At 41.9% G+C, this 114,306-nt stretch overlaps 3 protein-coding genes and 1 long non-coding RNA gene across 11 annotated transcripts; all 4 read right to left on the bottom strand.

Moving 5' to 3' along the window:
- Nucleotides 1–10,591: 10,591 nt before the first annotated feature.
- On the bottom strand, nt 10,592–13,345 carry LOC122241219. The gene is made up of 3 exons (XR_006221248.1): nt 13,140–13,345; nt 12,917–13,014; nt 10,592–10,912 (listed from the first exon to the last, which is right to left on the bottom strand). It is a non-coding gene; the product is annotated as an uncharacterized LOC122241219 (long non-coding RNA).
- Nucleotides 13,346–27,697: 14,352 nt separating this feature from the next.
- On the bottom strand, nt 27,698–61,468 carry YTHDF2 (YTH N6-methyladenosine RNA binding protein 2). 4 transcript variants are annotated; one of them, XM_042996017.1, is made up of 5 exons: nt 61,249–61,468; nt 60,717–60,741; nt 60,015–60,094; nt 55,456–57,042; nt 27,698–28,546 (listed from the first exon to the last, which is right to left on the bottom strand). In XM_042996017.1, the coding sequence occupies exons 1-5, from the start codon at nt 61,273–61,275 to the stop codon at nt 28,523–28,525; spliced, it is 1,743 nt and encodes a 580-aa protein (XP_042851951.1). In that variant the 5' UTR covers nt 61,276–61,468; the 3' UTR covers nt 27,698–28,522. The 4 variants fall into 4 exon arrangements, with proteins under 4 accessions (XP_042851951.1, XP_042851952.1, XP_042851954.1 ...); XM_042996018.1 differs by having other exon boundaries at nt 60,024–60,094; XM_042996020.1 differs by lacking the exons at nt 60,717–60,741; nt 61,249–61,468 and adding an exon at nt 60,558–60,616.
- A 2,179-nt stretch (nt 61,469–63,647) lies between these two features.
- On the bottom strand, nt 63,648–75,518 carry LOC102971965 (40S ribosomal protein S21-like). The gene is made up of 3 exons (XM_015544628.2): nt 72,860–75,518; nt 63,940–64,132; nt 63,648–63,732 (listed from the first exon to the last, which is right to left on the bottom strand). Exons 2-3 carry the CDS (start codon nt 64,083–64,085, stop codon nt 63,648–63,650), a joined length of 231 nt encoding a protein of 76 aa, XP_015400114.1. The 5' UTR covers nt 64,086–64,132; nt 72,860–75,518.
- A 321-nt stretch (nt 75,519–75,839) lies between these two features.
- On the bottom strand, nt 75,840–111,772 carry GMEB1 (glucocorticoid modulatory element binding protein 1). 5 transcript variants are annotated; one of them, XM_007097901.3, is made up of 11 exons: nt 110,727–111,084; nt 109,767–109,880; nt 104,153–104,306; nt 96,693–96,805; nt 95,862–95,986; nt 94,703–94,806; nt 89,245–89,402; nt 86,516–86,647; nt 85,091–85,228; nt 80,966–81,088; nt 75,840–77,878 (listed from the first exon to the last, which is right to left on the bottom strand). In XM_007097901.3, the coding sequence occupies exons 3-11, from the start codon at nt 104,278–104,280 to the stop codon at nt 77,178–77,180; spliced, it is 1,722 nt and encodes a 573-aa protein (XP_007097963.1). In that variant the 5' UTR covers nt 104,281–104,306; nt 109,767–109,880; nt 110,727–111,084; the 3' UTR covers nt 75,840–77,177. The 5 variants fall into 5 exon arrangements, with proteins under 5 accessions (XP_007097963.1, XP_042852101.1, XP_042852100.1 ...); XM_042996167.1 differs by lacking the exon at nt 110,727–111,084 and adding an exon at nt 110,194–110,473; XM_042996166.1 differs by lacking the exons at nt 109,767–109,880; nt 110,727–111,084 and adding an exon at nt 111,666–111,772.
- Nucleotides 111,773–114,306: the final 2,534 nt, after the last annotated feature.

The raw sequence follows: 114,306 nt of genomic DNA, 5'->3' as shown, positions 1-114,306 counted from the left end.
CCATGATCCCTAGTTTACAGGTGAGGAATCCAGGGATCAGAGCAGTTCAAAAGCTTAACGTCGTGGGAGCGCCTGGATGGCTCAGTTAGGCATCCGACTTCGGCTCAGGTCATGATCTCAAAGTTTGCAAGTTCGAGCCCCACATCAGGCTCTGTGCTTACAGCTCAGAGCCAGGAGTCTGCTTCAGATTCTGTCTCCCTCTCTCTCTGCCCCTCCCCCATTCTCTCTCTCTTTCTCTCAAAAATAAACTTTTTTTTTTTTTTTTTTTTTTTAAAGAGCTTACTCAATGTCATACAGGGGCTGGATTGGAACCCAGGTCTCAGTCCATAGAGCTTCCTGGTCCAGGTACAAAATCTCTCTGTGGAACTCTAAGCACACTGGCCTTGGTTTCCTCACCTGTGAAATGAAGCAATTGGACTCGATGGGCCCAAGACCCACCTGTGAGGCACTGAAGGAAATTTTGAGGAGAGGCAGACTGCCAGTTGCCCACATTAGTGAGAAAATTTCTCTGTTTTCCCCATTTGCTTCAAAACAGCTCGCCCCCAGGTTTACACTGAGAGGAGCCTGGGGAAGGTGCCATGGCAACCACAGAGGCTCCTAAGAGCCAAATTTGCCTGATTCGGCCAGACTGGTAAACTGAGTGACCTGAAGCCTGTGGTGCCCAAGGGGGTCAGCAGGACCAGCCCAGAGGGCATGAATCAGACCCCAGAGGGTCTGGGAGAGGGATGAACAGTCTGCACTCTGCCCCTGGTATCCTGGCTGGGCAGACAGAACATGGGTTTGCAGCCTGAAAACAAGGCTCTGTGGTCAGATATGTGACACATAAATTTGGGGATCCTGGGCAAATCACTTACTCTCTCTGAGCCTCAAGGTATTTTTTTGGTCACCTAGCACATAGAATGTACTTAAAATAAATAGAAGCTGCTATCATTATTACTAATATCCAAATTTTGAAGAGTTGGATGCCCATCAGATAATGAACTTGAAAATGCTCTGTAAACTGCAGCATCACACAAATGCAAGAGATGATCAGTACCCAATAAGAATATCCGCACTCCCCTGGCTGTGTGGAACCCCTTACTTGCACATAATAATTGAACCGAGCACTTTCTATACAAAAGACAGGGTAGATACTATGTTTGGGGAGAAGCACAAAGATGAATCATACTTGAATTTTTACAGCCTAGAAGGTGGCATGTGACATAGAGGGGACGGGTGTAAGTGCTACGAGAGAGGGTCAGAGGAAGTTGCTGGGAGTTGACAGAGACCGTCAGAAACCCACTGCAGGTAACTTAATCCAACAGAGATCCGTTTTTTTAAATCTTTATTCTTTTAATGTTTATTTCTTTTGAGAGAGACAGGGAGCGTGCACGTGAGCAGGGGAGGGTCAGAGAGAGGAGAGAGAAGGAATCCCAAGCAGGTTCTGCACTGTCAGCACAGAGTCCTATGGGGGTTGGAACCCACACACCGTGAGATCACGACCCGAGCCGAAGTCGGGGCTTAACCGACTGAGCCACCCAGACGCCCCAAAGGAGATTCATTTTAAGGCAACAGGGGTGTCTGGGATGTAGATTACTTCTGGGAAGACCCTGCGATCCAGCACTCTGTGCTTCTCCATTCTCTGTCTGCACATGGCCCTCCTCTGCTGCTGCAGCCACAGTGACAGTTCTGACCACCTCCCCCAGCTCCTAAATTCTCAGGTTTAACACTCAGCCTGGTACAGAGCAGACAGGGTGACCAACTTTCCGGGCTTGCCTGCGACTCTCCTAGTTTTACCATAGAAACCTCTCAGTCGTGTAAAAATCGGCACGGTTGGTCAGCCTAACAACAGCTGCCAGGGGGCAGTTCTACAGAGTTAATGAATGTTCTAGTGCCAGGACCCATTCAGCGGTCCTGAGAGAGGGAAACCTGACTGGTCCTGTTGAAGCCAAGTGATCCCCCTGGTCCAATCAGCCGTGGCGGCAGGATGGGCTCACACACCACAAACATGGCTGCCAGGGGTCAGCAGCCCTGGAAGGTAAAAGAGTCCCCGGGGAAAGTAGAGGGGAGGGTCATTGATTCATGGTTCAGGTACATACAGCAAAAGGTGTCAGCTATAATTTCTGCCTCCCCGCCAAAATAATGAACTTTTTAGGACAAAGGACCGTGCCCTATGCATCTTTACGTGCACAAAACCTAGCACATGTCTGACATGTATGCAGGAGATGTATGCAGTACAGTTTGCATACTGGATACAGTATGCAGTATGCAGTATGCATACAGTATGCAGAGGAGTTTTTTCCTCTGTTCGTCTAACAAATCAAGCCTGCTCTGCCCTACACCTTGGCACTTGCTGTCCCCTCTACCTAAAACGTTCTTCCCCCAGTCCGCAGGTGGCTGGGGGGTCTCCTCAAACACCAGCTTTGAGTTCATCTCTCCCCCACCCTAGCACTATCTTTCAGCTTGTTGCAACCTGTTATTACTTCCTGGCTTTCTTCCCAGTGCTAATCACCACCTGGAATCATCTTGTACAGCTTGAGTTGTGTCTGTTTTCCCAGTACTAGAATGTGAGTTCTGGAAGGGCCAGCACCTTATCTCTCTCGTTCATCACTGTATGCCCAGTGCAAAGATAGTACCTGACCCCCTTAGGTGCTTACAAAATATGTATTGAATAAATAAATAAATGGATGAAATATAGGGGGAGGTGCATTCCAGGTGTGGTAACAGTACCAGATGAAACAGGAAGAGGGAAATTAATTGCAGGGTCTGCACAGGGAGCAGGAAGTAGCTTAGTTTGGCTGGAAGGTAAAGAGCACAAAGGAAAGTGGGCAACAATGTACTGGGCAGGTTAGTGAGTTAGGGCCAGATCTTTGCACCACAGTGCCTAGCTCATTGCTGATTCATGTGGCAGGAGATTTTAGGAAAGGCTCTCCCTTTAGTAAAATAATTTTTTAGTTGCTTCAGGTAACACAGGTGAAAATTTGTATCAAAAGGCCTACTTTGTAATAATTCTAAACAGGAGTGTTTTGTAATGATGTGAGATGTGAGCATAAACCTTTGTGGAATGTCAAGAGCTTGCAGGAGAAAGTAGGAACCATACAAGTCCGATTCTGGTCACTGTTCAGAAAAGCCGTGTGGTGGGGTGGTGAGAACAGCTGCCTGCCTCAAGTTCAGAAGACCTGCACCTACTAGGGGCACCTGGGTGGTGCAGTTGTTAAGTGTCCGACTCTTGATCTCAGCTTAGGTCATGATCTCACAGTCTCTGTGTTTAAATCCCACATCAGGCTCTGTGCCGATGGTATGGAGCCTGCCTGGGATTCTGTCTCTCCTTCTCTCTGTCCCTTCCCTTGCTTTTGTGCATTCTCTCTCTCTCTCCCTCTCTCTCTCCAAACAAACAAACAAACAAACAAATATAAAAAAGCAAAAAAAGAAGACTTGCACCTACTTTTTGCCAGCTGTGTGACCCAGGCAGGACTCTCACCCTCCTAAAGCTCATTCATTCATCTATTTATTCAGCCACTCATTCAACAAAATAGTTAACATGTGCCTTTGTGATGGTTAATTTTATGTGTCAGCTTGACTGGGCCACACTGCAAAGTTATTTGGCCAAACATTATTCAGGATGTTTCTGTGAGGGCATTTTGGATGAGTTAATATTTCAATTGTTGGACTTTGGGTAAAGCAGATTGCCCTCCATAAGGGAGGTGGGCCTCATCCAATCAGTTAAAGACTCGAATAGAACAAAAGACTTGACCTCCCCCGAGCAAGAGGGAATTCTCCAGGGTGACAACCTTCAGACTTGAACTGCAACATCAAGTCTTCCCTGTGTGTCTAGCCTGCCAGCCTACCCTACAGACCCTGGACTTGCCAACCTCCATAATCTCATGAGCTAATTCCTTAAAATAAGTCTTTCTCTCTATATATATTTCTACACACCTCTTCATGCCTCTGTGTCTTTGGAGAACCCTGAATAATACAGTTTACTAAGTGATTAATTCCAAAAAGGGAGCAGTGAGCAAAACAGATCCAGTCTGTGACCTCACTGAGTTTACATTCTAGTGGGAGGAGTAAACAATAAATAAGAAACATGAAGCATGCTATTTCGAGCTGTTTGCAAGTGTGTAGATAGAACCCAGGGAACAGATCTGACTGGCTGGGAGACCTAGACAGGTAAAGAGCTGGGCAGATCTTTGGCAAAGGCCGAGGCTTCATTTCAGCTCCTCTTTTGTAAAATGGAGAAAAGAAGATCAGCTCTGTTGTCATAGAGAATGTTTAGAATGAGCTCATTTTTGTTTAAAAAAAAAAAAAAAGACATGTCTAGCAGGATGGAAGGAATTATCGCCTTAGCAGATGGCAGCAGGCTCCTTAGAGAAAGAATTGTCTCTCTTTAGGATAACACTTTGATAAACCACTTGAAGGGAGAAGCGCTATGCACCCAAGAGCATTAGCTCTCAGTCAGATCAGCTTAAAAGGTGCACTAGAAACAGTATGCTCTCGGGCAGGACCTGCAAGGAGGAGAGGAAGGGAAGGAGGGCAGCAGGGCAGGCCCTGTCAGAGGGCCCAAGGGCTTTTCCCAACAGCAGGTCAACCTCAGTTTTATTTATTTCTCTTTATTTAAAGTTTTATTTATTAAAGTAATCTCTACACCCAACATGGGGCTCAAACTCACAACCCCAAGATCAAAAGTCTCCCGCTCTACCCAGCAAGCCAGCCAGGTGCCCCAAGTCAACGTCAATTTTAAATGGTGTGTATTTCTGCAGTGTAACCTCACTCTTTGTCCCTCTGACCTTAAGAAGGTTTGCAATACTTATGTGGCTTCTTGTGAATGGGAATTCTCCTGGAAATGGAAGAAAGGTGCTAAAATTCCTGGTCTCAGCTACTATCAGACCTTGTTGTCCTAGAAGTTAGACACCAGGACAGCCAAAAGGATGCAGAGACAAAGAATTGAGTGGTTAGGGGTGCTGCAGTGGCTCAGTTGGTTGAGCATCCCCCTCTTGATTTCGGCTCAGGTCATGATCCCAGGGTCATGGGATGGAGCCCCAAGTCAGGCTCCATGCTGAGCATGGTGCCTCCTTAAGATTCTCTCTCTCTCTCTCTCTCTCTCTCTCTCTCTCTCTCTCTTTCCCTCTGCCCCCCCCCACTCATGCTCTCTCTCTCTTTCTCTGTCTAAAATAAATAAAATGGAAAAAATTCACGGACTTCAAGCTGTTTTACAAAGCTGTAATCATCAAGACATTATGGTACTGGCGCAAGAACAGATGCTCAGATCAATGGAACAGAATAGAGAACCTGGAAATAGGCCCACAAACATATAGCCAACTAATCTTTGACAAAGCGGGAAAGAATATCCAATGGAATAAAGACAGTCTCTTCAGCAAGTGGTGCTGGGAAAACTGGACAGCAACATGCAGAAAAATGAACCTGGACCACTTTCTTACACCATACACAAAAATAAACTCAAAATGGATGAAAGACCTAAATGTAAGAGAGGAGTCCATCAGAATCCTCGAGGAGAAAGCACGCAAAAACCTCTTTGACCTTGGCCACAGCAACTTCTTACTCAACACGTCTCCAGAAGCAAGGGAAACAAAAGCAAAAATGAATTATTGGGACCTTCTCAAAATAGCAAGCTTCTGCACAGTGAAGGAAACAATCAGCAAAACTAAAAGGCAACCGACAGAATGGGAAAAGATATTTGCAAACAACATATCAGATAAAGGATCAGCATTCAAAGTCTATAAAAAACTTATCAAGCTCAACACCCAAAAAACAAATAATCCAATGAAGAAATGGGCAAAAGACATGAATAGACATTTCTCCAAAGAAGACATCCAGATGGCCAACTGACACATGAAAAAATGCTCAACATCACTCATCATCAGGGAAACATAAAACAAAACCACAATGAGATACCACCTTATACCTGTCAGAATGGCTAACATTAACAGCTCAGGCAACAACAGATGTTGGCGAGGATGTGGAGAAAGAGGATCTCTTTTGCATTGTTGGTGGGAATGCAAGCTGGTGCAACCACTCTGGAAAACAGTATGGAGGTTCCTCGAAAAATTAAAAATAGAACTACCCTAAACCCAGCAATTGCACTACTAGGTATTTATCCAAGGGAGACAGGTGTGCTGTTCCGAAGGGACACATGCACCCCAAAGTTTATAGCAGCACTATGAACAATAGCCAAAGTATGGAAAGAGCCCAAATGTCCATCAACAGATGAATGGATAAAGAAGATGTATATATACACAATGGAGTATTAGTCGGCAATCAAAAAGAATGAAATCTTGCCATTCACAACTACGTGGATGGAACTAGAGGGTATTATGCTAAATGAAATTAGTCGGTCACAGAAAGACAAATATCATATGACTTCACTCGTATGAGGACTTTAAGATACAAAACAGATGAACATAAGGGATGGGAAGCAAAAATAATATAAAAACAGGGAGGAGGACAAAACATAAGAGATTCTTAAATATGGAGAACAAACAGGGGTGCCTGGGTGGCTCAGTCAGTTGGGCGTCCGACTTCAGCTCAGGTCACGATCTCGTGGTCCGCGAGTTTGAGCCCCGCGTCGGGCTCTGGGCTGACAGCTCAGAGCCTGGAGCCTGTTTCGGATTCTGTGTTTCCCTCTCTCTCTGACCCTCCCCTGCTCATGCTCCGTCTCTCTCTGTCTCAAAAATAAACAAATGTTAAAATAATAAATAAAAAAAATGTGGAGAACAAACAGAGGGTTCCTGGAGGGGTTGTGGGAGGGGGGGATGGGCTAAATGGGTAAGGGGCATTAAGGAATCTACTCCTGAAATCATTGTTGCACCATATGGTAACTTAGATGCAAATAAAAAAATAAATAAAAATTTTTAAAAAGAAGGCACACAACTGGAAAAAAAAAGAGTTTTAGAATTCTAAAAAAAAGAGAGAGAGAGAAAAAAGAAAAAAATTTGGCAGTTAATAAATAGGAGCCACAGGTGACGCACCCAATTATGCTCAAAAAGCTGTTTTGAAAAGAGAGTGGAATTTCCACTGGGTACAGAATAAAGAGTTCAAGCCCATTTTATCTCATTCCTTTTTTTTTAACCTCAGTCTTTAAAAATTTTTTGAATATTTAAATTTTTTTAATAAAATTTTTTAATATTTATTTATTTTTTAGTATCCACTTTTTAAAAAATTTTTTTTAACGTTTATTTATTTTTGAGACAGAGAAAGACAGAGCATGAACGGGGGAGGGTCAGAGAGAGGGAGACACAGAATCTGAAACAGGCTCCAGGCTCTGAGCTGTCAGCACAGAGCCCGACGCGGGGTTCGAACTCACAGACCGCGAGATCATGACCTGAGCCGAAGTCGGCCGCTTAACCGACTGAGCCACCCAGGCGCCCCTTGAATATTTATTTTTGAGAGACAGAGACAGACGGAGAACGAGTAGGGGGAGGGGCAGAGAGAGAGAGGGAGACACAGAATCCCAAGCAGGCTCCAGGCTGCTCAGAGCCTGACGTGGGGCTCAAACCCACAAACCGCGAGATCATGACCTGACCCAAAGTCAAACGCTTAACAGATTGAGCCACCCAGGTGCCCCCCCATCTTATCTCAATCTTAAGAGCCCAGCTGTCTTCTGGGTCATGAATGCATAAGAAAACATGCATAAAAGAAAACAAAGTGTGGAAAACTTGACACCAAATGCTAACAGGGTCTATGTCTGGATGATGGAATGACAGGATTTTGTTATATATGTGCAACACCCTAAACCTTTTACAATAAGCAGAAAATATCCAAATCTATCCTTATTTTTGTACAAATTAATAAATGTCCTCCTGCTGCCAACCCTGCCCAAGTGGCCGAGACATCAGGTCTCTCCACACCAGGAGGGAACACAGGGAGAAGCTGGGTCTCCTTCCTCCGTTGCATTTGGAAACATGACCCATCCCACTCAGTCAGGCTTCTTTCTATGAAAGTGAAGAGAGCTCCCAGAGAGACTTGCAAACTGCCCGTCTCTCTCTCTCTCTCTCTCCTCCCTTTCCACAGTGACAATGAGAGGAACCTGTCCTGCTCTTCTCCCGGGACAGCTAATTCCCGGCCATTTGACGGTCAGGCACACCTGCCTCCCACTAGCCCTCAAGGCCAGACAAGTTTTGAGGCGGGATTTTGTTTCCATTACTTTTCCTCCCAGTTCCATAGTCAGGCCTGGGTTCTAGAGATCTCCAGCACCCTCCTGAAGCCCCCAGCACTTTGTGGCCCACAGACCTTGATGTCAGAGGGAGCCACAGGCCTCAGAGGAAGCCAAGCCTACCTTCTACTTCCCTTCTGCCTGACCCTGGCAGCATTTCCTTTCTTTTCCACAGCCCAAGTTACATAAGATTCCTCCTCACCTGCCTCCACAGGACCAGCCTCCTCCTCAAATTACAGTTCAGGTAAAATTTGGTTGCAAATGGCATTTGGAGAGAGGCACCTGGCTGGCTCAGGTGGTAAAACACACATTGTTTGATGTTGGGGTCATGAGTTCAAGTCCCACGTTGGGCATAGAGCCTACTTAATAATAATTAAAAGAAAAAAGACATCTTAAGGTCCCTCCGCCTCCCTCCCCACCCCCACTCCCTGCACGTTAGTGGGGACTTCTCAGCTCAGATCAAAGTCCTCTGTCCCTGCCCTTTCTTCTCAGTGTCCAAACTCATTTCCTGGGTCCTCCAAGGAAGAAAAAAAGGACAGCATTTATAACCAAACAGAAGCGACAACCTAACAACCTTCCCACTCTTTATCTCCTGGTGCACCGTGTTCAGTTATTTCTTTTGGTCTCAGCTTCACTTCTCCCTGCACATTCATTCCAAAACTTGCTTTGTGTAACTGAAAGGCCAAGTAGGTATGTTGTCCCAAAAAAGGCAGTCTTTCACCAAGATGAAGTCTGGCTTAGTATAGAAAATGCTGTCAGGCAACACTTTTTTTTCGTAGTTAAATATACATAACATAAAATTTACCATTCCAGGCAGCTTTTTAAAATAGCATTTTTCCTCTTCCCTGCTATGTTATGAATAAAATGGGCAAATGAAGTCTGAGAAGAATGTGAATGATGGGCGGGGAGGGGGGGGGATATCATTTTGCGCAGCAAGTGGCCCCAGGTGCCCAGCAGGTGGCATGCACTTCTCCCAGGTACCCCCCCCCCCCGCCCCGAGTTACTGCCTACCTACCTGGTAGCTTTGCTGCTAAGAGTGGCCAATGAGGAGACTGCAAAGTTGTATTGAAGCTCTGTTGTCGAGGCATGAAACGTTACTTTTTTAATCCATGGGGAGCCATTGAAAGTTCCTGAGCATTATCAGAGCTACACTTTACTAAGATTCATCTAGTATGAGGGTAAAGAATAGCATGAGAGGCTGGGGGCGGAGGGGGGCTGGATGGTTTAGTCTGTAGAGTATATGACTCTTGATATCAGGGTCATGAGCTCAAGCTCCACATTGGGCAGAGATTATAGAAAGAAAAGAAAGGAAGGAAGGAAGGAAGGAAGGAAGGAAGGAAGGAAGGAAGGAAGGAAGGAAGGAAGGAAAAGGAAAAAGAAAAGAAGAGAAAAAAAAAAGAAAAGAAAAGAAAAGAAAGGCAGGGGAAGATTTCCAGGGTGGGGAGATGAGTCAGGAGATGGCAGAGGGGCAGGTGAGTCCGGGTTCTAGCGGTATAGGGTAAAGTGATAGAACTGAAACCCTCATGTGAACCAGGACCCTCAAAGGACTGTGCCGTCAGTGAAAAAGATGAAGGAAACTCTCCTCTGGCACAGGGAAACAAAAAAATTTACATGGAGAAGCCTGAGTGGGAGTGTGAGGGTGGATATTTCCTGGGGAATTTACAATCCAAGCTCAGGTTTGGAGTTCGACTTTACACTACTCACATGTCTGGGAATCACAACTGAAGAATTAACCTAACACGTGTCCTGGACCATAAGCCTGCTCCAGAGAAACTCATGTTCAACCCAGGCTTGTATAGCCCAGGGGCAGTGCTCAAACTCTCCTCAGAGGTGGAGGGATCCCTAGGGGGACTTCCAAGCAGCAGAAGGCTGGCTCAACACCTTCTGTCTGGGTCGTTCTTCGTCTTCGTGCTTTCATGCCAGCCTTGCCCCTGGGGCTGGGACTACACTCAGCACCCTCCCCAGGCTGAGAGGCAGAGCCAGGTGGATAACCCTGGACTCCTGACCTACATGACGCAGCCTCATGCAGAGCCCTGGACTAGGTTCTGGAAGAGATGCCAAGGACAATGAGCTATTGCTCTCATTGGAAGACACCAAACGAGGAATTCTAAATCACCTGTGAAATATGCGCTACAACGGAATGCATGCAAACCACGGGACTACAAAATAAACCAGTGAAAGGGCTTCTCAGAAGAGACATGTCTACGCCAGGTTGGAGAGAAGGGCCCTGGGTGGGGCAGACGAGACGGACTTTTGCTATTGGCTCTGCCTCCTCCTGGCTGTGTCCTTGGCAAGTCCCTTCCTTTCCCACAAGCCTCTGCTTTCCCATCTAAGGTCTCCTCCGATGCTAAGATTCTATGTCCGACTGAGGGAACAGACGGGAGGAGAGAGTTCCAGAGAGAAAGCTCAGCTCTTAGGCAGGGGGTAACTGAGGAAGGGAATGGGAAGTCCAGAAGCGGCCAAGGGCAGTAACAGGCCAGGGCAGGAGGTAGAGAGCTTGAACTGGAGCCCTTTGTTCTCATCCTCCTGAAACTCCACATCCTCGGCACCCACTGAGTCCTTGGCTCTCTGCAAACCAGCCTGGCCCCAGCACACTCCTGAAACTGCTTTCTTCCTGCTTCCCAGTGACCCAGGCCCAGAGCCCTTTCTTGGTCCTCCTCCTCAGTCTCTCAGGAGCAGTTGACACTGGTGCTTACTGTTAGCTGGCTTTGGTCCCAGCTTCCTGCTCCACACGGTCCTCTGCTGGGTACCAGGTTATTCTTCCTAAATTACGAATAGAAAATCTCATTCCCTTGCTCAAAAACCTCCAGTGGGTCCTTTCGCCCACCAGTCTAAGTACAAACTCATCACCCAGGCATGCAAAGCTCTCCACAATACCTCAACCTCCCCTCCCAGCTTTTCCTCTCCCTGTTCCCTTGCATGAGTTGTGTACCCCAAGCTCCTCCTCACCATCCTCTCCTACCTCCCTACCTTGGGCGTGCAGTGATTCCCACCTGGAATCTCCTTTCTCTGCTGGTCAAATTACCTTTCATCATCCCTGTCCGTGCCACTGCCTCCTGGAAAATCTGCCTTTTCTTTTCTAATGGAGGTCTTTTTTTAAGGTTTTTTATTTGTTGTTGTTGTTAAATATTTTCTTTATTTTTGAGAGAGAGAGAAGGGGGGGGCAGAGAGAAAGGGGGACAGAGGATCCAAAGCATACTCTGCCCTGACAGCAGTGATCCTGATGCAGAGCTTGAACTCACGAACCACAAGATCATGGCCTGAGCCAAAGTCTGACACTCAACCGACAAAGCCACCCGGGTGCCCCAGGGTTTTTTTGTGCGTTTGGTTTGTTTTGTTTTGTTTAATAGTCTCTGCACGCAACACAGGACTCAAACTCACAACGCTGAGATCAAGAGTTGCATGCTCTTCTAGCTAAGCCAGCCAGGCACCCCTGGAAAACCTGTCTTGATCATTTCCAAATGTAACTGTATTAGCTAGGCTGCTGAAACAAACACCCTAAAATACACAGGTTTGAGTAGGCCCTCCCTGATTCCTGCCTGTTCTCTGACCCTCATTCTCCAGTTTTTCTTTTGTTTCTGTGAGCCATTTGATAACCTTCTAATAAACTCCTTCTCTGCTTAAGCTATTCAGAATTGGTTTCTGTTGCTTGCAATCAATAACCATGACTGATACCCCTGCCTCCCTCCTAGATTGCTATCGAGTGAGATGCTGTGTGCACAGGTGCTTTGTGAAGAGTGAAGCCCAGCAGAAATGTGATTTATCATTCCACTCTCTATTCCCCATCCATGGCCTCCCATCATCCCGCTGCCTCTGACAGAAGAGAACCAGCAAAACAACTAGCAATCACATTAGCCAAAGGGAATGAAGGGCCAGAAGAGCTAGCGATGAAGCCCAAAATAGAACACTCATGTTACACTTGATAATTACCTCCCTGAATATGACTTTTGCAATTATATAATCCTAAACTTTTTTTTTTTTTGCATTGTAAACAGATAGCAAATAATCTCCAAAACCACTTACTGATGATTCCTGACTCCATTAAGGTAAGTTTAAGTGCTTTGTTTAGATCCCCTGTTACTGAGCCACCAAGAGAGAGAAAGTGGCTATTTCCCCCCTGCAGTTCCTCTCCAGGCCATGCGGCCTTCACTGTCCACTTACGCTAGAAGAAATCACTCCCTTTTCTAAACTCCTCTGACACAATTTTCTTCCAAATATCATTTACATACAGTAAAGTGCACAAATCTTAAGTGGACCTTTGGTTAAATTTTCACATATTTTGCATATGCCCAGGATTCCACTACTCAGATGAAGACACAGAACATTTCCAGAAGGTTCCTTCATGCTTTCTCCCAGCCAGTACCCTAATATGAACCTCTGACCTCTATCACCATAGATTGTTTTGCCAGTTCTAGAACTTCATAAAAATGGAATCACGTAGGAGCACCTGTGTGGCTCAGTCAGTTGAGTGCTCAACTTTGGCTCAGGTCAGGATCTCACTGTTCCTGAGTTCGAGCCCCGCATCAGGCTCTGTGCTGGCAGCTCAGAGCCTGGAGCCTGTTTCAGATTCTGTGTCTCCCTCCCTCTTTCTCTCTCTCTCTCTCTCTCTCTCTCTGCCCCTCCCCTGCTCACGCTCTCTCTCTCAAAGATAAGCATTAAAAATTTTTTTTCTTTAATGGAATCATGTAATATATGCTCTTACTTCTAGCTTTTTTCATTCAATAAGTGTTTTAGTCTCCTGGCTTTTTTTTTAATAAAATTTATCACCTTGCACATGAAATCTTCCTCACTTATAGACATGTTTTCTCTCTTCTACTAGACCTGGGAGTGGGGTCTGTGTCAGATGGCAGTCCCTTCAGAAGCCCCTGCAAATTAGATGATAAACAGTCCCCAGATGATTTCACCAGTGAAGATCAGAACTGTGGACACCATTTCTCTGTCCCCCTTACAATCTCTGTCATGATGCTGTGCACATGTATTGGGTACTTACCATGTGCCAGGCTCTGGGCTGAGTCCTTCATACACATTAACTTCATATAAGTGCCCACCATACCCCCAGATGCAGGTATGACTTTGTCCCCATTTTCTACATGAGGAAACTGAGACTAAGATGTTATAATACTTCCCCCATGGCCAACTTCCTAAGAAGTGACAGAGCCAAGCTCAGACCCTGCTGTCTCTGACCCAGTACCTAGACTGCTAACCACTAACCCACACTGCCTTGTGGTTGGGAAAAAAGCTAACATGAATGGTCTGCCTGTCCTTTGTGACAGCTTGTGAACCCCTCCCATCAGCCCTGCAATGTGCATATTATTATGCCCATCTTCACAGGTAGGAAGGCTGAGGGTCAGAAAGGTTGAATGACCTGTTCATATAAGCAAGTAGCCATGGCTGAAGACCAGAATCCCTCTCAGGGTAGGCCTGTGCTCTTTGACATTCATGAGCCTCCTTTCTGTGGGACAAGCTAACTGAATGAAAGGGCCTTAGCAGCACATCTCTGTGTGGGCTGGGTATTTGTTTTCTTGACTCAGGGAGATGTCAGGATCAAAGTCTCCTTTAAAGCACAGCATTCAGAACTGACTGGCTGACTTGACTGTGCAAGGCTGACTAGGGTGACTGTGTCTATGGCAACATTTAAGATATACTCAAATATGGAAAAAAAAGTTTTCAATGTTTATTTATTTTTGAGAGAGAGAGGAGGAAGGGCAGAGAGAAAGGAAGGCAGAGGATCTGAAGCAGGTTCTGTGCTGACAGCAGAGAGCCCAACGCGGGGCTCAAACTCAAGAACCGTGAGATCATAACCTGAGCCAAAGTTGGATGCTTAACTGACTGACCCACCCAGGTGCCCTATCCTCAAATATTTTTAAAAAGCAGATCCAAATGAAGGGGCGCCTGGGTAGCTCAGTTCGTTAAGTGTCCGACTCTTGATTTCATGGCTCAAGTCATGATCTCATAGTTCATGAGTTCGAGCCCCGTGTCAGGCTCTGCGCTGTCAGTGCAGAGCCTGCTTGGGATCCTCTCTCTCCCTCTCTCTCTGCCCATCCCCTGCCCATCTCTCTCCCTCTCCCTCTCTCAAAAATAAATAAATAAACTTGAAAAGAAAAGAAAAGAAAAGAAAAGGAAAGAAAAGAAAAGAAAAAAGCAGATCCAAATGAAAAGGACATGTGCTTTCATTCAAGCCTTATGTACTGAGTTCATGATAAGAGCCCAGCATAGTTCCAGGTACTGGTGAACACGGAAGGCCTGGTTTTCAGTCTCTTGGGGCCTCTGGTCCCGAAGGGGAAACAGACATGAGTAATGAAGGGCAAGTTCAGGACTGTGGCAATCCACAATAGGCGTTCCTAACTAAGCCTGAGTTAAGGAAAGCTTCAGAGAGGAAATGACATTTAATTTTGGTCTGAATGATGAACTGGAGCTAGAGGCTAAGGCAGTAAAGTATGTATGTTGGAGAAGAGAGTTCAGGCAGAGGGAGCCACATGTGAGAAGAGCCTGAAGCAGGAAGAGAAAACACCATATACTTCATGGGAATGAAGTCTTTCTCCTTGTTCACAATGGTTCACACACTATTGGCATAAATTAGGCACTATAAATTCCTGGTTACCGGAATGAATTAATGAATGGATGGGTGGGTGGATGGATGGATGAATGAATGAATGAATGAATGAATGAAATTCAAACTGGCTGGAGCTGAGAACGGAGCAGCAGGAGATGGAGGCTGAGAGGTGGTCCAGATCATACAAGGTCTTGAAGGTCATGGTTAAAGGGCTTGGATTTTATATAAGGGAAATGGGAGAGTATTTGAAGAATTTTGAGCCATGATCTTATTTGAATTTCTAAAAACTCACCTTGGCTACTGAGAAGAGAATGGCCCCCAGAGGGGGCAGCTCGAGATAATGGCAGTGGTGGGGATGGAGAGCAGTAGAAGGACTCAGGAGTTATCAAGGGGGTGGGACGATCAGGATTTGAGTCAAGGATGACTCACACAGGCTTCTGGCTGCAGTGACAGCTGTGTGATGCGACCATGCACCATGATAGGGACCCTGGAGGGGGAGCAGGTGGGGAAGATGAGGAGTTTTTATACATGTTGAGATTCAGATGCCTAAGAAACACCCAAGTGAAAAAGTCAAGTGGGCTGGCTGTTAGATGTGTGGGCTGGTGCTCAGAGAGAGAGCTCCGGAGAGAGCTCTGAGGACTGTTGACATCTGAATAGTAATTGAAACCTCAGGAAGAATTAGCCCAGGAAGAGAATAAAGCAGAGGAAGCTAGGGCCCAGAACTCAAACTTTAATGGCTACAGAGAGGAACTGGAGAAGCTGGCAGATGAAACCAAGAAGAGAGACACAGGTGGTAAACTGGAGAGCACAAGGGTCACACAGGTGGGAAGAAGGTTTGGAGAAAGATGCAGACTGAAGTGTTTCCAGTGGATTTAGCAATATGGAAGCGATGGATAACATCAGCTATAAAATATAACTAATGATTACTGCTATCTAGTCCTAAGGAAGGAGACTGTGTTCTAGGCACAGGACTTGAAAATCCTCTATAAGGCTCTGGATGCCAGGTTATTGGAACCCGGACTCCCCCTTGGGGTCAGGATTTCTTGTCTTTGGTGGAAAGAAAAGCTGCCTGTGAAGAGCTTTGGACACAGAAGGAAAGATTCTTGGAAAACCTGCTCTTAAAACATCAGTAAGGACATGTGATTTAGCAAAGAAACCACCTGAAGTTCCATGATTCATTCCCTCAACAACACGTTTATCCAGCCTCTACTATTTACCTGATATGTAAATCTCAATCCATTGACTATTTCTTGAGCCCTTACTGTATGCATTAATCAATCTATAAGTCTTTTGTTATTTAATCAAAAATGTAAACTCTTGGGGCACCTGACTGGCTCAATTGGTAGAGTGTGTGACTCTTGATCTCGGGGTCATGATTTTGAGCTCCATGGTGGGCATAGAGTTGACTTAAAAGAAAAAAGTAAACTCTCAGAGCAGAACTTTTTCTTTACCCTTTTATCTCCCAACAAATGGGGAAAACCCAGCAATCCTTGTCAATTCGCCATTCTCCCAATTTCCCAGGAGTCTATTCCCTCCACCTAGAATGCCCTCCAACTGCGTAAATCCTCATTTTGAAGGCCCAGTTTGGATGTCACTTCCTCTGTGAACTTCCCCCAAATGCCTCAAACAAATTTAAAAGGTTTTTCTCGGGGGTCCTAAGGGTCAGAACAGCACTTGTCTTCCTACGCAGTGTTGATCTCTGTGTGGGGCTTCTATTTCCCTGTTCCAGTTGTGCCTCTTCACAATCCCTGCTGCCTAGCAGAGCACTTAAATTTGTCAAAAATCAACTACCCTCTCTTCCTTGGTCAAAATAGGGCTGTGTTCCAGACTGAAAAGCTCAGGCTCAGCCAACAACTCAGAAAACACTCCTCCAGCGCCACCTCCTGGCTAGATGGGGTATGATAGCTCCTGATTCCAGGCTTTCTCTCCTTGTTCTTGGTGCCCTCTCCTTCAGCTTTTATTCTTCCATTCATTCACTCTTTTGTTCTTTCTATGCCAGGCTCTGAGTGTACTAGTGAGCAAGACAAAGTCAGTTCCTGAGCTCAGGGAGTTCCGAATCTAGTGCAGAAGTCTCATAACTGGAGCGTGCTACTACAATCTGTGATCCTGAATGTTTTGAGGCGGCAGGAAAGGGGCTGCTTTGCCAGTCCCTGAGGCTGCCATCCCCAGAGGCCATGACTAGAGCATGACCGAAACAGGACATGGCCCTCCTGTGGCTACCTGAGCTCTCACTTGGGAAGTATATCTGTGCCAGGCAGGTTCTCCACACACTCCATTCCACACTCCACACACTCCTCCACACACTTTTTTTTTTTTTTTAGCTTATTGATCACAACAAAGAAAAACAGTACACCACACCACAGAACATTCTGGTATCTCTCTTGGTGCCTCTGAATGGCTAGGTCCTGGGATCCACGTCTCATATTCTTTTTTTCTTTTTTTTTTTTTTTTAATGTTTATTTATTTGAGAGAGTAAGGGGGGAGGGGCAGAGAGAGGGGGATACAGAGGATCTGAAGCAGGCTCTGCACAGAGCCCAACGTGGGGCTCAAACTCACGGACTGTGAGACAATGACCTGAGCCGAAGTCGGACCCTTAACCGACTGAGCCACCCAGGCACCCTTCCATGTCTTACATTCTTGAAGCCCTAAGATTAGAACCACAGTGTTAGAGCTGGAAGAGACCTTCATTCTTTCTTCCATTATTTCTGTAAATACTTACTGAGTACTAGTAGGTGCCAGACATGGTTTTAAGTGCTGAGGATATAAAAGTGAACAAGGAAAGTCATGGTATACACTCTCATAACTTTTATATTCTCTTTAAGGAGATAGGAAACAGAGAAAGTACACAACTTTTAAATATTTACTGATTTTTAATAGGTGGTACTTTATGTGATTCAAAATACAAAAAGATGCACAGTGAAAAGCCCCCCACTCCTCCCCTAGCCACCTAGTCCCCTCCATAGAGGCAAGCAATGTTACCAATTTCTTCTGTACCAATCCAGAGATAACATATGTATATACAAGTAAGTGTATTTTCCCCCCACCCTTATTATACAAATGGTGGTATGCTATACACTCTGTACTGCACTTTGGGTTTTTTTTTTTTTTTTCCACTTAACAGTTTATCTTAAGACATCATTCTATATCAACACATAGATTCCTATCTTTTTTACAGTGGCATGGTATCCCACTGTGTGTTGCATGACTGAAAATAATGTTACATTGTGATCAATGTTACCATGCAAACAGAAAGTAAGTAGTGAGCTGAATTTTAAAATAACAAGGGAGATCTGGCTTTAGATAAGGTGGTCAGGAAAGGAAGTTTGCACTTAGGAAATGACACTGAAACCGAGTCCTAAAATATAAGAGGGAATCCACCAGGGGAACACAAGGAGGAAGAACATGCACGCAAAACAAAGGATTGCCAAGGCAGGACTGAGCTTGGCATACTGGAGGGGCTGGAACTATGGCTGGAACCAGATGGGAGAGAGGAAGCACAGAACCAGATGGTGAGGGGCCTTGTAGGCCAGAGGGCGCAGCACGGGGGAGGTTCCAAGTGCAACAGGAAGCCAGTGGAGGGTTCAAGAGAGAAATGGGCATTTATATTTGTAAAAACACTTTACTTGGGCAGCTATGTGAAAAGTGGAATAAAGGACGGAAGTGAACTAGGGAGATCAGTAAGGAGCTGAGGCAGTAGCCCAAACAGGAGAGAACAACAGCACGGAGAGAGGGTGATGGCAGGGGGATGAGAATCACTGACAGCGCTGGGTGGATTCTGGAAGTAGAGTTGGCAGGATTGGAGGTGAGTGAAACTCATAGGTCACTGGGCCCAGCTCCTGCCCTTCCCAAGCTCACCAAGCCTAATGACTGGCTTGCCACAGGTCACAGAGCTGCTTAGTGACAGATCCAGGCCTAGTTCCCAAGGTTTCTGGCTCCCAGCAGTGCTCTATCACTCTAGGAAAGCAGGAGTTGGGATTTAAGGTTAGAAATCGTTTTGTTTTGTTTTGTTTTTTAATTGTTAACCAGAAATTTCGGATTCAACTTTTAAAACTTTTAAACTTGCTTGACAACTTCTTATTAGCTTCCTGGTCTCCCTGCCTCAGAGTAGAAAGAGACAGATCCGGGGTGGGTGCAATTTCAGGTCCACTGCTGGCTATGGCGACACAGGGTGTGAGATGGGGACAGTGAATGTAAACAGGGTAGTCAGAAGAGACCTCGCTGATAAAGACAACCCTGCTGAAAAACCGGAAGGACATGAAGGAGTGAGTGGGCCTCCCAGATATATGAAGAAAGGTATTCCAGGTGGCAGACACAGCTGAGCAAAGACCCTCTGACAGGAACCTGGCATGTTTGAGGGTCTCGGGGAGGCCAAGGTGAGTGGAACACTTGAGAGCAGTACACAAATAAGCATGGAGAAGAGTGGGATGAAATGTGGGAATGCAGGGTCAGATGCCATAAGGCCTTGTGAGCCATGGAAGGCTTTGGCCTTTATTCTGAGTGAGACGGGAGCCATGAGAGGGTGTAGGCTGAGAAGTGGCATGATATGACGTGCATGTTCACAGGAGCTCCGTGCTGCCGTGTGGAGGACAGACTGTAGGAAGCAAAAGTAGAAGTGGAAACCCACTACGAGATTGTGGCAGTCATCAAAGTGAGAGAGGAGAGTGACTTGGCCCATAGGATGTGGCAACAAGTGGTCAGCCAATAAGATCTGCTGACAAATATGATGCAATATGTGAGAAAGGGAGTCAAACATTACTCCCAGGAGAAATGGGAGAGATGAATTTGTTACCAAACGAGATGTGGTAGGGGCACTGGGGTGGTTCAGTCGGTTAAGTGTCTGACTTTTGATCTCGGCTCAGGTCATGATCTCACGATTCATGAGATGGAGCCCTGAGTCTGTCTCTGCACTGACAGTGTGGATCATGCTTGGGATTCTCTCTCTTCTGCTCTCTCTCTCTCTCTCTCTCTCTCTGCCCCTCCCCCACTCATGCATGCTCACTTGCTCTCTCTCAAAAATAAAATAAACAAACATTAAATCAGATGGGGCAGATGAGGAAGGAAGGGGTTTGGGTTTGGGAGTGTTAGGTTTGAACTGTTGGTAAGTCATCCAGTGGAGTGGCTGGGCTAGCAGCCGAACATACCAGAGTTCAGGAGACACATTTAAACTGGTTAAGGGCACCTGGTTAAGCACATGACTCTTGGTTTCAGCTCAGGTCATGATCTCACAGTTTCGTGGGTTCAAGCCCCACATCAGGCTCTGTGCTGACAGCATGGAGGCTGCTTGGGATTCTCTCTCTTCCCCTCTCTCTGCCCTTCTGCAACTTGCACTGTCTCTGTCTCTCTCAAAATAAATAAACTTAATTTTTTTTAATTTAAATAAAAAATAAACTAGTTCTATTTGAGAGGTATTGGCACATGGATGGTGTTTAAAGTCACAGGACTGGATGAAATCCAGTGAGTGTACAGGGTCAAGGACTGAGCCCTGGGTCACTCCAGTATCGAGAGGACAAAAAAGCAGAGGAGGAACCAGCCAAGGAGACTAAGTAGGGACAACCAGTGAAACCAGATGAAAATCAGAGGAGGTATGCTGTGCTAGAATCCAAAGGAAGAAAGTTTACCAAGGAGGAAACAGCAACAATGCCACATGCTGTTTATAGGTCGAATAAGATGAGGACTGAAAATTAACAATGTGAGGTCCCTCATGACCTTGACAAGACCAGTTCCACTGGGATGAAGAGGATGAAAGCCTGACTGGAGTGGGTTAGAAAGAATGGAAGGAGAAACAGAGCCAGAGAGTAACAGCTTCCTCTTTGGGGGTTTGCTGCAAATAGAGAAATGGGTGGTAACTGGCAGGAAGAAAGGGGGGAAACAACAGCATGTTTGCACGCTGATAGGAATGATCCAATAGAAACAAGTAAAACTGGGATGTGGAAGAGGGGAGATGTGGTGGAACCATGTTGAGTTGGTGAGAAACTGGGGTCTAGTGCACAGCCAGAGGGATTTTCTAGGCAGAAACATGCATAGCCCAAGGGCATTGCTTCTCAAACTAGAAGGTTCATTAGAATCACCTGGAGCACTTATTAAAGCACAGCTTGCTGGACCCCATCCTCTGAACTTCTGATTCTGTAGGTCTAGGGTCCAATAATTTGCCCTCTGACAAGTTCCCTGATGGTGCTGATGCTGCTGGCCTGGAGACCAGGCTTCAAGAAACATTGATCTACATGATGTAAGTGAGTAGATGTAGTGGAGGGAGTCTGTGGTGTTTCATTTTGATTGCTTCAGCTTCCTCAGTCAGTAGGAAGTAAAAACAGTAACTGAGAGTAAAAGTGGGATCTGAGGTGTTGAAGGTTTGAGAAAAGGGAGAAGGTATGAAATGGTTGTCTCGTGAGTAGGAACGTGAATAGAGGAGAAAATGTCAGTGATTCCCCTTCTGAAACTGATAATCAAGAAATTAAAATAGGACACTGCTTGCATGTTTTTCTCCAACCACTCTAAATGGCACAGGTACAGGTAGTGAAGAGTTGTATGTTAACATAGATTGTAGTTTGTCAGTTAAAATCAATGAAGTGAGAGGTGCCTGGGTGGCTCAGTCAGTTAAGCGTCCGACTTCCGCTCAGGTCATGATCTCACAGTTTGTGAGTTCGAGCTCCACATTAGGTCGTCTGCTGTCAGCACAGAGCCCGCTTCGGATCCTGTCTCCCTCCTCTCTGCCCCTCCCTTGCATGCACTTTCTCTCTTTCTCAAAAATAAACATTAAAAATAAAAATGGGAGGGGCGCCTGGGTGGCTCAGTCAGTTTGGCGTCCGACTTCGGCTCAGGTCCGTGAGTTCGAGCCCCGCATCGGGCTCTGTGCTGACAGCTTAGAGCCTGGAGCCTGCTTCAGATTCTGTGTCTCCCTCTCCTGCTCATGCTCAGTCTCTCTCTGTCTCTCAATAATAAATAAACGTTAAAAAAATTTTTTTTGTAAAAAATGGGAGTGCCTCACTCTTCAAGTTGAAAGGCTTTGGGGAATAAGAAATTGGGAAAAATTTGGATTCCAATGCTTCAGAGGAACAAGCTTAGAAGGACAGGCTTCTGCCAAGTTGCTTTTGATGACAGAGACCTAGGCCCTTGGAGTGCTGCTCACCCCAGGATGCTAGAAGACCATCCATATTAGATGGTCATAGAAGACATGTGTCCTTCTTTAGCAAACCAAAATAAAAAAATTCATGGAATTGTGACTGGGAGTGGTGAGGGAGGAGGACCCTGCAGATGGTTTGGTGTTGTTCTATTTTTATAAAATAACTTATGTGGGTTACATATATTTAGGAATACACACATGCTATATGTATACACTGATTTTGTATGTGTCATAAAGCAAAAAAAAATTTAAGTTTAGAAAGATATATAGAAAACTGCTATACCAAGATACACACCTTTTTATTCTATATATGTAACTGTCTGAACTGGTTATGTCATTTCTTTCATCAGAAAAGCACTCCTAGTTAAAATGAATTTAAATCTCTCAAAAATCATACATCAACGAGCTTCAGAGGTCACTTCCTTTTTCCAGTGAGGAAACGTGTGCAGAGCAATTCCCTGACTTGCCAAACATCACACAGCGCCTTCGTCATGAAGCAGAGTGCCTAGGACTGAGCTGAAGCTGTGGAGGAGGATGAAGAGGCAAGGGGCGCATGCAGTTTCCACTGAGTGAAAAAAGGCGAGGAAGGAAAATCCAACACAGAAAAGGCTATCTTCTGGATAGATGCCCCTTTTCTCTTCTCGCAGCATCCTGTATCTCCCCCAGCATCAAACGGTATTACAGAGGAATCCTTAAACTGAAGTCTGAGAGGACGGGAACCTCCTACTTCCCTCTCTCCGGTGCCCAACAATAGCACCCACAGGGGCTCACAAAATACAGGCCAAATAGACGGATAAACCAGGAGTACACTCACACGGCAAACTGGACAAACAGTAAAACTGAGTTTCTTCAAGGAGCTTCCCCTTAAAGGGCAATTTTTAAGTAACTTTTTCTTTTTTGAGCACACGAACTGCTCCTGTGGCCAGCAGGTGGGTTCAGGGTAACAGCTTTCCAAGCTTCTGCTAGCCAGCCACATATTTGAACATTATTTTAAACTTAAAAAAAAAAAATTTTTTTTTTATTTTTTTTGAGAGAGAGAGAGAGAGAGAGAGAGAGAGAGAGAGAGAGAGAGAGAGGGCGCGAGCAGGGGAGGGGCAGAGAGAGAGGGAGACACAGAATCCGAAGCAGGATCCAGGCTCGGAGCTGTCAGCACAGAGCCCGCGGCAGGGCTCCAACCCACTAACCACTAGCTCAGGACCTGAGCCTAAGTCCCACGACGCTTAACCGGCTGAGACAGCCAGGCGCCCCATGAGCATTATTTGAAAACGTATTAAAAAGCAATAAACCATGCATGACACTAATGACATCTCTGCCCCGTTAGCAAGTTAGTGCGAAATCCCATTTGCCCGTCCCTCAGGCTACCTGGCTTACCTGTGAAGGTAAGGGGTTTGGCACAGGGGGAGAGACCCCATCTTGAGCCCAGTTTCTGGAGGTAAAATAGCCATTCCGTCAGGGCAGGGGAAAAGCATACAAAAACGAAGGTATGCAGAACAGCCCCTTAGGCTGCGGCGGCCTACTGCAAGCCAGGTCGCAGTAATATGGAGAATCAGGTTAGCAGGACGCAGGCTCGCCCGCCCGACCGCTGGTGAGGGAGCGTCGCACGCACCGTCCAGGGTCCTAACCCGGCGGCTGGGCGGGGCGGGGCGGGGCAGGGCGGAAGGTCCGCCCTAAGCTCCGCGGCAGGGGGGCTGCAGAGCCAGTCCCGGAAACGTGAAGGCAGTGCCCTGCAGGTTTGTGAAACCTTCTCCAATTCAGTTAATCTCGCTGTGGTATCTTACCCCACAATGACGTCAGCGTTCCACAAGCAAGCCCAGCAGCTACTGTAACATAATGGTTCTAAAGGAAGGCTTCTCAGAAGTAAGGAGTGTCACCAGCTGCCTAGAAACCACTAAAGATGAATGACACAGTTATTCATTCAAAGTGGCATTACTTTCCAAGGCAAAAAAAAAAAAAAAAAACCTATCAGAATCCTAGGGACACTATTACTCTTTATCAGAAGGGTCCTACATTCATGACACAAACATTTCAAATACACATCTTCCTCAACTTCTGATGGGGTTAGATCCTCCTGATAAATCCATCAAGTTGAAAATATCCTTAAAAGTACATTTAATACACTTAACCTATGATAGTTTTACCTAGCATACCTTAAATGTGCTGAGAACACTTCCATTAGCCTATAGTTGAGCAAAATCATCTAACATAAAGCCTATCTTAAAGTGTTGGATACCTCATATAATTTACTGAATACTTTACAGAAAGTGAAAAACAAAACGGTTGTGTGGGCGCTAAATGGTTTAAGTGTATATCAGTTGTTTACCCTCCTGATCATGTGATGGGACTGGCAGTCACACCAGCTGTGCTGCCCAGCACCAGGAGAAAGTATCTTTCTTCCGGCATAATGCTAGCCTAGGAAAATATCAAAATTCAAAGTATGATTTCTACTGAATGCCTATCACTTGTGCACCAGTGTAAAGTTGAAAAATCTTAAGTCAAAACATCCTAAGTCAGGGACTGTCTATAAATCATTTTTCAAACAAGAGTCAAAAGAATTGGCAGTATCCAAATGCCATATTAACTCATGAAATACAGAAAATTTTAGTACTCATTTATTTTCATGCAGGTAGAAAAATCTCTGAAAAATAAGTTAGGTGGGGTGGAAAATAGTTCTTCCAACATTTGGGGTCTCTATTTACAAGGCCAAAAGTAAAAATTATGGAAGGCCACAAACCAACCCACATTTACTGGGCCTCACTCTGGGTGAACCATGATGCCAAGTGAAAGTTCTCTCCGTAACTCCAGAAGATTTATACATTGCTATGAAAAGGATAGAAAAGGGGAGCCTGGGTGGCTCAGTTGGTTAAGCATCCTACTCTTGATTTGGGCTCAGATCATGGTCTCATGATTTATGAGATTGAGCCCAGCATCACACTCTGCACTGACAGTGCAGAACCCGCTTTGGGATTCTTTCTCCCTCTCTCTGCCCCTCCCCTGCTTGCATGCATGCTGTCTTCAAAATAAATATTTAAAAAATAATAAAGGAGCTCCCAATTGCCAAAGCTGGGACAATTTGTGCAACAGAGTAAATGACAGCACTGACCCATGGAATTAAATATCCCTGAGTCCACACTGATACAATTTTTAAAAAATGGGGAAGACAGCTCCTCCTTATAGGATTCTAGTTGGTATAAATGTAAAATACGCATAGTGAATAAACATGTGGCAAATGCCACAGTAATACAGGCAGTAACAATCCAGATGTCAAAATCAGTGAACCCAAGACTGATAGTTTTAAAGTATACTCAAGTTACTTATTAATTACAAAGGGGAAATCAGTAACTACAGTGGAACAGTATGGCAGACACTACCTTAAACACCAAGTGATCAAAGTCAACAGTAGTAAGACATACGGACATCATGTTTGTTAATACAATGCAGTGAGAAGGGCACAGAACTCTTTTGGTATTCTTGCCCAAAAAACCCTCAATCTAATAGTGAGGAAATATCAGACAAATCCAACGCAAGGGGCATTCTATAAAATACTTGGCCAGTTCTCTCCAGTGTCAATCATAAAAGGTAAGATTGAAGAACTCACAGGCTAGAGGCCTAAAGACAACTAATGTAATATGGAATCATGGACTGGATGCTGAGCCAGAGAAAAAGGGACATTCCTTGGACAACTGGCACAATCCATAGGTTAATAGTACTCTATCAGTATTTAGTTTTTTGATAATTGTACTATGGTTATGTAAAACGTTGACAGTTTGGGGAAAGTCGAGTGAAGGGTGTACGAGAACTCTTGGTACTATTTTGACAAAAGTCTAAAATTATTCCAAAGTAAGTGTTTTGTTTTTGTTTTTTTTTAATGGAATTATGTTAGGGGAAAGTAGCCAATCAAATGTGACTAAGATTAAATTGAGTGAATTTAAGATTTATGCATTTTGTTCATCTTAAAAGTCAGAATGCTTTGAATCAACACTGGTATGTGTGGTAAGATTGTTCAGTTCCCGGGGCGCCTGGGTGGCTCAGTCAGTTAAGTGTCCAACTTCGGCTCTGGTCATGATCTCGCAGTACGTAAGTTTGAGCCCCATTTTGGGCTCTGTGCTGACAGCTCAGAGCTTGGAGCCCGCTACAGATTCTGTGTCTCTCTGCCCTTCCCCCGCTCACATACTGTGTATCTCTCCCTTTCCCTCTCAAAAATAAACATAAAAAGACTGTTCAGTTCCCCCTCAACAAAGGAGAAACAACATGGCTATCCAAAATCTTACATTCACAAATGACAGAACAAAATAAAGCACTGAGGGCAATTATCAAAAGTCAACAATTTCCACTGGCAAAGCGGTCATTGGCAAGTAAGATAATTCATTTTAGCTGCACTGGGGGTTCTTCATCAAACCAACTTTTGGACCAAACTTATAGAGTGAACATAATCTCGTTTTTTATACTACAAAAGAAAGCCTGTGTGTGTGTGTGTGTGTATGTGGGGGTGTGTGTGTGTGTGTGTGTGTGGTTTTTTAAATACACAAATCCAACATGTGGACCTTCTCAACCCTCAGGGAGAGCTAGGTGAGCAGCCTTTAGAGAGGCTCCAAATTCCTTTCAGTTTGCCCCCAAAATCATTCCAGTATTTCCTATGATGTGAAAAGAAAAACTGGGAGGCACTGGCTTAAACTTACATTTCAAATTGCAAAAACAACATCCTGAATGATCTCATATCCAACTTGAACACAAGGTAGAAAAATGAAAGTAAAATTGCTTTTGAATTTGCTTTTCTCAGGATATTTTCCCTTTTGAAGGTGAAATACTGGACAATTAAGCCCATGGTAGTGCTCTACATGTCACAGAAGTTTGAACTAAAACTGTAAACAATGAATGTTAAATTTCTAAATTCAGAAATTGGGCATCTTCAAACTGAGCAAAGGACTCCCCAATTTTGGGTGAAATGTATTTTAGAAAAAGTTTGGCAAACAGGAATACCTACGTATACTGTACTGTGCCTCAAGCAGAGAAAAGTTCTCAACTCGAAGTGACAACTATAACGCTAGTCGCTAATTAGCATTATTACTTTTATCACATCCTATATTTAGTAGCCTGGGCTGTGTAGAATAGCCAAATGAGTAAGTCATTTGAGGACAAAACACTGTCCAACATCATTAAAACCCATTTTCAGTACCTTTTCTTATTACATGAGTTTTCACACATTTAACACACATTTAGCACAACTGGGACATCTTAAGAACTAAAAATCTTTTACTTATTTATTTCATTTTTTAAAGTAATTTCTACACCCAACGTAGAGCTCAAACTCACGACCTGGAGATCAAGAGTCCCATGTTCTACCAACTGAGCCAGCCAGGCACCCCAAGGGCTTAAACTCTTTAAGGCAGAGAAGCCCCAAACCTTGGGAAATAAACAAAGATGAACCAAATACCATTATGTTTTTATGGTTCACAAAGACCCAAGCCTTACTGGGATTTATGCTTGGACCTGCATCCACATGAATTACTCTTTAGATAAGCCACATTTCAAATTAAACACTTAGATCCTTGATACTGGACTCTACCTACTCTGCAAATAAAATTATAAGCTATCTGGCCAGATTTCTACAGGGTTAGACAAGTGTCTGGCACCTAATAAGCACTCACAAATATTTGCTGAATGATTTCCCAATGGCTCTACCTTCTCTGGGAAGCATTATGAATTCTGGCCCACCTTTTTCTTTACAGAGGTCCCGGATACAAAAGCAAACCTGAACTATTTCATTTCAGCAAACTTTCTAAACATAGTTGCCATCTCACCTCTTAAAAGTCCTTACATTCCAAATCTTTCATTAAAGATAGTAGACTCAAATCATACTAATAAATGGTACTAGAAGTGATGCTCAACAGGATCTCACGTTTATTGAGAAGTGATTAATGGTAAAAAGAAAGGCAATGCCCTTTCCTCATTGGCTGAACAAGAAACTGAAGAAACATTCACTACACGTTTTACAATATTTTTCTCTTCCAAAATGCATTTCTGTAAACAAATTTTTACCACTGTTCTTAGCTTTGAAATCAAATTAATCCTGACTTAATCAGTATAATGTACAAGAACAGAAAATTTCTTAGGACTCCTAGTAGTTTACTTTGAGTAACAAAGGGTCAGAGAAAATGAACCACCCTTAAAGACACAACCTTGGGTAACACTGTTAAATTCTCCAAGACAAAAATTCTTCATAAAAATGTTCTTCCAGTTCGGAAGGGGAAAAACCAAATTCCCACTTTCTGGGGTGGAGGCCCAAAATCTTCGAAACTCAAGTGTTCTCCAAGTGCAAATGTCAAAATGGGGAGAGGAAAGGGTTTAAAAATTAGAGAAAACTGTATGCACTTACGGACTTTAAAATCCGAAAAACATAGTAAAAAGACAAAAAAACAAAGCATTATGCTCTGAAATCACAACCAAAGCCAAAATAAAAGGGACATTTTTCACCTAAACTACCTAGAGGGATTTTTTGTTTAGTTTTTTCTTTTTCTTTTTTTTTTCATTTTCCAGTTAAGTCCTATGTCTTTTGTGAAATTCCAATACTTAAACTGCAAGTCTGCAATCGTCTCTGAAGTCAATGAGATTAAGAAAAAAGTCCTAATTCTCTTGAAGGTCATTTTTTTCCTCTTAGGATATGCAGATGCAACCGTTGCTGCAGTCTGTGGAGAACTGCCTTTTATTTGCCACGACCTTGACGTTCCTACAGAGGTTAAAAAAAAATTGAAATCATTAGTTAAAACTTATCTGAACATGCTTAAAAATTAGAACTTTATAAACAATTCAACAGAAATTTAGTTATTTGTGCTAGATAGAATATTCCTTACAAATAAAAACTTTTATTTCCTGTATTTTAAACCAAAGTAGTAACACTCAATCACACCAATTAATAAAAAAAAATGTTTTTGACTTTAAAATTTCTGACATGACTGAGCAGATTTGTTTTCCAACTATAGTTGGTTTAGGCTAATACTTGTCATTTCCCCAAAATATGAACCACTGGAAGTAATTCAAACATAATCAAAAGCCTAAAGAAGGAAAGCAGCATATAAGGAATACTAAAAAAAAAAAAAAAAAAGAACACCTAACAGTACTAGAGTCATCCTATACTAGTCCTAAGGCTCTAGGCATATTCACAGGTTTCAATTTCCTTCTTTTATGAAATGAGGATACATATCTCACAAGACTGTGGACGAATTAATGGACTGACATACAGAAAGCTCTTAGTCCATAGCAAGAAAGAAAATTATCCTCTTAACCCCTAGGGACAGTTTAAAATCCACTTAGAGACAGAATTTTGAAAATTGACTGCAATACTTAAGTTTTCCCTGAAAAAAATCTACATGCTCATTTCTTAGTAAAAATCATTCTTTATGTGCCTTTCATAAATTTATCCTAAACAGCCTCCCATTTCACACACTACCTCATGTATTAGAATTTTTTAAACTATGATTCAATCCATGTGCCTTTTAAAAGCAAAAACATTAAGAAGCACAAGGCCTGAACTTATTACTTGATTCATCAATCTGTTGGAGTAGAATCAATCATCTGCTCCCATCTACCCCATGGTAAATACGATTCCTACTAAGAACAGCAACTATCACTTATGGGATTCCATGTTCCAGACACTGTACGTAATAATGATCTTCATAACCACCCTGTAAAGGCTATTATTCCTGAGATAAGAAAACTAAAGTTCAAAAAATTTACTTGACCAGGATTACCTAATAAGAACCAAGATTCAAACCAAGGGCTATATACGACTATATAGGCTCTTTCTCTACAACAAGTTATTACAAATATTCATATAAAAATCAACAAAGTGAAGCTTTGTGATGAACAGACTACCCCCACCACTAATTTAACCCATAGATATAAAAACAGTATTAAGAGCAGTTATCTTTTTCTTTAAATAGACTCCCAGCATAGAGCCCAATGCAGGGCTTGAACTCACAATGCTGAGATCAAGACCTGAGCAGAGATTGTGAGTTGGGACACTTAACCCACTGAGCCACCCAGGTACCAAGTTACCTATTTCTGATGTTCCATTTCACATATCTGGAATTCAGGGATAAACTCACCAACATACCAAGATGTGGGATGGATGGATGGATGGATGGATGGATGGATGGATGGATGGATGGATGGAGATTATATAAGTTTTATTTATTTATTTTGAGAGAGAGAGTGCGCAGGGTAGGGCAGGGGCAGAGAGAGAATACCAACCAGGCTGTCACTGTCAGTGCGGAGCCTCATGCGGGGCTCAAACTCACAAACTGTTAGATTATGAACTGAGTCAAAGTCAGAGGCTTAACTAACTGACTGAACCACCCAGGTGCTCCTGGGATATTATTTAAGACATTGTGACATTTCAAATTTAATAAAATAACTCACCCATACACTCCTATCTCTTGAAATTAAACCCAATTCAAGAATAAGAAATTCAGGGGGCGCCTGGGTGGCTCAGTCAGTTGAGCGTCCGACTTCGGCTCAGGTCATGATCTCACGGTCCATGGGTTCGAGCCCCACGTCGGGCTCTGTGCTGACAGCTCAGAGCCTGGAGCTTGTTTCGGATTCTGTGTCTCCCTCTCTCTCTGACCCACCCCCGTTCATGCTCTGTCTCTCTCTGTTTCATAAATAAAACATTAAAAAAAAATTAAAAAAAAAAAAAAAAGAATAAGAAATTCAGTCCAACACAAAAAAGACCTCAAAAGTTTTGATTCCCCTCATTTTCTTGCCCTTCCTGTATAATCTTCCAAAGTTTTGGTAATAAACATACTGGTTATAATAGGAAATTGCAATTAAAAAAAAAATCTCTGCAGTTGACCAAAGTCAAGCTTTATTGTTTATTTATTTTTGACACAGAGAGAAAGAGACAGAGCATAAGCGGGGGAGGAGCAGAGAGAGAGGGAGACACAGAATCCGAAGCAGGCTCCAGGCTCTGAGCTGTCCGCACCGAGCCCGACGTGGGGCTCGAACCCACAAACTGTGAGATCATGACCTGAGCCAAAGTCGGACGCTCAACCGACTGAGACACCCAGGCGCCCTGTAAGTCAAACTTTAAACAGCACTTCACTTCTCATTAATTTTAAGCTCATCTACCTGGTTTTATCCTTCATAATTTGGATGGATACGATTTACCTAATAACCTGTCTTCTATTATGGACCAAAATCTACCCTTGGGCTTCAGAAAATCTGGATTTTTCTTTTGTTTTTGTTTTTTAATGTTTATTTTAGAGAGAGACAGAGATACTGCACACGAGCAGGGGAAGGGCAGAGGGAGACACAGAATCTGAAGCAGGCTCCAGGTTCCAAGCTGTCAGCACAGAGCCCAACGTGGGGCTTGAACCCACGAACCCCTTCCTTCCGTGATACTTAACTACCACAGCTTGCACTATCCTTGTAAAATCTGCACCCACAATTAAAAAATCAAATTGCATTATTGTTTTATGTAAAATTAGTCCCAACTCAATCAAGAGCTCCTACAAAGCAAATAATAGGTCTTCAACTAACCTCACTCACAAACTACTTATGAATTTAGCAATAGGTAACAGGCTACAGCTGACATTTATTTATTTTTAATATTTATTCATTTTTGAGAGACAGAGAAAAACAGAGCATGAGCAGGGGTGGGGGGGGGGGGAGGGTGGCAGAGAGAGAAGGAGACACAGGATCTGAAACAGACTCCAGCTCTGAACTGACTCAGCACAGAGCCCAAGGCGGGGCTCGAACCCACGAACCATGAGATCATAACCTGAGCCAAAGTCCAATGCTTAACTGACAGAGCCACCCAAGCACCTTCGCTACAGATGACTTTTAAATAAAATTCTGGTGCTCATCACAAGAAAACAAATCATTAACTACGTCAAGTGACAGATGTTAACTTATTGTGGCAATCATTTATATCTAATCATTACACTGTATACCTTTAAACTAATACAATGTTGTTATGTCAATTACATCTCAATAAAACCAGGAAAAAAATTCTGCCTACTATCTCTTATTTTAATATAATGTAACCCCTAGGAATACAAATAAACGTATGTACCCCAAACTGTACTGCTAAATTAGAAAAACTAGAATTTGCTAGGAATGCAAACTGGTGCAGCCACTTTGGAAAACAGTAGGAAGGTTCCTCAAAAAATTAAAAATAGACCTACCCTATGAGCCAGCAATTACACTGCTAGGTATTTATCCAAAGGATACAGAAGTGCTGTTTGGAAGGGGCACATGCACCCCAATGTTTATAGCAGCACGACTGACAATAACCAAACTATGGCAAGAGCCCAAATATCCAGCGATGAATGAATGAATGGATAAAGATATGGTACATATACACAATGAAACATTACTTGGTGATCAAAAGGAATGAAATCTTGACATTTGCAACAACATGGATAGAGCTAGGGTGTATCATGCTAAGCGAAATAAGTCAGAAAAAGACAAATATCATATGATTTCACTCATGTGGAATTTAAGATACAGAATGGATAAATATAAAGGAAAGGAAGCAAAAATAATATAAAAACAGAGGGAGACAAAACGTAAGAGACTCAAATACAGAGAACATACTGAAGGTTGCTGAAGGGGTACTGGGTGGGGGTATGGGCTAAATGGGCAAGGGACATAAGGAGGACACTTGCTGGGATGAGCACTGGGTGTTATAAGTAAGTGATGAATCACTAAATTCTATTCCTGAAATCATTATTACACTATATGTTAACTAACTTGGACTTAAACAACAACAAAAAAAGATATATATATTTGTGTGTGTATACATATCATGTAATCATCAAAAAAAAAACCTAGACATTGCTAAATCTGTTTTTTCCTAATACAGTTATATGTAAGTTTATCAGCATGCTTAGTAACAGCATTTACAGTATTTAGTCAGAAGAAACTCAAACCAGCATTGTGCAATTGCACTTACTGCATCATCAGATTTTTAAAAATAAGTCTTTTCTTCTTCATAATGTGCTAAGTCCCACAAATATCTGCTCAGTTTTGCCAAATACAATATAAAACTATTCCTGAATCTTAACTACACAATGATACCAAGAAGGCAAGTACAAACTTCTGTCCTAACGTAAACCTGTATGCCAGGTTTATTTTAAATTACACAAATTACATACAAATACATGACATTAGTGGTCTTAATCTCCTGATCAACATCAAGAAAACATCACACTGATACAATTCAGCAAGCTGAATTAACTGGTGTTCTACTTCCAAATACAGCTTTGATGTATACACGAAAATTAAGCTTATATATTTACAAATAATAAAGATAACATCCATCTTCTCAGAGATTATAAAGATATTTAAGCATTCACATCACACTACCTTGAAAGTAAAATAAATTTAGCACCAATAAAAAAACAATTCACAGGATTTTAAATACTAGATTTTAAACACATTTTCATTAGGGTGCCTTGCTGGCTCAGTCCGTAGAGTATGCAACTTTGCAATTTTTGATCTTGGGGTTGTGAGTTTGAACCCCATGCTGGGTGTAGAGATTACTTAAAAATAAAAAAAATAATAATAAATCAAAATTAAATATTTTCATTAAAAAATTATAGATTGGAAACAGAAGCAGTGGAATCTTGCTTGAAGGGCTTCCCACTACCCAAATCTGTGACAATTAGAGCATTACATAACCTTAATATAATAAGTAAACTATCATAGTAATATCTGAATTAGGCAACGATCAGCAATGGATGCTAAAACTAAAGAGTGAAAATTTGATGAGGAATAAGATGTTTACAATCTCAAACTATTTTCCCAATTAAAAGAAAAATAGCTTTATCCTCGAGAACTTGATGACATTTTAAATAAGTGATCAAAATTAACATTCCCAGTGATGGAATAAACTGTATTCTAATGTGAGGCACTGAGGACACGAAATCACTTCTGTAATTCCTGCCAGAACCACAATCACGATGTCCATAATGAGGAAACCTTAGACAAACTGAAGGACATCCTGCAAAAATAAACACCATAGGGGCACCTGGGTGGCTCAGTCAGTTAGGCGTCTGACTTCAGCTGAGGTCATAATCTCACCTCAGGTCACGATCTCACTGTTTGTTGGGTTCGAGCCCTGCGTCAGGCTCTGTGCTGACAACTCAGAGCCTGGAGCCTGCTTCGGATTCTGTGTCTCCCTCTCTCTCTGACCCTCCCTCATTCATGCTCTGTCTCTGTCTCAAAAATAAATGTTAAAAAAAAAAAAAAAAAAAAAAGACCAAAAAGACATGAAAACTATAAGATTCTGGACTGGAATCTGGACCACTAAAAAATGGCTATCAAGGACATTAAGATTTACTGGTAAAATATAAATAAGATCTGTAGATAACGGTATTGTGTGTCAATGTTAAACTTCCTGATGTTGATAACTGTGCTGTGGTTTTAAGTGCATGTTGTTTTTAACAATTAAACAGCAAAATATTCAGAAGAAATGGATCTAGCTGCAATTTACTCTCAAATGGTCAGAAAATTACACTTCAAATTATCTCTCCAAAGAGAACGATAAAGTAAATGGGGCAAAACAATACACTGGCAAATCTGGGTGAAGAGTATACAGGCATTTGTGTACTATTCTTGAAATTTCTCGAAGTTTGAAATTATTTCAAAGTAAAGTTAATAAAAATGGGAAGAAAATTGACAGTCTTCATTTATTCTTCTGCAAAGAGTGACTACCCTAAAAGTTATGTTTAATAATTCACAAAACTTTGAAATGAGTTTTTCCTGAGACCTACACTGAGTCATTAAACACAGGGTATTTTAGCAAAAATTAAAATAGGGGTGCCTGGCTGGCTCAGTCAACAGAGCATGCAACTCTTGATCTCAGGGTTGTGAATTCAAGCCCCACACTGGGTGTAGAAATCACTTAAAAATAATAATAATTTTTTAAAAAGAGTATAAAAAACCAAAAAGTTTACACCTAGCAGCTTTTTACAAGTCTTTTAGAATGAGAAAAGAAGACAGAGAAGGTTCTAACACAAAGACCATCATATTTCTATACGCTTTTGGACATTAAAACCTTTTAGGCTTCAGGGCACCTGGGCAGCTCAGTTGATTAAGTGTCTGACTCTTAATTTCAGCTCAGGTCATGATCTCGTGGTTTCTGAGTTCCAGCCCCATGTCGGGCTCTGCACTGACAGTGCACTGTCTTGGGAGCCTGCTTGGGATATTCTCTTTCTCTCCCCCGCCTTCCCTGTACTCTCTCTCAAAATAAACAAATAAAATAAACTTTAAAAAATAAAAATAAATAAAATAAAACCCTTTAGGTTTCTATAGAAGACTTCTCTTTTACTCTCCGGGGCACCTGGGTGGCTCAGTTTGTTAAGCTTCCAACTTCAGCTGAGGTCATGATCTCCACAGCTTGTGAGTTCAAGCCCCACATCGGGCTCTGTGCTGACAGCTCAGAGCCTGGAGCTTGCTTCGGAGTGTGTGTCTCCCTATCTCTCTGCCCCTCCTCCACTTGTGCTCTCTCTCAAAAATAAGTAAACATTAAAAACAGAAGACTTCTCTTACAGCAGCTTTCACTTTTATGACTATTTCCTATTACCACTGAGAACAATTCCACTAAATGCTTTGACAATTTATGGTCAAAGGGCTTCACTTGTAAATCAGCTGTATTTATTGACATTTCTAATCAACCAATCCTACCCTAGTAAAAATAAAAAGCAAAGGATGGGGGAACTAGGGAAGTGATGGTGGATATATAATAAAAGAAAGAGAGAAGAGCACATAAAAGCAAAAGGGTCCAACTCCCAGCCAGAATTGCCATGAGCAAAACATACATTTGTCTTGTTGGAACACTCAAACTTTTAACATAAAGATGCTACTGACTCACTGCAGCAGGGAAAGTGGTAAGTCAAGTTGTTTTTCACCCATGGTACTGTCATGTGGAACCTGCCTACCCCTTTTTTTAACCTACTGCTCCTAGAGCCACAGGCTAGACAGTTACAAGGATATCCGTGTTAAGAACAGGCTGAAGCGGTCAGTCGAGGTTAAGCTCTTGCCATGGATTTGCTGTCCACAGAGAGGTAAACCTAAGATCCTCAAGCACAAACACAAAATTAATTATAAAGTCCCAGTTAAACCAGAAAACAGCCCAAATGCTAGAAGGGCAGATACATGCATTCCTAGAGCTTTAGGATATTATGCTGCTAATAAACAAAGAATAGAGGAAAATCGTAGAGCAAGATCTTACTGAATTCACACCCATCCCCAAAATCCCCATTAGGACATTCATTCTAATCTCTGAATCAATCCACCATCTCAACAAGAACAATGAAGAGACTGAAGAAACAGTCTTAAGAAATAAATTTAAATATAGTAAGAAAGTGTAAACCAAGGGAAGAAGTTTCTAGCCCTCAGTATCTGGCCTGCCACTTAAATAGAAGTAACCACGCATCCCTCCTGAGCCCCTCCCCATTTTACATCTACTATTGTAAAACACAAAATTTCCTAAAAATATCCTAAAAGCCACAAGGTGGCAATGTTACTTAAAATCTGCACGTTTGAAAACTCTTCCTAGAATACATATAGATCTCATTTTTCCTCCATTTAGCTTAATACCCTTCTCTCATGTTTCTACCACCCCACTCCCTACACTTTTAAGAAGCCATGAAACACAAGTGAGGCATATATTTATTTGTTGGTTATGATTTTATTAACTTTAAAATCTGATGTTCACCCCCCAAATTAAATTTACTTATAAGCCCTCAACTGATTTTCCTATGTCCCCAGGGGCCTTGATAGAACAGAAATTTCAGTGTCTCTGGCTGAAAATTTAAAAATGCTGATAGGCTAACATGAAAAAAATGTGATTGTACTAAAATGACTTTTTAAAAAATTTTTTAATGTTTGTTTTTGAGAGACAGAGAGAGAGTGTGTATGTGGGGGAGGGACAGAAAGAGAGGGAGATACAGAATTCAAAGCAGGCTCCAGGCTCTGAGCTGTCAGCACAGAGCCCGATGAGGGGCTCGAACTCACTAAACTGCGAGATCGTGACCTGAGCCAAAGTCAGATGCTTAATGACTGGGCCACCTCGGTGCCCCTATACTAAAATCACTTTTACAGAGACATATACCATACGATTTATTCACTTATATGTAAAATCTAAAAAAACAAAACAAATGAATAAAAAGACAAAAAGCAGAAACAGACCCATAAATACAGACAACAAACTGATGGTTGCCAGAGGGGAGGTGGGAGGAGTAGGCAAATAAGTGAAGGAGACTGATAGTCTTCCAGTTATGGAATGAGTAAGAGGATAAAATGTATGGCAAAAGGAATACAGTCAAATGGTACTATAATAGTCTTGTATGGTGACAGGTGGTAGCCACATTTGTGGTGAGCAGAGTGTAACATATAGACTTGTCTAGTCAAATCACTATGTTGCACTAATGTAACACTGTGTGTCAATTAGACCTAAATTTTAAAAATTTGATAAGAAAACAAAAAGTTAAAAAAAAATCACTTTCATGGCTTTATGTGGCTTATGAAATCAACCTTTGTAGTCTGTGGTGCTGTGAATGAGTTAAACGAGCCTAATGACAGTTATATACAATATTCCACCATCTATAGGTGGAGGGAATAAAAATATTTTCCATCAATTTTCCAATTTAAAGCTGAGCTATAGTATTTTATTAAGAATATTTTCTACTGGGCACTGCTGGATGGTTCAGTTGGTAGAGCATGAGACTCTTGATCTCAGGGTTGTAAGTCTGAGCCCCACATTGGGTGTAGACATCACTTAAAAATAAAGTCTTTAAAAAACATATGTATTTTTAAAGATAGATAAATCTTAATCTTCTACCAAAAATATTTACCTTCTACCTTCTCAACCCCTGTTAAGTTTTTACAGGTACAGAAATGTATACTTATTTGGAATGAATTTCTGGGAAATGAGCAACAAGATGAAGTTAATGCCTTAACTAATAACATTTCCTACTATCAAATTTTTTCAAGACTGCTAATTAGAAGCTGAACTCCTATCCACATTTTACCAAAAGGGTTAGAAGTAAAAAGCCTAGATAATCCACTATATTCAGTACCTGAATAATAAAGCTAATAACAGAACAAAGGGTAAAAGAAATGATACATTAACATTTTTTAGCTTAACTGAAAGTAAAATTAGCAAACACTAGCTCCAAATCAAATGAAATGGTTTGACAGGCTTGATACTCTCTGAATCACTCCTTGGCTTTCCAGTAAAACCTATATTTGAACCGAAACTAATTTCACAATAAAACCAATTTCTCAAAACACTTCAGAATACAATTAAACAAATAAGTTTTTAATAGCTTGTCAAATCCCCTCCTGTTCCCAGTACAAGTATATTTTGCATTCGACAGATAAATTCAGAATGAAGTAGTCATTAGAATATGCTTCCAGCATTCTGATGATATTCCCCAGCTCCACCTCCAAAAATTTCCTGTAACCATCCTCAACACCTCCATTTATACCTCTCTAGTCCAAGCTATGGTCATCTCTCACCTGGAATTTGCCAAACTCTTAACTGACCTCCCTTTTACTCTCATGCCTTCTTCATGTATTCTAAGGGTTGGACCCTAAAATAGAAACTCAGCACTATTAAGTACCATGCTAAAAGTTGTTGAAGAATTTAATGAATGATCTAAAATAAACAAAAGTATGTGCATATATACATACATGTGTATATGCCTAATACCACAAATCACAATCATTCATAGAAGACCTATATGCAAACAATTCATATATAATTTAATCTTAACAACACAATAGTATTATGGTATTTTTCTGATTTTTAAAAAATACTAAGACTCAGAGTTTACTTGCTCTAATCATAGTGGTAGATACGGTATCAGATCTTCTTCTAGAGTCCTTAGCCTTTCTGCTACTATACATTTGATACATTAACAAGACCACAGAATCTAGGGTTCAGGCTCTCTATAAATAGTATCAACCTAGTATACACACCTAAATAATTTAAGGCCCACAATATGTAACATACTTTATAGAATCCCTTCCCCCATCTGAAGAAAAAAACTGATCACCTTTAAAAATCAGCCTTGAAACATCTTACTTTGGGCAACTTCAAGATGGCTGGTGGCCACAAAATCTTGTAGTTAAATCTTATCTAACAACTCTCTAAAAAATTAATGTGCCAGGGCACCTAGGTAGCTCAGTCAGTTGAGTGTCTAACTCTTGATTTCGGCCAGAGTCATGATCACACGGTTAGTGAGTCTGGCCCTGAGTTGGGCTCCCCTGCTCTCTTGGCTCTCAAAATAAATATATAAACAAACATTTAAAAAAAAAAAAAAAAAAAGTTTCAGGGCGCCTGGGTGGCTCAGTCAGTTGAGCATCCAACTACTCTTAGTTTCAACTCAGGTCATGATCTTGCAGTTTGTGAGATCGAGTGCAAAGCCTGCTTGGGATTCTCTCCCTCTCTCGCTGTCCTACCGCTTGCGCTCACTCCCAAAATAAACTTAAAAAAAAAAGTTTCATTAAAAAAAAGTTAATGCCCCTTAGAGCCATAATGCCTCTAAAAAGTGGATTATAGCATCAAGTTACAGATGTAGGATATTAAGCCAAAGAGACTGCCACCTTTTAATGAACAAAAAAAAAAATAGGCAACTCACTAGAGACTCATTGATAGCTGATTTAAAAAGGGCAGGGATAGGGGCACCTGGGTGGCTCAGTTGGTTGAGCATCCGACTTTAGCTCAGGGCATGATCTCGTGGTCCACAAGTTCAAGTCCCGTTGTCGGGCTCTGTGGTGACAGCTCAGAGCCTGGAGCCTGCTTTGGATTCTGTGTCTCCCTCTCTCTCTGCCCTTCCCCTGCTGAATCTCTCTCTCTAAAATAAGTAAAACTTAAAAAAAAAAATTAAAAATGGGCAGGGGTGACTGGGTGGCTCAGTTGGTTAAGCACTGACAGCACAGAGCCTGCTTCAGATTCTCTCTCTTCCTCTACACTCACACACACAGGCTCTCTCTCAAAATAAACTTAAAAAAAAAAAAAAAAAAAAAAGGGAAGGCAAACTGGGGTGCCTGAGTGGCTCAGTCAGTTGAGTGACTCTTATTTCAGCTCAGGTCATGATTCCAGAGTCATGGGATTAAGCCCTATATTGGGCTCTGTGCTGAGCATGGAGCCTGCTTAAGATTCTCTTTCTCCCTCTGAACCTCTCCCCAGCTCTCAAAAAAAAAAAAAAAAAAAAAAAAAAAAAAATTCAATTAAAAAAAAAAATGGGCAAACTGCTCAAAAGATCATCCTTTCAGCCTTAAGACAGACCCCAACCCCAGTACTGAAAGGCACAGCCAGGCTTATCAGACACAGGTGAATTCTAACATTGCTTTTAAAGATAAAGTCTTGAGACAGAGACTTTTGAGGGGGAAGACAGGACTACAATACAAAGAAACTTTAGAAACCAAACTTGGCAGAAAAAAATGCATGAGGAACTTGAGGTAAGAGGCACACAAACCACTGACTAATGATATACATAATCTACAAGTTCTCAAACTTTAAAAATATGAGAGTCACCTACAGAACTGGTAAAATGCAGATTCCAAGGCCTTGGCTCCAAAGATGCTTATTGAGTAGGTGAGAGAGAACAAGAATCTGCAGTTTAAGTATTCACAGATGGTAATTTATGTAAATTGAGAAACTTCTCTTCCATCAACTTTTAATCCCATAAAAAATGCCCAGGAAGCTTACTAAATTAAATTTCTACTTTAGTAAGTCTGGGTGCAGAGCCCAGTTATCAGTATTTTTACAAATACTTTCCAGATGACTCAAATTTGACTGTAAGTAATTATTACCATCTTTGTGTGTATTCTCTGAAGCACTCACATAGGTCCACCCTGCTCCCCTCCTCATTCTTCTACAGGCTTATGGATTCCAAGTAAAGTAACATTTATCATAAATGACTTGAATTACCCAAGAACTTGTCTAGGTGCTTGTTCTGCCTCTCCCACTAAACAGAAATAATCTTGTGGCACCTCAGTGGCTCAGTCATTTGAGTGTCCAACTTTGGCTCAGGTCATGATCTCACAGTTCGTGGGCTTTGTGCACTGACAGCTCAGAGCATGCTTCAGATTCTGTCTCACTCAGCCCCTCCCACTCATGCTCTCTCAAAAATAAACATAGAGATAATCTTGCAAGTTCATGTACAAAATAAAGAGTGGGGTAGAACAAAACCTTCCAATTCAACTTTATAAGCTTTTCAGTGTACATTATAGCCAGAGCTACTTGTGTTCCTCCTTATTCCCGATGCCTGTCATTAGCAGCAACTTAAACAAGGTTAGAGTAGATCTAATTAGCTCCATTTTGATGCTAGTGATCAGGGAAGTACAGCCTGAGCGCTTAAACAAAGGTTTAAGTTTCAATTAATTATGCTCGCCTCATATACCCACAGAGAGGTGAATGGCATCAGTAGGTAACAGAACATCCTTGTTAGCTTTTAAATGATAAATGTGGGGACACCTGGCTGGCTCAGTTGGTAGAGCATGCAACTCTTGATCTCAGGGTTGTGAGCTGGAACCCCATATTAAAAAAAAAAAAAAAAAAAAAAGACAAATGAAGGAGTGCCTGAGTGGCTCAGTCTGTTAAGTGTCTGGCTTTGGTTCAGGTCATGATCTTACGGTTTGGTTCCTGTGTTCAAACCCCACATTGGGCTCTCTGCTGTCAGTGCAGAACCTGCTTTGGATACTCTGAATCCCTCTATCTGCTCCTCCCCCTGTGCACACCCATGCGCAAGCATGCGCTCTCTCATTCTCTCAAAAATAAACAGAGGGACCTGGGTAGCTCAGTCAGTTAAGCCTCAGACTTCAGTTCAGGTCGTGATCTTGCAGTTTGTGGATTTGAGCCCAGCGCTGGGCTCTGCACTCACTGCTTGGAACCTGCTTCGAATTCTGTGTCTCTCTCTCTGTCTGACCCTCCCCCCCACTTGCACTCTCTCTCTCTCTCTCTCAAAAATAAAAAAGATTAAAAAAAATTTTCATATCTAAAAATAAAAAATAAACATAAAAAAATGATAAATGTAAAGATGCAGCAAAGCAGAACAATAAAAGCGCTAGGGCAAAATAAATTCTAGCTCATCTACAACTTAGCTGGTGATCTTGAGGAACTTACACCTTCCCTTTTTTTTTTTTTTTTTTTTTTAAGAAACTTCTTTTTAAGTAATCTCTACCCAACGTGGGGGTTGGACCGACAACCCCTACTAGGTCAAGACCTGATCTACTGAATAAGCCAGCCAGGTGCCCAGGAAGTTATACCTTCTAAATTACAAGTTCCCTAACTGTAAAATGAAGATAATCTTATAAAGATTATTACAAGGGATCAGAGACAAGATATGAAAAGTGCCTAATACACAGATGTCTAAAATATGGCTAAATATGGGTATATACCTACTAAAGTATTAAGAGGAAAAGGCAAGACAAAATACTATACAGAATATGATTATTATCGTATAAACCACTTGAATAAAATAAAGACAAGGAAAAATGTCAAAACAATAAGTGGTTTCGTCAGAGTAAAGAAATCACAGGTGACTTTTTCCATTTTCTATACGTTTTATAATTTGGTTCTATTTTACAAGAGATAAATGTAAAGGCAAAATTTGCGATTATTAATATAAAACTTGCACACTGCAAATTTTTCACATACAAACATTTTAAAAGTTCTATATGCTACCCATACTCTGTTTACCAAAAAAGTTCACATAAAGTCAAAAAACTTATTAGTAAATCTAATGTGTATTACATAAGTGATATGGCCAAATTTTTAACTTTGACATATATAGTACCAAAGTAAATATCGCATAAGAACCATCAGACCTTATAATAGCAGTGCAAAGGAGTCGGAAAGATTAACTGCCTGCCTCTTCCCTTTCACCACCTACCTTATATAACAGCTGAAACTTGGGGTTTAGACATTTTCTTCCTTCGTTTTTCCACTATCTTTCCTATCCATTCTTCACCCCAACTCAAATCCAGTGTTCCATTAATATGTCTTGACTCTAGCCCTAACTAGTCTTGTTATTCTTCTCTTCTACATTTGGTCTCATATTGTAAAATTAACTTTTTAATATACACTGTCCTGTAGTGCTTCTTTTCTTCTCCCTATAGCTAACTGGAGTTAAATCAGTTCAATTAGGAACTATTTATTCAACAACAGATGAAAAACATTAGGGCACTATTTACTGAACTAGTTATGTTATAGAGAGAAGATGTTGGTCCACAAGAGGTGGCAGCAGCAAGCAAATTTAAACTGAATTACTTGCTTCTGTGGAGAAAGGCAGGAGAGATGATCTGAGTTGATACACTCAAGGCTTTTCTCCTTGCTCATGTGCAGACTTGCAGGATTCAATGGTGAAGAAAAAGATCACTTTTGTTTGCCCTAATTCAGGGAATAGAGCTTCTTCCTCCTCTTCTGCATGAAACTCCTGAACAGTCTGCAGGTAATAGGGTAGTCATACTAGGGCAGTCAAAACCAATGCTGCAGCCTACTCACTTCTTAGGAGATGTAGTCTTCCTCATATCTCCCTCCCCCCAGACTAAACAAACCAACACACCTAAATGATGCTGAAGCTGCAGAAATTTACATTTCTTCAATTTCAAAACAGATCCACCCCAACTTCCATGTACCATCCCTTCATTTAAAAGAATTCATATCGTCCAATAGGTTCCAAATTATGCTTCATAGGGGAGATGTTTTGGAGATCTCCGGGGGCGAGGGGTGGGGGAGCACCAAAAGTTAGCAATTCATGGGGTTTTGAGTAAGGTTTTGTTTGGGAGGAAAAGAAAAATTCACAGCTAAAAAGGTTAAAAATTGTTATGGGACTAATCTTTACTCCTGGCAGGTAAGCACAAAGGCTTGCATCTGAGTAATTCTTGGTTTACACTATTCAGAGTAGATAGTAAATGATTATAGAGTTGCTAACTAACCTTATCCCAAAATGGTGATGTTTGGAAAAACAACAGTCCCCTCTGGATCAATCTTTAGCCATATCAAAAAACAAAAACAAAAACAAACAAAAACCAGAATACTATCATTTTTAATACCTAATTGAATTTCAGACATTTTTATATGGTCTAATTTATCATAAGAGCCCATACTAACTATATAAAAACTGGTCTTGGGGCACCCGGTGGCTCAGTTAAGCGTCCAACTTTGGCTCAGGTCATGATCTCACAGTCTGCAAGTTCCAGCCCCATGTCAGGCTCTTTGCTGGCAGTGCAGAGCCTGCTTGGGATTCTCTCCCTGTGCTCCTCCGCGACTTGTGCACATACTCTCTCAAAATAAATAAATAAACTAAAAAAAAAAAAAAAAAAAAAAAAAAAGGTCTTACTTCCAGCAGCTCAAACTTCACTAAATCTCTTTAAGGCTTGGAACACTTTGTGGGTGGAAAGGAAACAATACAGAAAAAAACAAAAACAAAGTCTGTTGAATGATATATAGACACCAAAACCTTGAAACACCTAACAACAAAGAGCTCTCATGTTACTGTTATTCAAGAGAGCCATTGGCATTCCCAATCATCAGTTACCTCTCTGCAGTCTCTGAATAAGTCGATTATACTCCACTGCTCTATTTAACCCATCCTGCAAACTGGGTTATGGGGGTTCTTTCTCTGGCCCTCTTCTCTTACTGTGTGTTGGCTCTAGAACCGGACTGCAGAAACAAGTACAACAGCTCTGCTTTCTCGGCTTACCTGACTTCACAAAGTTATTCTTAATATTATTTTTCTTTTTAATGTTTATTTTTGAGAGAGAGAGCACGTGCACAAGCAGGGGAGGGGCAAAGAGACAAAAGAATCTGAAGCAGGCTCCAGGCTCTGAGCTGTCAGCACAGAGCCTGATGCAGGGCTCAAACCCACAAACCATGAGACCATGACCTGGGCTTAAGTCGGACGGTTAACCAATTGAGCCACCCAGGTGTCTCCAAAGTTATTCTTTTTTGTGCTTCAGTGTCTTTATCTGCAGAATCAGATAGTTGTACCTACCTCATAATAATTAAATGAAAACTTACAAATATGTAAATTAATCAGGACAGATGCATGCTTGATATTGTATAGTGTTCAATTTCAGCCATTGTTTTTATTACCAATATTCTTAAATAATCTTAAACTCTTTCATGCCTTTAGCTATACTGAGGTCTATAAATACAAATTTCCATCAACAGTTTTCTCTCCTGAGCTCCAGACCCTACCATTACCTTATTGTCCCCCACAGGTACCCCAAACACTATTTCCAACAACCAACACATCTCCAAACCCTAACCTTAACCTGGTGCTCATCCTATATTCTCTATTTTTTTTTTTTTTTTTTTTTGCAGTAACTACTCAGCAAACAGGTCAACATTCTTCAAATCCACCTTTCCATCCTTATTGGGTCTTTTTCTTCCAAACTATTATAAAAGCCTCTGATTTGGTCTTTGAGTCACCTACACCTATCATATAATAGATGAGTTTACATAAGGTGCTAAACTAAGTTTCCATTTCTCTATTTGTACATATAGGATATTGCCTTCCAGGGTTGGCATGAGCATTAGAAGACTATGAAAGTGGCTAACAAAAGCAGTGCTCAATAAGTAGTTCACCCTTCTGATCCAAACTAACTCCACATTAACTATCATCCCTTACAATCCAACTAACTATAAAATAAAAATCCAAAGCCCTTCCAATATACTATTGGGCTCAACCAACCTCTCCAGCTTTATCACTTATCATTCTTTTCCACATTAGACTTCTCATTACTCTGAGAACATAACCTAAGCATTCATGAGATCATGTTTATAAACACGATGTCTCCTTTTCCTAGAATGTCTTTCTTCCTACTTCTCTACCTGGCAAACTCCATATACCACATAATTGTCATGGTCTTTGGGGGATAGAGGCTTCTGTGTCTATTCAAGTGTAGTTCCAACATTTTCATTTATCATTAAGACAAAAATGAAACAAAAACAGGGGTGCCTGGGCAGCTCAGTCAGTTAAGCGTCCAACTTCAGCTCAGGTCATGATCTCACGGTTCGTGAGTTCGAGCCCCACATCAGGCTCTGTGCTGACAGCTCAGAGCCTGGAGCCTGCTTCAATTTCTGTGTCTCCTTCTCTTTCTGCCCCTCCCTCACTCATGCTCTCTTAAAAATGAACATTAAAAAGAAAAAAATGAAACAAAAACATGTCAGAACTTCACTAGTTCATCAATGATTTGAGTAACTTCTCTGCCAAACTGGATAATAATTTTCAAATTCTGGAAGAGTATTTCCTCAAATTCTTTGTGTTATTCGAAATATGTCAGAGCTACAGACATGACATGCTTAATTTAATCTGCATTCATATTTTCTCTATCACTGTAAGGCTAGACAACTTAAAAAAAACAAGCCCTGATATGTATATATAGCATTTCCCAATTTTCATGGTGTAAGTAACATGGCATATTTCAAGCTACCAATGTTGACACCCCTGAATGTGGGGTTGAGAAGAGATGTGCAATTGCACAGTATCATATATTGATACAACAGATGTAAATAACCTCAAGAATTTGGTTATAGATTTGAGTATTAGTTTGAATAGTAACAGTGGCATTCTAAGTTTATGTTGTTTAATTTTAATTTTTATTATAAACCAGTTTATAATGCATTTAATGTAAATACAAAGGCATTTAGGGGCGCCTGGGTGGCTCAGTCGGTTAAGCATCTGACTCCGGCTCAGGTCATGATCTCACGGCTCGTGAGTTCGAGCCCCGTGTCGGGCTCTATGCTGACAGCTCAGAGCTTGGAGCCTGCTTCGGATTCTGTGTCTCCCTCTCTCTCTCTCTGCCCCTTCCCTGCTTGTGCGCGCTCACTCTCTCTCTCTTTCAAAAATAAACATTAAGGGGCGCCTGGGTGGCTCAGTTGGTTGAGCATCCGACTTCAGCTCAGGTTATGATCTCACGGCTCGTGAGTTCGAGCCCCACGTTGGGCTCTGTGCTGACAGCTCAGAGCCTAGAACCTGCTTCGGATTCTGTGCCTCCCTCTCTCTCTGCCCCAACCCACTCGCACTCTCTCTCAAAAATAAACATTAAAAAAATTTTTTTAATACAAAGGCATTTAATCTTTTAATACAATGTATTTAAAATTTTATGTCATTTAATAATGACTTTTTAAAAACTACTGTTTAACAGCCAGCTTACTAAAATTCTTGAAAGCTAAATTTAACTTACAATTAGCCAGCCCCAGCACATCACTGACCTAACTGAAATATCAATTCCACCACTTATTAAGCTATGAGACCTTACATAAATAACCTCTTTGAGCCTCTTCCTCATCTAAAATGAGAATATACTAAACTTTTATGTGCACTATGTGCCAAGAACTGTGCTATCATCTGAGTGCTTATTACTCATTCTATTTGACATGGTTCAAATGCTATTTCCAAACACCTAGGTGGCTCAGTTAAGCATCCAACTCTTGATTTCGGCTCAAGTCATGATCTCACATTTGTGAGATAAAGCCCCACGCTGAGTTCTGCACTGGGCATGGAGCTGCTTGAGATTCTCTCCCCCTATGCCCCACTCCCCCACTCATACTCTATCATGCTCTATCTAAAAAAGTTATTTTCTCTATGAAGCCTTCTTTAATTTCCCTCATTTATCACTCTCTTCAGAAAGCTATTTTTTCATTCCTCTACTATAGCTAATATCCCATATTTTATCCATTCTGTTGTCCTCCTAACAACACTGTCTGGTCCTAAAGCAAAGATGGTGCCTTGTTTATCAATTAACACAAATATTTGCTCAAAGAGATCCAAATTCAGTGTCATCTATTCTCTTCTAGTGCTCCTTTAAGAAAGCTGCGGAAAGGCATTTTATCTATCCACAAAGTAAGGAAGGTGATGAGTAACACAAACAGAATTTCTTCAACCCTTTCGGCAAAGACAGATAAACTTATCTGCAAAACAGAAGTAGACATAAATGGCCTTACAATTTTACAAAAAGTTCAGGTTTGCTACCCCATTAAAACAGGGTGCCTGGCATCTGAAGAGGCGATTTAAGCCAGTGGTGGAGCAGAGAAATACTAAATGGAAAGGACCAATACACCGTGGGTATTTATTCGTATTTATTTAATACGAAAACATATTTGGCTAAAGTGATATTTTCTTTCTTTTATGTCACAAGTTTTACTTACATATTTTAAATTTTTTTCTAAAGTTAAAAATGGAGGGGCGCCTGGGTGGCTCAGTCGGTTAAGCATATGACTTCAGCTCAGGCCACGCATGACCTCTTGGGTTCAGGAGTTCAAGTCCCATGGCAGGCTCTGTGCTGACAGATAGCTCAGAGCATGGAGCCTGTTTCTGATTCAGTGCCTCTCTTTCCCTTTGTCCCTCCCCAACTTGTGCACGCGCGCGTGCTCTCTCTCACAAAAATAAACATTTAAATAAATAATAATAAAATAAAGTTAAAAATGGAGCAGGGTGCCTGGCTGGCTCAGTAGGTGGAGCACATGACTCTTGATCTCGGGGTCATGAGTCTGAGTCCCACGTGGGGTGCAGAGATTACTTAAAAAAATAACTTTAAAAAAAATTTTTAAAAAAATAAAAAGAAAAGAATATGGAGCCAAGGTTGCTTGCTTCAAATATTTCCCAAGGGATTAAATGCCCAAATCAAAGAATTAGGGAGGAAAAAGATGGCCACAAAGAAAAAAAAAAAAAAACGTCCTTATAAAGACAAGCATTACTTGCACCAACACCACAGGAAAACTACTTTTAAGAAAAAGGAAACAGGGGCATCTGGGTGGCTCAGTTGGTTGAGCGACCAACTTCGGCTCAGGTCATGATCTCATGGTTCACGGGTTTGAGCCCCACATCAGGCTCGCTGCTGTTGGCCTGTCAGCACAGAGCCCACTTCTGTCTCCCTCTCTCTGCCCCTCCCCTGCTTGCACCCTTCAAAAAATAATATTAAAAAAAAAAAAAAAAGAAACATGTCTCTTAAATAATCACTTCTATATTTTTTTAGTAAGTCTTCAGTATGTGGGCGCCTGGGTGACTCAGTAGGCTAAGCGTCCAATTCTTGATTTCAGCTTAGGTCATGATTTCACGGTTGTGGGTTCGAGCCCCACTTGGGGCTCTGCACTGTGTGTGAGGCCTGATTAGGATTCTCTCACTCCCTTTCTCTCTGCTCCTCCCCAGCACATACACACTCTCTCTCAAAAAAGTAAAAATAAACTTAAAATTCAAAAAAAAAAAAGGCTTTAGTATGTTTTAGGGGCACCTGGGTGGCTCTGTCGGTTAAGTGTCCCACTCTTGATTTCGGTTCATGGTGGTGAGATCGAGCCCCATGTTTTCCATTCTGGGCGTGGAGCCTCTTAAAGATTCCCTCTCCCTCTCTGACTGCCCCTCCCCCTCACACACACATATGAACACTCTAAAAAAACCCAAAAACTTAAAAAAAAAAAAAAAAGTCCTGGAGTGCCTGGGCGGTTCAATTGATTAAGTGTCTGCGTTAGGCTCAAGTCATCTCACCATGGTTCATGGGTTTAAGCCCCGCATCAGGCTCTGCTGACAGTGCAGAGCATGCTTCTGATGCTGCCTCCCTCTTTCTCTCTGCCCCTCCCTCACTCTCTCTAAAAAACAAACATTGGGGGCGCCTGGGTGGCGCAGTCGGTTAAGCGTCCGACTTCAGCCAGGTCACGATCTCGCGGTCCGTGAGTTCGAGCCCCGCGTCAGGCTCTGGGGCTGACGGCTCGGAGCCTGGAGCCTGCTTCAGATTCTGTGTCTCCCTCTCTCTCTGCCCCTCCCCCGTTCATGCTCTGTCTCTCTCTGTCCCAAAAATAAATAAAAAACGTTGAAAAAAAATTTAAAAAAAATAAAATAAAATAAAAAACAAACATTAGGGGCACCTGGATAGGTCAGTAAGTTAAGTGTCAAACCTCAGCTCAGGTCATGATCTCGTGGTTCATGAGTTCTCGCCCCGCGCTGGGCTCTGTGCTAACAGCTCAGAGCCTGGAGCCTGCTTCAGATTCTGTCTCCCCCTCTCTCCCTGCCCCTCCCCTGCTCGTGCGGTCTCTCTCTCTCTCTCTCAAAATTAAACATAAAAAAATTTTTTTAATAAAAAAAATAAACATTAAAAAAAGTTTATAAAAAATAAACCTTTAGTATTGTTTTAGATAACTTTTTCATTAATACTAATACAGTAACTATATTAAAAATAACCATCCACATACCTTATCTGTGCTAAGATTTACTGGAAATCTACCAATCTTTTCTGTCATTCATGTCCTTCTAGCCTTAAGACCTTTATTCTTTTTATAAGTAATAAATATTTAGGTCAAAAATTATAGAACAGAAATAACCTTCCTAAAAAGACCTGTTTAGGAGCATCAATTCCTCTCCGTGAATTTCACACGTTATCTTGGGCTGGCTAACCTTACCCTGGGTTTATCTGGTTAGACTATTCCACATATAAACTTTCTTTACAATGTATCTAATTAAAGTTCTTTTGGTCCCTTCTTGAAACCCTCTTGTGACTAAGAACTCCATTTTTAGAAAGTTCTCCCTTTTATTTACAAAACTCTTCCTATAACCTCTATCCATTGGTTCTGGTGCTGTTTTCTGGCTTGGAGAATAAACCTACAAAGTTGTTGTGGGATTTTGTCTGTTTGTTTAAGTAAGCAACATAAGCCTTGAACTCATGACCCTAAGATGAGGAGTCACATGCTCTACCAACTGAGCCAGGCACCCCTAAACCTACTGGTCTTAAAAGTATTTGATTACACTTATCATATTCCCCTTCCAAATCATCTCTTCTAAGCACACTAAGGCATCTGATGAGAAATACGATAATGTGTATGAAACACATCACTGGAAAAAGTAAGCTGCTAGTATTTAGTAATAGCATCTATTACCATATACTCGTTCACCTTTACTTCTACAAGCTCCCCATTGCCTTCCATGCAAAGCTAACATCAAGGAGAGCATGGGCTGGTATATGGAATTGTTGCATCACTATGCTGTACACCTGAAACTAATACAACACTGTACATGAACTGGAATTAAAATAAAAACTTAAGAAAAAAGTAACATCAATGAGTTTCTGATTCAAATTAGGTCTTATTCTTTCTTTTAAACTCTAGAATTTAAGCCAACTTTGTACCTGACTCAGTAAGTTCCTTCTATATCAAACTAACTGCATAAACATTTCATTCAACTTCCTTCTCCTCATCTCCAACAAACTTCCATTGTAGGGAAACCCACTCCACAAATACCAATTAGACTAGCTCTTGGACTGTACAGGACTTCTTGTTCCAAGTTATTATCTATACAGTGTCATAGACGTGAGCTGTCCTGAATCTGTGTTCATTCTTCCCCAAACATCTCTGGCAACCTTCTATACATCTTTGAAGGCTCAGCTCAAAAGTCACCTCTTCCAGGATTCTTCTGGGACCAATCCACCTATACACCCCAGGCTGGGTTAGACAATCGTCAAGCTTCCAAATTGGCATTCTGTGCATATCTTGAGAAAAATACTGTTTTGTACAGTTACCTGTCATGAGTATAAGGCTCCCTGACAACACACTCCTGCTTTCTCAGTAATATCTAGCACAGAGTAAAAAATTGTTCAAAGAAAAGGCAAATAGCTTCATCTCAATTCTTAAGCAGCATAATGAATCTTAAATATATCCAAACACATTCCAAGTCACTATTTTTAGGTCTTCTGCTTGAAAATAGGAATAACTCTAGAAGTATTTAAGAAATCCCGCTATTTTTATTTAATAACAACGAAATTTTTAAAAATACATACCTTGAGCCATTGTCACTATAATCACATCTTCTCTAGATCTATTTCTCTCCCATTAGCTTTCCAATTATTCAGAAAAATCATTTACCCAAGTGCCTGATTAAATCTAACACGAGGCCAGGCTTTAAAACTTTTTTTTTTTTTTTAAGTTTATTTATTTTTGAGACAAAACGAAGACAGAGAATCCCAAGCAGGCTCCGTGCTATCAGCACAGAGCTTGATACTGGGCTTGAACTCAAGAACTGTGAGATTATGACCTGAGCTGAAGTCAAGAGTCAGACGCTTAACAGACTGAGCCACCTAGGCACCCCAGGGGCTAGGCTTTAAGAAAATTATGCAGTCCTTGTTCCCCTCTACTCTTCCTACTTTTACCTACAGTTGAAAGACTAGACATACAAGACAAATATTAAACTATTATGAAGCTTATAAAAAAACATTATCGCTTATGCAAGGAGTAACTCTCCCTTTATGCCAGACTATTCTAAAGTTGAAATAAAGAAGTTAACTCACTGACTTCTTTTGACAGTGATTCTTCCAAAATTTTCAAAAAGAAAAAGCCCCATATGGCAATATACAGCACAGCCAAGACCTTCAAGAGCATACACCCTTTGACCCAACAATAACACTAAAGGACAAGTGTAAATCAGTATTTATATCATGGATGTTCACTGCAGTGTTATTTCAGCTGGAAAAAAATATAAAGACACTGACAAACCTAACAATTAAGGATTGGAAAATTATAATAAATCTATGATAGAATATTATGAAGCCATCAAAAGTGATGTCACAGAAGAATACTTAACAATTAAGGAAAAGTTCTAAATAATTGCAGAAAGCAGGTTACGAAATAGTATCTGAAGTATACAAAATAAACAACACATGGAAAATGTCACTAAAAGCTGCTCAAGTTTCAAGCCATAGATCCAGTGCTTGAAGTTTCTATGATACTACTGAAGTAGATCATGGAACAGAACAAGTCAGTAATACTAGGCAAAAATGGCTATAGTTCTGCTTCAGTGTGTTCTGCCAAGATACATGCCCAATCATGGAACTTTAGAATAGCTGTGATATCATCTTCAGGATGAAGCTTAAGTATTTCTCTACTTATTGAGTTACCATGCCCATCTGGCACAATTTTTTGCAATCTTGTAAATAACACAAAGGTGCACATACAAACACCCCAACTAAAGGAGTCTACTGCCTCAATGAGCTATCAGTTTCACTCTCATGAAACTTGTTTTGTATTGGAAGCCTAATAAAGACTGGCTTTAGAGTCAGTTATGTAAGGATGTTAAGGATAACAGCGGGCAAGAGAAGGCAATACTGACTGATATGGTAACTGGGTTTAGAAGCAATCATAGGGACCTTCCTGAAACCCCAACAATCTCTTCTCACAAAAGGTAAACTAAAAAGTAATCTCACGCAAGTATAATCGAAGCTTTTTTTTGTTTGTTTTTACTTTTGGTGGTTTGTTCACTAACCTGAGAACAATTAGTATACTCATTCATCAAAAGTCTTTATGGAATAGCTTTAAGACTGATCCATTAATCGGCTAAACAAAGACGCTAAACCTTGATTATTATTACTCACTGTGAAAACATCCCAACACTGGTCAATTCCAATTTGTGAATCTTACACCTCCTTATGAAGTTCAATTATTATTCACTGAACCACTCAAGTGAATTTAATACAAATACAAACCTGATTGAAAGTTTACATAAATTAACAGCCCTTAAATTTGCTACTTCATTTTTTTTTTTTTAATGTTTATTTTAAGAAAGAAAAAGCATGTGCAAGCAAGGAGAGGGGCAAAGAGAGGGAGAGAGAGAATGCCAAGCAGGCTCCACACGATCAGTGCAGAGCCTGACCTGGGGCTCAACACCACCCCCACAATCCTTAAGATCATGACTTGAGTCAGATGCTCAACTGACTGGGGTCACCCAGGCACCCCTGCTACTTCATTTTTAAACCCAAGCTTCTCCACTAGTTCTAACACCTACAGGTCGATCTTATTATCTATGCTGTACATTCCTGAAAACATTGAAATCTTTGCTTTCCTACTTTTTAAAATATATTTTTTTTGAGAGAGCGCATACACATGAGTGGGGGAGGGGCAGAGCGTAAGGGGGACAGAGGATCTGAAGCCGGCTCTCTGCTGACAGTGGAGAGCCTGATGTGGGGCTCTCTCACAAACCGTGAGATCATATCCTGACCTGAAGTTGGACACTTAACCGACTGAGCCATGTAGGTGCCCCTGCCTTCCTATTTTTAATCACAAGATGTAGACAGAACATGCAGATATATGCAAGCAGATTTATAATACGGGATTGATACTATGCATGTTTTGAGTGGTTAAACTAAGCACCTGAATGGCCCTCACAAACAATAATAATCTGCTGTGTCAATACATGATGCTTAAAAGGCCTCCCTTCCTTGTTCCTCTAGATTCAGAAGTCAGTTAAAACATCTTTTGAGCCTTTCACATGCCCTAGCAAAACTAATCAGTAAACTATCTTTCTACAAGATGAGGGCAGGTTTTAAGTTACACTGTTAAAGTTTGGGGAAGGGAAGAGAATTTAAAGGACAAAAAAAGGAGTGTTTTTTTTTCTGACAGGCAACTTTTCAGTAATGTGGTTCTGTATCCCCAATACTTTTAGCATCACTGACAAGCATATCTCCATTTTTTATTCAACTGCACACACTAGAATGGCAACCATCCTACTTCAGTTGAACAACCATGCCCCTGATTCTTAGGTGTTATGGAGAAGGAGAATCTAACCAAAGAGCCATCCTCCCAGTGCTCAAAAGTTTTTACAGAGATATAACAAGTACCTCAGATCCTAGATCAAATATATAAAATCCCTAGGAATTCATCACAAACATAAGAAAAATATATTCCATAAGTTTATTAGGTTTTATCTTACATTTAAACCTGACCACTTAGAATTCTCCCAATCATTAATAATCTTGAAAAAGAACCTTCTCTTTACCCACAATAATCTTTTCACCTACTTCCAACATTTAAATATGTCTAAATCCTAGATAACGTATGCTCTGCCCCAACCAGTACTTTATCATTCTCTACCGTCTTAAAGTTTACATTCACTCAAAACACACAGACCAAGCATTACCAACACTTTCCAGTAAATTCCAACATTTTAGTTTGGACCTATTCTCCATGATTCTGCCCAAGACTCACTTGTTACAGAGGAACAAGAGAAGGTTACTCCTCAAGAATACAGGAGAATTTTAAGAGCAGAAGACCAGCTTTTTCTAATCATGTTTTTGAAGTTTTATATAATAAACATTACTTTTCCAATGGGAAAAAGGTTTGGGAAAAAACAATAAAGTAGAACACCAAGGATAGGAATAAGGAAGAAAGTTCCGAAAAATACACTAATACTGCCAATTGTCAAAGGCAAGCAGAAAGTGATGTCAGGGCTGGTGACACACTAACTCTGATTTAACCACTGTACCCAAGTTAGGCCAAAAGTTAATTACAACATAACTTTTACCTTTTCTCTGCCATATTACAGCCTCAATCTTTTCCTACTTTCATTTCCATGGTTCTATCACTTCAATTATGCTCTCTGCATTTCTTTTGGCCTTATTCACCTCTTTTGCATCATTTAAATTCAGTTTCTCTACAGTTTCTGCTTTCCGTTAATTTAAGCCCACATTTCTATACACTAAGTCAAACAGTAACACCAATTATACTTCCACAAAGGCTTGAACTGTTAAGTGATACGCTTGTTACTTACAGAGCTTTTATTAACCATTCAGTATAATAACTCTCCTGTTCCCTCTTGTACATTTTTCCTTCTCTAAAAGTCTTAATAATGGTAAACCGGTTACCTTTTTAACACTTTCTTCTTCCTCTTGGCGTTTCTCATAGTGTGAGAAGTCATCAAAAATCGAAGTGGTGTGCTTGTAGCTGGCTATGATTTTCAACACCTGCTTAGCCTTTTCCAGAGGCACTTCCTGAGTGTCCCTGGAGTTGGTCACTGGTTTATTCTCGTTGTTCTCTAGGCGAATGTGTCGCAGTTGGCTATTGGGAACGTCCTTCACAAAAATCCACCTGACGTCAAAACGACCCTTCCATTTGTCCTGGGACCACACACCTGCACATGTGTTGTAGTCCACAGCAGATTTCATTTCTGCAACGCCACAGAAGTGTCCACTGCCGTTGACACTGAAAAGTAAGTAAACGGGGCCTTTCCCGTTCATGGAGCGATAAGCGGCATCCAGTCTCTTGTTACCGTGCTCTGTGCTGCACCAGATATTATACTTAATGGAACGGTGGATATCGTCCTCAGAGTAGCTCTTAATGATGAAAACCCGGCCATGTTTCAGATTCCAGTCAAAATCCTTGGGGTTATAGTTATTAATAGACCGCAGCTTCTCCAACACTGGGTGAGGTTCTGAAGGAGTAGATCCAGATCCAGCCTGAGACGGTCCTACTCCATTACCATCCACCCCATTATGACCGAACCCACTGCCACGGTTCCGAGGTGCTACCCAGCGGGTTGGCTGAGTTGCTTGTTGCTGGACTGAGAGCTGGGCAGGCTGAGGTGGAGGTGGGGGCAATGGCTGTGTCTGTTGCCCAACTGATGCCTGAGCCACTGGTGGGCTATTGTTAGCCTGCTGACCTACAGGCTGGGGAGACCCCTGGGTTGGCTGTTGACCTAAATTCTGAACCAAAGCCTGTGAGGGGGCTTTTGCCACAGGACCCTTGTTATCCCAAGTTCCAATATCCATGTTATGCTTTATTGGGGGTGGTGGAAGACTTGACCCTGCAATGCCATTCTTGGTCTTCAACTTAGGCTGCTGTTTCGCAGGCTTGCTAGCAATATCAGCCCAAGACGCTGGTTTTGGAGGAGCAATAGTAGCTGGAGGCAAACTATTGGAAGCCACGATGTTACCAGTAATGGACCCACTACCAACTGCAGAGCCTACAACTTTTGGAACATTGCTTGCAACTTCTGTGCTACCCAACTTCAGCGCTGCCATCCCTTGGTCTATAGTATTCATGCCAGGAGCCTTATTGAGGGTCTCACTGGCAAAAGCTGACTGTCCATCAATCATGGCTCCACCTAAGGAGCTAGGTGCATAAGCATAATTGCTACTATATCCAGAGCTTTGAGTAGACTGTCCCTGAGAACTGTTATTTCCCCAAGCTGAGAAGTCAATCCCACTGGGAAAGAAATTAAAACCATGTTGACCAAGAAATGGAGTGCTACCTAGGGCTCCTGGTTGTCCAAACATTGCATCTGGTAGGAAGTGAGGCTCTCCGTTGCTCAGCTGTCCATAAGAAGTTAGATAGGGCATGGCTGTATCACCCCCAGTAGACCAAGCAGCTTCACCCAATGAATAGGAGAAGCCAATGGAGGGACTGTAGTAACTGGGTAAGTAGGAATCTGACATGGCAGTGTATGCATTATTCTGTGGAAGGAAAAAAACAAAACAAACAGGCAAATCACAACTAAACACAAAAATTAATAAAACAACAATCAAGACATTTCCTCTTCCAATTATTCACACAACTCAAATTCAACTAAAAAAGCAAATGACCACCTCAGGTGGTCTCTTCCCACAAACTTGCTGGAATTTTTACACTGTAAGAGATTTTGGTTTAACAAGTGAAATGTTTAAACACTTCAAGTTAAAGTGACATACAGTGATGTGGACCTCAACTTAAGCACTATCATTCAGTGAAGGGAAAACCCAGCATCTCATCAACAGTATTAACGACAGTATTAATAACAGTTCTACAGAACTGTTGAGATGATGCTTCTACTAAAACCCGTTATCTCTGGATTTCAGGAGTGGGAATTTTGACACATCAGGAGTGTTGCTAAGAGTTTTCTATCAAAACCATACAATAGATAAAACAACACAAAAAGAACTGGAAATTACAAGTTCTATCCCAAAAATCTGTGTTGCCATTCCTCAACCATAATCCAAGGTTCATTACACCTAGTTTACATTGCCAGCCTCTTGGCAAACCATTTGGGAACATCAACAAATGCCACTATTTAATTATAACCTGGAAAGAAAATGTACAATGGATTCCAGAGTTTAAAACTAGAAAAACCTTGTTACCTGTTGTACTTCACCTATAAAATTATTGGCTGTAAGCTCAAATGCACACCTAACTTTTCCATTAAAAACGGAATTCCAAAAACATGGTAAAGTTCGACTCTTTAAAAAAAAAGAATTATCCTAAAGAATTTCCCAGAAATATAAACTTACATTCAATTAGTCTCCACACTGGAAGACAGATTACACTGTAAAGACATCATTCTTGATCTTACTTTAGTTTATGAACAGTATCTTAACTTTTCTATAAATGCTAGAATTCACAGAATAGTCCTGTGAGAAGCTGGAGATACAAAAAATTGATCTCTGTAAATATACATACAGCTCAATTCAAAATAGAGTACTTTACCCTAACTTGAAAATAACTCTAGTACAAGAGTACACTTATCTTGATGAGCACGGAGAAATTTATAAAATTGTCGAACCACTGTATTATATACCTGATACTAATAGAACGCTGTATGTTAACTACACTAGAATTAAAATAATAGCTCTGGTACATAAGAATCCATTAACTAGTGAATAGAGAATTTTACTCTCAAGAGACTTGGATGACCATAACTATGTTAGGCCTTAAGTTTCTATTCCCAAAGCCAAAAGTACTTCTCCTAGCCAAACGTATCTCTTTAAAATTAAATGTTTCGACTAATGCGGCCTGATAAAATGCTTCTCTCTGCCAAAATTTTCCTTAAAAAAAAAAAAAAAAAAAGGAAAGGAAGCTAAGCCTTTTCACACATACCCTCAAGTTTAAGGGAAGTCTATTTTTCTTGAAGACAGTATTAAAATTTAACAGACTCAAATCCATTATGAGTAAGAAATTCAGTCTATAACCAATGGATTAAGCCTGAAGGATTATTCCAACATTAAGGCGATGAATAATGGTTAAAAAGCAGATGAATTACTCTTGACGATTAACTACAAAGGACAAAGATTCTCAGGTTATCCATCTATTTAACTATGATTTCTATTCCCCTCCTCCCCAAAATTGTTTTAAGACATTTAAGCTTTAGCTTACTTGAGAAATAAAAAGCATGCACTTAATATCACAGGTTATGCCATTATATAGCTGAATGCCTACACCTGAACTGGCAGGTTCCCACATGTCCCTGAGCTCAAAAATCTGAACTACACATTATTTCACAAGAACTACCTAGAATTATGTTTCCAAATGCTCCCACTCTCCCTGTTATAATGATTATGTAAGGAAACTACTTCAATAGCAGGAATCTATTAATAGTTCATTCCTCTACTTCCTTTCCCATTTTTCCTGATTAACTGGTTGATTTTTGAAAACTTTTCCCAATCCCTTGCTTAAGTGGTTTCTACACTCTCAATGCAGAAAATTTTACGTAAGAGATCTAAAAGTTTTATGTAAGAATTAGGCCCAAATACGGGCATGCACCAATATCTCAAGTTACTCAAGACTTGCATCTATCGTACAGCATCTGTTAAATGCCCCATAAGCTTTTTCATCTTTTAGGGTATTTTAGATGGGTTGCTGTCAGTTTTCCTTTTGGCTTATTAATCTGTGGATTTATAAACATTACCTACAACCCAAAATATTAATTTAAAAGAACTGACAAATCAAAGCAGTTTCTATATGCACAAGTCTTGTCAATGTATGAACTTACATGGAGCTAGAAGACATAAAAACAGATTACATCTAAAACATCAGAAGACAGATAACATGTCAAAAACCTTAATCATTCTCGATCTTCATTTGTGTGTGCCAAAGTGTTTTATCTTCCTTTAACTCCATTTTAGAAATCCTATAGCTCCCATAAGCGAGAAACCAGCGGTGTACAAAGTTGATCTCTACAGATACATTTCAACTTGAAAAACGAATACCTAAGTCTAAAAGTTAGGATAATCTAAGAACCCACTAACTAGTGACCAGATGAAAGGGAAGAGACCAGTTCTGCAGCACTGAATAAAGTTCAGGTGATTTTACATTAGTTTTTCCCATCACATATGAATCCAGTTTTCCTAAAAGAAAAAGGTTTTGGGGGTAAAAAGTCAGAATATTTAAACTGGAAAGTATTCTTCAGTTTTCCACTGTTACATTTTTGGTAAGGAGAACTACTAACAGTGCTGTCAGTATACCCTGAAGTGTTATCAGTCTCATCTCAGAATGTTTGCTGGCAACAGAAATGAGAATCTTAACACTGTCTGCAACATTTGTAATAACTCTTCTTACAACACACTGAGTGGTATTAAGAAAGCCAACCCCTGAAAATCAGATTTACTAATAGGGCAGAGAAAGAATATGGTTTACTACACCCTTTGATCAGGCATGTAAATGGTTAACTACTCACGGGCCTTGCCTGTGGACTCAAGTAAGGTTCAAAATCATCATCATTTAATCCATCCTTTTGATGTACAGATCCATTTTGTACTAAAGGGAAAAAAATTCAAGTAAATTACAGGAATGTCTTAGTCGTACCACCTACCTCCCAAATTAGTCAAATATATTCTAACCAGAGAAAAACCTTACTAAACAGAGCAAGTAAGTGTGAATTTCAAACGGATAAAGACGAGAGTGACTGCTGAGCAATAATAATCAATGAAAATGTCTCCCTCCACCCAGAGCAAGTTGATCTAAAAAGGTCATTTTATTGGCTCCTCTAGATTTCAATTCCCTCCCGCTTCCCCTCCCCCACCACATGTGAGTACTTCCAGAGTGTGATCCACGAGGATGAAAAACAAAGGCCTTCTAAGACCTACAGGAAACTAAGGACCTGGGACATTTCAAAACCGAATCCACCCCCACCCTTAATGAATTACTCCTTGTTCACTGAGAAGCTGTTCGCCAGCTGCAAGAACACACCGAAAGGGTCAAATACTTAAGTGTGAGGCACCTGCGGACTAAGCGGCTTCCGAAAGGTCCTCTCCCTGGGGCGCCTCCCGGAGACCCCGCCCCCACTGCTCAGCGTCCCCCACCCCCAACCCCTACCCCCCACCCCCACCCCCCCCACCCCCACCCCCCAGCCCAGGGCTACCGGCAGAGCTGGGCTCACCTTTGTTTCCTTGACCTTTTGGTCTCTGCGGGCGAAGGAAACGTCGCCGAGCAGCAAGTCGTCCGAGGAAGAAATGGAAAAGAAAAGACAAATTAAAGCCGGGCCCGAGAAGGGAATAAAGGAGCAGGCCTGAGGGGAGGCGTCAAGAATGGTGGTGAGGGGGAGGCTGAAAACGGGAGGCGGGGAAAAGCGCAGGCCGGCGGGGCCCGCGGAGAGAAAGCGGGGGACGCGCCAGAAACAACGCGAGCAGACTAGGGCTTCAAGGAAGGGGAAGGAAACAAGGAAGAAAAGAGGCCTGCTGAGAAGAGCGAAGGCGGCGCGGCCGGTGGGCTCCGAGGCCCAGGGAGAAGCGGGAGAAGCGGGGAGTACGGGCTGAGGGCGAGGCGCTGGGTGCGGCCGGCCTGAGAGGCCCGAAACCCGGCCCGCGAGAGGCGCCGCCTCTGCTCGGCCCGACCGGGGGCGGCGGGCCCGGGCCTAGTCGGACTACCTCTCGCCTCACACAATGGCCGAGGCATGCGGGCCGGGCCTGTACCTGCTCCAAGAGGCTGCTGGCCGACATGGCTCTCGGATCCTCACGGGTGGCGACAGCTGTGGACTCTCGTCAGGGCGGCGGCGGCGGCGGATGAGCCCTGGCGACGGGAGCAGGCGGCGCGGCGGCGGCTTTTGTCCCTGACACTCGGGGGCCTCGGCGGACGCAGCGGAGACACAGCGCGCGGCTCGGGCTCCGGCTCCGACTCGGCGACGCTCTAGCCCGAGAACTCAACGCCCGTCTCTATGCCTTTACGCGCGCGCCCGCCCCTCGCAGCCGAAATAAGGGCGCCGAGCGGCGGAGGCGAACGGCGCGCGCGGCGCGACGCTGACTCTCACATTCACTCACCCACGCGGAAGGGGCCCGGCGCGAAGCACCCCGGGAAGGAAGAGGCGGGGGTGCAGCGCCCCCTGGTGGTCTGGAGGAGCGGAAGCGGCGAGTGCGGCCTCCCCGCCCCCACCGCCTCAGGATTGGGGCCTGTAGGAAGGTGGGGGCGGCCAGGGTCGTGCCGCGAGGTTTTGACTAACACCTGGATAGAGTAGTTTTTAGCTTGAGAAAACCCACAAAAGCCTGTTTTCTCAAAAAGCGACCCCCGGAGCGCCAGAGACCTCAAAATAAACCAGCCTCCCAGCTGCAAATGGCACCCCACCCCCATGTGGGAGGGAACCCTGAGAGGGGTCACAGCCCCCAGGGAAACTTAATGGGGGCCCTGCCCAGAGAAAGACACGCCGCCACCACTACCACCAGGGACCTGATTATCCTCCTCTGTTGGACTTCAAAAAGAGTGCCCAAAGACTAAAACATCCACAAAAAATCTGGTCCCCTGCAAAGGATATTTGGCATTGCAGAGATCATCTACAGCTCCTTTTTAGGGAAGTCATTGGCCCGCCAGGATACTCTGTTAAAGAGTGGCTTTATTTTCAGGAAAAGCAGACCTCACTCATCTACACAAAATTTTCCATGTATGTTCAACAAGTCCAGAGAATCTATAAAACTATGGACTTCCAAGAGAGAATGTCCTTACTCTGGAAAAGGAGGGAGATTAATTCTAACTGAATACCTGCTGTAGGTTAGGTATTGTTGATAGGTTCTTTAAAACATTTAAAAGCTAGCAGCAGCTTCAAAATAGTTGTCAGTCTGTTTTACAACTGGAGAAACAGAGAGGTTAAGTAATGTGCCCAAGGTCACAAAGCTATTAAATAATCATGTGTATCTGACACTAAGAGAAACACAATAGTGCACTTCCACCCTCAAAAGAAATCCTGTTTTCAGGAATCATAATTCAGAGGAGATCCAAAATATGGGCAAAGACATTTGTAATCAGCAGCAAACCTAATTCATGTAGGGATATTTGATCCTAGGGCACCCATCTCCTAATAGCTTTTGTTATTGCAAATAGTAGTAAACAGATAAATAATGCACTATTCCGTGTCAACTTGATACCATCCACTCTCTGGAAATAGGAGGCTTTGGTGGACTCAGTAGTAAAATAAATGATAACACAGCACCTTGGATTTTGCATTATAATTTTGCTCAAAGTGCTCAAAGCATTTTTTCTGCACACCATCACATTTATGGTTGGAATGAATAAGGCCAGGCATCAATATGTGATGGACTTCTGACAGAAACCATAAAATGTCAAGTCTCAGAGCATAGATCCCACCAAGGAAATAAGAGAAACCTAGTAATCCTTTTTTTTTCTTTTTTAAGATATTCAGCCAGTTAACCTCATAGCCCAGACTTTTGTATAAATTGTAAGCAGTTGCCTATACTTGAAAGCAGCACGATATGATCAATAGAGGATTGACCAAAAGTCACGTCCTGGGAAGGGGAGGCTTCACCACCAGATTTGCAATATTAGGTAAATTACTAGAACTTTCAGAGATTCCCTCATTTGATAAAAGGGATAATAACATCTACCTAACAGGTTTGTTGTGAAGGTAAAGTTTAAAACACACACACATACACAGAAGCAAATCTGGTACATTGAAGATTCCTTTCCTATAATCCGATTAAGGGATAGTAGTGAAAATTCCCTCCTTCCAATGACTTTTGTGGTGCCTGAAATTTTTCTTACAGTAGTTCTCCCTTATCTGAGGTTTCACTTTCCACGGGTTCAGTTACCCACGGTCCACTGTGGTCCAGACCAGATGATTCTTTTGACATGTGTCAGAAGATCAATAATAGGCTAATGCTAGGTCACAATGCCTACATCTTTTACCTCACATCATGTCATCATGCAGGCATTTTATCATCTCACATCATCACAAGAAGGGTGAGTATATTGTAATAAGAATGGTGGGGGGGGGGAGGGAGGTGCTACTTATTTATGACACATATCCCACGTCCTTCATCCTCTCCAGTCAGAAATTCTTTGAAATGATGCTGTGGATCTTGGCCAGTCAGAGGATGGAGTCATCTGACTCACCCATCCTGCAAATGGCCCCACAGATAGCAAAGGTTTCAAACTGACCATTGAGGGGATGCCTGGGTGGCTCAGTTAAGCATCCAACTCGACCTCAGCTCAGGTCATGATTTCACAGTACGGGGGATCGAGCCCCACTTCAGGCTCCGTGCTGACAATGCAGAGTCTGCTTGGGATTCTCTCTCCCCCTCACTCTTTTCCCCACCCCTGCTTGCACTCGTGCACACTCTCTCTCTCAAAATAAATAAATAAACTTAAAAAAAATAAACACACCATTGAACTTACCTGTCACCTTGTCAATCTTGGCTGTGTTCATCTGGATGGACCTGTGGTCCTTGGCACTGATGATGTGGTTGCTGGCGGAGCATTTCTGCTGCACATACAGGTCCATGAACTTGCCAGCATTGTTATACATGTCAAGGGCACCCTTGCTGCCACTGCCACAAGCACGAATGCAGAAAGCTACAATAAGATATTTTTTGGTTTTTGTTTTTTAAGTGTTTAGTTACTCGTTTTGAGTGGGGGAGGGGCAGAGAGAGAGGAAAAGAGAATCCCAAGCAGGGTTTGCACTCTCAGGACAGAGCCTGCCACACGGCTTGATCTCGCGAACCATGAGATCATGACCTGAGGCAAAATCCAGACTCAGACACTTAACTGACTGAGCCACCTAGGCACCTCCAGCTACAATAAGATATTCTTAAGAGACCACATCCACATAACTTTTATTACAGTATATTGTTACAATTGTTTTATTATTATCGTTAATCTCTTGTGCCTAATTTGTAAATTAAACTTTATCATAGGTATGTATATATAGAAAGAAAAACAGTATATATAGGGTTCAATACTATCTGCAGTTTCAGACACCCATAGGGAGGTCTTGGAACATATCCCCTGTGGATAAAAGGGGACTTCTGTAGTTCCTTTGGGGTTATTTTCTGTCCTCCAGGATTTCCCAGTTAAAATGCAAATATCCTTGAAAGAAGGGTAAACTCTAAACCTGGATTAGTTCACCAAATTGGCTATAACTGGCCCCTGAACAGAAGAGGGATAATTTAATCACTGGGAAAGGAAGAGGAAGTCTGGAGAGCGGGGTATCATCTTACAGGGACAGACCCTTCATGGTTTGAGAAAAGAATACTGTACTGGAAATGGATTTAGGTTCTAATTCCAGTTCTGCCATTGGGTGGAGGGGCAGGGGGAGAGGGAGAGAGAGAATCTTAAGCAGGCTCCCTGCCCTGCACAGAGCCCAGCGCAGGACTCAATCTAACAAACAATGAGCTGAAATCAAGAGTTGGATGCTTGGGGCACCTGGGTGTTTCAGTCGGTTAAGCTGGTCCGACTCAGTCGGTTAAGTCGGTCCGACTTCGGCTTAGGTCATGATCTTGAAGTTTATGAGTGTGAGCCCCGTCCGTGTCAGGCTCTGTGCTGACAGCTCAGAGCCTGGAGCCTGCTTCAGATTCTGTGTCTCCTTCTCTCTCTGCCCCTCCCTCACTTGTGCTCTGTCTCTCTCTATCAAAAATAAATAAATGTAAAAAAAAAATTTTTTTTTAAAGAGTTGGATGCTTAATTGACTGAGCCACCCAGGCGCCCCTCAATCCCTCTTCTAGCAAGTATTTATTGAGGTCCAGACAATGTGCTGGAGAGAGAGTCTTAAGAGTTCACTTACCTCTGGAGCCTATACGTCAGGGGAGATGACAGGGAGCAAATAGTTATTCAGTTACAGTTGTGCAAAGTGCAATGAGAAGGCACAGATGGACCTAGCCTAGTCAAGGAGCTAAGGAATTTTTCCCTGAGCTCATAAGCTTCAGCTAAAACCTGAAGGGTGACCAGAAATTGACCACACAGGGAGGGAAGGGAAGTTGGGAACAGTATGTGCAAAGGCCCTATGTGGGGAAGGAGCTTAACACTGGTGAGGAACTGAAAGAAGGCCAGCATGCCTGGCATATAATGAGAGCGAGGGTGGCACCAGATGAGACTGGAGAAAGGAGAAAAACAGGGACTTTAGTCATTAGCTGCAAATAATGATCAGTGTGAGTTTTGTGTTTTAAGAAGTTCCTTCTGGTTGCAGTGTGGAAAATAAACCTAGGGAGAAGAGAGTAAATTAGGAGTTAGAAGAAGATTGTAGTAAGTCCGGGCAAAAGATAATGGTCTAACATAGTGGCAATGAAGACAGAAATGGACTAAATGAACATTTTAGGAGGTAAAATGAGAGGGCTTGGTGATGGATTAGATTGGGGGAAGGGCACTAAAGGTGAAGGAGTTATCAAAGATGATACCTGATTTTATTTGAGTAGTTGGATGGATGAGGTAGCATTTTTTAAGCCTATTTATTTATTTATTTTGACAGAGAGAGTGTGTGTGTGAGCAGGGGAGGGGCAGAGAGAGAGGGTGAGAATCTCAAGCAGGCTCCATGTGCAGTCAGTGCAGAGCCCAACTCGGGGTTCGATCCTATGAACCATGAGATCATGACCCAAGCTGAAATCAAGAGTCAGATGCTTAACCGACTAAGCCACCCAGGCACCCAGAGGTGGCATTTTTTAATGTGGGGACATTTGTGGGAGTGGAGAAAGATCATAAGTTTATCTTTAGACATAGTTTTCAGGAGAACATAAAACATCAGATAGAGATGTTCTGTAAACAAAGGGCAGAGGACATAGAGAAACATAGCTGGGAATACAAATCTTGGAATCTTTGGTGTAGAGATGTTAGTGGAAGTCAAAGGAATCCATGCAATTTCCTCAGAAGAGAGAGAGAGAATAGCAAATGGCCCAGTACCTTACCAGAGAGACAGAAGGGGAGACGAGGAGAGTAAACAATTCCCTCACTTGGAATCTACTTCCAAGGCTATAAAATAAGGAAGTTGGATCAAAATAAATTCTAAGGTCCCTTCTGGTTCCACCACTTTAGATGTCTAGAAGGTAGAAACCTAAGCAATCCTTCCTTATATTTGAAGTGAGGAGTGGGGATAAGACAGAAAAAAAGTGAAAAAGAGGACAGATTGTACATACTCCAGAATTTTGCCATGGGCTGGGGCTGGGTCCTAGAGCTCTAGTTCTCAAAACTTTCTAGCCTTCAGGAGCAGTAGACCTCACTGCCCAAGTCACCCCCTTAGTAAGGCAGGAATAGAGAAATGTTTACACACAACTGACCGTGTAAGAGCTTATTTTTGAAGATTTCTGCTGGTTTTCTATAGTCTACTCAACGTGTACAAAGCTTGCCGCTCTCTGGCTCTGTCTATTTCTCACTGTGTACTTGTGCCCCAGCCACACTGAACTTTTTCTCAAATACACTTTTTTTTTTTTCCTGGAACCCACAATTCTGCACATGCAGTTTTTTCTGCCTCAAATACCCTTGTCATCTCCCCTACCCAGCTCCTGTCTTTCAAGACCCTCATCAAATGATGCCTTATTTCTTCCCCCAAGGAGAAGGGTGCTCTATTCTTTGTTCACCCATAATATTAGTCATATTTCCTTACTGTAACATTTTAGTGTATTAAAACTGCTTACTTCAAAATTTATTTTTCTTTTGGAAGTCTTGGATTCAGTTGAGACTCTAATGGGAATAATGAATTTTCTCCTTAGGAAAAGGTACATGCACCCAAATTTTTGCCAACAATCTCATTAAGCAGTCCCATCCCCAAGCCATCTATCCCATGGACCCCAGGTTAAGAGAACCAACCCCTAGCTTACATATTGTTTCTTCAATAAACGTATGACTTCTTATAGGACAAGGAGTATTTTTATTATTGATCTTTATATTCCAAAGCTAAGTAAATATTTGTTGAATTAATTTGTTATTTTCAGAATTCTCCCTAGTAATGTCAATCCCCATTTTATCAATGAAAGTCTGGTGGGACCAACATATGTTAAAAAGTGAAATGTGCAGGGGTGCCTGGCTGGCTCAGTCAGAAGAGCATATGACTCTTGATCTCTGGGTTGTGAGTTTGAGCCCCACATTGGGTGTAGAGATTACTAAAAAAAAAATACTAATAAATAAACTTAAAAAAAAAGTTAAATGTACAGACTTAACTAGCTCAATTGAATGTTAAAAGAAAGGCACTTTGGAAATCCCAAGGTAAGTGGATGATTGGCTTTGTTATGTGCAGGTGTGGGTTATGACTGGCTGGCTGGAAGCATGGAAAGAGCAATGTGAGAACATGGCTAAAGGAAGAAAAAACCTGCAGCTGGGCCAGGTGGCCTTCGGACACTATTCACAGCTGTGTATATCCAAAGGAAGCTGTTAGAGACATCAAGGGCAGAAAAGAACAAGCACCAAGAAAGAGCCAGCAGTAAAAATGCCTTGAAAATTCAATTCAGAGTCTAGAGGAAATTTTCACCAGTCCTCCAGGAAGAAAAGTAATGGTCATGTGATGAGTTTTTCACAAAGCTAAATGTATTCAATGCAGAGGACTGTTCCTTATTCCGAGATTATTTCTCTTTTTGATGTAAAAATGGCCTTTCTTTTCAAATTATGCCAATAAGAGTTGGCCATTTACCTTCCTTCCTCCCTTCCTTCCTTCCTTTTTCTTTTTCTTTCTTTCTTTCTTTCTTTCTTTCTTTCTTTCTTTCTTTCTTTCTTTCTTTCTTTCTTTCTTTCTCTTTCTTTCTTTCTTTTTCCTTCCTTTCTTCCTTTCTTTCTTTCTTTCTTTTTTGTAATTCTAAATTGAAATATGCTGAGTCAGTATACCTTTTGAAATGTTCGGCAGCGGGGAGGGGGGCACCTGGGTGGCCCAGTCAGTTAAGCGTCCGACTTTAGCTCATGATCTCACAGGTCACGATCTCACATTCTGTGGGTTCGAGCCCCACATCGTGCTCTGTGCTGACAGCTCAGAGCCTGTAGCCTGCTTCAGATTCTGTGTCTCCCTCTCTCTCCCTGCCCCTCCCCTGCTCATGCTCTGTCTCTGTCTCAAAAATAAAAATAACAACATTAAAAAAAATAATAAAAAATAAAATGTGGAGACAAGGAGCACTTGGGTGGCTCAATGGGTTAAGCATCTGACATCAGTTTAGGTCATGATCTCATGGTTCATGAGTCAGCCCTGCATGAGGCTCTCTGCTATCGGTGCGGAACCTGCTTTGGATCCTCTGCCTCCCTCTCTCTGGTCCTCCCTCCCCTCAAAAAACAAATAAAAATGTTTTTTAAAATTAAAAAAAAAAGCATGTATTAAAAAATAAAATAAGGGGCACCTGGGTGGTTCATCCAGTTAAGTGTCAGACTTCAGCTCAGGTCATGATCTCACTATTTGCGATTTCGAGCCCTGCAATGGGCTCTGTGCGGACAGCGTGGAGTCTGGAGCCTGCTTCAGATTCTGTGTCTCCCTCTCTTTCTGCCCCTCCCCTGCTCATACTCTGTGTGTGTGTCTCTCTCTCTGAAAAATAAACATTAAAATTTTTTTTAAATAAAAAATAAAATGTGGACACAGAAAGGATATATTTTTTAAGTTTTTTATTTTATTAAATCCCTAAAATAAGGATTTTTTAAAGGGGCTCCTGGGTGGCTTGGTTGGTTAAACATCTGACTCTTGATATAGGCTCAGGTCATGATCTCAGGGTTTGTGAGTTTAAGCCCCACATCAGGCTCTGTGCTGAGGATGCAGAGCCTGCTTGGGATTCTCATTCTCCTCCCTCTTCCCCTCCCCTGCTCACTCTCTCTCTCTCTCTCTCTCTCTCTCTCAAAATAAATAAATAAACTTAAAAAAAAATCTTTAGGGGCTCCTGGGTGGCTCAGTCGGTTGAGTGTCCGACTTCTGCTCAGGTCATGATCTCGCGGTCTGTGAGTTCGAGCCCCGCATCGGGCTCTGTGCTGACGGCTCAGAGCCTGGAGCCTGCTTCGGATTCTGTGTCTCCCTCTCTCTCTGACCCTCCCCTGCTCATGCTCTGTCTCTCTCTCTCTGTCAAAAATAAATAAAACATTAAAAAAATTAAAAAAAAAAATCTTTATTTGGTAAAATGTAATGTCGTGAACTCCAGGTTGGTTCCTCAGACTTTTTTCTCTCTCTCTTTTTAAGTTTATTTATTTTGAGAGTGAGAGAGAGAGAGAGAGAGAGAGAGAATCCAAAGCAGGCTCCTCTCTCAGCAAAGAGCCCAATGCAGAGCTTGATCTCATGACTGTGAGATCATGACCTGAGCAGAAATCAAGAGTCAGTCGCTTAGCCAACTGAGCCACCCAGGCTCCCCATTTTTTCCCCTCTTTTATTGATACATAAGACCTAAAAGTCTGAGTAGCAGTGTACCAGGGAACAGCTACAGTCTCAATCTGATAATCAGAGAGAAAAATGGAGGGCAAATGAGATTTCTGGAGATAATGCCAAGGGGAAATGAAGCCAGGGAGGGCTGGTTCAATTTTAAGTTTGTGCCAAGAAAAAATAATTAAACCAATGACTGTGTCTGAACTATTTGTGACAATGTTTTACAGATAAATCCTTCCTTAGTCCTTGGGCGGGAACTACAGAGAATTTAAACAAGGCAAGAAAATGAGTCCAGTTTGCTCAGAAAGGCTAACCGGAGTGTCTCAGTCAAAAGCAGTGTGAACCTAGCACTTCTGTGGCATAAAAGTTCCATTTTGTTCCTGGACCAAGGGAATATTTGCTTTTTGCTCAGTTAGCAAAGGCTTTACAGTGCTATCGATGTTCTATGGAGTAGGGATCCTATGTAACGACTGGCACAAGGGGTTGGGCTCCACAGAGGAGGACCTTAACAAAGAAAGAAAGGAGTTCTAAGCAGGGACCCTGACACCGGCAACATCTCAAACAGGGCCATTAACAAAGTGATAAGTCAGAGGCACCTGGTTGGCTCAGTCAGTAGAGTGTGCAACTACATCTTCAGGTCATGAGTTTGAGCCCCATATTGGGCATAGAGATTACACAGACACATAGAAATATAAGTGTGGTAAGTCAGTACTTCCTGTGACTGACAGATGATCTGGGTTCTAAAATCCTTCATTAAGTGAACTTTCCCTCCCACCAGTACTTCCTCCCTGGAACTCTGGAGAGATGGCACAGGCGACTTGCTGCCTAGCACAGATCACAAAATCTTATCAGCTACCACTGCCCCAGATCTCTGCAATCCTAGCCAAGCTGCAGCCTGATCAAGACTCAGTCCTACAACTGAAAATTTTAACTTCGGTAGTAACTAAACATGTCTTCAAATAAAACACCATTATTATAAAATGATTCATTGAAGGGCTCCTTTTAGGTATTAAGTTCTGTAGGACATTTAAAGACTCTGTTTAATAAATTTCATGAGTTACAATGCTTCCAATGTATCTATTGTTTAGAGTAGAATGTAAATATGTTTCTTCATTGTAAAATGAAGTAAATAATGTTATCCACCACATAGGATTGTTGTGAGGACCAAATGGGTTAACAAATGTAAAGTGCTTAGAACAATGCTTGGTACATAGTTCCCCTTCAATGAGTATTGGCTATTTAGTATTCATGCATCAAATATCTATTCAGCTTCTACCACATGCCAGGCACTGTTCCAGGGACTGTAGAAACAGCAGTGAGTAAGAGACCGGAAAGATCCCCTGCTCTCACGGAGCTTCCATTCTAGTTTGGGGAGGGAAAAAAAAAAAAAGTATGTCAGATAAGTAAAATGGAGGAAAATAAAATAGGGTAAAGAAAACTAGAAAGCATAGTGCAGGGGAAGTTGCCATTTTTTAATAGGGTGGGTGGTCAAGGAAGTCCTCTCTGATAAGGTAACATGTGACCAGAGACTTGAAGGAAGTGAGGAAATAAGCTTTGCAATTATCTGGGGGAAGAGTGTCCTAAGAGATTACTGAATCAAAAAAACAGGCTACCAAATAAGAAAGTCTAGGTCCATAATAGGAACAGGGTCACATGGTGAAGAAACCATGCCCCACCAGAGACAGGAATCAGTTCCAGTCAAGTGTTGCTGTGAGGAAATATGGACCCAGTGTTGTCAGTTCTTCTGGTTTTTTTTTTTATTATTATATTTTTTGTTTTTGTTTTTTAAAGAGGTGTATCTTGAATTTTGAATTTTACATGTGAACTGGCCTAATGTTTGAAAGACTATGTAGGCATAAATGCATATATATGTTCATCAAAACTCATGTACAAGAATGTTCAGAGGCATTATCTATAATACCCCCAAACTGGAAACTACCCAAGCACCCATCATTAGAATGGATCAGCTATGGCACAGTTAGTTTCTACAGAGCAATGAGAAGGAACCAATTACAACTTCACACAACATCAAGGGTGAATCTTACAACATCATGCTGAGTGAGAAAACACCAGTCACAAAACAATTCAAAAACAGGTAAAACTGAGCTGTGGTGTTGAGAGCTAGATGTTGGTTATCCTGGCTGGGTAAGATGCTGGTAACTTTTTTTTTTTTTTCCTTCTTGATTTAGTAGCTGATTTCATGGGTGTGTGTAGTTTAACCTTTTCAAATTATACAGTCATTTGTGCACTTTCCTATATGCATTTATATTTCACAAAAAGTTAAAACAAAAATGTGGACCAAACAAAGTCTCAGGCTGAATCAGGGCTCTGGGCTTCCAGTCTGCTCTATAATACATAGATTTCTTTAAAGAAAACAGCAGAGAAATTCTTAAAAAACAAACTTATACTTCAAAATGCAAGTAACCCTCTCTGTATGCTTTCTTTGGAAGCTCCTACAAAGCCCGTTAAGGAATTTGTCTTTCCTCTGGGTCATTACCCAGCTTCATGTTTATCCTTAGATGTGATTCAATACTATTGTTCATTTTTGTTCTCAAAACTAGAAAAATAAATCCATATATACCATATTATAAGCCATAACTATCAGTAAAGAATACAGAATTGGAAACCACAGATGCAAGAGGAGAACCCAGAGGCAATTTCAAAGCAGGTTGTAGTCTACTTTTAGGCTGAGAGGCTCGTAAAACATAACAGAAATTTCAAGTAGTTGTGAAGAGGCAGTAGGAATCATACTTGGCTGAAATAATCTATCCAGGAAACAGGCATGTCTTAGCCTGGACCATGAGCCATAGATACAGAATCAATTGGGTATAAAAGATAGGTTTTAGGGGCACCTGGCTGGCTGAGTGGGTGGAGCATGTGACTCCTGATGTTGAGGTTGTGGGTTCAAGACCCATGTTGGGTATAGAGATTACTAAGAAATAAAACCTTTTAAAAAAATAAACACAGGTTTTAGAATCTATGTGTTCTGGAGAACTTACCTATAGTCACTGCATAAGAACATCCCAAAGGTGCTTCAATTCAGGTGCCTGATTGAGTCAGGGAAGCTGTTTTAAGTAGAGAAGACCCAGACTATGATTGGTGTATACTGAGGTTTGGCTCTTGGAGGTACCTTGACAAAAACGATGGTCTCAAGTTGAATTACTGACATGGCAGAATTTAGGAACTAACTCACCTTTGGCTCCCAAAAGCAAGGGCCAGGGAAGTAGTAGTATGGGAATGGAAGTTAGAGGAAAATAGAACCTTCTAGAGGAAGTTAAATTGCATACATCAGGACTAAGAAAGTTGTTCCGGGATTGGGAGGGAACCCTAGAAAGGTCTCAATTAGGGCTGCTGAAGAGAAATTCCAGGGGCAAAGAGTCCAAATCTAGCAGAATTGATTGTCTCGGGTAACAACCTTGGTTGTTATTGTAATACATTACAAACTAGGTAAGAATTTCCCCAAGAGGTATCCTAGGGGTGAGGGAATCCGTAATCAACTATACTAGGGAAATTGTCTGAAAATGCAGGCTAGCCTAGCATCCGACTTTCTTCTCAGAGAGGACTATTTCCTCAGGAGTATTGCCCAAAGTGAATCACAACCTCATGCCTATTTTCAGAATTCAGCCTTTTCTTTATCCTTTCCACCTCCTTAATAGTGCTAAAACCTGGACCAGTTATAATTCAGTGAACTGGTAATTCTGTATCTCATGCTTGATTATACTATCTTTATAATCAGATGTTACCAATGCTAGTATTTCCCACCACACAGACTTACCATAGGGCCTTTCATGAAACGGGATAAAATGCCACCACCACAGTGGCAGACCATCTGAACTGAGTATCAATTTCCAAGATAATTGTATTAACATTAGTCTTCCTTCCCTAATGTGGACAGAAGCGTGCAAGAAACTTCACGTGAAGTGGCTTTGAATCTTGATTATTCAAGTATATTGTCCATTTTTTTACTTCAGAATAACTGGGAGTTGTTTTGTTTTGGGGGTGGGAATAGGGAAGGAGCCTAGCAACTGAAAGGAGAAGAATGAGGGAGGGACATAACTAAGGTATGACCGTTGTACAGTTGACTCCAAGGCCTTTGTGGAAACCACATGGCAGGAAGGTTTGGGACATTCACCTTCTACCAGCTAACCTCCAGTCTGGCACTGGATTCCTCTGATGGAAATTCTGAGAAGCTGACGCATGACTCGGCTTTTCCCAGTGGGATGCTCTCAGGAGACAGCCCATGCTGCTGATTCTGCCTAGCTCTGGAGGCAGAGGCAGCAAAAGACTAAGGATTTTTCCCCCTCTTGTATAAATAAGACCAACTACTTGAAATAGAGTACAAAAAAAGAAAAAAAAAACACCTAGCCAAAAATGGTCTCTGCTACATTAGTTTACGTATACGCCTTCTCCAGGAAGTACTCCCATATTTGCTGACCCCTATCCCTAAGCTGGGTCAGGTCCCTGATCCTTTCTTCTCAGCTCCCAGCCAGTAGCTCTGTCGCTGCACTTACCCCAATATGATGATGTTTCAGTATCTCACTAGAAAAGGCTTAACTTTGTTGTGCCTCTCGTAGTCTGCCGAAACCTATGGGCTAATTTGCAGAATAATGTTTTTCAGTGCATGGAATAAAATACATAGGATTACAAAAGAAACCAATTAAATTGAAATATAGTTCTTAACTCCAGACAACCTCTGAAGTATGAAGTCCTTGAGTGCAGGAACTCTGTCTTCATCTCTGTACTGCCAGTGCCTAGCACAAAGCCTGGCACGTAGATGGTACTTATAAATGTTTATTTAATGAATGAACAGAAATATAGATGGCTACTGCCAAGTCAGCCTGAGGAATGATTCATTGCAACTGCTTGTGCACATACCAATGGCTTGCATATTTCTCACGCTGTCTGAGATCATTTAGACCAGGGCTCTGAGGAAACCCCCACACAATAGGTGCCACAGCAGCTAGCAATAATGACAGGCTATTGGAAGACCAGGAAAACAACAAAGCTTGTGTATTTCCACCAGCCGGAATATTCAGATAGTGCAAGTAAACAGGCTCTGTCTTTAGGAGGAAAAGATCTCTTGACTTTGGAAGCATGACGCTCACACTGCTTTAAAACACTACCAACAACAGCTGACAGAAGAAAGAAAGGAACCTGAGCTAGTGTGTGGGTGTTCTCCAGGGCTCCCCCTCTGTCCTGAATCGGACCCTGCATCTCTGGGAAAGAGAAAAGTGTCCCTAAAAACCACGATAGGGGTGACATGTGCCTTCCTAGGGTCAATAGCAGTTTTAGGCTTAAACTGAAATTTTGGTTTTGTTTATGTACCATCAGAAAACCTAAAGAAGCAATAATAAAAGCCACTTCCCTCGCTAAAGGGCCAAAGGTTTGTTCTAAGCTGATTGCTACATCTATTGAACATTTTGAAGAGAAAAGTAAAACCCCAGACAATTTTAAAGCTGAAAGCCACAATTATATGGGGTTAAGAAATCTCACCCTTAAGGCTTTTAAGATTGCCCTCCCAAGTTAGAGGGCTTCTTTAGCTATTAAAGCCATCTGAAAGACGGCAGAATGCAGTCTTCACTTGCTTGACAACAAGGTTTCCAACATCTGTTGGAAGAAACATGGCTTCAAGTGGGTGCCCTCTTAAAAAAAAAAAAAAAAAAAAAAAAAAAAAAAGGAAAGTATAAGCCAAAGTTTTGCTTTTAATTAAAAAACAAAAACAAAAAAACCTCCCACTCCTAAGGTGTGTGCTTTCTTTTGACCTCTTTTTCCTTTAAATTGTCTGCAGTTTCCCTATATTTTATCTAGTGCAGTAAACAATGCAATCAAAGAAAGAAAAACCAGGGTCCACTCTTGCCCCAAACACTGAAAATGGTCAAAGAGCAGGAATCACAGCACAGAAAATGGCCCAGCTCTAAACATACAAACAAGATAAAAAAAAAATAATAACAACACCCCCCAAAGATATTATTATTGACATTCCTGGTACATTTCCTATAATATAATGTTGCAGACAATGCTTCTTTCCCAGGGAGTCCAGCTCGCTCAGGAGGAGACATCTATTTGTTGCCTCAGGATAGGCTGGGGCTATTGAGTCTTCTCTGCCAAGCCTAAGGTGTTTTTTTGTTTGTTTGTTTTTTGTTTTTTTTTTTTTTTTAAGAGCTCAATATCTCACAGAAACATCTGTGGTATAAATGAATCTAAAAGAGGATGAAGGCAGGCAGACACCTGTCACTGTTCTCCAAATCAGCCAAAAAGCTGAAGAGCGTGGGAGCCAGGAGACAGATGCCATTAACAGTTGAGGGATGGAAGGGAGAACAAGAGGAAGCACCAAATGGGTGGCTGCTTTTGGTTCCAAAGCCAAAAAAGGGCCCCACCAAAAAGGGCAGCTGGTCTGGATGAGGAACTACCCTGCACCCGGAGTCATGCAATAAAAACTATGGCCTTGGAGCCCCACCTCCATGACAGCCACAGTCCAGGAACCAGAGAAATTTACACCACATCACATAGTTTGCAAATGAATGGATTGATCCTAGTTTAGGGGGGTTAAGTGCTTTGACAAAATTGGGGAAGGAGGGGAAAGTGAGCTTGAAACCCAGATTTCTATTTCTGCAAAGTCACAGGCCCCAGGCCCCTGATGCCACTTGCTCCACGGAGATGTAGCCTTCCACTTATTACTGGCCTCTCCTCAAAATGGCACCCATGGTAGTAACCCCTTAGAGATATCAAAAGGCATCAGTTGCACTTCTGGAAGTAAGATAATTTCCTTGCCCCATCTTGACCAAAGCACTTCCCTTTTCAAGCTGCTGCTGGTATGCCACCTTCCCCTCCCAGCACAGTTCAACTTGCTTTTGTTTCAGAGTTTTGCACTAGCCTCTGAGGGCCCTTTCCAGGATACAAAATAAAGTATCCTCTGCATCCATGTGCAGGTGGGTTGCCTTCCAGTGTCAGATCTGCGTTCCAGAGTTTGGCCAATGCATCTTTACAAAAATAAAACCGCACGTGTACACAGACAGACTAGCCTGGAAAGGGCTTTCCGGACAGGGTTTCTGGTTGTCTTGATGCCTCCCCTAAAAGAACTTTCTTTGCATAAAAGGATTTAGACATTGAGTGACCTACTCTCAACTTCCGGAAGGACAGCTTGTTTTTGTCCGTTTTTCAATGAGGGGGAGGGAGGGACCCAACATTTTCAGTTAGAACAATGAGATTTTGTTTTAAAAAAAGGATCCTATGTGGAAATGAGTGGGACAATGATAAAAATAAACAAATAATTAAAATTCCAAACCAAAGCATATCTCCTGGCCCTGAGATCCCCAGTTAATCCTCTAAGACCACAATCTCCACATTGTGGACTTGATGCTGGTGGTCTTCCATCTCAGCCACAACTTTCTCCTCAGTCCTCAGCTCTGTCTCCAAAATAACTGCTTTGCCCTCAGTATCCTCAGCCTCTGGGTCTGGGGCTGGGTCAATCTCAATGATGGTCTGCCCATCTTCCGAGGTGCTTTCAACAGCCTGGATTGCCGAGGTCAAGCCGGACTCCATGGCCACCAGCTCCACGGGGCTCACCATGGTGGTCATGTTGCCCAGGGTACTCCCATCCTGCATGGCAGTGGAGCTTAGCAGTGCTAAGCTAGATGAAGGATGGATGGTCACTGTGTCTGGTGAGCTGCTCTTGGCAGAGGAGACCACTGTGGCATAGCGGAAGAGCTGAGGGCCAGAAGGCAGTGTGTGAACAGTCACAGGACTGGAGCCCTGGCTGAGGGTGGCCACTGGAATATTGCCCATGGAAAATGACTGGCCCACTGGGGTGATGGTGATGGGTGAGATGACTGTGAACTGAGGCTGCTGGACCGGAGGAGAAGGGCTCAGGACTGTGGTAGAAGCTGGCCGCTGGAGCCGGGGCCTTTTTGGAGGCTTAGGAGTGCTCACAGGCATCAGTACCACATTTTGAACGGTCTGGGATTTCAGCCTGTGATCCTGAGCTTGCTTCTTCTGCTCTTCCAACTGGCGTTCCAACTCTGTGGAAAAAAAGACAGACTTTGTATGGAGAGAAGTATCGTCTTGGAGAGAGTAAACGGAGTCAGGAAACCTGAGGTCTTGTTCTGGTTTTGCCACCGTGTAGCTTCATTGTTCTCAAAAGAAGAAACCAAACTGGATGATTTAAAAAATCCTTGCAGCCATTGCATTTCATTGCTTGATTATAGGCAGGGCAACGATTCAGAATCTTTCTCGGGCTGTGATCCTACTATAGCTCAACCCTAGAAGCACCTGTGGCATTTTGTCACCTGTCACCAAAATGCAAAACAAGCCTCCAGTTGATTTTACAGCTTATAGATACCCACCTTGGGTCTACAGGTGAAAATAAGGAATATCTGCACAATCCCTTTGGAACTAACATGGGCCTACAGAGGAGCTACAATGGCTGCTCCCCCCTACCCAAAAAACAAAACAAAACAAAACAAAACAAAACAAAACAAAACAAAACAATGATTCCTAAACTGTTTTTCAAGACAGGATCATCTTGCTGGTAATCTTAGTCTACCAATGGACTTAGTCTACCATTAGCACCCAGAGAAGTATACAGAAAGTTACAGAACTCTCTAGGAATTACAGAACTAAAAGAGGTCTTAGAGTTTATTTTTTTAATGTTTATTTGAGAGAGAGAGAGAGAGAGAGAGAGAGAGAGAGAGAAAGCAGGTGATGGGGCACAGAGAGAGACAGGGACAGAGGATCAGAAATGGGCTCTGTGCTGACAGCAGTGAGTCCAATACAGGGCTTGAACTCATGAGCCATGAAATCATGACCTGAGCTTAAGTTGGACACTTAATCAACTGAGCCAACCAGGCACCCCTCTAACACATTAATTTTAACAGGGATCCATAGAGGTAAAGTGACTTAAGGTCTCAGAACTTGGGCCAAGGCAAAAGTCTTCTGATGACCAACCACAGAAGTGGTGGGTGTGCTTTCCCACTACAATATGTCTATCACTATCCCTCTCCCAAAGTACAATCCAACCTGGTGACCACTGGTGAGTCTGGTTCTATACCAGAACTTCCTCTATTGCTTAGTACCTGAGAAGCATTCAACAAATAATCAGTTACAACTGTAGGGCACTTTGTTCCCTATGGAACACCAAGAGCAAGTTAATTCCTTGCTTGGAATAAAAGGAATAAGTAGGAATCAAGAACATTAAAAAAATTTTAAATACTGCCTTATAAGTTACACAATACTGCATTTTTTCCATTGTCAGTAGTAAGCAAAGAAATGTGAACCTCAAGAAGATAACAACTACATCTATAATTTTTTAAAAAGTTAAATCAGAGAATATTTTAAGTAACAGCATCCAATGTTTGTGTGCTCAAAATGGTGACATAAATTGGTATAATCTTGGAAATTTGGCAACAGGTCACAAAAATGCATAAAAAAATTTTTAATACCATTTAAAAAAATTTTTTTAATGTTTATTTATTTTTGAGAGAGAGAGAGACAGGGCACGAGTGGGGAAGGGGCAGAGAGACAGAGAAATACAGACTCCGAAGCAGGCTCCAGACTCTGAGCTGTCAGCACAGAGCCCAACACGGGGCTCGAACTCACAGACCGTGAGATCATGACCTGAGCCCAAGTTGGACACTTAGCCAACTGACCCACCCGGGTGCCCGATTTCTTTTTTAACTTTTTTTTTAATGTTTATTTATTTTTGAGAGACAGAGAGAGAGACACAGTTAATACCATTTAACCTGAAGCTTAGTCCTGGGAAGTAGTTTAAAAAAATTTTTTTTTAATTTTTTTAATGTTTATTTATTTTTGAGAGAGAGAGAGAGAGTGTGTGAGCAGGGGGAGGGGCAAAGAGACAGGGAGACACAGAATATGAAGCAGGCTCCAGGCTCTGAACTGTCAGCACAGAGCCCGACATGGGGCTCGAACCCAAGAACCGTGAGATCATGACCCGAGCCGAAGTCGGAAGCTTAACCAACTGAGCCACCCAGGTGCTCCTAAAAAATTTTTTAATGTTTATTCATTTTTGAGAGGTGGGGAGGGGCAGAGAGAAAGGGAGACACAGAATCCAAGGCAGGTTCCAGGCTCCAGGCTGCCAGCACAGAGCTGGAACCCATGAACCATGAGATCATGACCTGAGTCAAAGTCAGTCGCTTAACCAAGCTACACAGGCGCCCCAATCCTGGGAAGTAGTTTAAAAGAACATAAAAAAGAGGCACCTGGGTGGCTCAGTCCATTAAGTGTCCAAATCTTGATTTCGGATTAGGTGATGATCTCATGGTTCATGGGTTCAAGCCCCACATCTAGCTCCACACTAAGCCTGTGGAGCCTGCTTGGGATTCTCTCTCTCCACCCCTCCTTCGCTGCCCCTTCCCTACCCATGCGCACGCACATGCTCATTCTCTCTCTCCCTCTCTCAAAATAAATGAACTTTAAAATATTTAACGTATATTTTATAATACAAAAATAAATTTAAGACAACATAAATTGTTCTTCTCTTGCTGAATAATCTTTTGCCTTTTGCTTTCATGACTATAATATATCTTACATCATTCAAAGGGTGATAATCCATACCTCTGACTTGTTTTATATTTTTCCCCTGCCTTACCTCCCCAAAACCTTTTCTTAATTCTCTCCAGGTATAAGTGACAGCTCCCTTTCTTCTTCTACCATACCCACTATATGCCTCAGTTACTACTGATAATTCCTTGAATTACTTAAAGACCATGTGGAGAGTGGGGCTGTCTCAGTCAACATGATATTTCTAAAACCTAGTCTGGCACTAGCACAAATTAATTACTTGATAAAAAGAGTTAAATTATTTATGTGTTCATAAGTTCTGATTACTGCAAATAATGGAGAAGGTGCTAAATTTATATTTATCAAAAGATGTAGTATCAATAATGTAACAAAGACAAAGGCCAATTTGTTTCTTCTGCCACTAATGTTATTGGATTAATGGAGCAATTGAGCAGACATCTTAATCCTCCAAAAGATACAGAAGGAGGAAGAAAGAAAGAAGCCAGTCCCAACAGAAGTCCAAAATGAAATGGCAAGACTCAAGGATATTAGTATAATATCATCTAAGAAGAGACAGAAGTTATACACACCTGTCAGAGTGTAGAGAAACTGCTCTTCTCCCTGCTCTACTTGGTTCCTCCTGTTGTCCAAAACCTTCTTTACTGTGTCCATCAGGCCAAATGTATGTGCTACATTGTTGAGAACAGCAGCATCTATTTAAAACAAAGACATGCCTGTCAAGTTAAAACAGAAGTGTTCCCCCAGCTTTCTGTTGTTCTCCTTATAAATATGAAACAACCCAGAAATGATGGGACTATTCTAATTGCATTTCTAAAAAAAATTAGCCAAGATTTATCACATGTATAATTAACTTTGATTTAATTGTTACAAATTTATACATATTTCCATATAAATGAATACAAAAATAAGAAAAAAATCCTGTATCTGGCTGTAAGTTATGACTTTTGGTTTAGAAAACACGGTGACTGTGCTAGATAGAACTAAGTTTGAATCTTGGGTTTACAATTTCTTCCTATCTGTATGAACTTGGATAAGTCATTTCGGTCCTTAGTTTTCTCATCAGAAACAAAGGGGATTAATAATACTACTTGGCAAGACAGATACGAAGATTAGAAATATCATATTTTAAGTGTGGAATGGGAACTAGTATGCAAGGTTATTCATAGTATTATCTCTGTTCCTTTTTATACAAAACTTCTTGAAAGAGTTGTCACTAGTTGTGGTCATTACTTCCTTAACTCAGATCACTTCTCCACCTACAACTCTTTTCCACAGTCATCTCATTCAGTTCCATGCTTTTAAATAACACATGCATGCTGAGAACTCCCACATGCAGGTCTCCAGCCCTGACTTCTTTCCTGCATACCAGATTCATAATTCCATCTAGCTCAGTGACATCTCCATTTGAAGGCCTCATAAGCATTTAGCAAGTCAAAATTCATTTTTTTCTTTCTTTTTTTTTAAGTAAGTTCTATGCTTAACATGGGGCTTGAACTCATGACCCTGAGATCACAAGTCACATGCTGTGACTAAGCCAGCCAGATGTCTCAACTCAAAACTAATTTTGAGGGGCACCTGGGTGGCTCAGTTGGTTAAGTGTCCAACTCTTGATTTCAGTTCAGGACATCATCTCGCAGTTCGTGGGATCAAGCCCTGCGTTGGGTACCACACTGACAGTGCAGAGCCTGCTTGGGATTCTTTCTCTCCCTCTCTCTCTGCCCGTCTCTCTGTCTCTCTCAAAATAAACTTAAAAAGTTTTAAAAACAAACAAACAAATTTTGAGGGGCACCCGGCTGGCTCAGTTGGAAAAGAATGTAACTCCCGATCTTAGGGTCACGAGCTCAAGCCCCACAATGGGCATGGAGCCTAACTGGGGAAAAAAAAAAAAAAAAAAAAAAAAAAAAAGCAGGGGTGCCTGAGTGACTCAGTTGGTTAAGCATCTGACTTTGACTCAGGTCATAATCTCACAGTTCGTGAGTTCAAGCCCCATATCAGGCTCTGTGCTGACAGCTCAGAGCCTGGAGCCTGCCACAGACTCTGTCCCCTTCTCTCTCTGTCCCTCCCCCACACTCACTTGCTCTCTCTCTCTCTCTCTCTCAAAATAAACATTTAAAAACAAAAACAAAAACTTGATGTCCTCTCCCACTGATCTTCATCTCAGGAAATGGTATCATCATTCATGGCTCAGGCCAAAAATGTATGAGTCCTCCTGGATTTCTTTCTTTCTCTTTTACCCTATATCCAATCCATCAGCAAGACCTGTCAGTTCCACATTCAAAATATATCCCCGATATGATTACTTCTTGCCAGATCTACCACTATTCACCCTAATCCATGCCACCATAATCTCTTGTCTAGATCAATTCCTTCAGAAGTCTCCCAAATGATTTCTTGCTCCATACAGTCTGTTCTCCATATAGCAACGAAAGTGATCTTTTAAAAATCTAAAATACATAAATATATAAAAAATTATAAATAGGGGCACCTGGGTGGCTCAGGCAGTTAAGCATCTGTCTTCAGCTCAGGTCATGACCTCACAGTTTGTAGGTTCAAGCCCTGCATCAAGCTCTGGGCTGACAGCTCAAAGCCTGGAGCCTGCTTCAGATTCTGTGTCTCCCTCTTTTTGCCCCTCCCCCGCTTGTGCACACTCTCTCTCTCTCTCTCAAAAATAAACATTAAAAAAATTTATATTTGTAAATTGTATATTTGTAAATTTAGATATGTAAATAAATAAATAAATCTGGTGCACCTGGGTGGCTCAGTCAGTTAAGTGTGTGACTCTTTTTTTTTTTTTTTTTTTTTAACGTTTATTTATTTATTTTTATTATTTTTTTTCACGTTTATTTATTTTTGAGACAGAGAGAGACAGAGCATGAACGGGGGAGGGTCACAGAGAGAGGGAGACACAGAATCCGAAACAGGCTCCAGGCTCTGAGCTGTCAGCACAGAGCCCGACGCAGGGCTCGAACCCACGGACTGTGAGATCATGACCTGAGCCGAAGTCGGACGCTTAACCGACCCCCATGGACTGTGAGATCATGACCTGAGCTGAAGTCGGACACTTAACCAACCGAGCCACCCAGGCGCCCCTATTTATTTTTGAGAGAGAGAGACAGAGAGAGAAAGGCAGAGTGTGAGCAGGGGAGGGGCACAAAGCAAGGAAGACATAGAATCCAAAGCAGGCTCCAGGCTCCGAGCTGTCAGCGCAGAGCGCAACATAGGGCTTCAACCCACGAAGCATGAGATCATGACCTGAGCCAAACTCAGATGCTTAACCGACTGAGCCACCAAGGTGCCCCAAGTGTGTGACTTTTGATCTTACTTCAGGTCTTGATCCCAAGGTTGTGAGTCAAGCCCCATGTTGGGCTCTGCGCTGGGCATGAAGCCTACTTAAAAAATAAAAAATAGGGGCGCCTGGGTGGCTCAGTCGGTTGAGTGTCCAGCTTTTGATCTCAACTTAGGTTATGATCTCACAGTTTGTGGAATCCAGTCCTGGGTAGAGCTCTGTGCTGACATTGTGGAGCTTACTTGGGTCTCTCTCTCTTCCTCTCTCTGTCCCTCCCCTGCTCCCATTCTCTCTCCCTCTCTCTCAAAATAATTAAATAAACATTAAAAAATACTAATAAAAATTTAAGAATATAAATCTTATTACATCACTCTCCTGCTCAAAATCAGTATGATAGCTTAGCATCACCTTAAAATAAAACCAAAGTTCTAACAAAGCTTATCTAAACTTTGCTCCCTATTCCTCTCCAGCCTCATCACCTATCACTTTTGTATCTTATTCCACTGTGGTGCAATCAGTGCTTCTATAATGCTTTAAACATATCAGGCCTATTGCAACTTCGAAGTCTTTGTTCCTTCTGCCTAGAATGTTCCTTCTCCCAGCTCATCACATGAAACCTTCCTTGACCACCCTATCTAAAAGAGTCATCCTGCTTTCTATATTACTTGCCTTTTTTTTTTACACTCCAAGCACATAAAGTTTTACTGTAAAGTTTAAGTGTATTTATATAATGTATGAATTATAAAGACACAATAAGATAATAATAAGACACAACTAACAACTTTAAGATCTCACTGACACACAAGGTTATGAGATATCATTATGACCCCCCTCTCTTTTAAGTAAACTCTACCCCTAATGTAGGGCTCAAACCCAAGACCTCGAGATTAAGAGTCACATGCTCCACTGACTGAGCCAGCCAGGTGCCCCATCATCATGACCCTTTTGTATCAGATGATTAGAACATCCTTTTACATTATGCACAGCAGCAAGAACCCTATGGGTATTCAGAAACAGCTATTAACTGAACACAATAGTTCTGGAAACCTTAAACTAATAGAAGATGAGACTTGTCTAAAACCAGATAGATTTTTCCCAATTTTTAGACTGACTCACACTCTCCCTCTCTCCATATATATATATGTATATATATATATGCAATAGAGAGCATGCTTTCTGGCACCATTTATAAAGGCAAAAATTACCTATGGAAAAAGCATGACCAGACTTGAGTTCAAAACCTCATTATGAACTATGGACAAACAACCTTTATGAGCCTTAGTTTCCTAATCTGTACAATTAGGATCATAATGCCTATATGCCAGTGTTTTCATGAGGCTAACAAGATCTGTCTATAGTTGTTAACATTTAATAAAATGATCACTATTGCTAGAATTGGTGTACTTACCTGTTACCTGGAAGGGAGCCTGAATGAGCCGCTGCTGAACTCCCCTGAGTAGCTCCTCTATTTCCTTCTGTATATTGCAGACAACCTCTTCCATCAGTCCTACATCAGCTATTCCTTTCCAGAACATCAAAGTGTCCTCTGACACAAGAGGGATAAGACAGAGGGTAAACAAGGGATGCTACATACACCTAGGCACATGTCTACAAGTTAAACTCGAAATTACTTCAATTTGAAATAATTTCTTGCTGGGCCATTTCTCGGAAAAGGGAAGAAGCTTTTAGGGTACCGGCTGCCTCCTTGAGTTGGCACCCAGTTATTTGGCCTCTTTGGCAACATAGGGACTTGAGATAATTGTCTCAATTTGTCATGGCTCTGGCTATAGGGGGCAGGTATCTTCCTCTAATAAAGATATTACATTAAACAAATATTAAATATTATTTATTTAAATAATTTAAAATTAAATAGTATTTAATATCTTACAAGTTAAACAATAAAGATATTAAATTAAAGATATACAGTTAAGCCTTGTACAACACGGTTTGAACTGTGAGCGTTCACTCATATACGGATTTTTTTTTAATAATACAGTACAAGTGATGTAAATTTATTTTTTTCTTATGATTTTCTTAATAACATTTTCTTTTCTCTATCTTACTTTATTGTAAGAATATAGTATATAATACATATAACATATGCTAATTGACTATGTTTTCAGTAAGGCTTGTAAAGTTCTCAGGGGAGGGGTCAAAATTTACACACAGATTTTCAACTGCACAGGGGGTTGGTGTCCCTAACTGCCACGTTGCTCAAAGGTCAACTATACTCCCGCTAGTACTATACTTGCAAAAATAAAATGAGACAGCTAAATAGGGGGGATTATAAGCTCCCTGAGGGCAGAGGCTATGCGTTTTCATCTATGTTGGCAACAGTGTCAACTGAAAATAGGCAGCAATAAATACTGTTTAAGTGAATTAACGAATGGAGGATGATGTGAAACATCTCCTGGTCCCCTGTAAGTGAATCATCATTAATCATCATCCTCTATACCACCTGCTACCTAATTTTTTCTTCTAACATCTTGCTGCTTGGTTTATCTAAGAAACGTTCCAAAGTTGGAGGCTGACAGGATGAAAAGCATTGGACTACAGAGTCAAACAGCTGAATTCAGCTCTGACACTACTGGTGGTGTGACAGGTCTTAGGCAAGCTGCTGAACCCTTCTGAATCTCAATTTCTTCCTATGTAAAATGTGACTGTGCAGGGCTGTTGTTGCATGCATTAAAACACAATGTTTGCAGCTATAATTAGTATTAATATGCATGAGAAAAACCAGCAAAAGTAATTAAGAGGCCTTCTGTGTCCATAATCATAATGGTGAGAAGGGGCACAAAACCCTGCAAGATATCTCAGCCTCAGAGTAAAGTACCTGAAATTTCCTCTGAGTCTTTCTTCACACCCTCCTCTGTAGCCATGGTGACAGCAGCAGTGAGAGCTGAGTTCCATTCCAGCCCTGCCTCTTCCATGCTCTCTTCCGAGATGGCAATCTGTGTGATGCTACCTAAAAGCAGTCCATTAGAGGTAAAGTCAGTGAATTTCATGAAAAAGTCATAGCTATCCTTTATCTCATATAGCTAAAAAAAACCCCAAAAACCTATTATTTTAACATTCTGGCCTTTTGCCTGTAGGTCCATATATTAAAAACTAGAATTGTAAGCAAGGATGAATATTGGATTTTTTTCTTTAATGTTTATTTATTTTTGAGAGAGAGGGAGAGAATGCGTGCACATGTGCAAGCAGGGGAGGGGCTGAGAGAGAGAAAGACAGAGTATCTGAAGCAGGCTCTGTGCTAAGAGCAGAGTCTGATGCGGGGCTCAAACTCATGAACCCGTGAGACCATGACCTGAGCCAAAGTCAGACACTTAAAACAACTGAGCCATCCAGGCGCCCCAAATGCTGAATTTTCTAAAGAAAACCTGCCTTGCAAAAGAGAATGCTTTCTTCTTACTCTGAATAGAAAGTGAAAGACAACTTACAAAATCACAAAAGAGCAATTTGCTCCCTGAGCAGGTATGTTTTTGAAAGACTGAAAGAGAGCACGATTGCCAGGCTGTCTCCCCCAGACTTAGTGAGGATAAGAAGAATCTAAAATGATTTAAGAGAAAAGTATGGTGCTTAGCCAAGAGCCCTCCTACAAGCATGTTTGATACTAACCATCTAGAATATCAAAAGTTGCTGTCGTTTATTTATCAGGCTATATAAGAGAAAGCAAGAGAAATGAGACCAAAACAAATCAGAAAAGAAGAGATCCATGAATACCAGATTCACAGATAAAAATAAATTTTGCTATTAATATTGTATAATAACATTTTATTTTTTAACGTTTATTTTCAAGAGAGAGTGGGGGAGGGGGAGAGAGACAGAGAGAGAGACAAAGAATTCGAAGCAGGCTCTGTGCTGACAGCAGAGAACCCAACGTGGGGCTTGAACTCATGAACTGTGAGATCATGACCTGAGCCTAAGTCAGAGGCTGAGTTAACCGACTGAGCCACCAGGTGCCCCTATTATTTATTTATTTATTTTTTTAACATTTACTTATTTTTGAGAGACAGAGAGAGACAGCATGAGCAGGGGAGGGGAGCAGGGGAGGGGAGCAGGGGAGGGGCAAAGAGAGGGGGAGACACAGAATCTGAAGCAGGCTCCAGGCTCTGAGCTGTCACACAGAGCCCAGCGTGGGGCTCGAACTCACAAACCGCGAGATCATGACCTGAGCTGAAGTCGGACACTTAACCAACTGAGCTACCCAGGCACCCCTTATTTTTTTATTTTTTATTTTTTTAAGCAATCTCTCCACCCAACATGGGGCTCAAACTCACAACCCCAAGATCAGGAGTTGCATGCTCTACCAACTGAGCCAGCCAGGCACCCCTCATATATTAGGATTTTAAACAAAGACAATTGAGAAAAATCAAACTGATCCAGGTAGATATATGGACAAGTATGGACTCCCCATGCTAGAGGATATCAATAATGAAGCAAAAAAGTAATATTGATATGGACAATCAAAACTAAAGGAATTTTTGCCAAATAAAAAGGAAGTAAATAATTTCATCGTTTTTACTTTCCAAGTGGAAGAATCACATGACCAAAAATTCAAACAGCTAGACATTTTATACTTTCCTAAAGGGAACTTAAGTTCCAAGAGATTTGGCTTCTACTCACCCAGTGGTTACTCACAGAATATTAGAGCTGACCACAAGAAACCTTGAGAGGTCATTTTTTAAAAATGTACTTCCCTTATATCCATTAGTGTCCTTGTGACTCTGTGAAACACATATGTAAGTCTTCTGGAAGTAGCCGAGACAGTCTAAGAATCTTAGCTGTGCTAAGTCTTCAGATGGACTAACTGAATCCTTTTTTTTTCCCCTAAATTTGTTTGTTTGTTTAAGTAATCTCTACACCCAGCGTGGGGCTCAAACTCATGACCCTGAGATTAAGAGTTGTGCACTCTTCCAACTGAGCCAGCCAGGTGCCCTGGGACTAACTGAATCCCTAATAATTATCTCACATGAGTCCATCTTCCCTGGAGATAGAGAGCTCTAATCCCAAGGTCAGTGATACCAAAGTTAAGTGTATGCCCATCCTGCCTCATTTGTGAGGAAGCCTCAACATGATTATATGGATCCCTTCCAGGCAGAGCTCTTTGATCCTTATATCAGAGTCTCTAGAGTCCGGTCCAGCCAACCATACATTATCTTTGACACATCTCAGCTCAACAGTTGAAAACCATTCACTATTTTAATCCACCTTCCTGCCTTGACCACTAGTAGAGCAAAGGATTTTCAAAACAATCTAATTTCAAAGATCCGCCAAGTAGCACCAAAGTGAAACCACTGAATAAGCATAATAACCACTGAACCATCTTTCTAATGTTCACCATGCATTATAGGAAAGAAACACGGAAGGAGGTCTGGACAACAGGAATCATCTAGGAGAAAACAGATCTATTTCTAAAGCATGGAAGTGTACCCAAGATTAGCATACTTTACAGGGACAACAATGCTCATGAGAATTGAAATTAGGAAACACAAAAGAGAAATAAGGGGAAAGTGTTACTAAAAAACACAGTGGGTTTTCAGGTGGTTTCCTACCCCCTACCATCGGCCGAAGTGGGTGTCTGCACCACACTTGTCTGCTGTCCTGGCACCGGAGCTCTTGCACTGCTGATAAGAAGATCAAATTTGGTGCTTCTGCAGGTATTGGAGCAAACCTTGTCGTGTTGGTAAAAATCAATCTGTCCGGAGTCCATCATTTTCCTGTGCAAAGGGAGACAAGAAGTATCAGTTCAGCCTGCACTTCATCTAGATGGAACTAGGCCTCTGGGACAAAGAGGGACAAAGTTGCTGAGTCTACTCTATAGATTAGCATTAAGTCATTAGGTTGCAAAAATTCTAATTGGGATTATAATTTTCATTGGTCCCACCCACATTCCTAGTCTGCTCATTATGAGTATTCTCTCATTTCCCATTATCACCAAGCTTTAGGTCCACACTCCTGACAACAGCCGAGTTTCCCCATAGAATCTCATTGAAACCAAACCCAAAAGGGAAAAGACTAGTTCATATCCCAGCACAACTGAGAAATGCTACAGGGGAATAAGAATTTTGTGATGAGATTCTGATGTATTAGTATTCCTAGACCAGCAAGATCTGTTGCTACTTTTGGAGACATAAAACTTCAGCAATTACTTTCCTTAAAAAAAAAGGTAGCAACTCTCCTATAAACACAGAGCAAAGATGGATAGCAACTCCCCTATAAATACAGAGCAAAGTTGATTATACTAAACCCTACTATAAATTGCCCTTATAACTGGATTCACAAGAGATTGTTATTATAGGCTATGAACAAACCCATGGGGTATTTTAATTATAGTATACTCTATGTTATAACATGACTTGGCTTTCACTAAAGATCTTTCAAGCATTCTAATTCCTTTTTACATTTGGGGAAAGTTGGCATGTGCTTGTTTTTTTGGGCAAAAAAGAACCGGCCAAGAACAACAAAAATAAAAGTTAAAAGTATTCCTTCCCAATTTCCTTCAACCACTGATTTCTGCATACAAATCATCTGTAATGAAAAATTTTTTAATGTGTCTCTATTAAAATAATATTTGAAGAAAAAATTAACATTTTCTGTGGAAAATACAGAAAACTATAAAGAAAACAACTGCCATTTAAAGAATCCAACAACACAGAGATAACTAACATTTTGGCATATTTTCTTCTACTAAAGTTTACATACATAGGTGTCTAGGTTTTTTTGTTTTTGTTTTTATTGAGAGAGAGAGTAAGCATGCATGTGAGCAGGGAAAGGGTAGAGAGGGAGAGAGAGAGAACCTCAAGCAGTCTCCACACTGTCAGCAGGGAGCCCCACCTGGGGCTTGATCCCATGAACTGAGATCATGACCTGAGCCGAAATCAAGAGTCAGACGTTTGACCGACTGAGCGTCCCCATACGTGTGTTTTTTAACACAACTAAAATCACATTAATTGTGATTAAACACACATATGTGTCATCACATTGTTTAATCAATTGCGTGTGTGTGTAGACACACACATACACACACACACACTTTTTTAAGTAATCTCTACACCCAGGGTGGGGCTTGAACTCACAACCCTGAGATCAAGAGTCACAGGTTCCACTGACTGAGCCAGCCAGGTGCCCCCAATGCTATGTTTTGTTTTCTTTCTTTCATTACATCATAAGCAGTTTTCCATGTAAAAACTCTTCAGAAATATTTTATTTTATTTTTTTTTAATTTTTTTTTTAATATTTATTTATTTTTGAGACAGAGAGAGACAGAGCATGAATGGGGGAGGGGCAGAGAGAGAGGGAGACACAGAATCGGAAGCAGGCTCCAGGCTCTAAGCCATCAGCCCGGAGCCCGACGCAGGGCTCGAACTCACGAACCGCGAGATCGTGACCTGAGCCGAAGTCGGACGCTCAACCGACTGAGCCACCCAGGCGCCCCATCTTCAGAAATATTTTAATGACCCAGGGGCACCTGGGTCAGTGGAGCATGGAACTCTTGATCTTGGGGGTTGTGAGTTGGAGCCCCAGGTTGGGTGAGGAGATTACTTAAAAGTAAAATCTTAATTAAGAGGTGCCTAGGGGGCGCCTGGGTGGCTCAGTTGGTTAAACATCTGACTTTGGCTCAGGTCATGATCTCACAGTTTGTGGGTTCAAGCCCCATGTCAGGCTCTGTGTTGACAGCTTGGAGCCTGGAGCCTGGAGCCTGGAGCCTGCTTTGGAGTCTGTGTCTTCCTCTCTCTCTCTGCTCCTCCCCCACTAATGCTCTCTCTCTGTCTCAAAAATAAATAAATATTAAAAAAAAAAAAAAATTAAGAGGTGCCTGGGTGGCTCAGTTGGTTGAGTGGCAGACTCTTGATTTTGGCTCCTGGGGATGGAGCCCCGCACTGGGTTCTGCACTGAGTGCAGAGCCTACTTGGGATTCTCTCTACCTCTGCCCCTTCCCCCACCCCCACTTGCTCACTCGCTCTCAAAAAAAAAAAAAAAAAAAAAAAAAAATTAGGGGCACCTGGGTGGCTCAGTTGGTTAAGCGTCCAACTTTGGCTCAGGTCATGATCTCACAGTTCATGAGTTCAAGGCGCACATCAGGCTCTGTGCTGACAGCTCAGAACCTAGAGCTTGCTTTGGATTCTGTGTCTCCCTCTCTCTCTGCCCCTCCCCTGCTTGAACTCTGTCTCTCTCTCAAAAATAAACGTTAAAAAAATTTTTTTAATTAAATTAAATTTAAAAATAAATAAAATTTTGGGGCACCTGGATGGCTCAGTTGGTTAAGTGCCTGACTTCAGCTCAGGCCATGATTTCATGCTTCGTGAGTTCAAGTCCCACATTGGGCTCTACACCGACAGTGCAAAGCCTGCTTGGGATTCTCTTTCTCCCTTTCCCTCTGCCCCTCCCCCACTCACTCTCTCAAAATAAATAATAAACTTAAAAATAAACAAATAAAGTAAAATCTTTTAAAAAATGACCTCAGGGTGCCTGGGTGGCTCAGTTGGTTAAGCGACTGACTTCGGCTCAAGTCATGATCTCGCAGTTCATGGGTTCGAGCCCTGCATCGGGCTCTGTGCTGACAAATCAGAGCCTGGAACCTGCTTCAGATTCTGCGTCTCCCTCTCTCTCTCTCTCTCTGCCCCTCCCCCACTCGTGTTCTCAGAAATGAACATTAAAAAAATTTTTTTTTAATTACCTCATTTTTTAATGACATCATAATATCTCATAGTATATACTCATATATATTTAGATGAACCACAAGTTTACTTTAGATATACCTTGAATATATATTAAAGCAGACTATAACTTTCAACATAATAAATAACGTTGCAATGAACATTTTTTTAAAATATTTTTGACCTTTATTTATTTTTAGTGACAGAGAGAGACAGAGCATGAGCAGGAGAGGGGCAGACAGAAGGAGACACAGAATCCAAAGCAGGCTCCAGGCTCTGAGCTGTCAGCACAGAGCCCGATGCAGGGCTCGAACGCACAAAGTGTGAGATATGACCTGAGCTGAAGTCGGATGCTCAACCAACTGAGTCACCCATGGGCCCCTGCAATGAACATTTTTATGCCTGAATCTCTACAAGCACTATAGATTTTTCTTAGGACAGATTCCTTAAAAAGAATTAAAGACAGGGGCACCTGGATGGCTCAGTCAGTTAAGTGGCGCCTGGACAGCTCAGTCAGTTGAGTGACCAACTTCAGCTCAGGTCATGATCTCATGGTTCATGAGTTCAAGCTCCGCATTGGGCTCTCTGCTTGTCAGCATAGAGCCCACCCCACTTTGCTTTGGATCCTCTGTCTGTCACACTATCTGCCCCTCCTCCACTCAAGCTCTCTCTCTCAAAAATAAATAAACATTAATTAAAAAAAAAATTAAAGATAAAGAGTAAGATGTTCTCAAAGCTGTTGATACATGTTCTGTGGGGCACTTTCCATTCTTGACCACAATTTAAAATTTCCTATCAGTAAGTGAGTGCTCAAGAATTACCAAATAATGTTAATCTTCACGGGGGGTGGGGGGATTGCAGTAATAAATTTGCTGTATAAAGAGATGGGGGTGATGGTATTACACATCCTTTTTTTGTTTTTTACTTTTTTTTAAATGTTTACTTATTAATTTTGAGAGAGAGGGAGGAGAGACAGAGAGAGCACGCACACGGGGGAGGGGCAGAGAGTAAAGGAGAGAATCCCAAGCAGGCTCCATGCTGTCAGCACAGAGCCCAACAAGGGGCTCAAACTCATGAACTGTGAGATCATGACCTGAGCCGAGATCAAGAGTCCAATGCTTAACTGACTGAGCCACCCAGGTGCTCCTAATTTTATTTTCATGTTTATTTATTTATTTTGAAAGAGAAAAAGAACCTGAATGGGGGCGAGGTAGAGAGAGATAGAGAGAGATTTCAGAAATCTCAAGCAGGCTCTGTGCTGTCAGCGCAGAGCCCAATGTGGGGCTTGAGCTCACCAACCATGAGATCCTGATCTGAGCTCAAATCAAGAGTCAGACACTCAAGTGACTCAGCTACACAGGTGCCCCATTTTTTAAAAATAAGGCTTCATGCCCAGCATGGAGCCCAACATGGGGAGTGAACTCACACACTAAGATCAAGACCTGAGCAGAGATCAAGAATCGGACGCTTAACTGACTGGGCCACCCCGGCATCTCAAGGGCATTACACAGTCTGAAGTTTATTTCTGTGGTTCAATGATGGCAAAGATTGCATTCACTAAGCATGACTGTTACTTATCAACAGCACCCTCCATTTTACCATATTATCCCAGAACTTGTCAGCCTACACTTTTCCATGGTCATCATGCTTCCTCAGCACCAGGCTTAGCTCTGCCTGCCCTTGGTGATCTCAAGTAGGACTGTCATCTACTCCCAAACTTCTCTGTCCAGAAAGGATCCTAACATCCTGACATTAGAAAAAATTTGCCTTAAATGCTGGGAAGAATTAATTTAATTCAATCTTCCTTTTCTTACAGGGATTTTAAGAACAAGCTGGGGTGCCTGGGTGGCTTAGTCGATTGAGCATCCAACTGTTGGTTTCAGTTCAGGTCATTATCTCATGGTTCATGGGTTCAAGCCCCATATCAGGCTTTGTGCTGACAGTGCGGAACTTGCTTAGGATTCTCTCTCTCTCTCTTTTGCTCTCTGCCCCTCCCCTGCTTGTACTCTCTCTGTTTCAAAATACATAAATAAACTTAAAAAAAAATGAAGAACAAACTGATGAAAGTCAATACATGGGTTGCTCAAGCCAATTCTTCAGAGAAATAAAAATTTCAAACTGAAGAGAAAATATGGAATTATCTATATTCTACCATGATTAAGTGCCCCAAAGTCAGTTGAAAGGTATGTGCTTATTTTTTTAAATTTTTTAATTTTTTAAAGTAATCTAGTAAATTAAAAAAACAAACAAACAAACAAAAAGTAATCTCTGTACTCAACGTGAAGCTCTGAGATCAAGAGGTGCACACTCTTCTGACTGAGCCTGCCAGGCACCCTGGTGTGTGCTTGTTAAAAGCTCACCTGAGCATGATTCCACCCAGACGAATGGCTCTCTTCCAGTCCTTTAGGGTAGACTTGCCAGCCAGATGAACAAAATGCTTGGGGCTGATCAACTGATCATTGAACTAAAGGAAAAGGAAAAAATCCAAAATAAATCAAGGTCAACTGACGCAGGCCAAGAGGGAAAGAAAGGTAACTCTACTTGTTACATACGAAAAGTGCCCAGATGGCATCTTAAGTCATAGCCTTGTATCTTCCAGCCTTCTGCCCTGTTGTGCCAGAGAAGATGACCCTTCCCTGGGCATAGTGCCCTGTCTTGGTACAAAGCTACAGAAGACACGAGGATGATCAGAGATTAATATACTGATTAACATCTGAAATCCATTTATGCCCTAAATCAGGTACTTGGGTTCAATGTTGCAAAGGCTGTTTAAATAAACTGAAATAACCTACCGAGCCCTAATGACAAGATTCAAGATATGGTGGAAAGACTAGCATAGAAACCATTATCACTGCAGAGCTTCAAAATTCTGCAATCCTTCATGATTCTAGGATGATACCAAAGGTGGTGGGTGACTACTATCTATGGGTACCGTCGTGACTACCACTAGGGACAGAATAAGCAATTATTTCCACATTGTGCTCTCCTGAAAATTTATTTTTATCAGTGATAAATTTCAATAACCTCTACCATAATGCACCCTTGTGTAAGGCATTTTACACATATTATCTCATTTCATGTGCTAGCAACCTTATAATATGTGTGTGTGTTGTGCGTATGATTATTCGTATTTTAACATACGAGCCTCTGAAATATTAAATAACTTATTCAAGGTCACCTAGCTAGTCAGTCATAGAGATGGGACTTCATTCATTCATTCATTCATTCAACAAATATTTATTGATAAATATACCAAACATCATTCTAGGTGCTGGGGATACACTGATAAACAAGACAAACGAGTTCTCAGCTCTTATAGATCTTGTATTCTGCATGGAACTTGAATCCAAGTCAATTTCCCTCCAAAGTCCTTAATTTTTTCTACCGTGACAGCACGGGACTACAGCCACAAAACTGAAAACACTGATACGGTAGACGAGAGAGAAGAGGTACTGAAACTATACTCTTTGAAAACAAGGGGCCCCAAAACAGGCCCCAGCAAGGAGAAAAGACAATTACCTTGACACATTTCACATTTATTCCTGGACATACAAACTTCTTCCAGAGGAGAATGGCTTTGCTCTCCCCACAAGTTATGGGGTAAGCAATTTCCATATCCTCATTTGCTTCTATAGTGCTTGCATCTGAAAACGGAAAAAAAATATCAATTATTTATTGAACACTTTTCCCCCAAAAGCTTAATTCAAAATCTCTAGTTTCCTGGTTCCTCTAAGGAGCTAACAGTTCACGTTGGCTGGTATTGTTTAGGAATCTTCTGCAAGAAGTTTGGCATACCAGCTTTCTTACCAAGCTCACACTATGTGTCAGACACTGTCCTATGTGCTTCTACATGCTTAATCTTATTTAGTTCTTACAACAATCCTGTGAGGCAGTGATTGTTTCCTATGTAGGCATGTGGGACTTGGAAAGGTGAAGTGACCTTCCCAAGGACACACAGCTAAGAAGTGAGAAAACAGGATTTAAAATCTGGTTTGCCTAATTTCAAAGTTTGTTTGTTTTTTCAGTTTCTTTCCACTGATTGCCTTCCAATCAACACCTGATAAGTCCTCATCAGTAACTTCTCTAATGACAGGATCAACCTTGAGGCTCCAATTTCTTTGTGGAATTTTTGTAGATAAAAAAATGTTTTCAGCACCCTAGCAAATTGATGTTAAACAATCAACTGACAGCCCTAGCATCTTAGTGGTATCTCTAGATGCGCCATCAAATCAATGGCTGCAGCATTGGTGGGGCATACTGGGTATGGGAGGGGGGACATAAGGCATAAAAGGCAACAAATTTCAACCACGGAAGCTAGGGTCAAAGGCGAGAAAGTAACGAAAGACTTACCAATCCCTTCTTCAATTTTGTGAATCGTGTGAGTTTCTACTGCCACGACTGCCGTGTTGTTCTCGGACCCAGGTTCATAAATCCTGTTGTAAAAGTGTCCATCGATAAACAAACTACATAAATCATGAAAAAATTAATATTCACAGCATGGAGTTAAGAAATTTCTTATAATCTATCTCAAAAGGAATAAAATAAATACACTTTACAACACTATGTTAGTGCTTTGACTAGTTCCCCACTGTATTTACATTCCAAGCTGCCGAGGACAGCTTAGCAGCCACTACCATGCACAAGAATCAACAACTTTCCTCACCTCAAAGCCAAGTTCCTCTTGCTACTGTCCTTACATCAGACTTTTCCCTTCCTAAATTTAAACACTTCTGACATAAAATGTTGCTTCAATTATAAGACTAAGTCATATTATAGAATTATCCTAGCAAGATTAAAAAGTAATACTGTTGGACAGTTCAAGACAGGAAGAACCCATTGACCTACTCAAGTTGATGTCCTTTGTTGGAATCTAGACACTTCAGTCTTTTTTAGCACTTCTGCATTTTTCAAAGACTCATAACCAAACTATTGACATGAGCAGAGCCTAGTTAAAAACTATGCCCAAAGTAACTAGCATTAATTAGAGATACCACCTCAGGGAAAGTCTCTAAATGTCTCTACCTTCTAAGAAATGTGCTCAAATAACCTAATAAAATACACTGATGACCTCTGTTTAATTTTTATAATAAACTTAATGCATTAACTATTGCATCTTGTTTGAAAGCACTGCCTGAATAATACCCCTTGTATCAGTGATCACCCACCCCCACGGTGACACCTTTAGCACAGACCTCTCCTCTAAATTTCACACCAGGATATAATTAACTGCTAAATGAATAAATACATTTGGATGTACCACAGGACTTTGTGGAATTCATTATGTCTAAAATAACCAAGTTCTCTTTCCTCTCCCAAACCACTCTTCTATTCTCTATCTTTCTTAATGGCACCTCCTAGCATTCTATAGCCTAAGACAGAAGCCTGGGAATTTTATCAGATTTCTCCCTCCTCCTCCTCCTCACCTCCCACATACTCAGCCACCAAATCCTACCAGATGTATCTCCTTAACACCAGCCAGCTTCCCTGTCTCTTTTTCCACTTCTACTGCCTTAATTTAGGCTGCATCATCTCTAGTCTGAACTAGTCTCCTTGCATCCACCTGATCTTCTATATTCCTACCAGAGTGATCACAGAAATCCCTTCGGAAAACCCTTCAAGAACCCTCTACTTGCTATTATAATAAAGCCCCAAATCCTTAATAGGATATTTAAGTTGCTCTAAGATCTGGCCCCTGGTTTCAGCTCTCCCTAAACCTCACCTTATAATCCAAGCCCCACTCATACCAAATTATTTGTGGTTTTCAGAACTGTCATGTTCTTTTATACCTTCTATCTTTGTTCTTATTTCCTGCTTTCCCCAGAACATGCTTCCCAATCTATTTGTGTATTTGTGGGGTTTTAAAAAAGATTTTATTTATTTATTATTTTAATTTTTATTTATTGTGAGAGATAAGGAGAGCACACATGAGTGGGGAAAGGGGTAGAGAAAATCCCAAGTAGGCTACATACTGTCACCACAGAGCCGACACAGGGCTCGATCCTGTGAGCTGTGAGATCATGACTTGAGCCGAAATCAAGAGTCAGAAGCTCAACTGACTGAGCCACCTAGGTGCCCCAAGATTTTATTTTTAAGTAATCTCTACACCCAACATGGGGCTTGAACTTACAACCCTAAGATCAAGAATTGCATGTTCTACTCACTGAGCCTGCAAGGTGCCCATCTATTTGCTTTGTAGTCAGTAACCTCTATGATGCTTTTCCTTCCATATCAGTCCCTCCAGTATAATCACCTACTTCCTTCTTTTGACCCAACTGTACTTTACTCCTTTGTTACAACACATATAACACTTCATATTATATGTTTGTTTACCTGTCTGCCTTCCCTTGGGCATGGTCTAAGAGGTCCCTGAGAGCAGAGATTATGTCTTATTTACTTATTCAATTTTGTATGTCTACTGTGTCAAATACTAACTGGAACACGACAAAGCACCCAATAAGTGGTTGGTTGGTGAATGAGGATTATGATAAACATGAATAATCACTGCTTCAAATAAGTTCAGTAAACACACTCTAAATTGACCAATATGTGCAAAAATCCTTTTTTTTTTTTCCTTAGGGTGAAATTCTTGGGGTGCCTGAGTAGCTCAGTCAGTTAAGTGGCTGACTCTTGATTTCGGCTCAGGTCATGATTTCATGGTTCATGATTTGGACACCCACATCAGGCTCTGCACTGATGGCATGGAGCCTGCTTGGGATTGTCACTCTCTCCCTCCCTCTGCCTCTTCCCTGCCATGCTCTCTCTCTCTCCCTCAAAATAAATAAACTTAAAAAAAAAAAAAAAGAAATTCTTATTTATACATAATTTCAACAACCAGTGAATTGCACTTGTAGTGGGAAGTAGGGGCACAGTCTATATTTTTATGAGTAAACAAGGTTTTATCGAGAAAAAATTTCTAGGGCACCTGAGTGGCTCAGTTGGTTAAATGTCTAACTCTTGATTTTGGCTCAGGTCATGATCTCACAGTGTGTGAGACTGAGCCCCACATCAGCCTTTGTGCTGACAGCATGGAGCCTGCTTGGGATTCTCTCTCTCTCTCTCTCTCTCTCTCTCTTTCTGTCCCTCCCCATCTTGCTCGCATGCATACACACTCTCTCTCTCAAAATAAACTTTAAAAAAAAAAAGAAAAAGAAAAAATTTCCTAAAGCAACTCAGAATAGTAATGGATTTAGCTTAATTCTCTATATCTACTACAACTATAGTAAAAAATCATAAAATATGTTGAAATGTTAAGGGACTGTAAGATAGTGACATGCCTTGTGAATCACCAAAGGGAGGTAAAATTATGTTTACTAGAGATTTAAAATTAAGTCTGCATCATTGTATTCTAATTCTCTGAAAACCCACATATAGTTAAGTTCTTTTTTTTTTTTTTAATTTTTTAAATGTTTATTTATTATTGAGAGACAGAGACAGAGCACAGGCGGGGGAGGGGCAGAGAGAGAGAGAGGGAGACACAGAATCCAAAGCAGGCTCCAGGCTCCGAGCTGTAAGCACAGAGCACAATGCGGAACTCGAATCCACAAACTGTGAAATCATGACCTGTGCCAAAGTCAGATGCTTAACCAATTGAGCCATGCAGGCGCCCGTATAGTTAAGTTCTTTTTATCCAGAATGTTAAGGGAAGAAATTCTGATTAACTGAACGTTAGATTAAGATTATTACATAAACTAAGTGGTACCTTACTGATTTAAAAGAGCTTATAATATAGGCTTTAAACTTTCTGCTAGAGAGGGAGAGAGGGATCTGAGCATGAAAGGGAAAGTAGGGCCAATACTCTTCAAACTGAACTATTCCAATACATTTGGATTGAATGTCCTCTACAGGAGAAAAAAAAAGCTAGTCAGGACGCTCAGTAAATTTACGTAGTACACTAAAATCACCAGTCCCTGGTGATGTTAAAAACTATTATGAATCCATACAAAACAGATGAACATAAGGGAAGGGAAGCAAAAATAATATAAAAACAGGGAGGGGGACAAAACATAAAAGAGTCTTAAATATGGAGAATAAACTGAGGGTTACTGGAGGGGTTGTGGGAGGGGGGATGGGCTAAATGGGTAAGGGGCACTAAGGACTCTACTCCTGAAATCATTGTTGCACTATATGCTAACTTGGATGTAAATTAAAAAATTAAATTAAATTAAAAAAAAAAACTATTATGAATCCAAAATGAATTGGACAGCCAAGAACAATGAAGGAATCATAGTACCTTCACTCCCCTTGATAACTTTTTTTTTTAAACTAAGCTCTATGCCCAACGTGGGGCTTGAACTCACAACCCTGAGACCAAGAACTATGTGCTCTACCAACTGTGCCAGCCAGGTACCCCCTGCTCCCACAACTTTTTGAGTGTAAGAAATTATATTTGAAAAAGTTAATAGCCATTTTATTTTTTTTAGAGAAAGCACATGCTGAACAAATCTTCTATGCTGAAAATCTCCTAGGATTAAAAGCCTTCTAGATACCTTAGTATCTATATTAAAAAAATAATAATAGAGTTAAATATGGACATATTTTAAAGCCAATCTAGTGTTATTATGAAAGTGTCATAAAAAAAAGTGTCATCTTATTCAGTATGTCAGATTCTATGTATTTATATCAAGAGAACATTACCAGACACTCTACTTTTGCTTGATAATGTATTCCTGGAAACATGTATATAATGCATACTTGAAAAAGTATAAAATATCATATATGTAAAAGTTAAAAAAGACATACAAGAGGAGTTCTATATACTGAAATCTAAAAATATTTATAGAGGGGTGCCTGGGTGGCTCAGTCAATTAGGTAACCAATTTTGGCTCAGGTCATGATCTTGCAGTTCGAAAGTTCGAGCCCTGTATTGGGCTCTGTGCTGACAGCTCAGAGCTCAGAGTCTGTCTGAGATTCTGTGTCTCCCTCTCTCTCTACCCTTCCCCAGCTTGCGCTCTGCCTCTCTCTCTCAAAAATAAACAGTAAAAAACATTTATAGAAAATCTCTATTTTTTGCCTTTTGAATATCTTTTCCAATTTATTCCCAGCAATTCATACATGTTCTTTGATCGTTTCTTTCCCTCATGGTTGAATCTGTAGCCAATCAGGTTATGTGTGACTGAGGCTAAAGACCTCATGATCTCTATCTTTGTCTCAACAGTATTAAATTGATGAGGCTTATACCTTTTTTTTGGGTGGGGAGTATAGCTGACATATAGTATTACACTAGTTTCACTGTGTACAACAAAATGGATTCGACAAATTTATACATTATGCTGCCTGCCACAAATGTACCTACCATCTGTCCGTATACATCCCTGTTACAATTATCACTGACTATATTCCTTAATGCGGTCCCTTTTATAATGTGACTTATTCGTTCCCTAGTGGAAACCTCTATTTCACACCTGCACTTCTTATCACTAGTATCAACATTTCTGTTCTCTGCTAAAATGCAACAAAATATCCAAATAATTAAAAAACACAGGGCCCCTGGCTGACTCAATCCGTAGAACCTAGGACTCTCAATCTTGGGGTTGTGAGTTCAAGCCCCACATTGGGCTCAGAGATTACTTAAAAATAAATTAATTTTAAAAAATATAACTAAAGAAATCAATTAAACATTGATTGGCAGGCATGTCAAAATGCAGAACCTGAAAATGTAGCACTAGCTTATATGGTAAATTCAGTGTAAACAGTAGGTTGGGGGGGGGGGCGCGCCTGGGTGGCTCAGTCGGTTGAGTATCCGACCAACTTCAGCTCAGTTCATGATCTCGCAGCTTCTGAGTTCGAGCCCCGCGTCAGGCTCTGTGTTGACAGCTCGGAGCCTGGAGCCTGCTTCAGATTCTGTGCCTCCCTCTCTCTCTGCCCCAACCCACTCGCATTCTGTCTCTGTCTGTCTCAAAAAAAAATAAACATTTTTAAAAAATTAAAACAAAACAAAACAAAAAAAAAAACCCAGTAGGTTGGGGAGTCCATATGTAGTACAAAGATGTCTAATCAGGCAACGAGAATTTTCCCGAAAAGACAATGCCATTTGGAAAATTAAAAAAGACATATACACACACAAAATAAGTGGAACTAATCTTCAAAATAATTAAGTCTCTAAGTAGCTGAGAAGCATTTTCTGTCTCCAGAAGGGATAGGAAAGCGACAACTGGAGCACTTTAGAAAAGATAGAAGAAACAATGATTCCAGGAGAAAATAAAGCTGCCATGCACAAAAGAATCTTCCTCATGTTACCGTTCCTCAAAGGGTAACAACTACAAGTATGTGTGTGTATGTAACAAATGAAATCCCAAACAAGTGATTTGGAATAAGTATGCATAATCTTTTGGTGCCACTTAATTGATTAAAATTTTTAATCACTTTCTCCATTATATGTCAATACTTATTATTATTATTTAAAGATTTTATTTTTTTAAGTAAGCTCTACTCCCAAAGCGGGGCTTGGACTCACAACCCTGACATAAAGAGTCACATGCTCCACTTACTAAGCCAGCCAGGTGCCCCTGTCAGTAATTATTTATATCAACTTTCCCTTACAGATCTTAGAATATTTCCTTCAATATTCAGAAATGTCAGCAAACTATGGATATATATATATATATTTTTTTTTTTTAATGTTTATTTTTGAAAGAGAGAGAGAGAGGGAAAGAGAGAGAGTGCATGCTAGTGGGGGAGGGGCAGAGAGAGAGGGAAACAGAGGATTCAAAGCAGGCTGTTTGCTGACAGCAGAAAGCCCAATGCAGGACTAGAACTCATGAACCTCAAGACTATGACCTGAGCCTAAGCCAGACGCTTAACTGACTGGGTCACCCAGGCACCTGATGAAATTTCTTACACTAAAAAGTTTTTTATGTTACCAAGAGAGAGGTTAACTATCTTTCTCCAGAAGTATTTAAGACAAGGTACATTACTTAGTAGATTGGGATTGGATTATGTGTTTGCCCAAGAACATTTCTTTTTCTTTTTGTAAGTAATCTCTACACCCAACATTGGGCTTGAACTCAAGACCCTGAGATCAAGAGTGGCACACGCCACTGACTGAGCTGGCTAGGCACCCCAAGAACATTTCTAATCCTATGAAGAATGTTTTATACATTCCTCAAGATAAAATAACTCTCTCTCCCTTCTCTCTGTAGATCTAATTCTTATTTAACCTTCAAGACCATTTAAAAATCTTATCTCTTCTTTCAAATTCATAGTGATCCTCTGAATTCAAGCTACTTTCTAACCATGACACTCAGCACTTCTTAGATTTTGCCATGTAAGTGACCTCTTTATTTACATATATGTATTTTTGGTTTGTACAACTAGACTGCAAGCTCTATGATGGTGGGAACCATGTGCTATATTTCTTCCAACACTTTGTAATATATCGTATAATAGTAGGTGGTCGATAAGTATTATTTGATTAACTAAGCTTGATTAATCTGTCCATCCTTTAGGGTCCAGATCCCTTCTGGTAGGAAAAGTTTGCAGTTGCCTTGCCTAATCTCCTCTGACTCTAACTACACTGTCTTTCGGTAAACATGTATCAAGTCCCTATGCTAAACTGTGTGGATAAATAAGAAGAGGGAGCTATGTAACTTACCCTCAAAGAGCTTACAGTGGAGAAGAGGGAGAGAGACAAAGACACAGTTTACTGTTGTAATAAGTATTAAAATAACAAATAGAGCACACGATACATTATAAATACGTTCTGAAAGATTGATGCTAAATGTTCCATTGTGCTAAGCAACCATAAAGTTAAAATTTCCCCACTCTTTAAACCTCCCAAATTTTTCAGACTACCCAAATCTTTGGTTACTTACCCTTGCTGCACAGGCTGTAACTGCAAGATCACTTGGGTTTTAGTGTCTTCAGGGTTCTCCCCTTCATTTCCTTCAGTGGGAACCACAACCACATCCCCCACTGGAACACTTACTTCTGCATTAGCCATCTTTCACATGAAGTCAGATAGCTGGGCTGTTGTCAGAAACAAGAAGCATCAGTGACTGTCTGGTTTTGAAAAGATAGCAACCCTAGGAAAGGAACATCAGGATAATTAAGACTACCCATTCTAAGATCAGGGTCCTCTGAAAAGGATGGGAACTGTGAGAAGGGGCTGACAGGCTCTGATCTTTCCAGACGTACTTTCGTACTCACTTACTGATTTAGGTTTTCTTAGTATATGTGATTCACCCAGTGCTGTGCTGGAGCCTGCTCCTGAGAACCAATTGTGCACATCTCTTCCCAAATCTGAGTTTAGTGACAGCAAGTTGGTAGCTTGAAATCAGTGATGCTGGGAGTACATACACCACAGAAATTGGCAAGCACTACAAATCAGGGTTTGTTTGTTTTTTTTTCTGGAGAATTGATTTATAGCACACCACTAGTTCCAACCCCATCAGTAAACTCCTAAAAAGTTAGAAATCACCTTTTCTCTGCAACCAGCCATTGTGCTTCACCAAGCACTCTGTACTTTGTGAGCACTTCATAAGTATCTGCTAACTGAAACTGTACAGGAAGAAAAATGACTTGCATTGTGTGGTTGTTTAATAAATACTGAATCCAACTGTATGACCTCTAGAAGTTTCTTACTACCTCTTTGCCTCATACTGAATGACGAGATGATCTTGCTTGACATCTCCCTTGCAGACTTGTTGGGGAAACCAGTGTCCAACACCATGTGCTCCTCAACTCTAACATAACTCAAAGCATCATCCCAATTTTTTTTAAGTTTATTTATTTTTGAGATAGAGAAAGTAGGGGAGGGGCAGAGAGGAAGAGAGAAAGAATCTTAAACAGGCTCCTCAATGTCAGCACGATGTGGAGCTCAATCTCACAAACTGTGAGATCATGACCTGTGCAGACCATGACCTGAGCCAAAAATCAAGGGACAGCCGCTTAACCGACCGAGCCACCCAGGCGTCCCAGCATCATCCCAATTTTAATGAAAACTCAGAGGGCCCCAGAATATTCTGCAGTAGTTAGTCCTCACAGTTGTAAAGAAGGGAGTCACTAAAAAGAGTACAGGTAAGAGCACTGTGTTTACTTTCACGTGTAGGGACACGGTGGACACACATTTGAATATGTGACTGATAATCAGACAACTGAATCCACATCGTGGCTCATATTTGCCTATAATATGCATACTTAAGCACAGCAAGCAAAGTCTCCCTCATTTGGCCCCAAAATATTCTTCCCGTTTTATCTGCAACTGTAATTCCCTGAGAATCTGAAGTGCCAGCCAACCCAGCCTCTGCCCGTGCTCTGAACAGACAACATGTACCTCCAGGATTTTAGACCTTTGTTATTCCTTAAGCCCAAACTCTCTTCTCCCTCATCTCAGTCTCCCTTCAAGGCCCAGTTCAAAGCCCGCTCCTCCACAGAGGCCCTGCCAAGCCATTTTCTTTCCTACAGTCCCCCAACACTTCACATGTAGCTTTCCTCTAGTGGTTATCACACTGTGCTCTGTATTGTCGTTAACTGAACAGACCTCTATCTCCATAACTGCACTATACTCTCTATGAGGGCTGGTGCTGCTTCTCTAAACAGCTGGTCTCCACAGCCCTGATCATCATGGCACTGACATGTTGGTTCAATCAATTTTTGTTTGTATATAATCTAGTTAAAATTGCTCGTAGCAGACTTATGCTTCTGCCTTTTGTGATTCTCACATTCAAAAAATTCCTGAATTCTCTACCACCTGTACCCAAAAACCTCTTATAATTTATCTTGTAAGCACCTTAAACTGAACTCACGTTCTCTCACAAACCTGCTCTTGTTTCCCTCCTCAGTAAATGGCACTATCCTCCACCCATTTTCTCAAGCCAGAAACTAAGGAGTTATTTTTCATTCTTCTCTTTATAAAATCTAATCAACTACCAAATCCTATCCATTCTATCATCTATATTTCTCTTTTAACCATCCCCCATTCTCCATCTGTGCTGCCACCATATTCTGAGCCACACACTACCACTTGAATTTTTGCAGCTGCTTCGCATCAGTATCCTTATCTCTGATCTTGCTCTCCACTCTATGATCTACAGAGCAGACAAAGTGATCTTACTAAAGGCCACAAGCCATTTCCCCATTTCAGAATCCTTCAGAGGATTCCCTTTGCTATTAAAGTACAAGCATCTTAACAGTGCTTATAGAATCCTCCAAATCTGTCCCATCTACGCTGCTAACCTCATTTCTCATAGTTCTTCCTCTCACATTGTGGTCTCCTGTCATTGAATTTTTTTTTTTTTTTAATGTTTATTTGTTTTTGAGAGAGAGAGACAGAGTGCAAGTGGGGGAGAGGAAGACACAGAATCCAAAGCAGGCTCCAGGCTCTGAGCTGTTTGCTAGCACAGAGCCCGACGCGGGGCTCGAACCCATGAACTGCAAGATCATGACCTGAGCCGAAGTTGAACACTCAACTGACTGAGCAGATGCCCCCCCACACACACTTTTTTTTTTCAATTTCTCAAACATGCCATATTTCCTCACCTGAGCCTTCACGCTTGTTTCCTCTACCTAGAATTCTCTTTCCCTTCCTTTTTGGCTAGTCACTGCTAAACTTTTATAACTTATTTAAAACATTACTTCCTGGGGCACCCGGCTGGCTCAGTTGCTAGAGCAAGAGACTCCGGATGTCAGAATCGTGAGTTCAAGCCCCACATTGAGTTTACTTTAAATAAATAAATAACTTCCTTAGGGAGGCCTGTGACTTCCTTGACTAGATGTGAGATTGTGTTCTTAGTACCTACAGCACCCCTGTCATAACCATCATCCCACTTTGTCAACCTCTCCCCACCAGACTATATCCTGGGAGAGCAAGGATTGCCTTTGTTTTTCAACGGCTCCCCTACTCTTAGCTCAGTACCCATGACACAGGAGTACAATAACCAGTTTTCAAATATCAGACTACTATTTACAAAACTGTCTACTTTGGATATGAAAAGGGAGAGTACCTGCTCTTCAGGAACTAAACAAGGGAAAGAGATGCATACTAGAGAAAAAAATTAATTGTAAGATATTACAGTACACTATCTGAACTTCTATAATTTAAAGGTTTAAAACTAGGGATAAAAAACAGAATCAATGAGGGGCGCCTGGGTGGCTCAGTTGGTTAGGCACCCCACTTCGGCTCAGGTCGTGATCTTGCAGTTCGTGGGTTCGAGTCCCGCATCAGGTTCTGTGCTGACAGCTCAGAGCCTGGACCCTGTTTCAGATTCTGTATCTCCCTCTCTCTCTGCCTCTCCCCTGCTCACACACTGTCTCTCTCTGTCTCAAAAATAAATAAACATTAAAAAAACTGTTTTAAAACAAAATCAATGGACTGGTTCAGCTGGCTGCCAACAGTAGAATCATAACAATTAGGACCTTAGAGTCTAGAAAAAGACAAAAAGGGATACAATGAGGCATAACAAATGCTATCAAATCCTACAATAATTGAACCAATAGGTATCTTCAGATTTTGAACCATTAAAATGTAGCTTGGGAGTGCCTGGGTAGCTCAGTCAGTTGAACATCCGACTCTTAATTTTGACTCAGGTCATGATCCCAGGGTCTTGGGATCAAGCTTGGAACTTGATCTGCAACAGCACAGAGCCTCCTTAAGATTCTCTGTCTCCCTCTGCTTCTCCCTCTAAATAAGTAAATAAATAAATAAATAAATAAATAAAGCTTGAATTAAAATAATCACAGCTAACATTTGTTGGACATTTATTGTCAAGCACTATTCTGTTATTATTACATATTTAATGAATTTAAAAGATATAATACTTTAGCATGTAACAAACTTGTGAAATTATTATTCTAAAACAGTGTTTTAGGGGTGCCTGGGTGGCTCATTCAGTTGACCGTCCAACTTCAGCTCAGGTCATAGTCTCGCAGTTCGTGGGTTCAAGCCCCGCGTCGGGCTCTGTGCTAACAAACAGCTCAGAGACTGGAGCCTGTTTCGGATTCTGTGTCTCCCTCTCTCTCTCTCCCCCTCCCCTGCTCATGCTCTGCCTCTCTCTGTCTCTCAAAAATAAACAAATGTCAAAAAAAAAAAAAAATTAAAACAGTGGTTTAAAAATTTTTAAGTAGCTTAAGTAAATAAATGGGTTAGAGGAGGAGAATTAGAAGGATGCTTCTAGGGGCGCCTGGGTGGCGCAGTCGGTTGAGCGTCCGACTTCAGCCAGGTCACGATCTCGCGGTCCGTGAGTTCGAGCCCCGCGTCAGGCTCTGGGCTGATGGCTCGGAGCCTGGAGCCTGTTTCCGATTCTGTGTCTCCCTCTCTCTCTGCCCCTCCCCCGTTCATGCTCTGTCTCTCTCTCTGTCCCAAAAATAAATAAAAAACGTTGAAAAAAAATTTAAAAAGAAAAAAAAAAAAAAGAAGGATGCTTCTAGTTTTAACCTTCTACCCTAAGGTTGAGTCCTCTCTACAATACTCTGAATAAGTGGTTAACTAACTACTTGATTAATACTTTCCTCAATAGGAACTCATATTTTACTCCTTAGCTCTCCTACTCCTTAGAACCCAAGAGGAATGTTCTCTAACCTTCTGAGTTTATCCGAGAAGATAATTACAATCATCCACAATAGGTCTCTCAGTGTCAGTAAGAGACACAGGTCTGATCCAACATGGCAACTCTTACATTCTTTAGAGAAGCAAGTTTAGGTTGAATATATCTCCTTACCCTAAATACCACATTCTTAACAAGTAACCTGAAACCAGACTCTACAGACTACACTAGCTAACTGAAAGGTCATCTCTTTGAGGTGAGTATGAACTGAAAAGTGGCTCTTGTTTATAGCAACAAAAACTCCTGAGGCAAGATGACTGAGCTGCTCCTTTGGGTATTTCATGGAAGGGGCCTTAGAGTATTCACTGTGTAATCACACGACACTGTAATTCTAGGGGAACACACATAAAGGAAAGATGTCACATCCACGTGAAAAGAATTATTTTGTAGTTCTTTTCAAAGACAAAAAAAGACACCTTGATCAAGAGTAAGCACATGACCATTGACATAACTATTGGAAAACTAAACAAATGACATCTGACCTACTCGAGATTAAATTCATTTTTTGTGTTCTGAAAACAAAGGTTTCTTTTTTTTTTTTTTTTTTTTTTTTTTTAAAGTAATCTCTATACCCAGCCCAGGGCTCAACCTCATGACCCCGAGACCAAGAGCTCCACGCTCCATCGACTAAGCCAGCCAGGCACCCCTGAAAACTAACGTTTAAAACGTGGCAAAATCATGAGTGTCACATGATTGCAGGGACATCGGAGTTGATAGTGGAAAAAGTAAAAGAAATAGATACCCTGAAACTTTCTAACCCCAGAATGTATTTATTCCATACTGTATTATAATTTTTGTAGATTGTGTAGTCTATTAAGAAATTCCCAAGTTATAATAAATTATATAATCATCAATATAATCAATAAAATTAAAACTTTATTATTACTTGAGGCCAAAACTCCTTGATTTTTTTCCTTCTTTATTCCTTCTCACGCATTCGGTAGGTGATCCAGGGTGCTATCAAATGTAATAAAGCCGACAAGAAGGCTACACAGGACCACTGTGAGGGACAGAGCCAAAGCAAATGAAGTTTGGGACAGGTCACATTTTGAAGACTACTATATACGTGTTTGGGGAAGCGATGGGACAAAGGGTTCTTTGAAGCGTCATCACACTAGACTCTAGGGGACTTCTGCCTAGGACAAGAGCAATTTAGGGCCCAAGCTAACCCAATGAAGTTGAGTACAAATTAGCTACTTGATATAGGTTTGTTGAGGTAAATATGAATGGTTGACTCATGACTAATGAAAAAAGTCATCAAGTCAGTGTATACTAAGTATATATTAAATATCCATAATTGATAAAAGGCTTACGAATTAGGGAAGACAGTCCAAACATTTAATGAAAAGGTCCTCCAAAAGCACTTCGGTAACATTACCAGAGGCAAGGGGGAAGAGTCCCTCTGAGAGTCTAGAACGATCTGATCCTCCCTTTCCCCAATCCCTAGGTTGAGGAAACCCAGTTCTTGGTTCTCCTAAATAGACACCAAACAAGGCCCTTTCTGTGTCTGTTAGGAAGTGCTTTTGACATTTCTCTCATCTTAAGAGAATTCAGACCTCCTCCTGTTCCTTGGACGGTCAAGCCCTGCACCGCCCCCGCCCCCCCATCCCTACTAGGTCAAGGCTTGACACGCCTTAGTCTGGTCTGGTGGATCATCACTCTCCAGGACTCTCAGGTAAGATTCTGCTCTCACCGTTCCTGCCCCTCAATTAGGAGGCAGCTGGCCAATTCCCCTGTCATTTCTGAAAGTAGAAATGTCATTTCTTCCCCTCAATTATCTTCTCTCCGGTCCTCCAAAACACGGGTTTTCCCACCCCCTGACATCCCAGACTGTTCCGTTCTCTACCTATATACTTCAGAAGACCCTCAGTCTCTCATTCCCTCACAGGTTTGGACCCTTCCCCTTCCTACTTGAGGAGGCTGAGGCGTCTTCCTACCGCCCCCTCATCTCCGGAAAGGCAGGGGCCTGTTCACTTTCCCCTGGAGCTCTTCTTCCTCGTCCCCTGCTCACACTACCCATACTGTCACCACGCCTTCGGAACAGCACCTGCCTCTTTTCCCCTGGACTGAAAGGCCGAGGCCTCTAATGCGCCCCTCGGGTGAAACTCGGGCCTCCTTCCCTCCGCAGAACCCACTCTCCGCTCTTTCTCCCCCGCCAAGCTTCCAAGGGTCTCCTCCCGGGCGGGCGTGCAGGCTTCCTTCACCTTTCGTACCCACCCCCTACTTCCCCCCACCTCCCCCACCCCACCCCCGGCCAAGCGCGACCCAGGCCCCTCCCAAGCTCTGTATCCAAGGGCCAGCTGCTCCCCAGGCCCCGCCTCTAGGGATACCCCGGGATCCCCGGACCCCTCGTCGGGGTCCTGGGCGTCCGGGCCTCTCAGTCCGGAGTCGCTCCGGCCCCTCTGGGCCCCTCAGCCTAGGACTTCCGGGGCCCTCGGTCCGGGGGCGCTGGGCCCCCCCAGCGCCCCGCTCGCCGGCGCCCGCCGCCCTCGGCCAGGGGCCGAGCCCGGGCGGCGCGGCCGGCCGCGCTGGGGGCGGCCCGGCTGCTCGGGCGGACCCAGCGGCAGCGTCCCCCCACCCCCCCGCGGCGCCGCGACGTCCGCTCGCTCCCCGGCGGCGGCGGCGGCACGCACAGGGCGTGGGGAGGCGCCCGCGGAGGCAGCAGCCCCCCGCCCCCTGCGCGCCCGCCCGCCCTCGCCGGCCGCCGCGCGGCCCCCGCGCCCGCCCCCCCGCCCCCACCCCACCCCGCGCCCGCGCCCGCGCGCCCACCCCTCCCCCTCCTCACCGTCTCCGTCGGGCGGGCGGGCGGCGAGCGGCCAGGGCGGGCGGGCGACGGAGCATGCGCAGAGGCCGCCACGGCCGCTACTGCCACCGCCGCCGCCAGGCCGAGCTTCAACACTTCCGGCCGCCGCCGCCGGCGAGCTGGCGCCTTAAAGGGGACGCGTCCTTATTGCGGGCCCCGCGGAGGAGGAATCTCAGCCGGAGGAATTTGAATGAACCTTTACCTGAGAAGGGGTCTTTTGCTCTGGAGAGTCAGTATTGGGAAGGGCTCTGGGGACTCTAATAACTCTTCTTCCCCAACGTCAAGGTGAGGAAAAGGAGGTCTAAATTAAAGGTTCATCTCATCCGCAATCAGGGGCAAAGGCAGGTCTCTCGACTCCTCTGGAGGACTGCCCATTTCACCTCCCCAAATCCAGTTTTATTACAGACCTTCAGAAGTAATGCCCCACTATCAATTCGGAATCAAAGATCTGGTTGAGTATAGAGTCAGTAACTGGTCACGAGTCCTTGAGCAAGCTGCTTGCATTCTCTGACCCACGCATTTGCCAAGCCTTGCCTGGTAGTGAGGTTATGGATTCAAGTCTTAACTTCTTTAGGGGTATTATTAACAGCTCCAAACCTGCATTTCGCGTAAGGTATAAGGTTGTCGTGAGTGTTAAGAGGTGATACTTGAAAAGTGCTTAGGAAATTTCTAGGAGCCAGTAACAGTAATTAGCAAGTATTAAAACCTTTCTATATGGCCAAGCGTTGGGGAAGATGCTTTTGTCTCCTATAATGTTCCCAGCGACCCTACTAAGTAGCTTCTTTTCACTCCCGTTTTACAGATAAAACAAAACGGGGGTAAGAGAATTAGTTAATTCCTCAAGGTCACATAACCTTAAATGGCATAGGCAGGGTCTCAATTCAGGCCCTTCATTCTCCAGAGCCCATGGTTGTAACCGCTGAGATGGTTCCTCTTATTAGGAACAAATGAGGTGGTGGTATGGGCGCTTTTTTTTAAGGGGGTAGGAGAATTGATTCCCCGTCTTGCCTCCTCCTGTCATGTCCCCTCCACCACCAGGAAGAGGTGACAGGAAGTCTTACAAGTTCTTGATTCAAGGACAGGTAAGAATGCCCAGGGGTCAACGATAGAACTGAATTTGGGGGCTCAGGGATGTTGACCAAGTCTCACCTCTCTCTTTTTTTAAAAAACGTTTATTTATTTATTTTGAGAGAGAGAGAGAGAAAGACAGAGAGCCTGAGTGGGGGAGGGGCAGAGAGGGAGAGAGAGACTCTGTCAGTGCAGAGCCCCACTCAGGGCTCAGTCTCACCAATGGTGAGATCATGACCTGAGCCAAATCAAGAGTCAGATGCTCAACCCACTAAGCCACCCAGGCGCCCCAAGTCTCACCTCTCTTAAGCCTTGGTTTACTCTTCTGTAAAATAGAGATGATTTTCCCACTGTGCCAACCTCTCAGGGCTGTTTCCAATATCAAAATAAGGAGACTTAGTGCCCACATTGGTATCTGTTCTTATGATCAAGGACTTACACATTATCAGATGATTTTGAATATAATGGGGGCTGGTCATGACTGGAGTCTGGACCTATGTGAACTATTCCATAGTGGGACCATCTATATCTTTTGATCATGCATTGAACACCCACTGAACACTCACTGAACTGTCCTTACCTTCCAGAAGCTCTTGTTCACCTTCTTCAGAGACAGAATTGTAAACATACAAGACAGTACAGTGTGTTAGATGTTATCCTAGAGATACAAACTAGGCACTGAAAAAGTTCAAAGAGCTCTCCCTGGAAAATTCCTGAACAGCTTTAGAGAGGAGGGGGTATTTGAGCTTGGCCTCAGGAATGACTAGTCCATCAAAGGGAAAGTGAGGAAGAGCATTCCAAAAAGTACAGCAGGTGCAAAGACAAGAAATGATGGGAGCTGGGCTGAAGAGGGAGGCTAGAACCAGATGGTTGTCATAAGGAGTACGAAGCCAGCCTGCAGGTATTCAGGACCCAAAGAAGGCATATGTTCTCTCTGACTGTACTGCTAACAGCCAACCCAGCCCACAGGGCTTGACCAGGCCACTGCAGTCTCAGCCACACTGTCCACCTCAACCCCAGATGCACTCCACCCTATGCACCTAGAGGGAGTAATCTTTTGAAGAGACAAAGTCAAATGTGACTTCCTTGCCAAAAACTCTTTAATAGCCTCCCATTCCACTTAGAATAACACCCAGTCCCCTAACCAGGGCCCCCAGGCATGATCTTCCTGCCCTCCTCCTTCCACCCCTCACTGTGCCCCAGACCAGACATCCTGGGCTCCTTTGTGTGCTGGGAACTCTCTCAGGGCCCTATCACTAGCTCTTCCCTCTACCTGGAAAGTGCCTCTTTCAGGTCTCCAGAGCTCATTCTCATCCTTCATTCCTCACAGGCCTTTCCTGGCTCCCAACCTGAAGTTGTGTCCCAGCCACATTCTTCTCTATCATCGCTGCCCCCAGTTCCATCAGGACAACTGTCATGTTGATCTGGGGGGACTATTCCAGGGCAAAGACCACCTCTGGGAGAACTCCCCTCCCCATGCCCTACTTTCTCTCAATCCCCCTGCTTACTTTTGTAGCAGCCCCATAATTTGAAATCCCCTAGAGGGGTGCCTGGC

This window comes from Panthera tigris, chromosome C1, assembly GCF_018350195.1.
Source record: "Panthera tigris isolate Pti1 chromosome C1, P.tigris_Pti1_mat1.1, whole genome shotgun sequence".
NCBI classification, from domain to species: domain Eukaryota; kingdom Metazoa; phylum Chordata; class Mammalia; order Carnivora; family Felidae; genus Panthera; species Panthera tigris.
The sequence above is the reverse complement of the archived record's forward strand: the minus strand, read 5'-3'. Positions and strand labels throughout refer to the sequence as shown.

Coding starts and splice junctions, on each gene's coding strand:
- YTHDF2 (XM_042996017.1), bottom strand. CDS start 61,275: ATGTCGGCCAGCAGCCTCTTGGAGCAG. Junction 60,095..60,716: donor AAAAGGTCAAGGAAACAAAG/GTGAGCCCAGCT, acceptor TTTTCCCTTTAG/TACAAAATGGATCTGTACAT. Junction 28,547..55,455: donor AAGAAGAAAGTGTTAAAAAG/GTAACCGGTTTA, acceptor TAACCTCTGTAG/GAACGTCAAGGTCGTGGCAA.
- LOC102971965 (XM_015544628.2), bottom strand. CDS start 64,085: ATGTATAACAATGCTGGCAAGTTCATGGACCTGTATGTGCAGCAGAAA. Junction 63,733..63,939: donor ACAGGTAAGTTCAATGGTGT/GTTTATTTTTTT, acceptor TGAGCCACCCAG/GCATCCCCTCAATGGTCAGT.
- GMEB1 (XM_042996166.1), bottom strand. CDS start 104,280: ATGGCTAATGCAGAAGTAAGTGTTCCAGTGGGGGATGTGGTTGTGGTT. Junction 95,987..96,692: donor CAAAATTGAAGAAGGGATTG/GTAAGTCTTTCG, acceptor TTCCGTTTTCAG/ATGCAAGCACTATAGAAGCA. Junction 89,403..94,702: donor CTGGGTGGAATCATGCTCAG/GTGAGCTTTTAA, acceptor CCCTTTGCACAG/GAAAATGATGGACTCCGGAC.